This window comes from Magallana gigas, chromosome 5 (assembly GCF_963853765.1).
Source record: "Magallana gigas chromosome 5, xbMagGiga1.1, whole genome shotgun sequence".
NCBI classification, from domain to species: Eukaryota; Metazoa; Mollusca; class Bivalvia; order Ostreida; family Ostreidae; genus Magallana; species Magallana gigas.
The window spans coordinates 23,273,744-23,417,922 of NC_088857.1; the positions used below are offsets into that span (position 1 = coordinate 23,273,744).

General features: G+C 33.5%; 3 protein-coding genes and 1 long non-coding RNA gene across 6 annotated transcripts; 2 read left to right on the top strand and 2 right to left on the bottom strand.

Moving 5' to 3' along the window:
- The first annotated feature begins 3,152 nt into the window (after window positions 1–3,152).
- LOC105324584 (uncharacterized) lies at window positions 3,153–7,257 on the top strand. The gene is made up of 3 exons (XR_899589.4): window positions 3,153–3,374; window positions 6,582–6,863; window positions 7,010–7,257. It is a non-coding gene; the product is annotated as an uncharacterized lncRNA (long non-coding RNA).
- Window positions 7,258–28,543: 21,286 nt separating this feature from the next.
- On the top strand, window positions 28,544–85,776 carry LOC105333485 (tyrosine-protein kinase JAK2). Of its 2 annotated transcripts, none has more exons than XM_034478963.2 (25): window positions 28,544–28,749; window positions 33,379–34,402; window positions 35,938–36,087; window positions 36,264–36,377; window positions 45,568–45,725; window positions 46,902–47,173; window positions 48,057–48,191; window positions 50,019–50,128; window positions 51,301–51,522; window positions 55,191–55,342; window positions 55,469–55,634; window positions 56,000–56,171; window positions 59,286–59,399; window positions 60,293–60,522; window positions 62,430–62,628; window positions 62,962–63,080; window positions 63,440–63,612; window positions 63,918–64,187; window positions 66,187–66,230; window positions 71,612–71,763; window positions 78,899–79,085; window positions 79,351–79,475; window positions 80,640–80,812; window positions 81,278–81,559; window positions 83,805–85,776. In XM_034478963.2, exons 2-25 carry the CDS (start codon window positions 33,452–33,454, stop codon window positions 83,833–83,835), a joined length of 4,701 nt encoding a protein of 1,566 aa, XP_034334854.2. In that variant the 5' UTR covers window positions 28,544–28,749; window positions 33,379–33,451; the 3' UTR covers window positions 83,836–85,776. The 2 variants fall into 2 exon arrangements, with proteins under 2 accessions (XP_034334854.2, XP_034334858.2); XM_034478967.2 differs by lacking the exon at window positions 28,544–28,749 and adding an exon at window positions 31,084–31,147.
- A 6,818-nt stretch (window positions 85,777–92,594) lies between these two features.
- LOC105321968 (protein odd-skipped-related 1) lies at window positions 92,595–96,491 on the bottom strand. Of its 2 annotated transcripts, none has more exons than XM_011420467.4 (6): window positions 96,330–96,491; window positions 94,111–94,449; window positions 93,826–93,976; window positions 93,431–93,682; window positions 93,067–93,166; window positions 92,595–92,955 (listed from the first exon to the last, which is right to left on the bottom strand). In XM_011420467.4, exons 1-6 carry the CDS (start codon window positions 96,475–96,477, stop codon window positions 92,884–92,886), a joined length of 1,062 nt encoding a protein of 353 aa, XP_011418769.3. In that variant the 5' UTR covers window positions 96,478–96,491; the 3' UTR covers window positions 92,595–92,883. The 2 variants fall into 2 exon arrangements, with proteins under 2 accessions (XP_011418769.3, XP_011418777.1); XM_011420475.4 differs by lacking the exon at window positions 96,330–96,491 and adding an exon at window positions 95,894–96,137.
- A 35,756-nt stretch (window positions 96,492–132,247) lies between these two features.
- LOC105321987 (protein odd-skipped-related 2) lies at window positions 132,248–142,031 on the bottom strand. Its single transcript, XM_011420501.4, has 7 exons — window positions 142,011–142,031; window positions 135,702–136,041; window positions 134,116–134,272; window positions 133,466–133,552; window positions 133,179–133,334; window positions 132,852–132,948; window positions 132,248–132,722 (listed from the first exon to the last, which is right to left on the bottom strand). The coding sequence occupies exons 2-7, from the start codon at window positions 136,030–136,032 to the stop codon at window positions 132,711–132,713; spliced, it is 840 nt and encodes a 279-aa protein (XP_011418803.3). The 5' UTR covers window positions 136,033–136,041; window positions 142,011–142,031; the 3' UTR covers window positions 132,248–132,710.
- Window positions 142,032–144,179: the final 2,148 nt, after the last annotated feature.

Genomic DNA, 144,179 nt, shown 5'->3' on the forward strand with positions numbered 1-144,179 from the left:
AAATTATCAGAAATCAGAATTCTAGCAATTTGCATACCTCTGATTTATGTTTAAGTGTTATGCAAAAGAACAATTTCCTATCTCAAAAACTGTACGAGGAGTTATCGGTAGAATAAGGGTACCTTTTTGGCAGCCACTCACTCACCCGCCCGCCATTTTCACTTTTTCAATAATCGAAAAACCCGGTTAAAAATTCTCTCTAAAAATTCTTAGAATTCAGAGGCAATGGAGTTACAACATGAGACCTCACGGCGGTCTCCGAACCTCATGCCGCTCAAAATATATTTACCCCCTTAAGAAATTTCTTGATCCGTTTCACTTCTGGAAAAGAGTACGCATTTACTTATATTCCAGTTTAAATTACATGTCAAATTAGTTTAGAGAAATAAGATATTAGGCATTTCTTTTTAACCCTTATCATACAATACCATGAGAATAAATTACAGAAATTAGCGCATTCGTCACATCGGCGACGATTTTTATGTGCATGACCCTCTTCCTGTTTGGTCCAGTTTCAATCATAACTAAAAAAAATTCTAAAAATAATACCGGTATTTTCGATAGAAAATAGATAAGTGTCCTTCATTAAAAGCTTATTGCAACAGTTAAGCTGAATATTATGTTTTTGATTTATCTATTCCGGCGATTACGGCATGCCGTTTCCCCGCAGCAAAGCAGTTGCCATATAAGGTCATGTCAAAATTCGACACACTTGTAGACTTTGTATTATGTCAGATGTGCTATTGCCGAGTCTGAAGATACAAATGCAGAAACTACGGATTGAAAGTGTGCAAAGTTGAAGGTTTAATTAACTGATGAAAGCAATAAAGCTGCGAATTGTGCATCATGCGAAGGAACTGAATCAAATCTTACACGTGTTTATGCCCGAGTTTTATAGCTTACACGGTCAGAATTACACATATTCATACTCAGACTTACACACCAACACGATTACATATTCGGATTTACAAGTTTACATGTCTGGATTTTTGAACACGATTACCCTCCATAATTTTTACTATAATATATTCTTACCAAAATTACGCAACTTTAGATACGGGTAGCGAGTTTAAAACAAACTTCTGGGAAAATTCCTCTTTACAACTTTTAAAACAATTGTTCCTTACCAATTCAGTAGCAAAAAACACACAGCCATCCACAAAGGCACGAGAGTTTGTTTACATCAAAGTTACACATGTGCTTGAAAATCATGCCCGAGCCCTTTCACCCCCCTGCCGAAACAACTGGCATCAAAAATTCAAGTGACCTCGTATTTTTACTAAGGTGGGAAAATCAGGTATTTTACACGTTGTTTTTCATCTCATAAAAAAGTACAGTCCCTGTCGCTGGCGGAAAACTCCTAAAAACGAAGGGGAATTCGGGTATTATTTTCACTCAGCCATGTTTTGAGTGTTGTGAGACCTTCACTTTCCGGGGCTAGTGATGGTGTTTAAAAGACTATAAGAGGCAGGTGAAATGAGGATATCTGTAGTAAAATGTCCAAGGAATTTTTTGGAATCAAATATTTGTACAGAATATGTTCGGAAATGAGATTAATCAGTCCAAAACTAGCGCATTTTTGTGCACCGTACATGTTAATTGCAGTTTTTTACTTTGGGTGGCACTGTAGCTCCCAGGTCGTCCATCCGAATTTTTTCAGACCGGGGGCTACAGACCTGCAGCTATTCAGTAAGTAACAACAAAAGCCTCTTCGGGATTCGAACTTGGGATGTACGGATACTTTATCCACTCGGCTATGGAGTAAGTGACATTTTGTCATCGATAAAATCCTTTTAATAAAACGAAATGTTGTTTCGACCAGAGGTCAGCCATTTTGTGATGAAGTGTTATTCCACCTTAAAAAAATGAAATGTTTAAAAAATGATTTTTTATTCTATGAAATTATTGAAGTATATCGGAAAACAATGTTATGTCTCAATTTAAGCCTCAGCATAGTTTTTTCAGTTAAAAGCGACTGGAACTATTTCATCATTTGGAAGACATCTAACAAATTTAAATATGCATGATGATCCATATTTTACAAAACTTGTTCTGACTGTTTGCTTTTTAAATGATTTTAAAAGCAACATGAGGTGTGCATTTTAGAATTATATCAAGCTGCAAAATTATGTTATGATAATTATGAATGTACTAAATCTTTATGATATATAAGATCAAAATTTATGAACAAATGTCATCGAAAGAAAGGTTTTCTACTAAAAGAATACTTAGTCTAGTATAAGTCAAACATATATTTGTACAGGACCACAATAAACTAACTTGCTTCCTTCAGGGCGTCTAAATTGCTTTAACAAAAAACATGTTTACAGAAGTTTATAAATCATAACCATCTTTTGACTTTATAGTAGTAAATGACTATTCCACAATAAAAATATTTCCTATGATCCCAAAGGATAACGCCGCGACTAATATAAACCCGGAATTAAATCATCTTGTTAGAATTTTTTGTTATAACTGACCTTCTCATACCACAGCCACAGTCATCTGACCAGGAAAACAAACTTTCATCTGCTTGATATGGTTTTCACATGGTAAAGGCTCCCCATCTACATGGGTGCTTATGTGTTACTGTATAAACTTAACATAAATTGAACTTTTCGAATTCGCTTTAAACTGTATATTTATTTAGCTATTATGTAGAATACTTATAATCATATTATAAATGTAGTATATTTGTTACACGAACTTTAGTCATATAAATTTAAATAAATAAACAATAGCATACAATACAGCAAAAATACTTTAAGATCAGTATAAATTCGTCTGAGCACGCCGAGATCTGTGTGAGAGACACGAAACTTGAGTGTAGACCGTGTACATCGTCTTTCAGTACATAGGTACTTACTTATTTACTATCTAATTTCAGCATAGATTTTACTTATCAGTATCATGTTCTTTCTAGCATTAGATACAATGTTTTTATCAAATATTACTGTTTGATCGAAGTCGAGGTCGGCATTAATACTATTACAAAACATAATTGAAAAAAAAAAGTGTGATCGCCAAACAAAAATAAGTATAAGGGTGAGAGAACAACAACCCCATACAACGTGTTTTTAATCGTTCTGTGAATTGTCCATCCCTTGAAGTGTTGATCACCCGAGCTCGAATATCACCACGTCAGAGCCACTTACTGGGTGTGCGTTATGGGGCGTGTTTTAATAGACTGTCTTTTCTGTATTCCACTCCCCAGCGATGTCATGGTTTGATTACTCTGTTTGTATATATAACCTAGGCAATAGGTTCCCAGCTTACAATAGAAACAGAGCTTTGACCAGTTCACTTCATGTTGGAATTTTTATGAACTCGGATTTGTAGTGTCCACTGTGCTGATTGAATTTACGTCGTATTTGGTGAGTTCACTTTCCAGTATTTTGAGTGTGTTTTTAGGTCTTTACAATTTTCAAAATAAAAAACAATATAACAAAAAATATATTTTATCACTTAAAATAGCATCAAAATCGGGTTTGTAAAGATACTCGAAGAAACCAAACCAAACAATGGCATATTTAAACATTAAATTGGTTTATTGGGTGATTTGTGCAGAATACGAAGGTAGCGAAAAAATAAGATAATAATAGGAGAAATGATAACACTATACAATTTCATTCGCAGGGACAAAATAGGGCACTTGTTTGATTATGATGTCACAAAACAAAACAAAAAGTGTTTAAGGTTAAATGATTTGTTTGGTACAATTCGTCCATTAAACTTTATATTTTTAAAGTCCATTACAATATTTACGTTTGTGTTTGACAGTTCTTAAAATGCGGTCAAGATATGGGGCTGAATAGATACAAGAAACGTAGTTCTTTTATTCAGCACGTTATTGAATTGAAAAACCCTGCAATTTGCTCAGGACAAATGACTTCGACCAATATACGTGTATGTCATAAACTAAATAAACTGGGAGAGGGCGGTCTAAGTTATGGAACTTGTGCCCAATCCAAATTTTGTATTGTTGTACAAAAATTGGTTCAAATCGGAAAACTAAACCAGGGGCGTAGCTTGAGATAATATTCTAGTGAGGCTAATTTATTGCGGCATGGGGCCTGGGGGCCGCCTGAGGCCCCCAGCGCCCCCCCCCCCCCCCAAGGCTCTCCTCTGGTGGGAGGTTCAGGGGGCGAAGCCCCCCTACGAAAAACGAATTTAGAAGTTTTAAAATGGAAAAAAAACATTGTCCGCAACGGAGTTTTGTTATTTTACATTTCAGACAAGCATCTATTCACAGTATTGTCGTATACAAAATTTTGAATTATAAGAAATTCAAAAATTGAGAACACGATTGTCGTATACTCAATTTGTTAATTCTTTATAATTAAAAAATGTGTATACAACAGTATATAATAAAATAAAACTTCTAACATATTTAAGATGAATGAACATTTTTATTCCAAAAAAAAAAAATAATCGTTGTTTTACTTCAAAAATTAATGGGCCGATTCGGCGTTTTTTTGGGAGTTTGCAAATTTTGTGAGAATATTATCAACTGAGACCATTTGGTGCCTGAGAACAAAAATTAGGCAAGGCCAACCAAACATTCCTCGGTCATTGTTGACCTTCCCCAATGTTTCAAGCGTCTCATTGCGGAGAAAGATATCTCGCAAGGGACTGAACCAACTGGCAAGGTGAGTAAAGTGCGGAATATGACATGCAAAGTGGGATTTGCTTAATTCTTAAATTTACAAAAGAAAGAATTTTTACTATGTGGGAGGGAATATCCCATTGATGATCAAAAAAATTCTAGTGAGGCAGTTGCCTCATTGCCACAATGGAAGCTACGCCCCTGTAAACCAACGACATGCGTTTGAATAAGGAACACACCACATTCACTGTTACTCTCAATGGTCTGTTGACAATGCGAGCAATGCAAATAATACACCTGTATGAAAAATAAGACATGGAAGCATTGAATTTAGAATACACTCGTGCCTTTTTGATTGTTTATAAATAACGTTAATCTTTTCTGTATCTATGTACTTGAAATCTAAACACATCATTTTTATCTAGCTTATATTATTCCCCACCACCCGTTTCAGGAAAAAAATCCAAAATTGTATCGTAATTACCGCTAGATAAATTGTCTCTTTTATCATGAAACTGTGCCTCAATCAATAAAATTCATAAAATTAATTCATGGAGCACGATTTATTGTGAAATTCTTAACCTTTAATAGTAGTACCTTTTCCTTGAAAAATACAGTCTTAATATATTTTGAGCAGTTAGCAGTGTTACTAGCATTTGATGTAGCGCAGGGGTTTTGTTTTGATTTGGGGTTTTTTTAAATTATTTTCTTATTTATTATTGTTTGTTTGTTTTTTGGGTTTTTGGAGGGGTTTTTTTTTGGGGGGGGGTGGTGGTGGGTGTGTTTTTGTATTTTGGTTTTTTTTGGGTTTTTTTGCAAATCATTTCAGTTTTAGATTACTTTCATTACATCTGTCAATACCAGTGAATTTCTGCAAAGTTGTGTCTAAGGTTTAACGTCGTTTCTGTCAAATTTTAAGATATACTAATAATATGTACATTTTATATTTTGATTGAAAATCGTCTTTTCAATATTGTTTATGTCACATTTATGCAAGTTGACAGAAATATTCAAAGCATTTTTTGAAAAGATGCACGAACACAGTAATTACACCCCCTAACGTAGGGAAGTCGACAAAGAGTATATTTGGGAGAGTCGATTCCAAAGTATGGGGGAGTCGATTTTCTCCGCTTCGGAGACGGGAGTAATTTAGGTCACGCCTTTTGTAGGTATTTAGAACAAGTATTTTCAAAAAATATATACTGCACGAAAGACAGAGATAGTCAAACTTTGTGATGGTCATTGGCCCGAGTGCTCTTTGCGTCTAGTCTCAAACACTTTGAGAACTATTTGGGAAATTTCAAATTCACGGTAATCTGGTGATCAAAATATGCACGATTTGTAAAATATACGACTTATTTTGGATCACAGATAGTCAGATACATACATGTAGTTAAACAGTCGAACAAATAATCAACCTTGTAAGCGCAATAATCAAATCATAACAAATCTTAAGAAAAAAAACCAATAGGCATGAGATTTTCTGCTCAGATGTAACGGCAACGTAGGGGGAAGTCGATTTTCGGAAAACAGAGCATCCGGGGGAGTTGAAAAATAAAAATTATCGCATTTCATCGGAAATGGGTTGTATACGGTGTTCATGTACCTTTCAAAAAATGCTTTAAATATCTCTGTCAACTCGCATAAATGTGATATTATCCGTCTTATTACCACTGACATCTGACTTGCGTTTTACCTTACAGATAAAATAAATAATTGTTTTAACCTGGTGTAGCTTAAAATATATATTACAGATAGGCATACAACAAGAAAGAAGGAATAATTTTAAAAAAAAAACCGCAACAACAACAACTATTTTCAATGATAAACAATTAAAAAACATACAAGAAACAAATATATAGATAATAATAAATTGCACTCAATCTGTTTCTTAAGTGATACATGTACACAAATGAATCTCGCATCATAACTTTTAATAATATTTATGTCCCTTGTTGGTTTTTTTTTTTTACAGGTTTGAGAATGCAAAGCTTGTTTTGGGCGTTGATTGTGCTTGTGTCATGTGACTGTGCCCTCTGTTTATTTTACACAAGTAGCAAAGAAAACGATTATCCAAGATTCGGGAAACGAAACAGTAGGATTCATTCAGACGCTTGGATGGATAAAGACAGTATTGAGGATTATAATGAGATTATAGATAGCAGTGAAATAAAACCCACACAGTACCTCTCACAATCAAGACTACGTATGTTCAAAAGAGGAACAAACCTGCTGTTTCAATTCTTAGACCGAAATGGTAGGAGCTACTCTTTACATAATGAATTGAAGCAAATAGCCTAAATATTTTAAGCATATAAATGCAGTTTTATACTAAAACTACACTTCTAATCAATCTTTGGAGGTGAATGGATTATATGTAACAGAGTGCATTTTTTTTTGTAGGTGACCAATTAATAACGAAGAACGAATTCACAGCAAATTCATTTACGGAAATTTTAGACGCATTAACCAAGGACCATCACGGAAAATGATACAGCGAACATCCATAGCGCCATCCTGAACAATAACATTTGTGGTCTTTTGTCATTTTATTCAACAAGAAATTATAAGATGCATTAAACAAAGCAAAAAAAAAAACCAAATCGCTTTTGAATTTAACATTTTAAACCAGTCTAAAAATAAAGAAATTCAATATCAAAATGATTACAATTATTTTAATGCAATGTGATGTTTCTTTCCTGAAGCTATTGTTGATTAACAAAATATCATCAACCTAATATGGGCGGCGAAAAGTTTAAAAAATACGTCAATGCAAAACGAACAACTGATTATTAAAATCATGCTAAAGTACTAAACAGACCAGCTTAAATCAAAATCAACAGCAAAATCAGCAGTCACTGATTTAAAACAAACGGGTATCGATGCAAAAACAACAGTCATGCACCAAATTAAAGCTAGATAACGTGCAAAGAGGCATCAGGAAAAATCGTACCCTGGAAAAAACGTAACCATGAAAGGTACCATTGACTTAAAGGAAACGCGGATTTCGAATAATTTTTTCTCAGGGAAGAAGGGGGAGGGGGTCCTGGAGAATATTTAGATTTGCAAGGGGTAGGTTTGTCAGGATCCACCACCCACAGATTAGGGTGCGTTTCCTCAGAAGTAAAAGTACATTAGGGAAATCGTAACAAGAATTGAAATAGTTATAAAAACTATTCAAATGCAATAAAATATTCAATAAATATTTGTATCATTTTTGCTTATAACATTGTTATCTTAATCATGTACATTAAATAAATACACAATACAGACAAATAACATCGTTTTTGAGAGGGGAGAGACTCATCCTTAAAAACACTGACATACAAAAAGAAAATTAATTTACAAATCCTAAAAACTCTAATCGGAAAGAGCAGTTAAACTACTAGTAGTTGGCTACATATCGATACAGTATAACTGAAATCGTTTTAAAATATATGCTAGTTTTGATTGATAGATTAATATAATTATAAGAATAATGTGTTTACATATTTGATTAGGTGTATTCATTTATTTATCCTTATATGCCATGTTTATCAGTATATCTTAACAACTTGAGCCAAAGAAATTAATTTTTTTTCAATTTTTATGCATAGAATGGTGATTTGATGCTTTATATGCTTGACCATATGGAACGCCTCAATTTCCTTATGTAGATAATCTTCATGCTATGATGATACTTTAACATTACATGTTGATACTTTAACATTGCATGATGGTACTTTAACATTACACGCTGATATTCGAACATTACATAATATACTTTAACATTACGTGCTGATACTTTAATATTACATGATGGTACTTTAACATTACGTGCTGATACTTTAATACTACATGATGGTACTTTAACATTACGTGCTGATACTTCAACATTACATGCTGATACTTTGACATTACATGCTGATACTTAAATGCTATGTTAAATTGCCATCATGTAATGCTGAAGTATCAACTTGTAATGACCAAACTTTGAGAGTAAACAATCACGATACAAACGAAATAAAGAGCTTTAAAGTCTTTGTTATGTAGATAAGATCAAATTCGGACCCCCTGGAAAAATCAAATTTCTTAATCTTGCATAGTAAAATTACCCCCGCCCCCCCCCCCTCAATCCCCACCACCCAACCCCTTCCAAACCTTAATATCTCTCGGACCTCCCTCCCTGGAAACACATTCGTTTAAAACGTTTTCTATAGGTCAAGGGTATGTTTTCTCAAGGATACGATTTCTCCTGATACCTCTTCGCAAGCCATCTAGATTTAATTCAGTGCATGACTGTTTGTTTTGCATCGATGATCGTTTGTTTTGCATCGGTGTCTTGATTTTGCAAAAGAGGCTGTTGATTTTGTTAAAGCTGGACTGTTTCGTATTTTAGCATGTCTTTAAAATTTAGTTGTTCGTTTTTCATTATTGTCTTTTTTACCCTTTTGTCCGCCCAACCTGCTTTAAAAAAGTTGTACGTTATTCTGTTATCTCCATGGTTAAGTGGAATCTTGCAAGTCTAAGAGCTCAAATTTTATCAATTCAGATGTTTTTCAGTATAATGTTATTGCATTGTTTTTATCTTGTCTCACTTTCTCTCACAAGGCCCTAGGCCCTAAGGTTTATGTACTTTGTTTAAAACGTCCTTCGACTGATTTGTATTTTTCGTTTATCAAAAAAGTGAGATATTAACAGAGAGAGAGAGAGAGAGAGAGAGAGAGAGAGAGAGAGAGTGTGTGTGTGTGTGTGTGTGTGTGTGTGTGTGTGTGTGTGCATGTTGGTGTGTGTGAATGCACACATAGTTGAGTCTTCCTTTGTGTAATTTACATCGAATCTTCACACTTCAATTTGAATTCACATAGCTCTTTAAAAACTTTATTTCATAACACAAAAACTGGAAAACAATATTCATGTTTTAATAGCCGAGGAACAAAGAAAAAGAACATGCATTTATCAAAATTATTATTGAAACTTAATCAAGTGAAAATAGAATTTAATTCTTTTATGGAAATCCCGTTTACATATATTCATTTGTGAACAGTAGTGATTAATGATAATAAACACACTCTGGGGCTGACGTCATTCCACACCATGTGTTGAGCAAACTGACACACATTGTACTTACCAAAGGTAATATAGAAATCAATTTATAGGAAAAAATGTTAAGAGAAACATGAAGGATAGTCCATCACAGATATTTAAGAACAACAGATTACGATACCCACTGGTCGGTTATTGACAATTTGACGCCAAAAAATACCAAGCCATCTAATGAAAGAGAAAATGATAGATGTCAAAAATGTATCCCATAATTCTTGGTAATCAGCAGTCGCTTAATATTCTACTACTAGTATGGCGGTTCATGCCAGTTGCTCATTTTAAATGCTTAATTGGTATAAAAATTACAATCACAAATAGCAGAATATATGCTCTAGAACATTTATCATTAGGATCAAAACTGCTTTTTATTGAAAACTTGTGTAACCATCTGGTGGTATATAAAATCCAATATGGTTTTATACATGTAGCTTTCCCAAATTTTACAAATGTCGTCCAGTATTGTTTCTAAATAATCAATTTTGAGCAAAATATTTGTTCATTCGCCGAAAAAAAAATTTACATATATGAAAATGTAAAATATTAAGGACAGCATCTACAGTTAATGCCTTTTTTAATTTAGAGTATAAAATTATTGGAAAAAGTAAAAACAATTGTTGAGAATATTGTTTTCTTTCGGCGGATACCGGACAGAGTTCAACTATAACATTGATTCAGGCAAACGTGTAAACGGAAAGATATTCACAATAATTAAATATCTTTATGATAGAGAAACATGATTTGTTAAGTGTATGTTAATTCAAAGCAAGGAGAGACTATATCTCTTTTGCTGTTTTCTATGTACATGTATTTACATTGGAATTCTGGTCAAATTTTAAGAGGTAACTTTCCTATACAGTAGACAAACACCGATATCAGTTTGTTTTCAACTTTGTACAATTTGAATGTAACTAATGTGTGCAGATGATGTTGCTCTTTTTACCGAAAGCAAGGAGGGTTTATATCATCTGATGAATACACCTGGAGAATGCTGTCATGTAAATTTTGAATTGGCCGGGTGGCAGTAAATAACAATTTAACAAGGACAATTGTCATGTTGTAAATTTTGTATTTACTGCCACCACATGACAATTGCCATGTTGTAAATTTTGTATTTACTGCCACCACATGACAATTGCCATGTTGTAAATTTTGTATTTACTGCCACCAGCTGGTAAACTCAAAATTTACAACATGACAGTACTCTGTTGCATGGAATTAAAATGTCGACACAACCTAATCAAAGATTGTAGTGTTTGGAAAATGATATAAAATACAAGAAAATTTTAAGAAATTATGCTTTATAACAACAAGTGGTTATTAGATATTACAGCGAAATTTCAGTTTCCGTGGTACAGTGAACCACGTTTAAATCAAATTGTTAGAGACAAACTTTGATGCCATATCGTTAATTGTTAGAACGAGTTCTGTGTGTTCCATTTAAAGTTTAGATTCATCAATTTTAACTTAAAGGGGTAAACTTATATAGGTAAGTTTTAACTGAAGGATTTTAGAGATCTAATGTAACAGTTACATGTATAAGTAACACAAGTTTTAAAACAATTCTTGATATTTTAATGGTTAATTGATAAACGCTGGTATATAAAGCAAAAATTATGCTTTTGTAAATAATTTCAATGTTTTTAAATCGATACTTTTCATTAATTTCTTTGAAACTTTCGTACCATCAAGCGACTGCCTGCTCATCCTGAATGAATCAACAAAACAGGAGTGTCTGGCTGTAAGCAGTCCTACATGTATATACCGTATGTATGTTGCGCTTTAAAATCATGCATAGAAGTATATCCGCGAGAATGGTTGGGGATGGTTGTGGTGAATGTTTTCTTAGAGAAAACTTTTTACCGGGAATTGATACTTCTGAAGTAAGAACAACTCTAAGGAAGGGGGTACATTATTACTAATTTTGCGAGGGGAAATGCTAGTAAACAACAGCTATATAGGCGCTTGTTTCATACAGAACACCTATATACTAAAAACGTTGTTTAAAGCCCCAAAGCATGTGGATGGTTTAAGAGTTTACAATCGCTTGAAAATTAAGACTTCTATTAACAATGCACATGTATATGTGACTGTATATATGTATTTCTAGCCTGTAAACATATTGTTTACTTCTTCTGAAATTCACTAGTTCGTCAGAAACAAGAAGAATCGAATTTCTCCTTGATTTCTCCAAAATAAAATTGATGACATATTAATTTTCTGAAAAAGAGGTAAAAAAAAAAAAGTCAGCCAATTTCAAGGGTACTTTGACAGGGTTACCGGTAACAATATGGCCCCGTGGCTTGACCAAATGCACGCTAATTTAATGTCCATAGATATTCAAGTTGTATTTTAAGAAATGAATATCTTTAAATTGTTTCAAAGTCACTGTTGAAAATGAACCTGGTCCATTTTAACGTACACGTCTTTATATAATTATAATTAATTACTACTTTGCTCTTGAAACGTACGATAACACACACCTTAGTCCAGAGAACACATCAACGTCATAATACAACGTGTCTCTTCCTAATTCCTTTCTTCTCAAATGGACATGCAATTGATGTTAGATTTCAGATCATGCACTGATATTAGCTGTGCATGGTGTGATTTCTTCCAAATCAAACTTCAAACCATTTACACTTATTAGCAATTCATATAAAAACATCCAAAGGGCCACGGATTCGACATTTATTTCAGCAAGACATATTCATATTTGTCGTCAAGTCGATCATGGATTCTTCACACATTCCTCTGGGCTCTTACCTCATGTGAATGTTTTTCACACTCTCAACTTTAATGTATATTTTTAACTCTTTTAAAACAGAGACGCCTAGTTTAATATAGTGCCTTGGGTCTAGTTTATTCCAATGCATGTTGTTTGTATTGGGGGGGGGGGGCTGTTAATATAGTTATTTGTGAAATGCTCGTTGTTAGCAACCATTATTTTTTAAAGTAAATACCCCACTTTTAAAATGAAGATGTATTTATTAACAATGTTTTGATGTCCGGGTTGAGAAGTCCTGAATTCACCAAATTTACAGTAATCATCAAATTACAGAAATTACAGAAACTCTATGAAACTTCTGCGAGAAAATATTCACATTATGATTTTCTGTCATGAAATGACTTAGTCTTGACTTGTTTTTTGAGATGTAGGGGTACATGTGTCTCTGGCACATTATCTAGGTAAAACAAGCATTCTGAGAGTATTGGATAAGCAATACACGTCCCCTACCGGTTTTTATTATTCTATGATAGATTCGAAGCATACATCTATTTCAAAACTGTTATAAACGAGATGTTATGCTTTAATCAGAGATAAAAGAACAGAGGAAATTCAAACTACATCGTTGATATAGAAATGAAATAAAACAAGCATTCTGAGAGTATTGCATAAGCAATACACGTCCCCTACCGGTTTGTAGAAATTTGTGAAAACAATGCACTGTTATGCAGAATATCATTCTTACCGTCTTCTGTACCCCGAATCAACAGACCAACCCGGTAACGAACCCGATTGTAATTATACAAAAACCCTGTCGATTAAATTAACAACACAATGCTTGAAACTATTTTATAGAACTTATTTGTTTTTTAGAAACAATGAAAGGAATGGTCCAAGTAATGCACAATATTATTACTGACTACATACTTTCCTCGTTTATTCAATACACACCGAACCCGATAACGAATCCGAACATTAAAAACTTGGAATATAAAAAATTAATTTTCTCGAAAATATGTCAACCAGACGCTACAAAAATGTAAACTTGATCTGTAGTTTGACATTTTGAAGCTGTTCAGCAAATTTCATATTATTCCTCAAACGCATATAGAAAAAAAGCGTGAAAAACTGAAGTGGGACAGACAGATGGACGGACGGACGGACGGACGTACGGACGGACAGACGGACTGACAGACGCAGAGGAAAGCTATAGTCCCCTCCGGTGAAACTGGTAGGAAACTAATAAAAGATGATCAATGATCTAATTGAAATTTGATAGTCATTCGTGGAGTTATAAGCAAGTTAAAGGGCTCACAATTCTTTAAATTGTCATGTAAACAAGGCTCGTGTATCGTTTTTGTTTACATAGGTTCAATATACATGTACCAGTAAAAAATCTTTTTCAAGCTAATTTGTCTCTCTTTTTATTCATTTTAAGCGTAATTAAACAGTTCATAACTTTTAGCACATTCATTTTAGGTCTAAAATTGGAAATTCAAAATTCAAAATATAACAAACCCTTTGTTTACATAGGAAAGAATTTCAAGCTCTGTAACTTGCTTATAACTCAACGAATAACACTCAAATTTCGGTTGCCTATTAAGAATGCCTTACTGCATATGGAGAAATGGTGTACATTTTACTAATTTGCATAGCGGCCATATTGTTATCACAATGGCGATTTTCATTACAATAGAATATATAGAAAGGAATGAGAAAAATCACAAATTATAAAAAATAAGTATTTCGGAAATATTTTCTCCTCATTTGGTTCTGTCATTTACATCATCCGGGATTGGAATGTGCTTGTTTTGTTTACATTAGATATTGAGATGGCGGTTCCTTTTGAATCTGAAATATCAAAGCGGGGCGTTGTAGGAATAAAGTGTGTTTTAGTGATGAAAGGCGTCATGAAGGGATTTTGGAATTATTTTTAAAATACTTGCCATTCATAGGTAAAATAGTTCCTCATATATTTACAAAGTTTACATTGCAAACTAGTTGTGTCAGAAATTTTGACTCAAATTAAAAAAGTCTTGTCGGTTCCTTTTTACTTCCAATTTAGCATTTTCAAGACTTTCTCAGTAAGCCATCGGACTTGCAACTAGGCATTTATATAGTCTTTATATTGAATCATTAGGCATATTGCATACTTTTGATTAAGAATTATCGTTATAAATTGAATGAAATTTTTCATTTTGTATTTTTATTCTGTTTCAAGCTGATATTTTTAGCTGTTTATCTATTTATTTACTCATCTTAGTCGGTAAAGTCATATTTTTAGATTATCTATGGTTGGATAGAGAGGTATTCAAAGTGAATTTTAAGTGTGAATCACTGATTGTGGTGACAAAAACATACACAGATAATCTATGCATTGCCTAAACACATGTTCTCATTCAAAAAATGAAAGTTTTGACGTAATCAAACAAATTTCATACATAAAAGGTATGTAATTTTCATTCGTAAGGGAGACAATTTGAAGACATATATATTAATGAGAACAGTGTCACGTGGCATTTAGCTCATGAATAAAGTGTACGTGATTTCTCCATATGGAAGCATTGTAAATATTAAAATCAGAAAAATGATTTTGACCAAAATCGTGACCATGCCCCTTTAAGAAAAATCCCTAAAATTTTTAAAACTATGATTGAGATTTTCTTACTTGTGGAAATAATTCAATTTCCTTAACTCTTTAATAAATGAAATACTGTTTAAGAATGGCAGTGACATTAAATAGATACAAAGCATTAAGTTTTCATTCACAATTTTTATAGATATTCAAGTCCGATTTTCCTTTATCAGTTTTCAAATCCCTACCCATTTTTGATTCAATATAACAAAGAACTGAATGATGATAATGCTTAAACATTTATAGCATTAAACTAAGGGTGCTTTCCATTTACGTTGCCTCACCGGCGACGTAATCGGGAAACGGTGACGTTAATGGAACGGTTGGCAACGTCACAATGATCCAACGATGACGATTGCAGCTTAAAACTGATACTTATCTTAAAATTTGATCCAGAAATTTTGGCTATTTGCAGTTTTAATGTATTTCAATGTAGTAGGACAACTTGTAGTTTTGGAAATACTGGTTTTGTAGAATATGATAACCTCGACGCCATATTGTTTCCTAGTCGGCAACGGTATATTGCGTTGCCACAATCGCTCGCCGGCGACGCGCGTTCCAGCAATCAGCGACGAAGGCAACACCGGCAAATCCGGCGATACCGGTTAAATGGAAAGCACCCTAAGTATATCGACCTTTCTTTGCTGGCATAAAATTTATATGAGGTCAATGATAAAAAATTTTGAGATACTTTTATCATTTTTGAGCATTTTTCAATATTTTTATAGTGTGTCTCATACAATTATCTAAACGAAAAAGGGAGATAAAACCAACAGAAAATATGCAAAATTATGTTGACTAACAAATAAACTCTTAACTTTTAATATTATAGAACTACCAAAAATATTTCAGTGGAAAACAAAATCTGAAAAATTTAGTCCGACTTTCCTCTGTATTGCTAAAAGTAAAACTTTGTTTGAGCCTAATTCCATAATAAAGTAAACATATCTAATGCTATGTCAATTAAAAATTCATTTCATATGTATTTTTTGTGTTTAGAACAAATTTTACTCATGACAATAAACTTTTTTACGATCTGGATTTGAGAACTCAAACCCTGAGTAAACAACGTCTTTAATCGGATCTTTTATGCATTAACACTTTTAAATCAATAGAGAAATTACTGGTATATGATAACCACAAAAAATTGGGTGAGTACGGCCCTACCTTATGTACGAGTGATTATTTATTGTTATATAATCTAACATAAGATTAATAATCGGGTGTGGGAAAGAGTATTCGATTTCTGGAAAGAACTCGAGAAAGGCTTCGTTCGTGTATCATGTGTAATTGCATCACGCAAACAAAGTAGTACTTACCAAACAATATAAATTGTTATGTTAATAAAAAATGTTTAAATATTATGTAGTAATGATATTTAAAAACGATAGCCTTTATAGAACTTCAATTTCTATAAACAACGATGCATGCTAGTTTTTTTTTCATTTGACGGTAGTTTAGAATTTCTCTGTTATAAGAGAATTCACATGTTGTGGGGCGTGTTTAAATATTATGTAGTAATGATATTTAAAAACGATAGCCTTTATAGAACTTCAATTTCTATAAACAACGATGCATGCTAGTTTTTTTTTTCATCTGACGGTAGTTTAGAATTTCTCTGTTATAAGAGAATTCACATGTTGTGGGGCGTGGTTTTGTAATACAATTTTTTTCTCTTCAGTTTTAACAACTGAAACGTTCAATGACGTTACTATAGTCTGTCCCAAGTTATTTATTGCTTCCATCACTTTTTGATGATATTTCATAAAAAAAAATACACATAGCCTACCTGTGAATTAAGTACAGTTAAAATCGATAAAAGGGAATATACATGTATCCAAGATATCTTCATTGTAAAACTATCATTTTTCACTCATAAAAGTTCACAGAAACGAAAACAAATTTCTTACGGAGATATATAATGGGAAATGTTTATATCTTTTCTCCATTCGGAAGTACTCGGGACACCTCGCGCAATTTTTCAACGTTATCATCCGGGCTTATTAATGGCTGATGCAATGCAAAACCCCCGTGACTTTCTATTTTGGGATGCGTATTGAAACCTGAAGCGGTAGAGGGGGCGTTTCAAAATAGATAATCTGGACATTTTTCATATTAGTGGATGAACGTAGTTTGAGCACAAAGGTACTTATGATTATCAAAATATCAAGCAAAAGGTGGTGGAAGCAAAAACTCGGGACAGAGTAAAATATTTTTTTTTTCATGAGTTGATTATCAAATATAATTATTACAATAAACTCCCACTACAAGTAAACTGGAATTGTTCGGTAAAATTGGCATCTCTCGTAATGCATAATTTGGTTGATTTATGTACATAATTATACATATTTTTAATCATATTTTGAAAAATTATATGTGCAATTTATTTATCATATTAATCAAATTTTACTTTTTATTTCAGAATGAATTTGCGACATTTCATATACCAACCCTTATATAATTAGTGTGGCGGTTAAAAAATTACTAATGAACTATACCTTTAAAACCAGTTTGAAACACCAAAGACGCTACCACTACTTTGAAGTCTGTACATGTGATTTAGATAAAGTTTTGATCGATCGTGAAAAAATCTAAACAAAGTCCACCTCAACAGTAAGATATCAATAAACAATATAGAAGGGTCAATCAAGAAATATGTACATGAAGACAATGTCGTTACAACTTACACATTATTTAATGCACTTATATTTATTTTATTGATATAGGAATGTTAATTCCATTTGTTTAAAAGAGGTTTTTTGTTACCCGATTTTTAAAAACAACATGATTTAACACTACGGAGCACGATAACGTCCATAACCTGAGGTTGATATGACGCACAGTTTATTAATACGTGTTTTGCCTCGGACTAGAATGTCTCGACGTCATTGGATGAATCGCGTCACGTGGTTGCCTCATAAATTTCTTTACAGGGCAAGCGTCAAAATTTAAACGGCAACATGGCGGACGTAACGTTATCTGAGCTGATTTTTTACACAAACGTTCAACCATACCTTTAATTTTTAAGCCCCAAAATATTTAGAGTGACCCCCCCCCCCTTTGCCCGAGACGTAATATTATGATCCTACAATAGCATCGAGGTTTGCACAAACGACTGACGAGGAAGGTAAAAAAAATTAGAGAATTAAGCTATGAATTTAATCGTTATATATTATCTTTTGTTTGTTTACATATCAGACTGTAGGTCCTTGACAAAACAAAACACTTATTAGGTTCGTTACTGACTGTTTACAGAAATGTGTGGGGTCGGTAAAGTCCATAGAAGGCTCGGCTCCGCCTCGCCTTCTATGGACTTTACCGACCCCACACATTTCTGTAAACAGTCAGCAACGAACCTAATAAGTAATAATGTACATATATAACGCGCGAAGCATCGTCTTTGAAGGGTGGGTGGGCCAACGGACTTATCTGAAATCTTGACAAGCATAGCAAAATACAAAATACCCCTTTTTCCCAAATCTTCAAAAATCAATAATAATTCGTTGTGGTAAAAGGGAGGGGGGGGGGGGGGGTAACAAAGAGTGTAGCACTTAAAACTTCGCTTTTCCAATGGCCGTTTCTCATTTAGAGAGACGCACTTCATGTAGCATTGACGCAAAAAATACCAAGCCATTTGAAAATGTTGAACCATAATTGTTTTTTCTTGTTCATTCTTGTATAATTTGTGTCCATTTTTTTCATAGTTGCTTTCTTGACGTACATATACTTTACAATTGAAATTAAAAAAAACCAACTGCATGGCTGGATATTTAGAGGAGCAGGCAGGTATGAAAAATCTCAACTTAAATGAATGATATATATTTTTATGCTAACTCCCACTGACTTGGATCCGCCTAAGCGCCTTACTCTCACTTTTGCTAATTCGGGCTAGTTTATCGAAAATGAAAGAAGGTCTTTAAATAATTTTACAGTAACTACTTATCAGATAAAATTCAGTTAAATCTTACGGACATCATCTTACACATGCTGAAATACCAAAGGTAATAGCAGAGAGTCGGTACAGGCATTTCGTAGTTTATTTGCAAAAAGTCTTAGTTTATAAGTATAGATATTGTATTTCTATTAGATACTTTCACTAAACTCCTGTATGATTCCCCCAGTTAGGTGGGTTAATTCCCACGTAGCTAAAATTCTGAAAATCTTCCCACCTAGCTAAAATTGTGATTTTCACACCTGAGTGAGAACTGAGTATTGTCCGTTTTTGGTGTGAACTGCCTGTATAATAATCACCGGTGATATTTTTATAGATATTCTTGACGATATCGATTTACAGTGTAATAAAAATTTTAATTTAAGCACTATCAATTATTTGTACGCATCTCCTGGAATCATGGTTGTGTTTAAGTACAGTAACGTCAATATCTACTTTTCTGAGTTCGATCGATCGATGTTTTGTAAATGAGTCAGATGAAACACACGCACCCGTTTCTTATTTCTGTACATTTCCCGTGGAGAAATAATCCCTAATACACGCATACACCCACAGAAGTCATATGATTCAACGTCATGTTCTCATATAATATACATAGTTTTATACATATTAAAGAAAAAGAAAATAAAAGAAATACCAATATAGGGATTCAATTACATGTACGATGGGTTTGAATAAAACACACTTTTAGATTTTTAAAAGATCCGGTCGAAATTATTATAAAAATTCCCTATAAAGTAACTCCTTCTTTCCTATAGGAATGATAATTAGAAAATCTTACAGGGTTTTCAGAATATCCGGTAAGAAAAATATTTCTTCCTTACAAAGGCATTTTTTCCCCAAGGAATGACAATTTGAAAGAAAAAATTTCTGACCTCGCTCTTGTGTGAGGCACACTTAAAACAAAAATGGTGATATAGTATCTAGGCAAAGGTCTCTCGTCTGACGCATTTTAACGAAATTACATTTTAAGCGGATGCAAAAACGGCCTCCTTTGCAAAGGCATCTAAGTATCTGGCACAGTGTTTTCAAAGGAAGCATGCTCAAATTACAGTGTATATCATAATACCAATATCTCCCGCAGTTGAGTAAATCAAACGAACGACATGAAATCCTTATTTTATTGGTAAATATATTAAACTGACGTCTGTTTTGCGTACAGATATTTTAGTAAAATTCTATATTTACACCCGTTTAGTATTTTCTCCAATGTTTCTTTTAGAAGACTTATTGCTGGTCATGCAGCTATTGACTAAACCAAATCCACATGTAAATCTACAATGAAAATAAGTCAAAAAGTGAAATCTTTGATGTTGAAGTATCAGCACGTAATGTTAAAGTACTACCTTGTTATGTTGAAATATCAGCATGTAATGTTATAGTATCATCATATTATGAAGATTATTTACAATAGGCAGTTGAGGCATTCCATAACAAAAAGTAGCTTTCAAAAACTTAAAATTACTACGCAAACAAAAATTAGCTTTCAAAATCGAGGGTAGGTATATATTTAGTGTAACTCTTAAGGCAAGGAGAAGAACCAGTGATCGAGTATAATTGTAAATGCGTGGTAAATATTTGTTTTATCACATGTTTATCTCAATATGCGGTGGATATCACTCATGGGATATTTTTACTATGTGTTCGAGCGCCACGTGACGTCATAATTAAACATGACGTAGGTATAGGCGGTTGGTTGACAGAATGAAAGAGTAAATAATTAATTCAGTTGAAAAGATTTGAGTTGTAAATGAGAAGCAATAAGTGTTGTTTTATTTATTTTCATGAATACATACCAAAAAAATGTTCGAAAATGAAATGTTTGTTTGTTAAACTTCAAGGAACTTCTTTTCCTTGCGCTAAGTAATTGACGTTTTGCAGTTAATGTGTTGTGCGACTCACATTTACAAATTTTATAGAAAGAATAGAGATTAACAAAATACGTGGTAAAACATGTGATAAAAAGAATCTCTCATGATTTTCGATGGTATATGATTTTTATCCATCTCGCTGTGTGTTTTCTATCCTCTGGATAGACATCACACAACTCGTTGGATAAAAATCATATACCATCGCAAATCATGAGAGATCCTATATAAATATGTAGCAACAAACATTTTTCATTTACAACTTCCAAAGTTCATATATTTAAATGGATAAATACAATAGTAAAAATTAGCAATCAGACTGATGATAAACGCCTGTCATATGTGACTAAAAATAAAAACAGAAGAAAAGTAAGGTTTGATGCAATTTTAATAAAAGTAAACTCGAATTAGGTTAACGTATGTTGTACGAAAACAGGTTTGTGTCAGGTGAAAATTAATATTTTCAAGCAACCAACATACAAATTAGTTCTCTAGCGGCCGTCCACGTAAGTTTTTGGCTGCCGCATCAGATGATTGAGCTTGTTGGTTAACAGATACATACCTCGAAGAAAGAAAAAAAATACGTTTTTACCATAATTTCAAGTCCCTATTTCACAGCAAAGGAGGGAATAAAAGGTCAACGAGTAACACATGTAACCTTATCACAGATTGACAAAATATGAAACGAACACACCAACGAATAAATGTTAAAAATGTTCTACAAAATTTAATACATGTATAATTTACGTAATATTAATAAGCAGTTCTTCAGCTCGTTATACATACTAGATGAGATTTGTGCAAAACTTACGAGAGTCTCCTTTTGTTCAAGTTCTCAATAAACTTTTCTGGGGCCTGACAGATATGCAAGTTGCACACTTCAGAAACTTATCTTGCGGCAGATAGATACATGTTGTAATATTTGGCGGCCGCGCGATAAAATATTTCTTACGGAGAATGATAATGGAAAATGTATACAATGTATATATCTTTTCTCTATTCGAAAGCAGTAGAGGGGGCATTTCAAAACAGAAAATCTTGACTTTTTCATTCTAGTGGATGACGTTGTTTTGGCACAAATGTATACCTGTATACTGTTTTCGCAATATTAGTTCCTTGAACTGCATGTTAAACGTTCCTTCTCAAGAATTGATGTAAGATCAAATGCTGTTACAGGGTGTCTCATAATATATACCATTATTTTTTCTTTAAATAATTTTTAATTTAATTTATTTTACAAAATAATTAATCCATTTGCATAAATGTATTTGATTTAAATTTTCAATCAATAATTTTCACGAACATATCACGAAGTTTTTGACTAATTGAGCTTTGTTTATTAAAAAAACCCGCAAAAACGAGTGCTCGCCCCTTTCTATACTCGATTAGAAGTATTTAGATTCCTCACAAAAGCCGCTGCACTAGAAGAATCTGTTGCCTGTTGGTCATGAGTTGAATTCTCCAAGTATTCCTTGTGTATAATTCGTACAACTATACAGTAGCCGGAGTCTGTCTTTGATAGTACAGTTTTAAAACTGAACAAGCTTATTGTTGTTTCAGATTTATCTTGAATAAAATTCTATACATTGAACCAAAGAATTATGATGCAATTTTGTGACATCATAATTAAAAGATTTTCCCCCAAAAAACTTCTTGTAAGTAAAAATTAAACAATTTTACTTTTAATCTGAGTTAAACTTTACAAATGTTTACCAACTATTGTTTAACTTATGCAGTTTTAAATGGTATCAGATATTCTAGGACACCGTGTACATCGAAAATTTTATAACTGTAATTTTTTTTTTCATCTTAACTTTAAGAAAAAATTTGCTAACACTGGTAAAACAACCATTTAATTATAAGGGAAAACTTGTGTTTTATTTATTAAACATTCCAAACTGAAAACTGAGACAAACTGAAAATTGAGACAAACCTTCTGTGTCTCAAACTTTGGAACATTGATTATGTCGTGGCAAGTTTATCTGCTCCTCAAAGCTTGCAGTCGTCCACGAAATACATATACGATGCTTAATATGGAGGGTAATCGTGTTCAAAAATCCAGACATGTAAACTTGTTAATCCGAATTTGTAATCGTGTTGGTGTGTTCGGATGTCTGGATTTTTGAACACGATTACCCTCCATAGCTTAACACTATGGTGTTCCGATAGGGCCACTTCGACCTTCGCACTTTCGCCTTTAGGTCGAAGATGCGAGAGTGCGAAGTTGCGAAGGCGAAAGTGCGAGAGTGCGACGGCGAAGGTGCGAAAGTGCGAAGATGTGACGGCGAAACGCGAAGATGCGATGGCGAAAGTGCGAAGGTGCGAAGGCGAAGGAGCGATACTACTATCGCTCCTTCGCCTTCGCAACTTCGCACTTTCGCCTTCGCAACTTCGCGCTTTCGCCTTCGCCTTTTTTGATAGCATTCAGAAAGTCTCGGTCGATTACATAGAATTCGATGCAGGCGCCGTACTCGCCAAGGTTTTCCGATTAATCCATGATATTATTTGTACGCATGCGCTAGGCCATTGTGCTTACTATGAATGTTTATAAATATTTTAATGTGTATATGTGACATATATGTTTACCAGCGCTGGCTATGCCTAATCATTATATACTCCGTTTAAAATGCAATGTCCGCCATAATGTATACATATGCACTTCCAGACTCCTGTTACTTACCAGCTGTCTGTTTACCGTGGATTAAACAGAGTAACATTCTAATTTCATTATGCGACACTCCTTGCTCATATATGGACCTAGAGGGGGAGAGGGGGTCCGCCCCCGGAAAATCCAATATTAATTATAACTTCACACATGCAGTAAAAGGGGAGAGAGGGTCCAGATCCCATCCCCCCGGAAAATGTAATTTTATTAATTATATATAATAAAATCTCTAAAATATGTCTTGGACCCCCCCCCCCCCCCCCTCATTAGAAAAAGTTATGGATCTGCACAGGCTGTTGAAAATAAATTCTAAAAAGTTCATCGTCTACCTCATATGTCCTTTTATACAGCTAAAATTGTCTTTAAACGAAAGAGAGCTCCATAATTATAAAAAGGCGAAGACGAAAGCGCGAAGATGCGACGGCGAGAGTGCGAAGTTGCTATGGCGAAGGAGCGATAGTAGTATCGCTTCTTCGCCTTCGCAACTTCGCACTTTCGCCTTCGCATCTTCGCGCTTCGCCGTCGCATCTTCGCACTTTCGCTCCTTCGTCGTCGCACCCTCGCACTTTTGCCTTCGCAACTTCGACCTAAAGGCGAACGTATAACACTGATGTCAGAAATAGAATGATAATAGTAGCTTTTTCTAGCATCGAATTCGGTGTGAGAAAAACACATTAACCGAGCATCAAGTGTGAGGTCGTTATTACTTTACCAGGCACGTGACATCGCTTTTAAAACTTGAGCCAGACCCACCCACCAAACAGCTTGACAAAAAAGGAGAGGTTAAATCCTATGTGGGGAGCCACGTTCGCATCGTTTGTTGAAAAAAAGTTTTGTATGTATAGATAATAGGAAACGGTTAAAAAAGGGGGTGGGTTGCAAGAGGTTTGCTTATCGCGAGGTCGATGTGTATTTTGTCTCTTATGAAGTTGATGTTGATGACATTCAGAAATTCTATCTACCTCATCAATGTTGCAAAATAATGGCATCGTATTTTGTGGTCAACAACAAACTTGACATTGGTCGACATCATGGTCAAAGAGGTGACCCTCAGGCATTGTGTCCCAACGTTCGGAATAGTTTGTGGACTAAAAGCATGGTCTTTGTTGGGTCACGATTAATGTCATTTTACCTGATGGATTGCGACTTATATTAATCTGTTTTGTATTAAGATTGATCGCTCCAATAATCATGCACCAAGTTTAATAATACATCAGTTGTGTGATTTCTTGATTCAGTACATTAATAATTGTACGACATTAGCGTTAACTAATATCGACTTGGAGGTGAGATAAACAGATCGATTCAGCGCCAAGTGTGAGGCTATATTATACATGTATACTCACTCAGCGCCAGGACAACGTCTACAATCGTTGGACTTTATGAACATAAAGTTTAATGGTTATTTGGTTAAGCGAGTAGTGTTCGTGAAAATTATATGTGATCAAATGATAAATATCGATATTAGTTTATCATGTATGAATATTACTGTGAAACACTATTCTAAACAGCTCGGCGACTCTAACATGCAAGATAAAATGCCTAGGCCCAAATTTTGTTAATATATTACTAAAGTGTGTTGATTAATTAAGATCCAATTATATTATTGTATGTTATTATTCATTTTTTTTTGTGTGTTAAAGTTTTATGAATATGTTTTTGCAAGATTTTAATTCTATAGAACATGCTCTATATATATAGCGTATTATTATTTTTGTTTAATGAGAGATTTGTAAGTAAGTCCAGTGATGAGCCTGTCGACGCCAGGTCGATCAGAAATCTTAATAAAATGCTACTACTGACCACGGTGCGTTAGATCATTAATATGTACTTGATTGCATTTACTTTTTATGAGAATGTTGTAGCGCAGTGTCCGTGCATTAAAGAAAATGGGGGGGGGGGGGGCGCAGCTCTCCAGTAGTCATATGGAAGCTGTCTTTCTGCCTCCTCTTTTTATAGAGGAAAGATAAATAAATACAATTGCGCGCATTCTCAAAGTAAAGTTGATAGATTCAGGGGGTTCATCTAATATTTTTGGGGGAGAAATTTTGGTAATGAATATTTATGTTGATATATTTCATTTAAATTAATATTTGTTGTTAAAATGTCATGTTAAAATGTTATATGTAAAACAGGGGTAGACATCTGGGAGCTGTCTTTCTATCTCCTCTTTTTATAAACAGACTGGGACACGGGCTACTCCCCATGTAGAGGTCACTATAGGAGGAGACTTTCCAGTAACACTTTGGCTAAGGCACCCGCCAGAAAATAAGATCTCGAGGATCTATATAAACTAAATATCATAAAACTCCAAATGACAAAGAATGAGCGTTACGATAGATGTATATAGTGAACGGGCTGCCCAAAGCTCAAACCAAATTTATATGAATGTACATTATGAGCCTCGCGTATAAAAAAAGTACTGATTAGTCGAAGAAAGACGGCCAGAAGAAAAGTTTGAGCCAATGCCTTAATTATGTCATCAACGATATTATTAAGGAAATGAGAGACATTTTGAAGATTCCTCGATTAATTTAACTGATCAAGAAGTTATTTTCTATCGTACGTATTTTAAAGAGTTAATTTATGTATTCAATCAAATATTTTGTAAAATATGAATAGTAAAAACAGTATATCAAGGCCAGAATCCTAATATAATGTCGCAGGAGTGCGGCAACTATCCTTACTACATGCATCTAAATGTAATTCTAAAAGTTATTATTACATGTACTTTGCATGTGTGCCGTCTGCATGCTTTTGTTCACTTGTCAAGAACTATTTAAATGTTTCGAATCAATTGCAAATTTGCTTGCCTAGATTCAAAAGGTAGTACGTTCATGCAAATGTGTCAGTTAATGAGGAAGTCGATTCGCACCATTTCTCCTAGAGCTCTTTGACTTGGAGGAATTTATCTATGATCGAGAGATACATTATTTTCAATAACGTTATATATTTAGACATATCATGAAGATATTTGCATATTTTTAATATATATGTGGATGACTGAGCAGTATTTACTTCATATTATGCATGGTAAGAAATGAGATTTTTAAAAATCCTTGTGAATCGAATTCATGAAATTGATATAAGAACAGGCACATAGCCTCGTTTTTAAACTGAGTTGAGGAGGGGGAGGGTCAAGCTAATCGGAAAACTCTTGACAAGCAATTAAAATAAGAAAATAAAGTAAAAGGAAAGCCAATCATGAAATTCCTAATCCGCGCGCTCGCGTTTGTGTGTGGTTGTTGGGGGGGGGGGGGGGGGGGCGGGGGGGGGGGGGGGTGTGCTCCGAGATGTTCCACAATCGGGATATTGGCGGTATACATGTATATAGAACCACATGCAGGCGCTTCCTTTCTGCAATAAAAAAACTTAAGTTCACTCTATAGCAGGTACGTAGCATCGGGAGAAGGGGGGGGGGGGGGGCTGGCCCCGGGCCACTTTTTCTCGCAGCAACTAATTTTTTTTAAATTTACATATAAAAAACTGAATTATAATGAAGTTGCCCCCCCCCTTTTTTGAGGGTATGTAAAAATTGATATAAAATAAGGGAAATTAGGAGTGAAATTGAAGTTATATACTACGAACTGAGTCTGCCCCCCCCCCCCAACTTTAAAAAACGATGCTACGTGCCTGTATAGTATAACAATAAGTATTTATTTATTATAGTATTTTTATAAGTATAATGATAACTATGTATCATAGGCGTCGGAACCGGGGGGGGCTAGGGGGGGCTTAGCCCCCCCCCCCCCCCCCCACACTTTTTTTGCAAAGTTATACCTAACCATTAGAAACATAGCATGATAGAGGGTTCAGCCCCCCCCCCCCCACTTTTTCTCGCAGGATTAGTCTAGCCCCCCCACTTTCAATTTGCTTCCGACGCCAGTGTGTATAGGGTAAATTTTTATTACAAGAATCAATTAAGGGCCTTGTATTTAGATTAAGGTAGCTCGCGGGTTTACCTGCTTGTGAGAAAACCTACCTTGAAAATTTGTCCACGTGATCCATAGGTTTTATAGTTTTATTTCTAAAATTTATTTAAGATTCGTCTGCGCGGTAATAATGTTATCGTGTTTCAAATACAGTGTCATTAATAAAATTAAGCAACGCCATTTCAATGAAATATATAGTAAAATGCACATATTAACCGAGAAACGCATTACAAAACTATGCTCCAAATTTTTAAACGATTCAGACGAAATCAATCATACTCAACACCAAAACAGAGGAGATAATTATGAATCAATTCATAAAAAAATATCAGTATGTGTTCTCGGCCAATTTTTGGCAAAAAAACTTTAAAGATTTAAAAGATTTTTCAAAACCTTATATTTTCATTACGACGTTAACCTGACGTCATCATTTCCTTACTTCTTAAAACACCAAAATTAAAATGCATTTATTGACAAGACTAGCTGTTTAACACATTTTAGAACATGTAAATGCTTATAAGACATTATTGTGAATATTATCAAATGCAATTAATGTAAGGCTGTAAAGATACAGAAAATTGCTATTTTTGTTTTTATGAAACTCTGAGTCAATCAATGCAAAAATAAAGTGCCAGGCAACTACTGACATTTTAAGTAAGTAATCGAATAAAACAGTTATCTCAAGCCAAAAGAAATTTAAGAATTTAATCGGTAGGACAGATTACGGAAGTTATAATTGTAAAAAAAAAAAAAAGAAGTTAATGCATACATTCTATTTTAAAACATGACTTTAAATGGAAGAGTTCTAACGCACACTCATTCTTTATCTTAAATTTATAGAACAAAATGTGACAATGTATGTGACATCTTTAAATTTTCAGCACTTGATATTATAAATCTTTGTATAAACAGTCATAAACCGCATATAAGCTTTTTAAATTTACTATGACGGTCAACTCTTTACGTCGATTCCTATTATGACGTCAGCAAACCCGCGAGCTACGTTAAATGCATCGTGATCGGCATGCGATAAATAGCGAACAAATTGTACTTTCAGTTTGCTATCGTTGGGTCGTTGGGTCTTCTTGGAAATGACGTCTATTTTCTAGTAAAAATCAAAAAGAAAGTAATGATTGTGGTGGTTTCTTGGGTTTAACAGGAACAATGGTTCAATGCTGTTGAATAAAACTGATTGCAGGGAGACGTATCTTTTAAACAAGTGATATATTGTGAATCTTGCATCGTTTCCTTCCGTTCACGGGGTACATGACATTTTCAATGGTAAGTAATTTACTACAAAAAAAAAAGCACAAGCGTCAAAAAGCAGTTGGACATATAAGAATGCAATTCGTCGAGACTGAAAACGTCAGTCAAAATTTATCTCTGCAAGATTCGTCGAGACTGAAAAATTTTGAGTGACGATTTCAGTCTCGAATGCATAGCGGTGTCCTCGTTAAATCTAAATATATATACAAGTCTGTGTTATATATATTGTATTTGTATATATCTTATGCATGTAAGTTGTATGAAAGATAATGAGGTGCTTAATTAATAATTATGAATAAATATCTGTAATGTTTTCCTTTGTTTTTATATTCCATGATTGATACATTAATATTTTAAAATTTCATGCCCCAATTAATTTAAAGTGTCAAAAAAGGTACAGGTATTTTATAGATTTCACTATAGTGACACCTCTGGTACAGTGTATATAACTGTTGGCTTTTTAAAAAAAATTAACTTATGAATTGATACTATGTTAAAGTAAATTGTGGATAAATACTTCAACGCATTGCAGTTATCCCATTGGGAATAACCGGGAAACCTCATTTAACTTCTTCTCTTGTGGTTAAACCTGGGGTCATGAACCCAACCCATGGTATAATTTACATGTAGCCAGTGTTCGAAATAAGCCAAGCTTGGGTCGTTGTTAAATATTTATTAATACAGAATAAACCTGAAATTTCGTAATTAAACAAATAACACAGAATAGACACAAATGACAAGACAATTAGACACAGACAAACATACACATTAGAAAACGAAATGAAACAGTAATATTATAATTTAGAATGACTTTAATTTATTACATTAAGTCTTACCGGGACAAACAATCCTTATGCTTAAGTATATTGCTATACAGCTTTAGTTCTGACCCGTTCAAGGGCTAGGCGGAGAGTGCCAGTCCGGTATAAGATTTTGGCGGGGAAGGGTGCATGCAGAGTTAGTCATGTGACCCTATTGTCCAGTCTTGTCATTGTCCATGTTACAGATATTAAACTCTCATACATAACCACTCACTCTAAACACGTATACCAATCAAACACGCTAGCGCTGTAATATAATATACAAATTATATACCTGGTTACATACACAACACAACAAAACAGTTAAATCTATAACTTAATTGAGGATACTTGAGATGGAATTTGTTGTTACTGAAAGAGTACTACTGAGTATGTATATTTTTAATTTACTGTACAATGCAGGGTCCTCTTTCAATGGAGCATGGTCACATTTATTTTTTTTAATTTTTATCGTTCACAATGTCTTAGTAATGAATTTCAAAAGATCAACCAGACTTTGAGAGTCAGTCAAGATACAGCTAGAGCTCACAATTTATGTAAAACAAAGGCTCTTGCCATGTTTTTGTTTACATTAATTCAATATACCAATTAAAATTATTTTTCAAGCAAATTTCTCTCTCTGCTAATTCGTTTTGAACAAAAATAAACAGTTCATAGCATAAATTTGTCACATTCATTTTAGGTTGAAACCAGGAATTTTCTTTTCAACATACAAAATGTAAGCAAAAACATGACCAGAGCTTTGTTTACATAACAAAGAAATGTTGACTTTATTTCTCGCTTACAACTTGACAACTGACACTCAAATTGGTGCTTTGTAACCAACTGTCATCCGACAACCAGTAAAAATGCATATTATAGTACCTTAGCTAAATTTAGTTGATGTTATAACTGGAAAAAATCAAATTATGCACACAAATTACAGATTCTACTAGATTATGTCAAATATATCTATGTCATGCTCTAGGAGCATTTTATTTTTTATGATACTAATTTTTCATGTTTTGAATAATTATACTTTGTTACTATGGTTTTTATTGTATGTCATTGTCAGTTAAGATCACTAGCCTTGTTCCATCATGGACCATATTCTGTCCGTTTTGTTGCAGTAACAATATTGCAGTGGATTGATTTTCATTTATTTCTATTCCAACATCTAGCAATCATTCAAAACTTAAAACAGTGTTCAAACCACATGTAATCTAATTAAAATGCAGATCTTCACAATTAGTGCAAAGCTGTGCAAAATCCTTATTGTGTAAGCCCATTAATTGCAAACCTAACTCAATCTAATAATAGACAATGGCAATAAACCAAATTTCACTGTCTGAGTGTCACATTTCCACAGTATTTTATCTTTTTTTTTAACCTTATCTAATTAAGCTGTACATCTTCCTGTCAGAGCTGCACGGAGTCCATTAATTTTCAGTTTATGCAGTATATGTTAATTATTATTTTTAGGCAATTAGACTTAATAAAAAAATTTACACATGTAATTGCCTTGTTTTCAGGCATTCAGTGTCTGTGCGCCAGTAATCATCAGTGCATTTGCATTTGAAGTAAATTGACCAGCTTTAATGTACATGAATATTGTGAGTTGAAAAACCTAATTTTGGCTGATTTTCAAATTCCTTTTGTTTAGCATATAGTAAAAATAAACAGAAATGCATTTTGCATTGATTTCTACAGTTGACATTCATAGAACTGACTGAATACTAAAAGATGTTGAAGTACAATATGATCTGTGATAACAAATAGCTATAGACAAATATTGTAAAAGATATACTAAGTATGCTGTGTGTATGACATACTATTAATTCCTCATTAATCTTGAGGATCCCATTAAGCAGGTCTCAAGGAATTTAAAATCTCGCTCTTTTTTTTCAAACAGTTTTGTCAAAACTTTTGAGCTGTATGAAATCATGACAAAAAACTGGTTCTTGCAATTTTTTATTCTTGCTATTTGATAAAAAATTTACGGTAGTTTGAACTGACTGGCGTTTAATTATTGATTTTTCATTTGTTACTTAATAATTTATTACACATTCATTTATTACACAAAGCTTTATATTTGCTTTACATATTAAATATAGGATTTCTCATGATTTGCAATGGTATCAAATGAGTTGTGTATTTTCAATCCCTGAGCATTGGCGAGGGGATAGAAAACACACACGAGTTGGATAAAAATCATATACCATCGCAAATCATGAGAGATTCTTTTTATCACATGTTTTATCACAAGTTAAACCTCACTCTTTCTGTAAACATTATAATTGTGAGCCGCACAACACATTCACTACAGGACAGACATCAACAACTTTACGCATGGAAAAAAGTTCCTTGAAGATTATTAACCAACAAACATTTCATTTTTTAGTATATTTTTATCAATGTATAAAAAAAATTGAAACAGCATTAAAAGCTGCTCATTTATAACTCTATGCTTTTCAGCTGAATTATTTTGTTAATTTTTAATTCTACGTCATTAATCTGCCTAAAGCTACGTAATGTTTAATTAGGACATCACGTGGCGTAAGAACACATAGTGGAATATCAAAAATTTATCCCATGAGTGATATCCACCATATATTAAATATAAGATAAACATGTGATAATTTAGTTTTATATTTAATATGACTTGACCAAATAGTAGTTTTAAGATTCTCAAGCTAAAATTCTAATCTTCTTCATTTGGAAATTACAGAGTTAATGCATTGTATTGTATCATGATTTGTTAATTGTTTGATATGTTTGATCCAAAAGTAATGTCACAGATGCGATAAAATCATGAAAAATCGACGTAAAGTGACAAAAATTTGTGCTGTTAGATATCCACCTATTTCAATTCAGATTTGAAAATTCTAATGCATTATGATAAATTTTCCTGAAGATAATATATTTTGTAGAGCCTGAGGTAAGAATAGTCGCCACACGTAAGCGACGTCATTTCTAGATCTTTGGCGTTCTGGTAGAATTTTGTAATTTATAACTCTATTAACATTGGCCACGATGCCCTATTTTACATTTTTGTTATCATTTTTTATAAAGTAACTAATTACTCTTTTTGTAATCAATCGATTAGAATATTGGATTATTTAATGTGCGATCAGTTTGTCAAGGTCTCTTTAAGAAGTCATTAACGTAGCTTTATGATATAGCTCATTACCTAAGAACTTACAGTAGCTTTAACTTTCCTTCAGAGCTCCTGTCTATCTAATTTATTTATAAACATGTCATATGCTTTTATTAGATATTAAAACCACGTTAAGGGTACCTTGTGAACACACTCTCAATTTTAGGTCGATTTTTCGTTTCCAGTACATTTTCTAGTGATTTCTATCCATCGCACTAAAAAATGCATCGTATCACTATTCACATGGCCAGCCTTTTTATTCCTTGATCTAGAGACAAAAGGCATTGTATAGATATCCGAAATTTTGAAGTATGTAATTTATTCATAAATACACAATTTAAAAAGACGTAAATTTATGACACGGCAATGTCACATATTTATTATGCTATAAACATCAACATCTTGATATCTGTTCAATGAGATTTAATCAAAATTTTAATTCGAATTAGAATTTTGATAAGGACAATTTTGATGCATCATTTTACACAATACAGTGCAAGTGAGAAGCGCGGTCCATAGTGTGACATTACTTTTAGATCAACCCTCGTAGTTAATAATTGGCCACTCTCCAATATTTAGAGCTGTAGCTAAATAAAGCATCACATTTTCTTGTCAATCTATTCCTTCCTTATTTACCATATGCATATAATGACTGTAAAAGGAAATATTTTTTTCTTCATATTTCAGATGAAAGATTGCAACCCTTTACTGTGCAAATGAAAGTGATCCGAAATATTACAGTTTAAAACAGAGTGCAACTATGTCAAATATGTCAAAAACTCAGTTGATCAACAGCGATGCCAGTGCAAATACGAACTCTGCAAACTCCCACATTGAACTTGTTCCAGGAGGTTCGGCCGAGACCGGCCCGGATTCTGTGTCCTCCACCCACACACAGGTAACCAACTTGACCTCCACTACAGTCAATGGCCCCTCAACCTCCTCCTCCTCTTCCTCCCCAAGAGAGGAGAGACTAGCCCCTCCCATAACTAGTGCAGATCTTGACAGTCAGCCAGTCCAGAATATTTTGTCATTGGTGTCTGTCCAATCCACTTCTGGGGTATGCCTGCAGGTAGAGCTGCATGATGGCACAGTGTATAATGTGGACTCGAGAGACAACCCGACAGTTGTAGAGGACTTGTGTATTCAGCTGTTAAAACGCTATTTCCCAAAGATGGGACCTGCAGCTGTTCAGCTTTTTGGATTGGCTTCCATTGACAAGAAACAGATACCCAAAATGTTGTGGGTGAACCCTTGTATCACCATTGAGGAGTTGAAAAGGCACATTTTGAACTCGCCAACAGCTGGTGGGAAAAACACTTTCTTTCTGAGAATTCGTTATGTTCCTGGGAGAAAGTTCCTACACAACTTGCCTGCCCTTGGGCCCGAAATCTTGAAATATCTCTACCTTCAGTGTAAAGATGATTTTGTGAAAAGCCGACTGAGTGATATCTATGAACAGGACATAAAGAATGAGGCTAAAGCCAGAGGTTATGCTGTTCTCAGCATTGTCATTGCAAGTAAAATGGAGGAAAAAGACTGTCAGGATATCCTTAACAAACAGAAACTAGAAGCTTTCCTGCCATCCCATCTTGTTGTGAGGCTCTGGAGAGGCTACCAATTGAGAAAAAATATGAAAACGAAAACGGAAGAATTCTTGGCTCAGCACAGCAATACTAAAGTGGAGGAACTATTGATGGGATATATCAAGGTCAGATATTGTATGGCTGTTAAAGCATATACATCACAAGTATTAGTAGAATTTTTTGGAAATTCTTTATGGACTAAAGATATTCATCCACTCTTGCAACTTGTCAAGCATTGTAATAGGTCAAACCCTACTCTTTTCCAAAGGTATGTTAGAATTATGTCTCAAGATCTCTGATATTATCAAGTATCTATAACTCTTACTTTATGTACGAATTAACAAAAGAACACAATGAACAAATCAATCGCGACTTCTTGTGCTTTCCAAGAGACAGAAAAACATTAACATTGAATATGTTACATATAGGCATCCATCAAAGATTTAATTTAAATTTTTTTTGGTCTAATCTGTCTTTGTTTAAGTGCATATAGCAACACACTAAAAAAAACCAGTTTTAGATCTGTGGCTCTTGACTATTTCAGTGATTGGGAAGGCCAAAAATGTCAATGGGACTATGGCCCCACAGTTATTAATTTTAATGGGCCATTTTCATAATGAAAGGGCCATCTATTTATTCATTGGGGCCATTTTGTAAAATTGAAATTATCAAGGACCAACCTAGAGCAAAACAACTTCTATAAAATTTAAAAACTTAACCAACTGGTTAAATTTCATTTATTTGATGTGTTTATACATTTCACTGATGCAATTTTTTGTTATGGTGTTTGCTTAATGATAAATAAAATCAGTCTCTGTACTTCTGTGTTTTTTGGAGGTATTAGTCAAACCCTTTGACCCAATTATTACCCTTTCAAACTTTGAAGATAACTGTAGGGAACGGTTTTTCTTATTATTTAAACATTAATTTTGCGAGTTATTAAATAATTACAAGTTACAACTAATTGTAGTATCGACACTGAAATAAATAAACATCGGTTGTAATTTTCAATGCAGTGTGGTTGCATCACCCGTATTTATAACCCCTACAGTAACGATAAGCATGGTAAGACAGTCGTGAGTTTTAATAATCACAACAGGGATTAATTGAGGCTGTGAAAACGTCTTTTCAATTAGATAATCATCATTTTACTGCATTTGGGGTTAGTTTACATAATTGAGAACTCAGAATACTGGGCGACTTCAACTTCTCTTTCGGAGGAAATTCTGGAATAATCTACCACGCATAAAAGAGTGGAAACGTTTTTATTGGTTGTTTATTTCTGTTTTACCAAACACGACCAATGAAATTTGATGTTTTAAAACAAATGTATTAAAAGACGATTAGCTAAGTCGTACAGAGTAAATTTCCAGCGGACATAGCTAAAACTTTTATAACCGATGAGAAATTTGAATGCGCACTTCGGCGCGTAGAGTAATTGATTTAATGCGCCATTTTTCTCTTAAATGCGACTATGGCGCGTGGCGCAGGTCCTTCCCAATCACTGCTATTTGTACATTAATTTTTTATATACATGCAGTCCATAAAATTACTTTGATTTCAAAATATACTCTTCTTCTCGTTATTTGATACAGTGAAAACTATGTTATAGAACTTTGTACAGGAATGTAGTTATCTGTACATATTTATGATATAACAGGATGTTCTGAATGAGGTGCAGAGTTATGGAAGAGAGCGGTACGAGGCTAAGAAGGTATCAGGAAGTCTACGACCGGTTCACATCACCCTGGACATACAGCAGCACGAGGATAATGTCAACACCCAGTACAAAGGCCTGTTTATTGACAATGTAAGAACAACTGATGTTTATAGTCTGCTAAAAATGTAACATTACCTGTACGAAGACCTGTGAAAATAACACTTCACCAAAATATTTATTACAAACAACAATTTTTCAGTAATAAACAAAATGGTGGTTGAATTGATTTTTTATTTGGTTTGTTTGTTTTTTTTCTTTCTACCCAGGAGTTCTTTTCTTCAATTGATGATTTCCGCTCTATACATATAACACCTAATCATGCAGATCAGAAGAAATTGTCATGGAATGTTCATTTGGACAGATCCAATGGTTGCCCAGAGGTAAGACCATCATTCCATGAGCAAGCTAGCGCTACAGACATCATTTCTTATTTTCTTTGCGATCACTTTTTATGGGAAAAGTTCAATTTGGTTGTGTAATTGGTATGTGCATTCTTAAATGTCAGTTTTTAGGTCCGATTTCACACAAGTTGATTAAATCAGTAAAGGTGACAATCTATTTCTAAGTCTTGTGCAGTCATGTGAGACTTATCCAACTAACCATTTTTTTTTGTAAAACAATTTGTGTAACTGGAAAGTTTGGGTGTATACATACTGTAACTGTTGATAGAAATATTAATTTAAATCATGAAGAAACTGGTTTTCAATATAATACAGAGAGTTCCACTTAATCTGATAGCGTTTAATTGAAAAAAATTGGTTAATCTAATATAATATCAAAACATTGAACCATTTATCCTTTTATATTTTTTTCTGATAAATGGATGGAAAAAAATACCTGTTATTTTTTCGGTTATATGATCTCTACAGGGTATAAGTTATACTTCAACGCACACAGGTGGCTCCCTTCCTCGTAAGATGAATTAAGCTACCGACATCGATAGTTCTTCCGGATGACCGCACACAGGACTGACCTTACACATTTTACTGTTTGTTTATTTACCTATTGTATATGTTAATTTCATGTAGGGCTTGCACCATTAAGAATCAGTTAAACATGAAATTCTGAATCTAAAATGATTTGCATAGGAGCATGTGACATTGAGGAAATTCTGATTACCGTACTTTCAAATTTACATCGAGATAGAAAACTTAGAAAATAGAATTCAAATAATTTTTTTATCATGCATAATTAATTATATTTAAGAGCATGTTATATAACAGAAAAAAAAGAATTCAATTAAATTTTACAAGTGAAAAGAGGGGCAAACAAATAGCCATTTCCTCTTAGTACTTCCTGTCAAAAATGGCAGCCACTGACAGATTGTAATGAAAAATAACATATTTTTTTTTATCATTTACAAACAAAAAAAGACTAAAATGCTATTTCATTGCAAATGCAAGGTAAATTATTCATTTCAAACTGTAGACATACAGAATATATCTTTTTATTGATAAATTATGTCTTGAAACAAGTTACATTCTATTCTATCCAAAATCAAAGACCACTAAAATGATAAATCTAATAATCGCTTAATCTGATAATTTTTCTCTGACAAATTGACTATCAGATTAAGCGGAACCCTCTGTATTTGTCTCTCATGATATTTAATTTGTCTGTTGTAATTCAACCATACATATATTGTAATGATTTTATATAAATGATTTAAGTCTATTGAACTCAATTTTTTCAAATTAATTTTCTCATTAATTGTATTAACAGTCATGTCCAAATACAAACGTGTTAATGAGGTCTTTTAACGTAGAATACTCTTTGATTATCATGTGCTGATAAATTTTTTAAGTGTTTGAATTAATTGAAATTATCAGCATGTTTTTTTTTCTAATAATAAAGATCTTTATATTTAAGACAACAATTTTTTAGTTTTTTTGGATCCAATAATAAAAATCTTTATATTTAATACAACAAGTTGTTAGTTTCCATGAAAAAGTAAACAGCTAGATCATTGCCCCCACTTGAACCTTTTTACTGATGATTGCCTTTGTTCATATTGAGCACCTGAGTCATCTATTTACCTGTTCGTCTCAGGTGGGCATTTTTGCTCAGGTGGGTGGTGTGGCCCATGGACCTCTTGTCCCTATAATGACCTATTGGCAATGAGATTATTACTGTATCTCAAGAAAGATTGGAAGATCATAAAAAAGATTTTTTTCTTTTTTTAATACTGTATGATATCAAACAATAGGTTCATGCATACTGATGATTAAACCTAAGGTGAATTTCAGGGAAACAACCATTCAGAGTCACTTCCTTTATAAAACCATTGAACTTGGTTGTTTATTTATTGGGAAAAAGGCTTTCTTATGGAATCACAAAGGTTCATGGTTTTGCTGTCAAACTGCTTATTGATTATTGAAATTTTGGCCACAGTTATCATTGACTTCAAACATTGAAAACCAGTGGGCATTTGTATTTTGTGATGGTGAACTGTCAGCTAGGCTAAGAAGACCACCGTCTTGTGAAGGGAATATTGAGAATTTTTACCTCTTCAAATGTCAGAATTACTAATTTAAATAGTACAAGTACAGATTTTTTTATTCCTAGAAAAGAATTACAACATTGTGTGAATGCTGTCATTCTCTATATATCAACAATTTTAGGTGTTACTTTAAGGGGGATGTGTGGCCATCTTGTACATTTGAAGATAAGAATGTAAACATTTCTTGAATTGGCTTGAAACTTGCCAAAAATGTTGCCAGCAATAAATATGAAGTCCTACATGCCATTTTGTTTGAAAAGTGTTCATACAAGACAGGCTTGGGGCGAATAACATTGTAAAGTAATGCATTACATTACCATTACTTCATGAATTTGGGCATTAAATTACCATTACCATTACTTGATTTTCTTGAAGTAATGCATTACATTACCATTACATGAGTAAAGTAATGCATTACCATTACCATTACTTTGTTTTAAAGAAGTAAAGCTAATTAAGAGTTTTTGCAAATGTTTCAATTATAAAACACTCTTTAACATATCTACAGGTTCATGTTCAGTATCAGGTTCAAATTCAATGACTATATATACAAGAGTCATTCTTTATTTGCTCAATATATAAGAATCTTGTGGCATTATGAACAACATATTACCTAAGTAAAAAGTCATTTATAGACATTTGGCATGATACAATGTCAGATATGATATAGAGACACTGAATTCGTGCATAATAGAAAACAATTTATGGAATAATGTTGCAGTTATTAAAAAGCTAAACAGAGATATTTCCCCAGATAACACAAATCTTTATAATTTTGGACACTTAATTGTATTAATTTATAGACAGAGGGTTTTCCCAGTTATATTTCTTAATATATTTTAATCGAATTTCTTTATGCTGAGGACACTTTAAGACAAAAGATTGCTGTTGCACTTTATGATCAAAGTTTCAAAGGTTTCATCTTTTAACTGCATCCTATTAGTTTGAAAATCTTCCCAGCTATACTAAATAAACGTTTTACAGGTGCAGTGGAAGCTGGGACTGAAAGATTGTTTGACAATCTTTATCTTAGGATATATTAAGTGAAAAAATAGAAAAAATGCATGAATCTTGTATTTTCTATCAGTCCAAACTAATGTACTTAATATACATGTACAACAGAGACAGAGAGAGAGAGAGAGAGAGAGAGAGAGAGAGAGAGAGAGAGAGAGAGAGAGAGAGATATTATTTTCAAATGGGTTATAATATTGGAAGTGATTTTAATTTGCAGTGGACAGTGCATTCATTTTGCCCTTAAAGGTGCATGTCTGTCCCCTATTCTGTTGGGACATGGCATAGGGAAGGGGATTGGGGTGTTGAGCACTTCTTATAACAATAGATTGTTTTGATACTTAAGGTTATCCTGGGGGCATAGTGTGTTGTTTACACATCTTTATTGAAGTGCAAACTAATTGGAGTAAATTGTTTAAATGATTTAAAACTCTTAAAAACAACACTCATAAAAATGTTATGAAACTGTGTAGTTATATCTAGTAATATAAACAATATAAAAATGAAATTTTATTTTAATTTTTATTTTAACTAAAACATTTTTATTTCAAGAATTATTTCTTTCTTCTTTAAAATAAAGTTAATCAAATTCAATTTCAGCTATTCATTTATTCATCACATTTTTTAAAGTGAACATGCATAAATAAGCATAGTAATGCAAAGTAATGCCATGTAATGCCAGCATTACACCAGATTTTTGAAAGTAATTCATTACATTACCATTACTTGTAATGCTAATTTTGTGGCATTACACATTACTAGCATTACTTTGAAAACATGTAATGCATTGCAATGCATTACCATTACATTTAGCATTACCCCAAGCCTGATACAAGAATAGGACTATGCCTTTTTCATCACTCAGAACAGCTGTCGTACTGCACAGCAACAGACTTATTTTGAAGATTAAAAATTTCTGAAAAAATATGAAAGAGGTTCATTGGTGACCTAGCTACAACCATTTGTTGAGAAAAAGTTTGAATTTTGCTAATTTAATTGGTGCAACTTTGTCTCAAATGTTTACATTCTTATCCTCAAATGTACAAGATGGCTGCACATCACCCTTAATTTATGTTAAATGCTATATGTAATCATCACAACAATTTACTGCAGAGTTTTAGCTTTCATAATAATTTTTTTTACATATTATTAAATATTATTTAATGAGAATGTACAATTTCATAAATTTAAATCCAAGATTATTTAGGCCTTAATAATCTATGTGTACTGTATTTTCTTCTCATTGCTATCTGAGAACGCTGATTTGAATGATACAATGATAAACCATATGTTGAAGGAAAAAAGTTTAAAGCTCAAGTATGAGCAATAAAAATGTTTAATAGTCTTGAGTTTAAAGCTTTATGCGACTAATGTTTCCTGATATTGCAGCCTTTAAATTAAAACTTTTAGTAGGAAAAAGTTGCAGGAAGAGATATTTAAACAGACAAAGAAATGTCTTCTGATAAAAAAAAAGTTCAACTTGGTCAATTATCACAATTTAATGTCTCTGAAGGGTATATTGTTCACTGGCTGACTTCTTTAATCTAACTACGCAGTTTTTATATATATATATATATATATATATATATATATATATATATATATATATATATATATATATATATATATATATATATATATATATATATATATATATATACATTCTTACAACCTTACATTGATTCTTTTTGTACATAAATAGCTTTAATACCTTGCAGTCTACCTTTCACCATTAAATTGATTCAGATTTTTTCTTCAGTTACGTGTACAATTTATTATTAAAAATAACTTTGGAGAGATTTTTTATGCATTTTACAAGTAATTGGATTTAGAAATGATTATTATAAATGCAAAGCAATGTTTAATTCTGCAATAGTGTCCTATACCCTGTCCCAAGATAATTTTGCAGCACAGTTTCTTAAAGTTATTTGATATTTATAAATACCTCAGGGTTCAAAGGATGTTCATTTAATAATATGAAAAAATCCAAAGATTTCCCTTTTAAAAAGCCCCCACTAACTTGTCAGGTTTCAATACAGGACTAAAAATAAAAAGTCTACATGTATGGGGATTTTGCATTTGCTAACAACATGAAGTTCCATGGTTGATGATAATTACTAATTGTGCAGGTGTCTCAAGTATTTCCAAATGGAGAAAAGCTGCAAACATTACCCATAACAAATTTCTGTAAGAAATTTGTTTTTGTGAGTTTCTCTGTGGGTAAAAACGGATGAATAGTACATGTATCAATGAGAAATTTTGCAATTTTCCCTTTTTATCAATTTCGATTGTACTTAATTGATAGGTATGTTTAATTTCACTAAAAATCGCCTAAAGTGACAGAAACAATAACTTGGGTAGACTATAAAACAATCTTGTTTATCATTTTTATTTGCTTTAACAAGATTACCAGTTAGGTGCCTTTGGCAGCTTAGTCCTGAGTGCATTCAAGATTATTATACATTTAGAATTAAGACTGGCACTGAACAATTAATTTATTTGATTATGATCAGGCTTAATAGTTGAAAATTGACACTTGTACATTGTACTTATATTTCACTGAAGTAAATTTTGTACTTATAACATTTTTCATGCAATAAAGTTTGGCATTGGTCTATTTCTTTAATAACTCTTAATTCCTGTCCTCATTATAAAACTTACAGTCAGATGAACTGTTTACTTTTTAGCCCACCTGAGCTGAAAGCTCAAATGTAAGCTTTTATGATCACATTTTGTCCGTTGTCTGTCCGTCTGTTTATTTGTCCGTCTATGTAAACTTTTCACATTTTCAACATCTTCTCTAGAACTACAGGGCCAATTTCAACCAAACTTGGCACAAAGCACCCTTAGGCAAAGAGATTCAAAGCTGTGAAAATTAAGGATCATGCCTTTTTACAAGAGGAAATAATAAGGAATTATTTTAAAAAAAAATCAAAAATCTTCTTCTCAAGAACCATTTGGCCAGGAAAGCTGAAACTTGTGTGAAAGCATCCTCAGGTAGTGAAGATTGTGAAATTGTGAAAATCATGACCCTAGGGATGGAGTGGGGCCACAATGGGGTGTCAATCATTTATATAGGAATACATGTATATAGAGTAAATCTTTAAAAATCTTCTTCACAGAAACTATTCAGCCAGAAAAGTTGAAACTTGTGTGGAAGCATCCTCAGATAGGGTATAGATTCAAGTTTGTTTAGATCTTGTTCAGATCTTGATTGGGGGATGGGGATTTTTTTTACATAGGAATATATAGAAAAAATCTTCTTATCCAAAACTAATAGGCCAGGAAATCCTAAATTTGAGTGGAAGCATCCTCGTAGGATAGATTAAAGTTTCTTCAAATCATGATCTCCTGGGGATGAGTTCACAACGTGGGGGGGGGGGGGGGGGGGGGGCGGGGGCAAAGATTTAAATTGGAATATAAAGAGAAAAATCTTTATTAAAAAATATTTTTCTTAAACCATTTTCCTAGAAAAGCTGTAACATTACTCAATACAACCTCAGATAATGATAATGTATAGATTCAAATTCTTTAAAATCAAAATCTTGAGGAGTAAGGGGGGGGGGGGGGATATAGGGGATCCAATTTTACAAAGTAAAGTATTTTAACTATTCACCAAACCTATAATGTTATAATGTATTGTTTTACCTACATGTATAAGCAAGCATTTGACACATTGTGGTTTTTTTTTTTTGAGAACTGCAATGCCCAACAGGTGATATAACTATAAAATCATCCTGTTAGAAAAGGGACTTGATTATAACCATAAGAATATCCAGGGTGAAAAAAAAATGGATATATAATTATTTATACAGTATCTACGTGCATTATATTACATTGTCCAGATAGTATACAATTAAAGTATACCATTGAGGGAGTCAGCAAGATTCCAGTTCCCCAAGAGCAAGTCTATTTCCCAAGGTGAAGCTGATGCAAAACAAATGCATAGACAGCTGCAATTCATAAGACCTTTAAAAATCCTGCATCACTCTTGCGAGTACACAAAACATTGTAAAACATTCATACTAATGTTTGTGTGTTGCAAGGCAATAATTTGGCATTCGGTTGCGTCTGAATATTGTGCATGTCCACTTTTTTAAGGAGACTTGATGTGACAACTAGAAGCATTTTAACAAGGCCTTGGACTTTCAGTCAGAGAACTATCTATTTTGCGTCAAAACAAGTTAAAAATGACGCTGGTTTCAAATGAAATATACACCGACTGTGTAGTCTTAGCTCAAAATAAGTCAGACAAATCTTGTTGATTTCAAAAAGCAATGGCTGAGTGTCCTAAATTAAAAAAGACAGGCCTACGTCACATTGCTATTTAGCACCAACTACCCAAAGTCCAAGCTCTTGTTAAAATGCTTCTAATTAACGCATGCATCAAATGCGAGGGCTCATGTGAAGCTAAAAAATTCCGATCGCAAAGTATTTTAAAGTGCTTGTGTTTCAGTTGTGAAAAAGGCTTAAAATGTGGTGTATACTTTGCATTGAGAATTGTTATAGCATCTTACTTAATACATGGCACAGGTAGCTAGTTTATAATGTTATAAAACAAGAATTGATTTCATCCAGAAAATTGGGGGGGGGGGGAAGAAAACAACACTTAAGTCATTCTTCTGAAGAATCATAATTATTAAAAAAAAAATTGTGAAAATAGATTAGAATGAAGTTATAATACAGAATGTCTTGCTTTTACCTTTTTTGGTCAGAATGAGGCAGTTGGGGGCTTAATTATACCACTTTGTTGAAAACAAACGACCTTAATAAGGGAATGTAAAATTGTCTTAATAACTGCCATCAGTTGAGTAGACAAATCATAACTAGACTTTGACCCGTGCGTGCACGGGTTGACATTGCATTGTGATATTGGAAATTTACGAAATAGATACATCAACACACCGTATTGTTAGAAAATGTAGCTGCATTGAAAATAAAAGTTAATTATTCATAACAAACCATTTTGAGGCTATAAATACCTGTCATCTAAAAATTTAATTCAATGACAAATTTTTGAAAAATTCAACACTTCTTCACCAACTTTTTTTTACCATGTTGACATTCGAAACTCTCGTAATGCACCGAGTTAGAGTTATCTCCCATATTTCCTTTGATAAACAGAAAATATGACAAATTTTCAATGAAAATTTACACGCATTTGTTTTATCGTTTCTGAGTTTATCCATGCAAATGTGATATTGTGAAACATAAACTAAAGAGCCTCCCGTGATTTAGCGTGAATGTAATGCACATGCGCAAGATTCTAAAATCCGAAAAATCCACATGATTTCCGGATTTTTTAAAGGAATTTTCGTTTATCATTAATTAGCGAAGCTTGATTGATAAAAAATAAAAACAAATTGGTAATCTTCAAGTACCAATGATGTTTAAAAAATATAAAACAAAAGACAGTACTCTTCCAATTTCTCGGTCTTAAAGCCCAAAAATTCGAGTCTATTATTTTAATGTAGTAGTATAGATACACTATTGTTATTCAAGTTATCTGCATTTACCTGAAAGTAGTTAATAACAAAGACAACTTCAAAAATAAATCAATCAATGCTGTTTTAAAATCCAGTTATTGTTAAACTACATACCATAGTTTTATTTGTTTTTGTATGTAAAATGATATGTTGCTAACAAATAAATCAGTCTCTGAAAAGCTGTTAATATTACTATTATTATTAAAGGGCACCAAAGTCACTCGGGTATAATTATGCTTGTGTGACAAGTTAAAAGCACAGACCTGTTGTTATTTTCCTCTAAACTTATTTCCTTTATTAATAATAGGTGTTGAAATCACGAGTCTGGGGTTTATATGATGTACGTGATACTGATATCTAAGGAGAGAAAAAAAAATCATTAGACTACTAAATTTCAATTATTTTCAACATCTTAGCTGTGAAGTTTGTATTATTTTGTATGTAATATGATATATATACTGCCAACAAACAAATTTATTGTTTGAAGTTGTGAAATAAATTTACTATTTATTACTATTGATATTTGTTTTTTTTTAAATTTATATAACTCATATATTTTATTTTTTTTATCAGGTGTTGAGGTTTGACAGTAAGACAGTTGCAGAGTCATTTGTCTCTGGTGTCAATGGGTATTATCGCCTCATTACTGACTATTATATGAACCTCTCCCAGCAGATGGAGCTGCCATCACTACAGGAAATCAACCGACTTAAATGCCATGGACCAATCGAGTCAGTTTTTCTTTGTATACAATCAATTTTACTCTATATACAATTATTGTGGTAGTAATTGCATTATATAAATTATGGATGTCAAAGTTGGAAGTTTTCATTATTCAAATAATTGGTTGCAGTCAAAAGATAGTCAGATGTTTGAAACATTTTTAGTAAATAAAGTTTTGTTTTGAGCTATTTAGTCGCCTATAGTCATAGATGACTGTGCAGGCACACACACACACACACATATATGTTACATACTACACTTTTACATCACATTATATGTAAAAAATTAATGAACATTTAACATCTATGTAAGACATTTACCATACTTATGTTTCTTTGTAAAATCTGTCTGCATGATTGTTATGTTGATATTATATTTTGTTTATTTTGCTCGTATTTTGGGTGATGGAATGATATGACGGGAGGATTATGTGTCTTTGGTGTATATAAAAGGAATAAGGAATCATTCTTTTAGTAATATGAGGTGATCAATTATGGTCAGGGGTTGTCAAATTCAATAAAGCCCAAAGGGCTTTATGATAGATTTGATCATGCCGACCATATTTGATCATGTCATAATATTCAAAGAATGGTTCTCTATTACTTATATTTATAAAACATTTAGTAGTTGTACTATTAAATATTAAAATATTAGTCATTGATGAAATGTATTGGACTATATTTATTACAAAATTGAATCGTATATAGTGTTATCACTGACAAATTTCAGACAATGAAAATGAAAATATACAAGACTGTAGTATAGTATAATACTACAGTATAATACAGTCAAACTTCGTTATCTCGAACTAGATGGGACTGTTTAAAAACATCGAGATATTCGAGTATTTGAGATATCGAGGGTAAAATACTTAAAAAAATAATTGGTTGGGACTTACAAATCACTTGTACAAATCCATGGTATTTGAAATATCAGTATTCGAGATATCGAAGTTCAACTGTAATTATCAAAAGCTAGCCCTACATCCAATAGGGTAAATAGAAGTCTGCATGATTACATAATCAGATTCTTTAAAAACAAAACTGTCAAAACAAAAAAACAAGGATGGGCTTTTTTGTTTCATTAAGTAATTGGTTTTTTTTTTGTTATTTAGCATGCAAATATATTAGACATACATGAATAATGATACGTATCTAGTTGTCAATTTAACATTTTCATTTTAGTACCAGCACAGCTGTACGAAAGTTAAAGACCAAAGATCTGTCGGATGAGTATTATATACTGAAGCAGAGCATGCAAGTCTTTGATCAGCTGGCCATCTTGTTTTGTTATGGCGGACAAACCAGAAAGAGGTTGATTGATAAAAAAGAAAACATGTACTGTCTGGAAGGAGAGAATGAAGAAGAATTTAAAGACATCAACTGCCTCATAAAATACATGGCTGAAACCAGAAACCTGCTTCCAAAACGTCCTATCAAGGTCAAACCACAGCAAGGTAAGCCACGAGAAAACATTTTAAGGTCATCTTACCAAAAACTGTCTGTCAAGATCAAACCTTTGGAAAGTTAACCAAATGTCAACTTTGTGAAATTAAACCTAAACCATTCTTTGAAGGTCAAACCTCTGCAAGGTAAAAAGCAAGAAATGTCCTTAAAGTCAACTTTGTGAAAGTAAACTTCAATCATTATCTAAAGTTCAGAACGTCAGGAAGAATTTTTTTTATTTTATGTTGACTTTATGAAATAAACGCAAAACATTCTATTAAGGTCAAACCTCAGTAAGGTTAACCCCAAGACATTCTTCAATGTCAATTAAGTCTGTGAAAGTGAACATGAAACTTGATGGATAAACCTAGGCAAGGTATAATACAAGACATCCAGTCCAATCCAATTTGAACCTATACATGATGAACCATCAAGTGTCTAGTGTGCACATGCAGCTTGAATTCTGGAAGAAATCCTGGTGGTAAAAGATCTGATCAAACCTTAACACACCAAAGTTCATTTGGACCTAAGAATTGCCAACCATATAATGCGTTATACCTTGGCATGGTTAAGTGAGGTATCAAGTGTAGCTCAAGATCTGTCTCTGAGTCAGGAAAATATCCCACGTCAAAACAAGAAGCACTTTAAAAGTCTAGATTGTTATGAACCCCTTTGGCATTCATAGGCCTTTAAAAAAAAAAAGAAAATTATTTCAAATAAGCTGCATGTCAGGACACATTGAATTCAAAATGTCTTTAATATAAATGATATTCCTAGACTAAGAGTAGAATTTTTATGTGCTAACCATGCAGGTTTTTATGTGCTTTAAGCTACATTTATTTTATTTGTTTGTTTTTGGCTAAGGTTATCTGAATTGTGCTTCAATATTTACAGAGCCTGTGGATGTATTGAGAAAACTTTTTGTGGAAGAGATCATCCCTGATGATGATGAGGAGGCAGCCATGAACAATCAAAGAAGGAAACCCTATATTATCCTTCCTGAAGAGATCAAGATCAAGGAACTTATAGGTATCAGATCCTAATACAAAAGGCATTGATTCCTAATAGTAGATAAAGGCATTGATTTCTAGTAGATCAGACACTAAGTCCTAATGGATAATGCATTCAGTCCTAGTGGATCTGACAGTAAGTCCTTGTTTCAGTCCTAGTGGATCTGACATAAAATCCTTGTAGAAAATTTAGACATTGAGTCCTTGTAGATAAGGCATCAAGTCCTAGTAGATCAGACATTCAGACCTATTACATCAGACATTAAAGAGGCATGGTCAATATTTTGGTCAAATTTTATTTTTAAACTCCTGCTCCAAAGAAAAGAGGAGTAAACTGTTTTACCCTTGTGTGTCTACCGTAACAACTTTCCTGTCACATTTTTTTTCAGCAACTATTAATTGCAGATGCTTGAAATTTTAACACACTCTTTGTTAAGGTGTGCCATTCTGTGGGATTAATTTTTCAACCAATCTGATGTCGACTTAATTTCAGTAGACTATAAAAATTGCCTTACTGAAGCATTGTAAACATTAAAACGGAAAAATAAATTTTGACCAAAATCATGACCATGCCCTTTTAATGAGTCCTTGTAGATCAGGCATTAAGTCCTAGTAGATCAGGCATTAAGTCCTTGTAGAACAGGCATTAAATCTTAGTAGATTAGACATTAAATCCTAGCTAGTAGATCAGATATTTAGTCTCAGTTGATCAGGCATTAAGTCCTTGTAGAACAGGCATTAAATCTTAGGAGATTAGACTTTAATCTTAGTAGATCAGGCATTAAGTCCAAGTAGATCAGGCATTAAATCTTAGTAGATCAGGCATTAAGTCCTTGTAGAACAGGCATTAAATCTTAGTAGATTAGATATTAAATCTTAGTAGATCAGACATTAAGTCCAAGTAGATCAGACAATAAATCTTAGTAGATCAGGCATTAAGTCCTTGTAGAGCAGGCATTAAATCTTAGTAGATCAGACAGTAGATCAGACATTTAGTCTATGTTGAACAGGCATTAAGTTCTATTTTTTAAAAAAATAAAGATATCTATATTAACAATGCTTGCCATCTAAGAAAGTAATACTACGTGATTTCATGTATACAACTCTTGTGTGTTAAGCCTGTTACACTATGTTAATACTTGTTTGTACTTGGCTCAAATTTGTGAGATAAGCTAACTTGCATCATTTTGGTTTTTGATATATAGTTATTTTTGTTGTTTTTGTGTTCACATGTAGATTTATATACATGTAGGAGCAAAAAAAAGGAAGTTTGGTGTGTAGAATATATACTAGGATTAGTTCATAAAATTGACATTCTCCCCTAATGGTGCATAGGAAACAGGTGATTCTATTCACCCAAATTAAAATATGTTTTAGAAATAAATATGGTAGATATTTTTATTATTTTCTGAAAATGTGTTGCCTTACCATCCTAACTTAAAAGAAAAAATATTTTTCTTAGAGATTTAAGTTCTAATTATGTTGACAAAATTGAAAAATTAAAAAAGAATTGTAACCTACTATAACCATATTACATTTAACTGTGTATTCTATTTTGATTAGCAATTTGGCAGCAAGCAGCTTCTGCTAAATCAAATACATCACAAAATTCCATGCACATATGCATAATGATAGGTACAATTAGAAAAAACACTTATTCAAATCCACACTAACACATTGAAAAATCAAATATCATATACACTGTCGGTAAACATAATATGTTTACAGTAATTAAATAATATAATTAAGAACTACAAATTCATTTCCACGTACATGCACATATACTTTTTGTATGCAAGTTTTTCTATACAAACAACATTCTTATCTCCTAAAACTTGTTTTCCAGAGCGTGGAACCTTCACTGAAGTTTTTGTATGTGACCTAGAGAGTGGAACTCTCCATGCCGCCAAGCGTTTACGTCAAACATCAAATGATCAAATGTTTCGCTGTTATGAGGTGGGATATATCATATATTGGTTAATTAAAGCTCAATTTAGATGCAAGGAATTTTTTTATTCAACCAGACATAAGAAAGGTATTGGTGTCTCTTTAGAATTTGAATTCAATTTTTAACCAGGTTTTCCATAGGAAAAATTAAGTTATTGAAATGGTGAAAATGTATGGCAGCTGTCAAAAATATATCAGAGATGAGCATTTTACTTGGATTTTGATTTTTAATAATTTATGCAAAAAATACCAGCTGTTGAATTTGGTCATTTTTTTTTGCATAATATTGCATATAGAACACCCCATTTCTCTAGATAGGTAGTGTTTATCAATGAATTTTTTTCAGGGGTCGACAAGTAGATTACTGATACACATTGACAGCTTTTCTCTTGGTGTTTTTGGATTGTACATGTACTGTTTGAGCCTTAGATTTGTTTTTTGATTGTATTAGGGCCCTGTTCTGCTGGCGCCCTAAAGTGATCAGTCTATCTGTTCATCTATCCATCTGTCTGTCTGTCCATCTTAGATCACTTGTCTTGATCATATATTCTCTCCCCTTGGTCCTATCTGGCTCATACTTCTCTTACAGAGTGTCTTTGGGTAAAGGATATGCATTGAACTTGAACCATGTTGCTAGGTCTAAGGTTAAGGTCATGGCAGAATTATTTGAAAAATCCTTGTCTTGATCATATTATTCTCTCCCCTTGGTCTAATCTGGCTCATACTTCACCCACAGAGTGCCTGTGGTCAAAGGATGTGCAGGGACCTTGAATGACGTTTCTAGGTCAAGTTCATATCAGACCACATATTTACTCTCCCCTAGCGCTATCAGGCTCATACTTCACATAAACAGAGCTTTTGGGTAAAGGGTGTGAAGTGACCTTAAATCACCATATATTATATAACTCAAAGTTCTATGCCAGCCTGAAAACATCTAAGTCATTGATCAATATGTGAAAGCAAAATCCTCTGAGATGCTTTTATCCTATTGTCCATTATTGAAGCTGGGCCCTTCGAGATGGTCACCATTTCAATGACTTCTAGTTCTATCTGATACCAAGAATAAAGCTATTTTGATTATATTCTTTGGTATTCACTTCCATTAAGTTCTTGACATTGATGTTATAAGAAGCTATTTTTCTAAAATTAATACTTTTTAGCTATATTTTCTCCACTTCTAGCATTTTCAGCATGCTGTTCAGCAGTTGATTCGAATGGAGGACCCTAAGTTCTTTGTGCGCGTCCATGGACTGGTTCTCTCCACTCCTCCTATGCTGGTGATGGAGAAGGCCCAGTATGGCTCATTGGCTTCATTCTTCAGGAGAAGACAGACCAGCCAACCAATCAAACCGTTCCATCTTCTTAACGCAGCCAGTCAGGTTGCTCAAGGAATGCTATTTTTGGTAAAAAAAACTTTATGCTACTTACATGTAATATTCAAGACTTGAAACAGTTATTCTACATTTATTCTTTTTTGTTGTAAAGATTACTATTATTTAGCAAGATTGTTGCATGAATTTTTTATCCCAATTACCCTTGTCTATTAACGAAATTACATCCTCCCCACAAACATTGACCCCCACGAATAAAAATTATTCCACAGTATATGTTTGTCTTTATTTCATGTTTGTCCACTCCATGAATTTTTAAAGTAGCATCTAAAGCCTGACATATTTTGAACAACTGTTGCTTAATAACCTTGACCATCTTTCTTAATCTGGTCCAACTGGAAGTCATTTGACTATTAAGGTCAAGATCACATCATTATTCACATAGAATTGACTGTATTACATGTATTACATTGTTGGAGGATAAGTCCTTCTTTTACAGCCTTTGTTTTTCGAGGAATGAAAAATTATATTACAAAATTCTTAAAAACTAAAATGAACACTGCTTTGCATTGACAGTTCTCATTTTAGAAAATTTCTTATGCTTAGTCACTTGCTGTATTCGTATGCCTATATAGCCATTTGCTCTCTAACTTTAGGAACTTTTTTAGCTCACCTGAACCGAAGGTTCAAGTGAGCTTTTCTGATCACCCGTTGTCCGTCGTCCGTCCGTCCGTCCGTCCGTCTGTCTGTCCGTCCGTCTGTAAACTTTTCACATTTTCAACTTCTTCTCAAAAACCACTGGGCCAAATTTAACCAAATTTGGTACAAAGCATCCTTATGGAAAGGGGATTATAAATTGTTAAAATAAAGGGCACAGCCCTTTTCAAAAGGGAGATAATTGCGAAACAGTGAGTATAGGGTGCATGTCTTTAAAAATCTTCTTCTCAAGAACCACTGCACCAGAAATGCCAATTTTTACACAAAAGCTTGTATATATAGTGAAGATTCTAAATTGTAAAAATCGTGACCCTCGGACCAAAACTGGGGCCCCAGGCGGGGTTCAAAGTTTAACATAGAAATACATAGGAAAATGTTTAAAAAGTCTTCTTCTCAAGAACCACTGCACCAGAAATGCCGATATTTACACAATAGCTTATATATATAGTGAAGATTCTAAATTGTAAAAATCGTGACCCTCGAACCAAAGCTGGGGCCCCAGGCGGGGTTCAAAGTTTAACATTGAAATACATAGGAAAATGTTTAAAAAATCTTCTTCTCAAGAACCACTGCACCAGAAATTCCAATATTTAAACAAAAGCTTGTATAAATAGTGAAGATTCTAAATTGTAAAAATCGTGACCCTCGGACCAAAACTGGGGCCCCAGGCGGGGTTCAAAGTTTAACATAGAAATACATAAGAAAATGTTTAAAAAATCTTCTTCTCAAGAACCACTGCACCAGAAATGCCAATATTAACACAAAAGCTTGTATATATAGTGAAGATTCTAAATTGTAAAAATCGTGACTCTCGGACTAAAACTGGGGACCCAAGCGGGGTTCAAAGTTTAACACAGAAATACAAAGGAAAATGATTTAAAAATCTTCTTCTCAAGAACCACTGCACCAGAAATGCCAATTTTTACACAAAAGCTTGTATATATAGTGAAGGTTCTAAATTATAAAAATCGTGACCCTCGGACCAAAACTGGGGCCCCAGGCGGGGTTCAAAGTTTAACATAGAAATACATAGGAACATGTTTAAAAAATCTTCTTCTCAAGAACCACCGCACCAGAAATGCCAGTTTTTACACTGAAATACATAGGAAAAATGTTTTCATGACTTTTGTTCCATTTAATCAACTAAATTGTGCACCAAAAAACCCAACTGTGTCTCCCTGATTATTGACAACTCATTGCATATATAAGGTTGTTTCATCAAGAAATGACGTATGAATAAGGTGTAAAAATTCACTAAATATTATTTTAGTTTATCGCTTACATTTAATTTGGATACCGTGCCCGATAAAAATAAAAATTAATTAGTAAATTGATTTGTTATAGGGCACGGTCTCCAAAATAAATGCAAGCGATAAATTTATCTTGTGATTTTGTTGCAATATTGCAGCTAGTTTGGTTGAGCATAGAAACGGCAGATCAACGCACGTGGTGTGGATTTATTTATGAACAACCATACCATAGATAATCTTGTTTCACACGGGAATTAAATTTTAAAAAAAGTATGTTTTATTATAATTAGGGAAACACTGTTAATGTGTTCCCTTCGTATACAAATGATGAACCCGTAAAATTTGCTCAAAGAGAGTTTAAAGCAGAAAGAAGATAATTTATTTTTGAACTTTGAAATTTCTTCGATTTTTGTAACCATGATGAGTTATGATTCATTGTATTACAAATGCATCACTATGTATTTTATAAGGAAATATACTGAGTATACAATCACATGGTAATGTTAAAATTGCATATAAAATATAGTTGCATATTGTGGTATTAATAGACTTATTGTACGTACGACCTAACTCAGACAGCGCGTGCACGGATCTCTATCTCGCGGGATCCCTGGTCGAGGACGGTGCATGGCGAGGGCTATTGAGATAACATGTTGATGAACCCATGTTTTATGTGTATTTGTATGTTGTCTGCTTGGCAATGAATACTATAATATGTTCTAATATAGTTACACAAAATATTTTTAGTCTGATATTATTTGATATACGACTATTGGTACAGAAATTTAAATTAATGATACCTATTTTAAAGAAAATGTCAGCTCGAGGCCTTTGTGGGCGTTTCGGCCTTTGATATGTATAATGAAGATTCTAAATTGTAGAAATCGTGACCCTCGGACCAAAACTGCAGCCCCAAGCGGGGTTCAAAGTTTAACATAGAACTACATATGAAAAATGTTTAAATTTTTTTTCTCAAGAACCACTTCACCAAAATGCCAATACATACACAAAAGGTTGTATATATAGTGAAGAATCTAAATTGTAAAAATCGTGACCCCCGAACAAAAAATGGGGCCCCAGGAGGGGTTTAGATTTTAACATATATAGGAAAATGTTTTAAAATCTTCTTCTCAAGAACTATTTATAAAAGCCGTGACCTCAATCTAATACTGGGGCCCCAAGAGGTGTTCAAAGTTTAGCATAGAAATATAGAGGGAAAATGTTGAAAAATCTTTTTCTAGGGAACTATAATGCTTCAGCTTGTGAGATAACTATGCAAGCATCTGTAAATAATGTAGATTCCAAATAATTAAAACTTTAGCACTGGACTAATACTGTGGCCCCAAGAGGGGTTCAAAGTTTAACATAGAAAGATATATTGAAAATGTTTTTAAAAAGTTTTTCTCGAGAACTATAATGCTACAGTTTGTGAGATTACTATGCAAGGATCCTCAAATTGTGTAAACTCTAATGTAGTGGAACCAAGAGTTATCTTTCTTGATGTTCTGTACAGTCTGAAGTGGAACTCTTCTACGTTCAGTTTTTCAGGCTGTGTACGTGCGGTCCCACCGCAGTGCTACACATTTTCATTCCTATGTTACTATTTATGTTGTTCAAGCCAACCATAAACCTTGGACCATTACTGGGTCCCAAGAAAAGGGTTCAATGTTTAAAATAGAAAAAAGCATATGCTACGAAATGTAATGTTACAAGGTACTACTGTTCAGGTGAGCGATGTGGCCCATGGGCCTCTTGTTTTGCAATATTTTGTAGAATGAGCATCAGTTGGTACACGGAAACCTCTGCTGTCGGAACTTGCTCGTCTTTCGATACGAGATTGATGACATCCTAGTTAAGATCGGGGACCCGGGTATGGTCAGCCTTATGAACAGTTTGGACCTCAGTCTGCCCCAAAACAGATCCAGGTCAGTGCTCACAGACTGCTATTATATCATCAAGGCTAGTTCAGTTTAGATGCATCAATTAAATTGACATACAAATGAATGCTTACGATCTTTAATCAGAAAATAAAGTATGTAGATTTTTTACAGGTTGCTATTTTTAGCACCGGAATTGTACCCAGATTGCCGGAAATGTGATTCCAAGATGACCCAACAGTCTGATGTGTTTGCCTTTGGGACAACTCTCTGGGAAATGTTTGCCCATGGACAGAATCCTGTGGAAACAAGAAAGTTAAAAAATTTATCAAACCTTGAGGTAGTAATTCAAACATGATTAATTCTTATTCTTCAATTTTGGAGTGAATGTTTAAGAAAATAATAATAGTATTATACAATTATAGTGACTGTAAACTTTAATTGCTTATCAGCCCACCATATTTTGAACAGATGGTGCATCTTGATATTATATACAATCCTATGCTCTTTTTATTCTCTTGGAGCTTATCAGATTTAAATATGATTACTGTAAAGCAAGTTGTGTTGCTGTAGTGAGACAAAATTTATCCCCTGACTGTTTGAAGTTTTTGCTTTTAAAAGACAAAGAGTTTGATGAATAATTACAATTAAAAAATGAAATATAAATCAAGAGATACCTACCTTGTATTTATTGTTGATATTAAGATCCTCCAGACTCCAGCCCACACAAGGCTTGATCCTCCCCGATCATTGGATGAGGCAACGGAATGGAAGAGAAAGGTCTTGGACTTGATGTCCCTCTGTTGGAAGCCGGTGGAGGACCGCCCCGCTCCTAACCTGCTGCTTAGAGACCTGAGGACCCAGGTCGCAGACTATGGTGAGTTAGGACTGATTTCAGGAAGGCTAGTAATTTCTGGAAATATTTGCCCCTGTTTTATATTAGCCCCTTTCCCCTAGTCAAAAAGCAAAAGTAATGTCCCTGCGTAATGTAAAAGCGAAGTAACAAACCATTTTGAGGCTGTAAATACCTTTCATCTCAAAACCTGATTCATATTATTGAAGAATTCAACACTTTTTCACCAACATGTTTTACTCGCTTCAAATTTATACACCATGTTGACATATGGAACTCTCGGAATTTTTCATAGTAAATGAACTGTGTTAGAGTGAGAACCATTTTAACAAGACCTTGGACTTTCGGTTGGAGGTAGCTATCTATTTCTTGCGTCAAAACAAGTTAAAAATGATGCAGTTTCAAGCGAAATATGCACCGATTGCGTAGTCTTAGCTCAAAAGCCAGACAAATCTTGTTGATTTCGAAGAGCAATGGCTGAGTAGCCAGCAGTGAAATAGACAGGCCTACGTCACATTGCTGTTTGACTCAACTACCCAAAGCTCTTGTTAAAATGGTTCTATCTCCCGTATTTTCTTTGATGAACAGAATATATAGCAAATTTCCAATTAAAATTAACACATATTTGTGTATTATCATTTCTGAGTTTGTCCATGCAAATGTGATATTTTGGAAACAGAAACTAAGAGCCTTCCATGATTTAGCATGAACGTATAATGCGCATGTGCAAAGTTGTAAAATCCAAAAAATCCAGATGATTTCCGCAATTTTTTGAGGAATTTTCGTTGATTTTAATTAGCAAGACTTGATTGAGAAAAAATAAAAACAAATTGGTAATCTTCAAGTACCAATGATGTTTAAAATATATAAAACTAAAGACAGTACTTTTCCGAATTATCAGTATTAAAGGCCAAGAATTTGAGTCTATTATTTTAATATAGTAGTAAAGATTTCTCTAGATACCAATCTATTTATGATATAAGGCCTTTTTAAATCAGTAATTTTTTACTGTAAATGATGCATTGTATATTATCAAATTTTTTTTTCTCTCTCTCTCTCTCTCTCTGCATATTTCAGAATTTAGTGGAATACATTTGAATTTCTTCCTTGTTGTTTTGTAAATACTCTGTTGACACAAACATTATGGCAACTATAAGTCTAAAGCTGCTTGGTCAGATTTTTTGGCTATAATAGTACATGTATCAAATAATTTTCCATACAAACCAATTTTCTTAGAACTTACAGACTTTCATCTATTTACACCATCAGAATCAGTCTCCTTTCGAAGATAGAAATATTCAAAGTATTAATGAATTAATATTATCTGTATGGGTATACACAAAAAACCCAATGAAAATGCATCATGGGAAAAGGGAGCTGTTTGGTTTTGTCCTCCAATTGGTTTTATTTATTCAACTTGCATTTTATTCATCGATTGTAAACAAAACAAACTTCAGAAATATTAGGAAAAAAAATGTTCGCGTTTATTTTTGATTTGCTTTGACAATTTTGAAATCTTGCTTTATTTATAGCGAATGTACGTCAAAGTTGTAATACAATACCTGCCTCACCGCTAGGGGCAAATCTTAATTAATAAAGGGTGAAACAACATGAAACCCTTTTATTAACCGGGTTTTCCAACGGAAAAATCCGGTTATTAAAATGGTGAAAATGGCGGGCGGGCGGGCGGGCGGGCGGGCGGATGGCGGGCGGGCGGCTGCCAAAAGGGTACCCTCATTGTACGGATAACTCCTCCTACAGTTTTCAAGATAGGAAGTTGTTCTTTTGCAGATCAATTGTACATATATCAGAGGTGTGCATATTGCTAGGATTTTGATTTCCGATAATTTATCGAAAAAATACCAGCTTTTGAACTTAGTCATTTTTTGGCAAAATATTGCATAAAGGGTACCCTCATTGTACGGATAATTCTTCCTACAGTTTTCAAGATAGGAAGTTGTTCTTTTGCAGATCAATTGTACATATATCAGAGGTGTGCATATTGCTAGGATTTTGATTTCCGATAATTTATCGAAAAAATACCAGCTTTTGAACTTAGTCATTTTTTGGCAAAATATTGCATAAAGGGTACCCTCATTGTACGGATAACTCCTCCTACAGTTTTCAAGATAGGAAGTTGTTCTTTTGCAGATCAATTGTACATATATCAGAGGTGTGCATATTGCTAGGATTTTGATTTCCGATAATTTATCGAAAAAATACCAGCTTTTGAACTTAGTCATTTTTTGGCAAAATATTGCATATAGGGTACCCTCATTGTACGGATAACTCCTCCTACAGTTTTCAAGATAGGAAGTTGTTCTTTTGCAGATCAATTGTACATATATCAGAGGTGTGCATATTGCTAGGATTTTGATTTCTGATAATTTATCGAAAAAATACCAGCTTTTGAACTTAGTCATTTTTTGGCAAAATATTGCATATAGGGTACCCTCATTGTACGGATAACTCCTCCTACAGTTCTCAAGATAGGTAGTTGTTCTTTTGCAGATCAATTGTACATATATCAGAGGTGTGCATATTGCTAGGATTTTGATTTCCGATAATTTATGAAAAAAATACTAGCTTTTGAACTTAGTCATTTTTTGGCAAAATGTTGCATATACATGTAGGGTACTCCATTTCACTGGATAAGGGTTGACATGGATTATGGATACAGTTTACATAAAAGAAAACCCGGTTTGCTGTCACATTGACAGCTTTTCACTTGTGTTAAATTTGTTTTATAAACAAATTTTTAATATCATTTCCCATGGAAATATGGATTAATTGACTGGGAAAACTGCTGCAATGCATGTTATTATACACATACATTGTACTACTACCATTGTTTAAAGCATACATAAAATTTGATATAAAATCAGACGAAGCTGCTTTTAACAAGCTATCTTATTGCATAATTATTATTATAATTTCTCTATAAAGAAGAAAGGAAATGAATTTGTAAGTCATAAAATAGTTTTGATTGTAAAATTTAAAAAAAGAAATGGAAAGAGGCAGTCAGAATAATTATTTTTTCCCCTTACCTGTCTTTAACTCTTACAAAAAAGTCTATAAACTAACAAATAATAAAAGAGGAGCAAGGATATTGTTGAAGTTTTGTTTCTCTGTTTTCAGACTCATCCCAGAGAGGCCATGGCTACTCGTCCATCAGGAGAGAGTTTGAGGACGACATCCAGGACCAGGGCAGGGACGGTAATGCTGTGCCTGACCTCATCAGCAGCACCCAGGGTCTGTATCATGTTGTGAGATTGGAAAGGGTGCTTTCCCTTGATTGCGTCAGGGTCTGTGGTGCTATTCTTTGATTGGGTCAGGGTCTGTGGTGCTATTCACTGAATGGGTCAGGGTCTGTGGTGCTATTCACTGATTGAGTCAGCGTCTTTGGTGCTATTCACTGATTGGCTCTAGCTATCAGATATCTCAAATGCAGAATTCTGAACGAGTTTTCAATGGGTTCTCCAAAGAAAAAATCCGGTTATTGAAATGGTGAAAATGGCAGGTGGACGGACGGGCGTCTGCCAAAAGGGTACCCTTAATGTACGAATAACTGCTCCTACAGTTTTCAAGATAGGAAGTTGTTCTTTTGCAGATCAATTGTACATATATCAGAGGTGTGCATTGTGCTAGAATTTCAATTTTTGATAATTTATGAAAAAAATACCAGCTGTTGAACCTAGTCATTTTCTCATAGAATATTGCGTATAGGGTACTCCATTTTTCTGTATAGGTAGTGTTTATCAATTCAGGGTTGACATGGATTGTGGATATAGTTCACATAAAAGAAAACCTTGTTTGCTGTCTTAATGACAGCTTTTCACTTGTTTTTAGACTTATCAAAGCTCAGTTCTATTTTAAAATGTAACTTTAGACCTTTATAGGAATGAAAAGGAAGTTCCATACCTTCTTTCAAAATAAACAATACATTTATTGTCAACCACTACTTTGAGTTCATGACCACATGAGATTTTTATACAATATCTTAAACATTGTTTTCTGTATTAAATGTCAGTATCTCAAAATATTCCATTTTTTCTCATTTGAATAATCAGAATTAAATTATGATTTTCTATGCACCGTTTGCTGTGCACATCTCTATACTGTCAATATCTTAATTTTCTTGACAGAATCTCAGCCCCTAAGGCCAATGCTGTCCCCTACATTACCACCAGTGAATGCTGCTTTCATACCTCCTGCGCCTTTCATGCCAACTCCAAGTCGTGCCTCACTGAATACGGAAAGCCTGAGTAACAAAGCTGGAGGGGTCTATAACCGGTCCCTGCCGGAACTCCCGTTAGATTTCAAATACATCATCAGCTCCCGCAGACTGCAAATTCAGGAGAAGCAACTAGGATCTGTAAGCAATTTAAATCAAAATATTTTTTAATCATATGGGATTATTATATGTGGAAATGAAAAGGTTTTCAATTGAATTGAAATATAAATGCAATGGTAAATGTTTCAAATTTTGTCACAAGGATATAATTAGGGCCCCGCAAGGATTTGCGGGTGCCCTATAGTAATCACTGTCCGTCCGTCCTTCTGTCCGTCTGTCTGTCACTCTTCCGTCCACAAATTTCGTGTTTTTTTCTAATAACTTTTATATGGTTGCCCAATCAAGTTCAAATTTGGTATGGTAGTTCAGTAGGCAGAAATACATATTTTGATGCTAAGGTTGGTTCTCTATGTCTTCTGGTTTGGAGCTGGGGTGGTGGGGTAGATTCCTAACTATGCATAAGAATGAATGGGCAAAGAGAGATAACTGCTGAGAATGAATGGGCAAAGAGAGATAACTGCTGAGAATGTTACCATTGTATACATGGAAGGCTGTGCAATATTTGTCCTTTGGGATTAATTAACCTTTCACACTATTTTATTTTTTAATTATTTATTTTATTTTTTTTCTGCCTTAATGCTGTTAATTTTAACAGGGAATTAGATAATAACCCCATTCTGTCATTTCTCAAAAAAAAAATCTTATTGTAAATTTAGAAGAAAAGGATCAGAGAGCAGAACAATTAATCCCCTAGGATTAATTATCTTGCCTGCTGCAGAAAATTTACAGGCTTATCTCTATCTGTCATATCAGATTAATGAACACCTTTGTCTGCACTTATGTCTGTTTTGAAGCAAATTAAACTCTCATTCCATGAGCTGCACCCTAATATTTTTACCCCTCAGTTTAAAGGATGGTATTTGATAAAGAATATATTTCATTCTAGTCCAAATACTTATATTCTGTAAAATAAAAAAAAATATATGAATTACAATGAATTTAAATTTTTTTTTTTATTAGATATCAGTTTTTTGATTTTTTTTTTCTTTTTTAATGGATGTTTTGGTGTTGTTGTTGTTTTTTGGTTGCTATGTTTATATTAAAGGAAACTTAAGAATAGTACCTCAAAATGTTCCTTCTGTAAGCCCTGATTAAATTCAATAAATGGATGAGAGCAGGATAATTAATCCCCTGAGATTAATTATCTTGCCTGTTTCAGAAAATCTAAGGTCTGTCTTTATCTGTTATATGTATTACAGTACACATGTGTGTGTAAGTGATGTTTGTTTGAAGTTGAGGCAAAGCCTAGGTATCATTGCATTGGTATCAATTCTTTGGTTTTTTTTAACAAATTTTATTTCATCCCATGTTAACCTCCTTTATCCCATGGATATGACTCATTGGATATTTTTTTGATATCCCACAGTTGTGACTTTACAATGGGATTTGCGTAGGCATAATGAAGTAAAATAATGTGGAGTTTTATAAACAGTGTAAACATTGATTGTGATGTATAAAACATAGGATAAATAGAATCTCATATGATTTGTAGTATAATATGATTTTTATCCAACTTGTGTGTTTTATCCCCTCACTAAGGCTCAAGAAAAAAACACTTTAATTGTTGGATGAAAATCATATCCAACTACAAATCATGAGATCCTATATATTGCAGTTCTTTACATCTTATGCTTGGCATTTATTTTTCATCATTGTTAATATAAAGAGGATGGAATTCAAAGTTTTTTCACTTCTGTATATTAATTGTCATAGCGGGGCCCTTCCTGACTGGTCAGTTTTCTAGTTGTCTATTGTCATTTAATCTATGTAAATATATAATATGTATCATTAAATCTGATCATCAATATATTTGAGTACATATACATATTGACATATTTCAATAATGGTACTATGTTACTGTGTGATAGAATTGACATTTATTTAGACTGAGAGGAGGTACTTTTCACAATTTTTTTCTGTATGTTTAGGGGCACTATGGTGTTGTAAAAGAGGGTATGCTTTTTGCCAGCCAAGATGACCGATCAAATCCACAGAAGATAGCAGCAAAAGAGTTGAAGGGGGATTTCCAGAATGTTATTGACAGCGAAGAATTCAAAGAAGAGGCTGTGCTGATGTCTAAACTGGAGCACGATAACGTGGTCAAGTTCTTGGGAATCAGCGACAACAGTACGTAGAAAATCAACACTGGAACGGTTCTAAAAAATACATACAATTATTAGTTGGAGCTTTTTCGTTATTAAAATAGAATTCATGTACTAATTTGTAAATAAATGTTATTAATCAATAAGGAGGTTGTACTGTCAACTTTTCTTATAATCTTACTTGTATGAAAAACTCAATGTAAACGATTTAATTAATTTTAAAATCACATCACATTCTATCAGTACATGTGAATATTCAACAGACTCTTCATGTCCAGAGGTAGAAGATACTTTAACTGTCTTAAAATGACCTTAACCAATGGGCCTCTTTAATTTGATGCATGATGTATCTATTTAGTGTTGATCCTAGAGTATGTTGAAAAAGGAGCCCTGAACATGTACCTTAGAAAATTTAGGAAACAGAACACCTACCTTCCTGTGTGGAGATTGATGAAGATGATAAGTGACGTGGCTCAGGTAGGAATTGTGGCTGAATCTGGCCACCATTTGAAATGTGTGAAATGATTCACTATTGAGTGAAACAAAACTGAAGCTATTTTTCCAATTGCTCAAACTTTTGCACTTCTTCAACACCACCTATGGCTTTCATTCAAAACAAGTCAAAATGCATTGATTTGATATGATAATGTGGAACCAGATAAAGAAATATTAGGATGCTCATTCAAGCATGGTTGCAATGTATTTTTCTTGCAAAAATGACTGGTGTATAGTTACATTTTCAATGTGGCATCTTGGAACTGACTTGTGGACTTATGGAGAGAACATGATTTTGTAGAAACATGTATTATGATAAGTTGTTGGGAATTTTCTTTTAGGGAATGGCCTACCTAGCCAGTATGAGAGTCATCCATTGTGATTTGGCCGGAAGAAACGTTCTGTTGACTGATAAACTGGTGGCCAAGATTACAGACTTTGGGTTGGCAAAGATTTTGCAAAAAGATAAGGACTATTACACGAGATCCACTGGCAAAGAACTCCCTTTGATGTGGTCAGTTTATAATATGAACTATGTAAAATTACACAGTATAACCTGCTTAAGGTGTACAGCTATGAATGTTAACTTAAGATATGTACTTGTGGCTATACATAGAGGAAAGTGTTGAGAAATGAAGGATGCATGGAGAAAACACTGAAATTGCTTAACGGTATTTCAAACATTTCTTTTCAGCAATTTTTCTTGGCTGAACTTGTTCAAATTCATTACCACTTACCAGAATAATTTAACTCTTATGTATACTTTCGCAACTTTTTGAAATATGATTTATGAGTAATTGATCTGCGAACCATATCAAGGTGTTCTCCGGAGAGTATTGCCAACCGAAAATTCACAACCAAGGGGGACATATGGAGCTATGGTATTCTGATGTGGGAGGTCTTTACTCACGCCAAGCCACCGGTTCTGTGCAGCAATTTCTCCAAGGAGGGATTCAAAAAATTGGAGGAGGGAAAACGCCTCAAGAGACCAACCCACTGTCCAGAATTGGTTTATCAATTCATGGAGAAGTGCTGGAAATTCAAGCCAGAAGAAAGGCCAGATTTCAATGAGGCTTGTCAGAGTTGCAGGTATGAATTTAAAGACATTAAGTTGATTATGTGTCATGTGTATGTGTAATAAAATAAAACCACTACCTATCCTATAAGGAAATATACTGAATTTTGTTTTTAAAGCAGCACAAAACATAATTAATTTACTTTTTTATTCTAATGTTTTTTGATATACGACTATTACCGTAGTACAGAAATTCAAATTATTGACCATTATTATCAATATAAAAGAAAATGTCAGCTCAACGCCTTTGTGGCTTTCCGGCTTTTAATTTTATTTTTAGGGTTACAAAACCACCGCTTGGTTTTTGAGTTTAAGGGGAAAAAATAAAATTACAAAAAAGATCTCTTATTTCACCGACAGCAAATTTTTGACGGGATCGAGATTTTTTGGGTTTGGGATCGAGAAAGAAACAACATTCTGTCAAATATGGCACGAGAAAACGTTCACACTGAATTTAGGTTTGTGTTTATTATGGCCCAGTTTAGTCGGAAATTTGCTTGTGTTGGCGGAAAATGCCAAGATCAACCACTTTTTTTTCTCTTTTTTTTCACAATATATATCAAGTTTTTATGAAATAAAGATGTTACACTGTACATTTATATGTGTTTATCAGAGAAAAATGAAAAAATCCCTGCATTGATAATTTACAGATCATCATCGTAGATACACAGAAACATAATTCATACATATGCATGTGAGTTTTTCTGGCCCACACATATCAAAGGGTTTCACTGCCATCTGCCAAAGTCTGTGTCCATGTTAGAAACCCTTGGTATACAACTGAGGCTAAATTTTGTTTCATTGGTAACAAAGATTTCTATTAACAAATAAATTGGCAAACTATTTGTACCTAACTAAAAAATTAATATCATAATGATACAACTGTAACTAAAGATTCTTATAATGATAAATGACTCTGTCCCTATAAAATGACCAAACAAGAAAACATATATACACAAGTGTCAAATGGGCTGCCAATTTAATGGTAAAAAATATGCCGGATAATTTTTTTTCTAAATAGAATTATAAATCTTATCTAAACTGCAGTTTATGAAGATAATCATGGTTATTTGATTGCATGAGGTTCTCAAAAGTATTAAAAGTTAACTAGGTCGGCTCAAATTTTCAGGTCTCTCATATTTTTGCCTAAATAATTGATATGGATGTCATTTCATGATATTTTTCTACTACAGGGAAATATAATTCATGCACAAAGTCATTTTATTTGACGTAGAACATAGAAATTCAAATATATCATATATATAAAATTTCATGTTATTCAGGTCGTTTGTATGTCCCATATAATGTCTCGATAAAAACATGCCTAACACGACAGTCTATATATGACTTAATTTACATTTACGAGTAAAAACATGAAATATGTAGTATTTTTTAAAGGCATAAAACATATTTTCTACATGCAAATTTACTTTCAATTCATAAAGATAAGCATAATATTAATTCTATAAAGAAAGACTATCCAGCAGAAACGCAGTTACAATATCTAATTGTATATCAAATAACGGACACCTTCTGGCAGCCCGTAATAAACATTGCTTCATAATTCGTCAAATCTGGATGTCCAATATTCCATTGCACTATTTCAGTGATATGTTACATAGATGCCATACTTTTCCCGTGCTACACTTGATGCAATACGTCACACACCCCTATCATGAAGTTGTCATTTATTATATTATTTAAAGAAAGGTGATGTCATAAAAATTTTATTTTACCTCCTACAGAACATTACATTTTTGTGGTTCGTAAACCTAAAAAAAAAAAAAAAAATTGGTCGTCAAAAGTGATTTTTTTTTTTTCATTTTGTGGTTTGTAAACCTAAAAATAAAAAAATGCTGGCCTAATACAGTTTTTTTGTATGGATGGAACTGTAGCTCCAATGTCCGTCAACCCAAATGTCCTATGGAGCTACAGTTCTGTAGCTATCTGTATTTAAAGATTGCTTATGATTCCACTTTTATGATCAGTATTTTGTTTCTATTTTGTTTCTAGGGAGTTTGCAAAAATTTACCCGGAACCAGAACAAAGGGTGCCAGGTAACAATTTTTACCTGAAATAATCTTTGTAGATTAAAATTTATTTTTAACAAACATTGTTGAATACTATTAAGAGTATATACTAAACATTTAACAAAGAGGTTATATTTTTCATTTTTTGTGGAGGACATGGCTCAGTGGTCATGGGAGTTAGGCCAGTAACTGAAAGGTCTCTGGTTCAAACCCCTCTGTGGTCACTTGAAGTCGTGTGTTGTGCACTTAGACAAGGCACTTTATCTACATTGTCTCAATCCACCTAGCTGAAATTGGGTACTGGCTACGTTGGGGGTTAACCTGCGGTGGACTGGTGTCCCATCCAGGGGGAGTCTATTACTCTCGTCTGCTTAGCACCACGGAAACAGGAGATAAACACCGGCCCTATGTGCCTTCCTGGCTTGGAGAAGGATTTAACTTTAACTTTTAACTTATATTTTTAGCATAATTAAGAGATACTAATTAATTCAAACTGGAAGGTTGACTTGTTTAATTTTAAGCTAACCGAGACGAAGGCGGGGGAGCTTAATTATGCTATACTCCGCCGTTGGTGTTGGCGTCAGCGTCCGGACCTGGTTAGAGTTTTTGTTGCAGGTCCTGTATCAAAGTTATTACTTGTCATATCTTCACCAAACTTGCATGGATGATGCATCTGGACCGTCTTATGGACTTGAAAGACTTTGATGCTGAATATGGGCCCTGAATTTCAGATACTGGAGGAGGTTAAGGTTTTTGGAGCAGGTTAAAGTTTTTGGTGCAGAAGCCCTTTGATAACAATTTCTAAGTTACTGCTGGTCCTAATTATACCCCCGCTCCGAAGGAGAGGGGGTAAACCGTTTTACCCTTGTCTGTCTGTCTGTCTGTCTGTCTGTCCGTATGTCCGTCTGTCTGTCTGTCTGTCCGTCCGTCCGTAACAAAAATTTCGGTCGCATTTATCTCAGCAACTATTTATTGCAGATACTTGAAATTTTTACACAGTGTTTGTATAGGCATGCCATATCGTGAGATATTTTTTTGTACCAATCGGACGTCAACTTCCTGTTAAATGACGACTTTGCTTATTTTTTAACCAAAATTTTCAAACAAATTTTCGTCAAAGATTTCTCAGCAACTATTAATCGCAGATGCTTGAAATTTTTACACACTATTTGTATAGGCATGCCATATTGTGGGATATATCTTTGTATCAATCGGACGTCAACTTCCTTTTAAATAATGACTTTGTTTATTTTTAGCCAAAATTTTCAAACAAATTTTCGTCAAAGATTTCTCAGCAGCTATTAATCGCAGATGCTTGAAATTTTTACACAGTGTTTGTTAAGGCATGCCATATGGTGGGATATATTTTTGAACCAATTGGACGTCAACTTCCTGTTTAATGAGTACTTCGTTTATTTTTAGCCAAAATTTTCAAACAAATTTTCGTCAAAGATTTCTCAGCAACTATTAATCGCAGATGCTTGAAATTAATATTTTTACACACTATTTGTTTTGGCATGCCATTCTGTGGGATATATTTTTGTATCAATCGGAGGTCAACTTCCGGTTAAAGTATGACTTTGTTTATTTTTAGCCAAAATTTTCAAACAAATTTTCGTCAAAGATTTCTAAGCAGCTATTTATCGCAGATGCTTGAAATTTTAACACACTATTTGTTTAGGCATGCCATATTGTGGGATATATTTCTGTACCAATCAGATGCCAGCGTTCTGCTAAATGTCAACTTTGCTTATTTTGGATATTCACATCAGAGCGGGGGTATCACTAGTGAGCATTGGCTTTCAGATATCTTGTTTCACCAAACTTGCATGGATGATGTTTCTTATAGTACTGATGCACCAGATACATGTAGGCTTGAATGCTGAATCTGTGCCATAGGTTTTGGACGCTGGAGAAGGATAAGGTCTTTAGAGCTGGTTAAAGTTTTTGGAGCAGAAGCCCTCTGATGATTAGATCTAAAGTTACTTATGACTGCTCCTAACTTCACCAAACTTGCATGGATGATGCGTCTTATGATACTGATGCACCTGACAGGCATGAATGCTGAATCTGACCTATAGGTTGCAGATGCTGGAGGAGGTTATGGTTTTAAGAGCTGGTTAAAGTTTTTGGAGCAGATGCTCTCTGAAGATTATATTTGAGTTATTACTGGTCCTAACTACACCAAACTTGCATAGATGATGTGTCTTATAATACTGATGCACCGGACAGGCTTGAATGCTGAATCTGAGCCATAGGTTTCAGATGCTAGATGAGGTTAAGTTCTTTGGAACAGGTCACATGTTTAATAGATAATAGCTTGCATAGTTGATTTAACTATATTATAAATGAATCGCAGAGGTAGCTTCAGATGCAGAGCCTGATCTCCTATATCAAGGATGCTAAAAAAAATCTCCTACCTCACTCAAACCTGCTTGATAGATAAGTTTGTTGTTAAATGATATAAAATGATTCCTATGATATATATTGTATTATATGATACACTATAGTTTTATATGATACAATATTATATCATTTGTTATATTGTAAAAAATTATATGATGCAACTGATATTGTATCAATCTTTTATCCCCTAGTGCAACTTGTTGCGAAGGGGATATAGCATCGCTGCTGTGTGGCAACGCACTTTGAAAAAATTACAAACTTTGAAAAAAATTTTCAAAGTGTGTTAAATTTTGGACAAAATTAACGCACTTTGAAATTTTTTTTCAAAGTGCGTTAAATTTTGGACAAAATCAACGCACTTTGAAAAAAATTTTCAAAGTGCGTTATGAATGTACATCAACATTTTTTAGTATCGACACTCTTAACGCACTTTGAAAAAATATTTTTACATCACAAATTCTGGAACTGAATTTCTAATTTGTTGTTAGTATGATGCTTTGTTAATACTCGTGAATCTAATATAACGTATTTAGAACAGGGATGGGGGTGGGGTGGGAGTTAACCAAAGTTACAGGTCAAATACCAGTGCATCATTTAATTGATTACAAAAAGAAGGTCCCTTACGCCTCATTTTTCCTTCCAAAACATATGATATTCAGTAACTTTGGGTAAACATTTAAGATAGGAGAAAGAAATATGCTCTGTATATGTACATGAAGTGTTATTTAAAAAAACGAGCTGGCCGAACAATAATTTCTCCATTGGTATATTAAAGAATCTATGTGTTTCAACAATAACCCTCTTTTCGTATTCTTATCAAATAAATCACTTCAATAAAAGAATATTAACATTAACGAACATAAACTTATTATAAATTAAAAACAAGCATTAGGATGTGGGTTAATTTTGTCGCATTGATCTTCTCGGAGATCATATTGTTTTTGATAAACAGAATTCAGGTATCCTTTTTTCACATCATATTTGCAATAAGCCAGTTGAAATATATTATACATTGATCTCCATTATTCATATATATAAATCATATTCGTTCGGGCATAGCCCAATACTAGTATACTAGATAAGAGGTAAATTTGCTGCACACTCAAAAAAGGACATGCAGTTGCTAAGCAATGACGTTTATGTGATATTGGATAATTCAAACCTCCTGAATTGTTTTGGTGTAAATTGTCGACATTGTCTTAATAGCTTAGGATAAAAGAAAAAAATATTTCATCTAGAAACTGCTTATCAAGCTAGCTGAGAATGCAATGAGTTCTTTTTTAAATATATCACATTAAGCTGAACAAGGTTAAAACAATCTTTTCTTGTATATAAAACTATCAACTGTTTTCACTAAACCATGAACATTTTTTTTCAAAGTGCGTTAATATCAACGATATCTACGCACTTTGAAAAAAAAAAAATAAATTTCAAAGTGCGTTGACTTGGTCCCAAAATTGACACACTTTAAAAAAAAATTTCAAAGTGCGTAATTTTTCAAAGTGCGTTGTAACACTGCTGTGTGTGTGTGTGTCCAGCTTGGAAACAAGTTTAAAAGGAAACCATAAAATTTGCACGGATATTTATCAAACTTTGTATACTTATCTGGCATAGTAAAAGGCCAAATCCTGTTTTAAGTCAATTAGTAGAGTACTTTTTGATATATCGTTAAAATAAAACAATTTAAAAAGGAAAATTTATGTACGACAATAACTACTTCCGCTTTGCTTCTGTGAAACCAAAGTGAAAGTAAGCAGTTCAAATCAACAACTTCATATTTTTTGGATTTAGATCAGATATAGAAAAAAAGGTTTTGTAGTAATGGAGGGTTAAAAAATGTTGTCTCCTCATTTTCATTTGCATAACTATATATTCCTAGATAATGCATCCCCCACACAATAACTCATGTCACGAGGGGATGCTCCGCTTAGTGGTGCCCTTGTTTTATATTTTATGATATTGTATCATAATATTGTTATGTATAGTATTTGATATCATGATACCATATTATATAATGTGATATTGTATCATATATTATATTATCACATGATACTGTTACATATGATATTGCAATTGATTATATTGTATCTTATGATACGTTTTTGTACAATATATAATGTAGTATCATATATAGTATATTATTATATTACATAAAATTGTATTATATGATATTGTAATATATATAGTTTTGTATCATATGATACAATATTGTATATAATGATATTGTAATATAAAATATTTTACTATATCACATGATATTGTATAATATGATATGATACAATGTTGCTTCAAGTTATATTGTATCATATGACACAAAATCATATTATGTATCAAATATGATAGAGTATCAGACAAATAAAATATCATACTACGTTATACAATATGATATTATAATAATATGTTGTGATATTGTGATGTATTATGTGATATGATATTGTATTAATGATACTATATTGTATCATATATTATATATTATGTATTGTATTATGTGATCAAATACAATATGGTATAACATGATACAATGTCATATTATATGTAACAGTATCATATTGCATCATTATTTGTTATAGTATTTTATTGTATTATATGATATATATTGTAAGTATCATAGGATACAGCAATTGTATTTTGTATTATTGTATTGATAAACATGGTGTCTTATAATATCGTTTTAAATGAATGTATGATTATCTTACAATTTTTATGATATTGTGTCGAAACAATATCCATAAATATCATAAAGATCATAAAGTTTGATTTTCATATAATATGATAAAAGTGGTCTAATAAAGGTGATGCCTCATAAAGGTGATGCCTTGTCTCGGTGAGCTTTGTAATCTGTGATTACCTATGTTTTAAATTTAATTTTCTTTTTCCAATCCACAAGCTATACGGGTAGTTTGACAACTTAAGTTCAAATTTTCACAATAGCGGACTTTCTTTTATAGAATAAAGTATTTAAAGAGTGGACCAAAGGTTAAATTTGCATGACTTTCTTTCAGACCCACCCCCTGATGTACCCCCTGAAGAATCTGAACCCAAAAAAGAGAAATTAACAGTCCCACCAGATGATCAGAAGTTACCCGCTTCTGATAATCTGAAGTACATGATCAACACAAATCTCATCAGACTGGAAGAAAAGATCATTGGAAAGGTAGAGATAATGGAATTATAGAACTAAATGATTCATTACATTGTATACAAGCCAGGTTAGCTTGTCTTGCAGCTGTTAGTATTGATTAATCTGAAATGTTTGAAAAATTATGATGCCACACTTGATATTTTAGAATATATATAAAAGTTGCATCATTAAAAACATCAAACATTTTGAATTAAGTTTACATGCATGTATGCCTAACGCAACCGCATGAATTACCTTTGAATTAGTAAAATAATAGCTATGTTTAATGATTGGGTTTTTTTTTAGCTTGCCTAAGCCAAAAGCTTAAGAGAGATTTCTAATAAAAATTTGTCCATTGTCAGTCGTTCTTGTCATCATTGTAATTTTTTCACATTTTCATCATCTTCTCCAAAACTGCAGGCCAATTTCAACCAACGGTGGTACAAAGCATTTTTGGATAAAGGAGAATTAATTCTGTTCACATGAAGGGTCAAACCCACTTGAAAGGGGAGATAATTTTGAATTATTAAAAATTTGTTGATATTTTAATTCATCCTAAGGTAGGGTAGATTATTCGTTCAAATCATGGTCCTGGGGTTAGGGTGGGGTCACAATTGGGGGTCGAATTTTTACATAAGATTATATAGAGAAAAATCTGTAAAATTCTTCTACTCAAGAACCAATTGACTAGAAAACCTTTAACTTGTGTGGAAGCATCCTCAGGTAGTGTAGATTCAAATTTGTTCAAACCATGTTCCTCGGTGGTAGGGTGGAGCTAAGGGGGGGGGGCGAATTTTTACGTAGGAATATATAGAGAAAAATCTTTTTCTCAAAACACTAAATGGCCAGAAAAGTTGCAACTTATGTTGAAGTTCATACCACTACAAGGTAGTGTAGACTCAAGTTTGTTCAAATCATGATCTCTTGGGGTACGTTGAGGCCATAATTGGGGGTCAAATATTTATAGAAGAATTGTATAGAGAAATATCTTTAAAAAAGCTCGTATTTGCATCCTGAGGTAGTAAAGATTCAAGTTTGTACAAGCCATGATCCCAGGGGATATAATGGGGCCAAAATTTGAGGTCAAATAGAAGAGAGAGAAGGAGAAATATATTTAAAAATCTTCTTCTCAAGAACCATTTGGCCAGAAAAGCAGTTACTTGTGTAAAAGCATCCTCAGGTAGTGTAGATTCTAGTTTGTTCAAGCCATAATCCCAGAAGGCCACCATGTGGGGTAAATTTTTACATAGGGATGTAAAGGAAAATATCTTGTTTTTGAAAATCAATTGAGCAGAAAAGCTGTTACTTTAGTGGAAACATTCTCAGGTAGTGTAATATATATATATATAGAAAGAAAAATCTTTAAAAATCAAATATAAAAGGATATAACTATAATGGGGGGGGGGGGTGTGAATTTTTACATAGGAAATAAATTTGATCATTCTCAAAAATATTTTGTATATAGTATTTTAGTATATTAGAACCAATGGGCCAGAATAGCTGTAAATTGTGTGAAAGCATTCTTAGGTAGTTTAGATTCAAGTTTGTTCACATCGTGTTCCCCGAGGGTAAGGGAAGGGCCACAATGGGGGGTCAAATTTTTACATGGGAATATATAGAGACAAATCTTTAAGGTATCTTATCCATATTAGGACCAAATTTTTCCAACCTTGAATATCCATCATGCATTTAATACTTTGATATTTATTTAAAGCATTTACGAGTAGAAAAAGATTCACCGAGAGAAATTTTCAAAAATATATTTAACTAAGCAGTAATTAACTACCGTAAAGTATCGTGTATTATACGCACTCGTGTATAATACGCACCCCCAAAGTTTACCAAAAAATGGCGGAAAAACAGCAGGTCCTATGTATAACACGCACCAAAAAAAATGGCGAAATCAACGGCCGCCATTTACCCCCAAACTATCGATGTTTCATGATAATATTAAAATCCATACGCAATTTCTGTAATTGTGTGAACGGAACACAGCTCAGACGATGAAAATCGACGGCCGCCATTTTTCCAAATAACTATCGATGTTTAATGATAATTTTATAACCCAAGTGCAATTACTGTAATTTCGTGGTCGGAACATATGGCCCAAGCGATATTAGAGTCAAAGTTCTTACAATTTTACTCTTGAAAATGGTATGATTTACAAAAGTGGTAACAAAAGGGGGCCTATCATCTGACACTTCGTACAGTAAAAGTTTCTTACAGTTACACAACAGGGGTGAAGTTGAAGATCAATCATCATATGTAGAGAAAAACGGCATCCGAGCTCTGTGCTTAAAAGTAATAATGTTTGCAGATATAAACCAAAACAACAACAAGAGAAATGATTTAAGTGATTAATTATAGTTAAACTGTTTGATTGTTGTTAAATAAACATTGTGAAGAAACGTATGTATGTCGTATATCGTCATTATCAAGTCATACAAATGATCGATGTATTTTTAGCAGTGTCTATGTAAAACAATAATGTTTAACTGCATAACTGGAAATAAAGTGATCAAATTAAATAAAATCATAATTATTGCTAATCTTCATGGACTTGAAAACACCATGTGAAGTCCGACACGAGACAGGTGCATGCTTCTGACACCGGAAATCGTTAAACAAACATTGACCACGCGCCGAGTCAACAGGTGGCTGCTTACGTAATGGCGAATACACTGGCGATTTTAAAACTTGTTTGATGCAAGGAATAGTTTTGAGAAAGGATAAATATTTCAATACATGGAAATAAAACTAAGAATAAGGTATTTCTGACGCAGTAAATATAGCATACACTCATACAACTTGCATACCACGCTTTATCATCGGCAGTATACACTCATACAACTTGCATAACACGCTATATCGGCAGTCACTACTCCCGTGGTATCAACAATCACGGCTATGTACAACACACCCTCCACTTTTGAACAAATTTTGGCTGAAAAAAAGTGCGTGTTATACACGCGACTTTACGGTAATGAATATTGCATAAAGGTCTCTGGAGACTAAGACATTTTTAGCTCACCTGAGCTGAAAGCTCAAGTGAGCTATTCTGATCACATTTTGTCTGTCGTCCGTCTGTCTGTCCGTCTGTCTGTAAACTTTTCACATTTTCAACATCTTCTCAAGAACCACTGGGCCAATTACAACCAAACTTGGCACAAAGCATCCTTAGCCTAAGGGGATTTAAATTTGTGAAAATTAAGGATCACGCTCTTTTGCAAAGGAAGATAGTTAGGAATTTATGAAAATTTTCGAGAAATTTTCAAAAATCTTCTTCTCATGAACCATAAGACCAGGAAAGCTTGAACTTGTGTGGAAGCATCCTCAGGTAGTGTAGATTCTAATTTGTGAAAATCATGACCCCCGAGGGTAGGGTGGGACCACAATGGGGGGGGGTCGAAATTTAACATAGGAATATATAGAGTAAATCTTTAAAAATCTTCTTCTCATGAACCATAAGACCAGGAAAGCTGAAACTTGTGTGGAAGCATCATCAGGTACTGTAGATTTTAATTTGTGAAAATCATGACCCCCGGGGGTAGGGTGGGGCCACAATGGGGGGTCGAAGTTTTACATAGGAATATACAGAGTAAATCTTTAAAAATTTTCTTCTCATGAACCATAAGACCAGGAAAGCTGAAACTGGTATGGAAGCATCATCAGGTACTGTAGATTTTAATTTGTGAAAATCATGACCCCCGAGGGTAGGGTGGGGCCACAATGGGGGGTCGAAATTTAACATAGGAATATATAGAGTAAATCTTTAAAAATCTTCTTCTCATGAACCATGAGACCAGGGAAGCTGAAACTGGTATGGAAGCATCCTCAGGTAGTGTAGATTCTAATTTGTGAAAATCATGACCCCCGGGGATAGGATGGGGCCACAATGGGGGGTCGAAATTTAACATAGGAATATATAGAGTAAATCTTTAAAAATCTTCTTCTCATGAACCATGAGACCAGGAAAGCTTAAACTTGTGTGGAAGCATCCTCAGGTAGTGTAGATTTTAATTTGTGAAAATCATGACCCCCGGGGATAGGATGGGGCCACAATGGGGGGTCGAAGTTTTACATAGGAATATACAGAGTAAATCTTTAAAAATCTTCTTCTCATGAACCATAATACCAGGAAAGCTGAAACTTGTATGGAAGCATCCTCAGGTAGTGTAGATTCATAGTTGTGAAAATCATGACCCCCGAGGGTAGGGTGGGGCCTTAATGGGTGGTCGAAGTTTTACATAGGAATATATAGAGTAAATCTTTAAAAATCTTCTTCTCAGAAACTAATCAGCCAGAAAAGTTGAAACTTGAGTGGAAGCATCCTCAGGTAGTGTAGATTCAAAGTTGTGAAAATCATGATCCCCAGGGGTAGGGTGGGGCCACAATATGGGGGATCGAAGTTTTACATACAGTGTAGGAATATATAGAGTAAATCTTTAAAAATCTTCTTCTCAGAAACTAATCAGCCAGGAAAGCTTAAACTTGTGTGAAAGCATCCTCAGGTAGTGTAGATTCATAGTTGTGAAAATCATGACCCCCGGGAGCAGGGAGGGGCCACAATGGGGTGTCGAAGTTTAACATAGGAATATATAAAGTAAATCTTTAAAAATCTTCTTCTCAGAAACTAATCAGCCAGTAATGCTGACACTTGTGTGGAAGCATCCTCAGGTAGTGAAAATACAAAGTTGTGAAAATCATGACCCCCGAGGGTAGGGTGGGGCCAAAATGGAAGGTCAAAGTTTTACATAGGAATATATAGAGTAAATCTTTAAAAATCTTCTACTCAGAAACTAATCAGCCAGGAAAGCTTAAACTTGTGTGGAAGCGTCCTCAGGTAGTGTAAATTCAAAGTTGTGAAAATCATGATCCCCAGGGGTAGGATGGGCCACAATGGGGGGCCAAAGTTTAACAAAGGAATATATATGGTAAATCTTTAAAAATCTTCTTCTCAGAAATTAATCAGCCAGTAAAGCTGACACTTGTGTGGAAGCATCCTCAGGTAGTGAAGATACAAAGTTGCGAAAATCATGATCCCCAGGGGTAGGGTGGGCCACAATGGGGGGCCAAAGTTTAACAAAGGAATATATATGGTAAATCTTTAAAAATCTTCTTCTCAGAAATTAATCAGCCAGATGATTCTTTATAATTGTTAAGACTTTGGCCCCAGGATAATTCTTTGGCCTCATAAGAAGGTTCAGAGTTTATGTACGTTTATATCCCATATATAAACAATTGTTAAGGATCTTTTTGAGAACTGAAATACTCAACATATGATATGACTATAAAATCATCCTGTTAGAAAAGGGACTAATGATTATAAACATAACAATATCCAGGGGAAAAATGGATTTTATTTATACAGGATCAACATGTATTATTGTACATTGTCCAGATAGTTTGTATTATGACTCCATTAAGCTGATTTTATCATACCTATTGTTCCTCAGGTGAGCGATGTGGCCCATGGGCCTCTTGTTTAAAATAAAAAAGTAATTACTAGGAATATCAAAAAATGCTTCGGTGGAAAGATGTATTTTATCATAAGGAATACAAAAACTATTGAAAATAGATTTTATACCGTGTAGATTTTTTTAGAATTAATTTTCATAGAATAAAAGCAAAGGGGGACAACTCTTCAAAAAAAGAAAAGGTCACTAATTAGGACACATTCCACTCTTACATATTGACACTCAAAAGGAAAATGTTGTCCAATTATACTGAGTATTAAGCCCATACATATCTATCTGTGCACCCAGATTCTTTGAATCTGAGGCTATTATGGATCGGATGCCTTAATTAAAAATCTTCTTCTCAAAAACCAATCGACCAGAAAAGCTGTAACTTGTGTGAAAGCAGCCATAGGAAGTGTAGATTCAAGTTTGTTCAAAATCCTTCTAGAGGATAGGGTGGGGCCACAATATGCATTATTCATATGTGCTTTTGTACTTATATGCAAGCATTTTGACATGTCGTTGATTCTTAATTGTTTAGACTGGGGCCCCTGGACAATTTTTTGACCCCACAAGAGGTTCAAAGTTTGGTGTAGGTTAATAATATATATATATATATATATATATATATATATATATATATATATATATATATATATATATATATATATATATATATAACAGTTTAATTAAGATCTTCTTGAGAACTGCAATGCCCAGTATTTAATATGACTATAAAAATCATTCTGTTAGAAAAGCTAGGAATTCAATGTGTTACTTTAGAATATCTGTAGAAAAATATGAAAATCTTTTTTACAGGATCTATTCTACTACTTTGTCCAGACATTTTGTATATTACTTCATATTAAAAGCTGATTTTATTATTATAATCGCTATTGTTGCTCATGTGAGCAAAGTGGTCCATGGGCCTCTTGTAACTAAAGGTGCGCCGTTAATTTTTGTGATTCATCCATTAACTCCATCTTGAAAACTACATAGTATATTGTCACTTGGCGATATTGAATTAATATGTGTTTTATTATAGGAAATATACTTTAATATCCTGTACATTGTATACATGTAGAAATAAGCAGTATGCATTTTGTGTGCATTATGAATGAAACTATGAATATAACAAATAATTGAATATTAAAACCCTGTTTTTACCAAAATTTCACATTTTTTGGCCCTTGGAGCTAAGGTATTGATAATTTGAGATTCCTCTGACGTTTGAACACACCCACATTTTCTTGAATGTATGTTTTTCAAACATCAATAAATAAAAGCTGGTTAACAGTTAGAGGAGTCTCAGATTAGGGTTTAGACTTCAAAATTAAGCTATTTAAGCTTAAAATCCAAACATGTGACCCTGACATGTCAATCTAAGGGCTATGGTTTTCAGGTGACTGTCAAGGCCTGTGGGCCTCTTGTTTAAAAGGTTTGCAGAGGGAATTCTTTATGTATGAGTTTATATATGTAAGAGTCACAATTTGTGTAAGCTATTTTCACCCATAAGACACTATCTGCTTAAATGGTAAAATATTGAATTTCAAAATGACTAGTATATTCTTTATATGTTGTTTTTAGTTAATTCACCAGCATACAATATTTATGTACTAGTAATACAATTTAAATACAGTAGTGTTGTCTATTTTTTCTTTCATTCCATGTTTCCTTTATCTAAAAATTTAATTATCCTTTGTTGGCAGGGACATTTTGGATCTGTAAAACGGGGCACTTACACTCTCAAAGGAAAAGACATTTCCATTGCAGTTAAAGTCTTTCAAGCCATGCAGAGAGATATGATCGAGAAGGAGATGTTCAAAGAAGTGGATGTTCTAGGAGCTCTAGATAACCCCCATATTGTCAAGTTACATGGATTTACCAAAAAACCTGGTAAAGATTTCAATTATTAAATAAATAATATCTAAATGTGTGTTGTGATTTTTGTTTGTTTTTAGTTTTGGAAGGGACAGGAAAGGGTTTTAGGGGGGAAGATTTATAATTTTCCTACAAGTTTACATTTTTTTTCCAAAAAGTCATCCTTATAAGTCTATATATATTTGTTTTTTTTATATCTTTTAAAGCTAGTGACTCTAATATATATTGTATACAAATACATGATTTTGTATACCGTACATTAGAAATTTATTTTAAACAGATATAATGATGATTATGGAGTATGTTGAAAATGGATCACTGAAGAACTACCTAGACCAGACAAGGACCAGTGGTGGCCGGGTACCAGAATCTAGACTGATTGCCATAGTGATAGATGTTGTCAAGGTAAATTGTCTGGAATAGCGCTACCCAAAACTTGTCTATGGTTTCAGGCATCTAAATTATTTTCCCTTCCTAAAGACTAATAAACATGGTATTTATTCCTTGCCTTTATATCATGACATTCTTTCTTTTAAGGTAAATCAAGTTGCTTTCATGTCTGGTTCTTTTTTTCTCAAGAACATGAACAGTGACACATCCTTCATTTTTTGTGGCAAATCAGGATGAGAATCAAAATATTGATGTTAATGTGGCCCAAGGTTGAACCAAGTTTCTAAACCTAAGGTCATAGCTGAATGATGTTAAAAGTCCTTGTCTGGATAATATATTCTCTTTCCTTGGTCCAATCTGACTCATACTTCACCCACAGAGTGCCTTTAGGTATAGGGTATGCAGTGACCTTGAACCAAGTTTTTAGGTCTAAGGTTAATCGCTGAATTGTATGAAAAATCCTTGTCCAGATCATTTACTCTCTCCCATTGGTCCAATCTGGCTCATACTTCACCCACAGAGTGCCTTTGGGTAAAGTTTTTAGATTTTAGGTTAAGGTCATAGTGTAATTCTGTGAAAAATCCTTGTCTGGATCATATACCCCCACTTTAAATCAATCTGACTTTTACTTTATCCACAAAATGCCTTTGGTCAAAGGTTGAATGAAGTTTCAGGGTTTAGGGTCAAGGTCATATCACCACATTTAAAAAAAGATTTTGCCAGTTGAAAGCATACATTTTCTCCCCTTAGCCCTATCTGGCTCCCTTCACTTAAACAGGTCTTTTGGGTAAAGAGCATGCAGTGACCTTGGACCATGTTCCTTTGCCAGTTGTGATGGTTGTAGCATATCTCTTTAAAATTATCATTTGACCTGGATTAAAATGAAAGAAATCAATGCCTTAGGTAAGGGGTTTCCAAGAAGCTTGAATTGAAGTTTTATGCTAACTGGAAAATTTCTTGTACTAAGTTATAGGTTAATCAAAGCATAGTCTTCATAAATGCTTTTCATCCATTAAAATTTAAAGTCTTCTAGTTAGAATCCAATAGGGTAGCATAATAGTGTCTGATTCATCTACTTATCTGTAAGTCACTTGAAAAACAGAAGCTTTATCCTGTGGCATCTTAAAACATTCTGTAAAGTTCATAACTTGATTGAAATCTATAACACTAAATTTGCAGGGCATGGAGTACCTGTCAGAAGTCAAGGTCCTTCACTGTGACCTTGCAGCCAGAAACATTCTGCTGACCAAGGATTACATGGCAAAGATTGCTGATTTCGGTCTCTCCAAACTGATGACAGGAGACAAAGACTACTACACAAGGAAGGGTCAGGACTTCATACCGCTGATGTGGTACGTTAGGTGGCGAGTTCAAATGATTGTAGCTGTGTATTCCTCCTGAGCTTTTGCTTTTGCTGCCCTTGTCTGGCTGTTGTTCAGTGCCGCTTTCTTTTCCTTCCTAACATCTAACTTCTACAAAGTGTCTGCAGATATCTACTAAAAGTGTAAAATTTCGTTATTATTCACGTCTACGGGATTTTAAAATCAGTTCACTGTATCTGATAATCCGAATTCGTTATAACCGTAAAATTTTGCAAATATTTCCTAAGAATTTTACTGGGAATACACAAAGATCTTCGCTATATACGAGAATTCGCTATATCCATGTTTGTTCTAAACAAGTTTTACTGTTTAAAGATTAAAGAAATAGCTTAGGGCAAGTAAAGAGAAACATGACAAACAACATCTTTTACAAGTTGTGTTTATGCAGCTTTAATGACTACATGCAAATTTAACTCATTTGTTCTTATTTTGAAGGTGTGCTCCAGAGGTCATTGATAAAACAAAGTATTCATCTAAGACGGATGTGTGGAGCTTCGGTGTTGTATTGTGGGAGTGTTTCAGTCAGGGCCAAACACCAAAGATCTTTGATGTGGGAGACAAGGAACTTCGGAAAGTGACCTACTATTACTTGGAGAAAGGGGGACGCCTTACAAAACCCAGTGGTTGTCATGACGAGGTGTATGACCTGATGCAGAAGTGCTGGGAATGGGAGGCAGATAAACGACCCCCGTTCAATCAAATCTTTTTTAGGTGTCTGTAAGTATATCTATCAAAGTACATGTATGTCTACATGTGTATATACAAATAGAAGATATCTATATTGTGTGATTTTTTATTTACTTATTCAAGGAGTTGAAATGGTGTATCTATTTGCCAGGCTTACCAAGGGAATATAAATACCTTTTTATAAAATAGGATAAAGCGCAAATATAAAATACTCAACTATAGGTGTTCTACATAGGAAAATAAAGTCAAAGTAAATTTTTTAAAAATCTTCTTCTCAGAAACCAATCAGCCAGGAAAGCTTAAACTTGTGTGGAAGCTTCCTCTGGTAGTGTAGATTTAAATTTGTTCAAATCATGACCCCCAGGGGTAGGGTGGGGCCACAATGGGATCCAAACTTTTACTTAGCAATATATAATGTAAATCTTTTAAAATCTTCTTCTCAGAAACTAATCAGCCAGGAAAGCTGTATCTTGTGTGGAAGCATCCTCATGTCATAATCCCTGGGAGTAGTATGGGGTCACAACATGGGGGGAGGCAAAAAAATACATAGGGATATAAATAGAAACATTTTTAAAATATCTTTTTTCTGAAAAACCCTTGCCTAGAAGAGCTGTTACTTTACTGAAGGCAACCTTAGATAATGTAGATTCAATTCTTTCAAATCAAAATCTGGAGGAGTAGGGTGGGGTCACATTGGGGATCCAATTTTACAAAGAAAAACATTTTATTGTTCACAAAAACTGAAATGTTATAATATATGGTTTTACTTATATGCAAGCATTTTGACACAGCTGATTCTTTAAGATTGTTTAGACTTTGGCCCCTGGAAAATTCTTGGGCCTCACAAGGGGTTCAGAGTTTGATCCCATATATAAACAATTGTTTAAGATCTTTTTAAGGACTCCAATGCTCAACGGGTGATATGACTATAAAATCATCCTGTTAGAAAAGGGACTTGATTAAAAACATAAGAATATCCAGGGTGAAAAAAAATGTTTTTTTATGTATACAGGATCTACATGTATTATAATACAGTGTCCAGATAGTTTGTATTATGACTCCGTTAAGCTGATCTTATTATACCTATTGTTCCTCTGGTGAGTGATATGGCCCAAGGGCCTCTTGTTTGTAGTACCGTATACACCATACGCATCAGACAAATATGTATACATAAACCTAAAAAATATACACTGTAAAACAATGTTACTGAAACAGTGAATCCATTTTATGTTAGATATGCCAATCAAAGGTGAAAGCAGATTGTTTATAGATATTTCTCTGGTACAGTTTTATAGTCTTAGGCAAAATCTTTAACAAATCCTTATGCACAACTTTATGGTTATAAGGAATTCTGATGTTTTAAAGGCATTTATAGATATAGCAAAATAGATTTTGAGTTCCAATATTAGAGGTGAAAAATAACAAGATTTTAAACATTTATAACAAATTTCTTTGAAATATTTAAAGTACACAATCATTATAGCAATTGACATATAAGTTTGAATGAGTTTCTTTAACATGGATCCTTTAATTTCAATACAATTAATCTGGATATCGAAATAATGTTTTTTTAAGCATTAATCTTAATTAGTCCTATTTAACTCAATCATGATATTTATAGCAAATTTGCAATAACTACTATAAAGAATTCGTTCTAAGGATGAAATGAAATACTGTATATATCAATGTTTCTAAGTTGAATTGGCAGTCATTTTAATTTTTTAAATCAACAGTTGGTCAAAATTACATAATATTTGTATTTTTCCGATTTTAATGTTTACAATGTTTCAGTTACGCATTATTAATGGGCAACCAAAATTTGAGTGTCATTCATTGAGAAATAAGCGAGTTACAGAGCTTACAAATCTTTGCTATGTAAACAAAGCCTTTGTTTACATTTTGAATGTGAAAGTAAAAATCCCAGTTTTAGACCCAAAATGAAAGTGTTAAACATTAGGAATTGTTTTTTTTTTTTGCTTAAAATGAATAAGAATTAAGATAGACAAACCAGCGTGAAAAATATTTTTTACATGCATTTTAAACAAAAACAGGGCAGGAGCCTTGTTTACATTACAAAAAATTGCGAGCCCTGTATCTTGCTTATAACTCTATGACTGACTTGCAAATTTCATTTGATCATAAGAAATGCATTCCTAAATCACTGTAAGCAATAAAAACAGAAAAATGAAATTTGACCAAAATCATGACCATGCCCCTAATAAACATTTTAAGAGACAACACTGCATGTATATGTTTTGTAAATTTTATTTTTCAGACAATTGCAAGAAATGTTCGGCAAAGTGTGAACTGTGAATTAAAAAGACATCTGTTATTATAGCTGGAATAGCTCTGATAATAAAATCTCGAGTGTCATACTCACAGTGTCTTGTATGTGGGAGCTATGAAAACCTTACATTTCAATTCAACTGGACATGTACATACATGCACACCCTTGTTTGTTGTATTGGTTTAACATACAAGTAGGATGCAGATGTTGGAATTTTAAAGCTTTGTGATTACCAGGATTCACATATAATGGCAGACAGATTAGTGGATGTTTTATATGTTATTGGGAGAAACCAATGAGACACTGAGATATGCCACTGTGTAAATGCAAGTACATGCACAACAAATTGTACAGGTATACTATCGTGTTGTAGTAAAAAAAGATATCAGGACACTATCTATTCTAAACTTGGTTATTTTAGTATGATCATGCAATTCCATCGAAAAAAGTTATACTGTCATGTATAATAAAGAACTGATAAGATGGCAAGTATAGTGATTTGGCAGGCTGTTGAAGTGAATATTTATGTAAATACATTTTTCCTCCCTTAATGTAAATATGCTTCAACATGAAAACCTTTCCATATACAGTATATTGGGATAAAACAGGTTTTAAATGTTTAAACCGTTAGGAAAATTGTAATGCTACAGTATCTTTTTATTGTTGTATCACTTCAGTTGATAGGGTAGCATGCATGATCTAACATTTCTCATATCAAAAACTATAAATATTCACAAACATCTTGTATAAACAGTAAAACAAGCTAGCCTTATAAGGAAGTGGCAGGGATGGGCGATTTTATTTTATTATATGTGTAATTTTGTTATATACATTAAGTTTACAACATGTAACATAGTCACGGGGAATAAAAATAACTTCGCTGTAAGCTTCAATTCATTATAAGCGTGTTTGCTATAACCGTGTTTTACTGTTCATGATTTTTTTAAATTTTATCTTTGTCTACAGTTGACAATACTAGTCAGTAATGGTGATGATTTTTTTATGGTATCAGTGCATATACTAAAAGGAGTTTTCTGCTTTTTATGGAGATTTTATTTAAAAATCATTTAACATCGCTATAAGTAGACACAATTTTCTTGTGAAAGGCTGCAGGATTTATGTATGTAAGTTTGAATTCTCTGTTACTAAAAATTATACAGAGAGTCAGTTTTATTGGTATGGTAATTGTTGACACAACAATGGGGGATCTGCTATATATGGTACATGTTTATATTATTGTGGGATTTATTTGTATTTTCTAACAGCACTCTGTCATTAAGAAGCTTATAAGGAAGAGGATGATGTGGTGTCTATTTACAGTGGGGCCTCAGATATCCGGACGCCAGATAACCAGACGCTTCAGTTTACGGACGATTTTATTTGGGAACATATTTTTTTATACTTATTTTGTCTCATTTATCCGGAATTCCGCATTCCGGATCTGGACGGTCTGTTTTTACTACTAATCTTGCTTCATTTAACCGGACGGTTTAATTTGATAATACCCTACTCAGTACAAAAGATTACCCCTGTCAATTACATATTGTAAGTTTCACATCTTTTTTACGTGCTAGACCCTCATGAGTAGTTTGTATAAACACACTGACTTCCCAAATCACTTTCAAAAATTGGAAAATTGCGAACAACAGTGTATCACACACATATCACACTTGGACACAAAGAATTTAGTTAGATTCGGTTATCATTATTGTCCGGTTAATATTCATGACAAAATAATAAAATAAAGCAGAGTTCTTTATTTCTATAACATTCATATCAACAGACAACTCTAGCATGTGTTGCTATATGGTATGAAAGGCAAAATACCCAGTATCAACACTGGGAACCATTGTATACAAAAACATTATCATTCATGACAACAATAGACACATTTCAGATACCCGGACGTTTCACCTATCCGGACGATTTGACTTGGGAACGAAAGCGTCCGGATAACTGAGGCTCCACTGTATACACTCATTATAAATATCATGTTGTAGCTAGCTACAATTCATGTTGTAGCTAACTACGATTCATGTTGTAGCTACATGTAGCTACGATTCATGTTATAGCTAGCTACGATTCATGTTGTGGTTGGCTTTATTATATTATGGTTATTGTTATGTTCATGCATTGCATCTTAAAAATATTCTATGCATTAATGATTACATTTTAAATTTATAAATTGTTATTGCCTCTCAAGTAAAATGCAAAGCAACTTTTGGAAGCATTAATTTTATGCATTAATTAAAACTCTGTATTTGTAACAGAAGGATTTACATGTATATATTTTTATGTTTTTTGTACAGGTGTTACATTAAAAATTTAAAATCAAAGATTTCTAAACTTATCTTTAACATATGGGCTATTTGTGCTGGAACCCCAAACGTTAGCATAGAGTGCAAGATGATGGCCTAACTGTGCTAGATTTTTGCATTTTGTTGTCAGTTTTATGTACAAAATAATATTGGACTTTCTATGCTGGAAAAGCTTTCGGATGTTATCAAGTTGTTCTCTCGGAACTGAAGAATAACATGTACCATTCAGGCACAAAGCATCGTTTTCGTAAGTTTTGGGGGAGTTTCTATTCAGCATATACATGTACTAGTACTTGAGCGAGTGTAACAAGGTGAGCATCCCCCTGAATTCACCATTTACATATATATATTTACATTCAATTTATTTTTTGCTTGTAAAGTGTGTTGAAAGCTACGGCAGTTATAACACTGTAACGCACACAGGGTACTCAAAGGTTAAAATGACGAGTTTAATTATGAAAGCGCGTTACAACCAGACTGAAGTTTTATATATAATTTAATTCTGGTTGTAACGCGCTTTCCGATTGGCTAAAAAATTATTTTATATCGTATAAAGAATGTTGCCTACGTCAAGAATAAATCTTGAAATTTGAATTTTAAATTTTAAATTTTACACCATTTACATATATATTTTGGTTAGTTGTAAAACATCTGAAAATGAAAGTGCTTATGTTTTACTCGGACTTTGTGATTTTATTCATTTCAGTTTTTATCCGACCACTGACTGACTTTATATATATATATATATATATATATATATAAGAGGAATGAATTCAATATTTATTTGTTTTATACGATAAAAAATGGTTTGGGGCAGTTTACGCTTTATAAACCGCTTAGACTTGTGTGTAGACTTTGGCTCCTGGACAATTCTTGGGCATTACAAGGGGTTCAGAGTTTGATGTAGGTTTATATCCCATATACATAAACAATTGTTTAGGATTTTTTTGAGAACTGCAATGCTCAACATGTGTTATGAGTATAAAATTATCCTGTTAGTAATTATCCTGGGATTAATGATAATAAGAATAAGAACACCCAATGGGTAAAATAGATTTTTATTTGCACGTATTATACATCATTGTCCAGATAGTTTGTATTATGATTCCATTAAGCCTATTTCATCATACCTATTGTTCATCAGGTGAGCGATGTGGCCCATGGGCCTCTTGTTTACAATGCTTTAGTAAAGCATTTCTGATGATCATTCAAAGCGTCAGTCATAGAGTTATACATGTAAGTGGGATACAGAGATAAAAAAAACTTTGCTTTGTAAACAGGTTTAAGTGACAAATGCACGGAACTTTTTATTTATTTTCAAAACTAATCGGCAGATAGAAAACTCAGTTGGATATGATCTAAAAATATGACATTGTACTTTTGTCGTTTAAATGAATTGACAGTCCTCGTACGCCTCTGTCCCCTGTAGATTACCCTCATCGCCCCAAACTGGGACTTTTATTTCTTTTTATATAAAACAATGTTCGGAGTAGCTCCCCCCCACCACCACCACCACCATTTTAAAAAAAAAAAAATTTTTTTTGGGGGGGGGGGGGGTTGTGGAAATTTTTTGCATGCAATAATTATGAATTAAAATGCATATTTTACCTGTAAAGGTTATATGCTTTAAGTTACAATTTCCATGAAACCTTAATTAGACAATGACAAAAATATGGAGCATAGACCCAATTTATAAAATAATGGGCAATGAAGTTCTAAAACAAAAGATTTTGGAACGTACATGTATATGTATATAGCAGTTTAAAACAATATATTGATGAATAAATGTTATGTTAAATATACATCGTTTGAAATGATTATCAGATTTGTTAATATTTTAATTTTTCAGTAACTTATCCATCCTATTATAATCATTTTACGCGTATAACACCCCCCCCCCCCGACTTGTTCATTTGAAGTACAAAGGCGCCTCGGTAGAAAATTCCCGTCACAAGTTATCGCTCTTTCGGTATTGCAAAACACCACATAACTTTTTACCAATACAACATGTACAAGATAAAATTGATTTCCTGTACTTAAATAAAAGTCATGATATAATAATTTCTTGCATTATTATAAGGGTTTCTATAGAAAAACAACCAAACGAGATTTTTTTTTCGAATACTCAGAAAGAAAAAAAATATGTCCGAGAATAAAAATATCCCAACATTTTAGAATTTTTTTAATTGAATAGTTGAGAGAAAGGGGTGGGTTCATACCTTAAATAAACACAATCTCATCTTTACCTTTTAGCTCACCTAAGCCAAACTTTGCACAAAGCACCCTAAGGCAGTTCTGAAAATTAAGGATCACGCCCTTTTTCAAGGGGAGTTAATTAGGAATTATTGAAAATTTTAATAAATCTTCTTCTCAAGAATCATTTCGCCAGGAAAGCTGAAACTTGTGTGGAAGCATGCTCGGGTAGTGTAGAATGATTCAAAGCTATGAAAATCATAATCCCCGGGGGTATGGTGGAGCTATAATAGGGGGTCGAATTTTACATAGAAGTATATAGAGTAAATATTTAAAAATCTTCTTCTTATAAACTAATTAGCCAGGAAAGCTAAAACTTGTATGGAGGCATCTTCAGGTAATGTACATTCAAAATTGTGAAAATCATGACCCCGGGGGGTAGGGTGGGGCCGCAATGGGGTCGAATCTTTTCATAGGAATATATAGAGTAAATCTTTAAAAAATCTTTTTCTAAGAAATTTATAAGCCGGGTGATTCTTTTAAATTGTGTATACTTTGGCCCCCGAACAATTCTTATGGGTCACAAGAGTTTGATGTAGGTTATACATAAACAATTGTTTAGGATCTTTTTGAGAACTGCAATGCTCAACATGTGTTATTATTATAAAATTATCCTGTTAGAAAAGGGAGTAATGATAATAGGAATAAGAATATCAAAGGGGAAAATGGATTTTTATTTATACAGGATCTACATGTATACAACATTGTCCAGATAGTTGGTATTATGATTCCATTAAGCTAATTTTATCGTGCCTATTGTTCCTCAGGTGAGTGATGTGGCCAATGGGCCTCTTACTTTTGAACATTTTCTTGGAATATAATATTTGACTCTCCAATATGATATAATAAACTAGCATTATTTCTACCAATTTTTTGTCAATTTAATAGTTATCACCTCGATCATTTGACGAATTTACAGTATTTTTATGTGTTCATCTGCATTGTTTGCGTTAGTAATAAGTCATCACATTTTGACCAGGGTTTGATCCACCCCTCTGCTCGATCCGTAAACATGTACAAATTCCACTTTTCTATAATCACTTTGCGAATTGCAACCAAACTTAGCATAACGCATACACTGAACCAAGGTTTTAAGTGTTCACCCATATAATATATTTATTACTATATGAAATAAACACATCCATTTGTTTTGCCGTCGGGGTGACTGAATTCCACTTAACTTTTAAATAGTTAAGAACGATGCATTGACCTTGACCACTGGTTGCGACCTGAGATCTTGACCTTTGCTAAAGACCACAAACACTTCCGGTTTGGTTGAATTTTGCTCAGAGCTTTAATAATTTTGGATTGTTTTAAGTTGCACATGAAAATGACGTTTCACTTACGGAAGAGAAAAATTATATCAAAATGATGTCTCCTTCCAATTGCTTTATATTTGAAACAATGTCGAGGACAATAAAACCCAGCAATTTGAAAGTGAGTACACTCTTTTGTAGTTCTACCAATGCAGACACCAATATTCCAACGGCTCTGGCTGTTCTCTCAATGATCATTATGGTCAATCATGTTATGGGTTTTTTTTTTCTTTTTTTAACTATCACCAAAGACTAATGTCGATCACAAAAATAATGGGGAAAATCAGAATTCATTTACTATGTAATCACTGTAAACTGTCCGTCTTTTCAACATAATTTGTTCAGAACATTCCTCTCCCCTTGGCCCAATCTGGGGGATTCTTCACCCATATAATACCTTATGGTAAAAGTCGCGCAGGGACTTTGAACAAAGTTTCTCGATTGTCAAAGAAACAAGTAATGTCAGACCTCTGTAGCTAATTTCCCTTGGCACTGTCTCTCAAACTTGGCGAAAAGAGAGCAGTTTATGGTTAGTGGATGAACAATGACCATAAACTAAGTCAAAAGTTAAGGGCATAGAATATCTCTTTGAAATCTAGTTATGGACTAGAATTTCTCTCACCTTGGCCCAATCTTGTACATATTTTCTATCAGATCGCCTGTAGACAAGTGGTTTGTAGTTATCTTAAATCAAGAGTATCTACATCAAATGTCAAGGTCATAGCAGGCCCCTTTCTTAAATCATTGTCCAGAAACTATTTTCCCCCTTTGTCTTATCTGCTTTATACTACACCCATGGAACGCTTGTTTGATAAATGTGCAATTCCTCCCCCCCCCCCTTTCAAAAACGTGTCTGTGAAACGAATAAACAGCTTTATATTTCATCCTAGGCGTGTTATTGGCAACCTTCAACTTGCCCTTTTTACCTGCGTCATCATTTGATATGTACCGGTATTAATATCACATGGTCCAAAAATGTTGAACTGTAATTCATATATGGTTTGTGTAGTTTGTACTGATCTCCACAGAGAGACAAACGGCAGTCTGTTTTTTGGTCTGTCAGTAAACAACCTCAATTCGGGGCTCGAAATATCAGATCACGGGTCACGCGGGTCACGGCAGGAATCACGTTTTGTAATGCCGTGTTGTAAGAACTGCCAGTGGTATTGTTTCTGTGTACCGAGAGAGGTGAGGGACGATGATCGATGGATCATACGTTAGTGCACAGTCACTGCGTTTTTTTTAAAAAAAGAGTGGACAAGAAAACAAGAAAAAAGAGAATTTCAACTGTAAGGGGATATTTTATAATGAATTGAATTTCATACTAGTAATTCAATTTTAATTGGAATTAGAATTGTTTTAACTTATAATTAGTCAAGTAAATTGTGTAAGAATGGACCAATCGCTAATCAGCCAGCATCCTGGATGAGATATGGTACTATATTAACAGCCATTCCCTTCTTGCGAAAGGATGAATCTCTGCAAATTTTATCGACTTAAATAATCGTTATTCGTGTATACATGGAAGTGAAAACAATAAATAAATTCAGAGTTTAATAATTTTTGGATGTCCACATTAAGGCCGTGAATTTGTCCTTAGAGTAATTGGGTTTAACACTCCGAAGAAACCAGTCTAAAGGTACTGATAAATATTTTGTATCATTTAAAAAAATCCGCTCAAATACCGGTATGTCTAAAGGTATGTATTCCTTAGAAGAAAAATCTTCCTTCTGACAAAAACTAATGATTTTATCAAATCTTATTTATCATAAAAGTTTAAGTTACATGCAGACTTGTCATTCTAACAGGTTTTTGGACCAAAATGAAATTCTAAAAAATACAGCTCATATTGCTAACTATGCCGTATATCTTTATAATTCCATGTCATTAAAGTTATTGTGTAAATGTAAATGTTCATCTTAGCTTTTCTTTGACTGATAAAACTTAACACATATATTTTTTGGCCATTTTAAATGATACATATAGGTTGATAAATATCAGTAATATGTTTTTGTTATTGTGCCAGTTTTTCAAAACAGAGTACATTGTAATTAAAACGATAGACCAATCAATCAATCAGTCACCTTTAAAATGAAATACATTCGAGAACTGTATCTTTATCTTACCATTATTATATGAATCTGGTACCAATGTTTTAACAGATTAAAACTTATGACTCTTTTTGCATAGAAACTGTGGTCTGTAAGTTATAAATGCAGATATCAATTACTAGTAACAGTTTGAAATTTTCCTCTCCTTACTCGGCAACCTGATGGATAATTTAGTTTCGGATTCCAGACAAGGAGTTGATAGCCTAGTCGGGATTTGTTTTTATCTCCATATTTTGCTAACTTTTCATTTGAAAAAAAAATAGCGTCCTTTCAGGGCGAGGCCTAAAATTCAGTTGCCGAAATATGATAATCATATAAATATACACCAAAAACCGCAGCCTCTTTATTTAAAACCTGACTTAAGCAATTAAGTCCAATTATATACAAGCAAATATCTGGAATACCAGAGTCTATCTGGAGACCGTCTGGTGTGTAACGGTGGCATAGAAATGGCAGCTATGCAAGGGAGGGGCAAAGGGGGTCACTGCCGAGATTATGTCAAAGAGCTACCGAGCTACAATTTTACTACCGACCCTGTCACGTGGTCTCAGGTGATGGTGGGAAAAATGCAAAGGAGGTCAAGTTGACAAAATGTTGGACATAAAAATACATCAGGTTTTACCTTTTTTTTTTTACAGAACACCTGTTTATCTAAGTAGGTAAAGATAATTTTCTCTTTTTTCAAATTTGGAACATTGTGTTTTTAGCGAACAACCTTGAAACTAGACGCTTTGCAAAACGTATAGACTACAGAATACCTCAAAACGCCACACTCATTCATTTCTTTATCACTTTTATTAAATATCATAATAATAATTTTAAAAAGTTAATAGCAGCTACTTGTATTATGAAGTATTGCACACGGCCGCAGTACAAATGTACTCTCACTCGGAGAATGTCCCAGTCACAGTTCGTTGTGAGGTTGGTGGGTCGAGTTTCGGGGTGGGTCCTACGTCCTAGACTAACCCCCAAAGTACGCAGTCACCGATTTTTTTTTCGTCCGCAAACGGGTGCCAGGAGCTTCACGTGGTTGTCCCTCCTGATTCTATCCTCCAGTCGTGGTAGTGGTTCATCGTTGGATGGGAGAGCTGTCTTTCAGACTGGTTTCCTTTTTAACCGACTTTGTCTGACCTGACTGTAGCTACAAAACAATAACATACAAATGTTACGAACATTGAAAATATTAATCAATGAAAGCAAAAGTGTATTGACATTTTGACTCGTGTAATTATCTGTTGACATGCATGTTTACCTGCATATGAAGTGTTTTGTGCACAGCTAGAGTCCGAGACTGACAGAATCCTTTCCCACACTCCATACACTTGAAAGGCTTCTCCTTAGAGTGGATATACCTATATAAATTATACACCGATTTTTGAGCAAGAACTTGGAATGTGTATATCCATTAATAATGTACTAGTCATCAATTTTTTGACATCTTTCAAAGTTGAAAGTTTTTCTACACATTGCAAGATAGAAATTATCAATTGATGTATCAATTAAGATCACTGTTCATAAACATGTACGATCAAATGGCGACAATAAGTGGTAAAAGACTCGAATACGACTCGCCTAAGAGCTTCGAGAAATATATGTACGATTACTGTACGACTTACCTATGATCTCTGAGATGGTCTTGGCGCCGGAAAGCTTTCCCACAGATCTCGCAGGGGTATGGCCGTTCGTCTGTGTGTGTTCGCTCATGGATCAGAAGATTGTAGGATTTGGTGAAATGGCGACCACAATATTTACAGATGAACTCTTTTTTGGTCCTAGCGGGCCCGCGACCGCGTGGTCTCTTGACAGGGGCGAACACTCGTGGTGGAAGGTTACAGACGGGAGAAAAGCTGCTGGTCATTGGGTTGTACCTGCAATGAAAAAAATGTGCTTGTGTATATGCATGTACATGCTTAAAATCGAAACTTGCTACCAACTTGCGGTGTATGAAATTCTGTAAGTTGCACTCAGTGTAAAATGAAATGTGAAAAAAGTAAAAGAACTTGGTTTGTACCGTAGAGATCCTGCGTTCATTATGACACTGCTGATGATTTTGGCCTCTTTTTCCTGTGAAGTGTCGACTTGTTTCTTTTCATTATCGTCGTCGTCTTTTTGTGTGGCTGACTTTGCAAGGTTGGCAAAATCAAAACGAGGTTTTGAATCCTCTGCAGAAAACAAAGTAAAAATTAATAATCAAACATTTGATATTATAAAACTATACATACAATTTTTTCTAGTGACTGAAATTAGTAATTAATGCAAATGGGTTTTCACAAAACAAACAATTTCATGTTCTTACCCTTTTTTACTGTTGCACTGGATGTTGAACTACTTGGAGAGTGGTTTGCATCTATTGCGTCACCGCTTCTCATTAGTGACATCATGGGAGAGTAATTCCAATGGTTAAAAGAGTTGATCGACATGCAGTGTGGATAAGGATACACGGACAGTGGCAAGTGGAAACTCCCCTCAGGATAAAGATCGGCCGGGGAAAGAGCGTGTCTATACCATGGTTTTGGAAGATGATAGGGCGATGCTGCCAAAATCTGCGGCGAAAGTACCGGATGTGACATCATATAGTCTGATAGAGAGTTGTCCATGAAGGTCGAGCAAGAGGAAGTCGTCTCAAGACGTGGTGCTATGATAAAATGGAGGGAAAAACAACGTCAAAATAATGACCAAATTAATGTGGTGAATAAATGGAAGTTGGGAAATGTTTATTTTACAATATTAAAAGTAGAATTTGGCGACAAGTGGCAATATAACACCGAGGATGATAGACTCCGAATCCTTCACAAACTTAGTGACAGTGGCAAGACAAACAGTGGTGTTGACATAAGCGGGTGTGAAGAGAGCTTAAGGAGGTTCGTGAGTTCCAAACAAGACCGCTTAAGACAAAATTAAACATTGAAATGGCTCCATAGCGTTCGACCACTTAGTTCAAGTGGCAAAAGTCAAACGGTAGCGCTACGAGAAATCTTTTAATGTTAATCAAACTGTAGATTTAAAAGCGCTTCATGTCTGTGAATTATTATAAATCACCGTTATTTATTCGACGAGTCAGGATAAGTTTTACCCTCTTATACCACTGGGTGTGTAGAGGGCTACCGGTTCTTTCTGTGGGTAATATAACTAGGGTATAAAACACACTCGTAAATAACTACATGTTTTATCTCTGAAAGAATTTTTACGACTTAATTGAGGAAAAATAAGGTTTGTTCATTTTGTTTTAACAGCCACTGCAATATCGGAAGCTGAAGCTAAGTAACTAAAATACCCGAAGGTGCACTTAGAATAATCATTTTCGTTTCGGAACAATAATTTTTCTTGCTCAAAGAAGTATAGAAGAATAAATAAACAATAAAATTCAGTGCATTAATATTTGTCGTATATTTATGATAAATGATTATTACTGATAAACATTTTCCCCAAGCGAAAAATGTAAAGGAATCTTCATTTTTTAACCGTTTCTTTATAAATAATTTAATTTTTACAACTTTGTTCAATTATCTTTTTATTGATAATTTCATAAATATTTCTTGTTTTCCTTTTATAATTTTCAATCACTTATTGGAAAAATATATATCAAATGTGTTAAATGGCAAAATTCAGTTATGGTTAGTGATACCTGCCTATGATATATTTTTTATTGTCAATTTTAACCATGTTTAAATATATTAATATAAAAGTTTTATTAGTATATTAAATAAATACAAAACTCATGTTCCTAATTATTTTCCTGTTTAATAAGGCAACTAAATCGTAAGTTTGTCTTAATTCATTTGCCTGAATACATTTTATTTAAACATAACTAATTTGATTTAATTTGTCTCTTTTAATGGAAATTTATTGATTGAAATCTTTTATTATATTTATTATTTTTTTCTCTCCAATTTATCGCATGCAGCAAAAGGACTTAAAATTGCGCTATACACGTTACATATATATTTTTCATGTACATGTATATCAAAGCATCATTTTCATATCATTATTTTTTCATTTCTTTCTAAGAAATCTATAAGGTCTGGAAAAAAAATCTAAAAATAAAATATTTTTAAAAAGGTGAAATCTCTAAAACTTACCGACCGATTACTCCGCGCTCCGAATTAACAAAGATTATATTACAGGGGGACTATTGTTGTTGTGCACGTGTAAAAATAAATCTGATTTCCCAGCCTCTCGCGGCCCGTCAGCCAATCAGCTGTCAGAGAGGGATCAGCTTCCTCGTGAATGCGTACTGTGGCCAAGGGAAAACCGAACAGCGCATCGCCGTAAATTATTGTGCGTATATGACATTTCACACGGCTTCGCGGCGATTGAAATTTTTTTTAATATATATTTTTCACTTGTTTCCTATTTTTCTATTTTAACAACGATTTTAATCTGATTTCTTTATTTTTTATTTTCACAAATTTTTGATAGTAAAAACAAGGCCAGCCAAGCTTTTAAATTAGTTATTTAATTGAATTGAATTTTGGGTATTTTTTTTTAAAGTTACAGATAGAAAATCAAACTTACAGTCAATTTCAGTTTTCAGTCGGGCTTCTTTCTTCATAACATGACGTATAAGAAATGATTTCGGCATTGTCCCCTCACAATATTCTTCGCCCTCTCGGTCAAGTGGAATGAACTTGCATCTGAACATTTTGAATGAATTCGTCAACATATATAGGGCCAAGCATCGGCAAGAAACTGTCAATTGGGGGTTTTAAAGTTTGTAAACAATTCTATTCGGGTAATTTGCTGGAATACTAATGATATCCTCAGTGTCGATTTATGGCCGACACGAGCCAATGTTATATTTACCATAACGATTGAAGGCGAATCTATTTACCTTTACAATGCGATTAGCAATGATGACTCAGTTGGGGTGAAATGACTGTCGTTTTAAGTACCTTTCCTCTACCTGTGGCCGGTAACGGAGTTTTACATATTTCTCCCCCCGCCCACCCCTAAACCCGGACTTGCGGCCAGCGCAGCGGGTGACCCCGTTTAGCAGACGGTCACCTGACTGGTTAGCGGAAGACGCTGGCATCTTAACGATGCTGGGAGGTCATCGGTGATAATTCATAAAAACTCCCCCACATAACCATCAATGTCGAAAATCAACTTACATATATATGGGGGCTTTTAAAACAAGATTATCTGCCAGTCTTGAGTGAAGGACGAAATAACATTGTATAAACATGTATAAAACTATCGAGTCTCTTATTTTTTTCTCCTATTTTTTCAGTGTCTGCAATTTATTACCATTTTAAAATGAATTCTTCACTCTGATTAAACTTAAATTTTAGCGCTCTCTCTCTCTCTCTCTCTCTCTCTCTCTCTCTCCCTTTCTCTCTCTCTCTCTCTCTCTCTCTCTCTCTCTCTCTCTCTCTCTCTCTCTCTCTCTCCATGTATCGACATGCAATGTCATTTAATTATATATTATTTGTGACTTTCAGAGATTAAAAACAAAATTCACCAAAGACTTCATTAAACAGTTTAATGATAACAATTTGGTACCAGTTGGATTTAAGTATTTAGTGAATATATAATTATTTTTACGATATTTAACAGTTTCCTAAATACTTAACTATCTGATAAATTTCCTGCCATTTATTTCAATGATAATCTACGCCATAACAAATGACATTTTACAGAGTGCATATACATGTAATATCATGTAATAAATGGACTTTTGCTGTCCATTTGCGATCAAAGATTTTTTAAAATGTATTTTGTTAACAAACAGGATATAAAGAAAAGCACCAGCAATAAACTCGATTTTACCGAAAAGATTTTTTTTCAACCCAACATTGATAAACTGTTTTATTTAAATTAAAAAAAAAATTTCGTTTGATTCATGTTCGGGAAAATAAAAATTCTGACACGCGGAAACCGATGTCACAGGATGCACTGCTCTCTCATACTCCAAGACCTGACAACGCCCGGATTCTTTATCGTTGATCGTTAAACGATGAACAGTTTATGAGAGAGAGAGAGGGAGAGAGAGAGAGAGAGAGTTTACCTTTACCTAATACTTGCACATGTGTCAACTTACCTTTACATTAAATATATTTCAGTCCAAACAAACGATTGTTATTTTACCATGGGATAGATGAAGTCGTGAATTAGACAAAATTTGTAAATGTTTATCTCGATCCTTAATCAGCTTTGGCCGTATTATAAATGTTACGTACAAATGGTAGTCTCCTGGAAAAGGACACTTAGAGGATCCTGGTTCCGAGTTTCCTGACTGACCACATACCCATACCCCTCATGCTACTGTGCAGTTTCCGTCTCTTTGTAACCAAATTCTGTTCAAGTGCACTAAGCTTCTCGAGTTTTTGCCCGCAACATGGACAACATTACCTTGCATACTACTATTACAACTACTTCTACTCCTACTTTACCACTATTATTATACTACTATGTAGTACTCTCTCTCTCTCTCTCTCTCTCTCTCATATGTGCAATTATGCTTCTTCTTCTTTTTAATTCTAAATTTTTGCTGCTGATAAAAAACAGTCGTGAGTACCTGAGTATTTCAACGAAATATTCATTACTTGTAACAGAAAATCAAATAACCAATATCCATTAGATATTCAGTTGAACTTGTGGCAGAAATACAATACCCTGTTTTTAAACAGAAAGAATCCTGTGATCTAAGTATTGCAACTGACTTGGTCACCCGAAATAAATGGCTTTTTTTCCTCCATTTATTTAACAAAAATATAGATAACATTCGCACAAAAAGGTTTCGCATCTTTACAATTCCTCCTCTTTAATCTATTGATATCAAGTGTGTAAATCGGCCTGATTTAGACACTTCTTCAAGAATATTAAGATGTTAAATATGGTCTATCCCATAGGCAGGGCTTCAGCCTTACTCATTCGGTTCTCATTCGAGAACTCCCTTGAAACTTAATCGCCGCGTGGTGGTATACAACTATAAAATTTATGTCATCGCACCACAAACAATTATTCAGATGTAAGACGAAACTGATTAAAAACAAACCCGATTTCAAATTGAAATTGAATTTGCTACTTTGCACTCCCGTTTGATCAGCTTACCCTATCTGACCCTTCACACCTGCGTAAAGGAGACCCGGAGAAGTATAAATCACCTTCTTCATTTTTAACCGAAAATCTTGATGCTAAGCATGAATTTGATTGTTTTTTCATTCAAATGATGCTGAGTAAAGTCTGTTTGTTCTCTTTTAAGTGTTAGGGTGGCGAGATTTAAACGAGCGTTTAGAAGGAATTTTAATACAGATTTTAGAATGGTGGAACCGTGGGATTGCTTTTACCTTTTAATTCGACTTTGGGTGTCGTTAAACAACTGGGGATGTTTTTAAACGAATAAGGATTAACATGAACATAAAATTCAATTTTACAGTACCATGTTATATTCTTTTAAGGTTAACTGCTTCTGCTTAAGGAACCGGGGTTCTCCAAAAACCCCTTTGTAGAACTTCTGTTGGAGACGTCGTAAAAGGGACGTTTAAATTTTACGACATCTATGAAGTTTATTAACAACAAAACAGCAATGTTTTTTATTGATATTCTAGTATTGTTTTTACATCAAAGTAAACCAAAACACCTTCGACATCCGCGGCAGTTTTCTGTGTATCCAATATATGTGTTGCCTCGCCGGTAAATCGAATCCAGCTAATTTCCATATATGATTCAACAGAGATCAATGGAAGGGGTGCTGTATGAAGCCTCTTTGTTGCAGGTGTGCGTTGTTTTATGTAATGCCACCTCAAACAAAACTATTGGGCTTTACGCATTTAATTCAAACTGAAAGAACATAAATAATGCTAATTTTACTGAGGATAAAGAAGGGAGGTTAAAATTTGACACAAAGAAGTGTAAGTTTCATTGAATTTAGATGTAGATTATTAAAGAAGTGTAACTTTCATTGAATTTGAATGTAGATTATTAAAGAAGTGTAAGTTTCATTAAATTTAGATATAGATTATTAAAGAAGTGTAACTTTCATTGAATTTGAATGTAGATTATTTAAGAAGTGTAACTTTCATTGAATTTAGATGTAGATTATTGTAGATAATGATATTACAATGCACCACGGTTTATTCACTAGTTCTGATTTGAATGGAATCAAAAGAACGAAATTTTTTCATAAATTGGGATAATTAAAGAAACCAAATCTATATCAAAATGTCCCTCAGGCTAAAAGCAAAAACGTTGTCTTATCATAGCTAAAATACAGGTACATGTACTGGTAAATAATTTTAAAATGACTTTGAATAATAGTTCAGTGTAGCTCTGGGGCAATGCAATGGTTATAAAAATACTCGAAAGTGAACTTCCTAAAGTTCTTGTAATTTTGACATTATTACCAATGGCATATTTCCTTTATGAAACCTATTAAGTTAGGAAGTTAGTAATCTAATTGACAATTCAAATTAGATAATTGCTGTTTTTAAAAATAGATAAAATACATTGTTTATAGTTAATATTCACGTCCATAAAATCCGATTCTATGGAAAAACATTCATTTTTGTATTCTATTGTAATACTCATTTTCCAAAATTTTGGTGTGTCAATAAATTTTGAAAAGGAACAAAAATGTCAGAAACTTAAAAAAAAAACGAAACCAAATACCTGTATACAGATGAAACGTTGGATTTTTTATAACTTAAATTCCATTAAAATAATTTTACTTGAGTGCTTTTCTAAACCATTTGTACAATTGTACGCAAAATCAACTGAATGTACTATAAATTAACAAACATATTATATTTCAATCGTATTAATATTTCATCTGGTTGTCTGCGCTCAGAATGGTCAGCTGTAACCAGGCTTATCAAAGGGCCCCCATATTTCAAAACGTTGTGTATTCGGTTCTCGATGTAGTGTGCTAATACCAACAAGGCAACACTCGCCGATTGCCCTTTCTACGGCTACCTACGCAGGCGGATAAAGTTTCTGAATTTTGCCATAAATTTCTCCAAGTAATTTCAAAAGGAGGAAAGGCAAATAAACAGTTGCCGGACCTAATTATAGCTTGTAGCTGACCACCCGCTAGGGACCGTCCCCCACACAATGACGGACCACGTGGACATAACATTGTGGTGACCATTAACGGCCATCATTGGTCACTAGCCAAACTCAACGCGTAGGCAGGAGAGTCAACTAGTCCCCCTATTTATGGCGGGAATGTTGCTTAACTTTTGTAACTGCGTGGTTGGCGTTTTAAAACGTTTTAAAGGCTTAGTATACGTGTGTATTATTCCGCTTGTCCTTTGAAGTCCTTTTGGTATTGTGCCTCTCTTATGATATAGGTACATTTAATTCGGTAACTGCTAAATGAGGGGAGGGGTCTAAATTTTCAAACGGCTTTTGATGGGTGTTTAATGCAAAGTTTAACTGGCTTTTCATTAGTTGTGGGTTTTTACATGATAAATTCAGAATGATTTAGTTAACTTAGATATTTCAATTATTTTTTGTTATTTGCTTTCTGTGATTCACTGAATGCGCATGGAATAAAGGCTACAAGTATTAACTTAATAACATCATGCTGTTATTGATATTTTTTTTAACATTGTACAGAAATCCGCGACATTAAAATGTAAAATTAATGGCCGTCGCTTCTCATACGTCTAAACACTGGTTTTTGTTTTGTGAAAGAACGATGAAATAATCGGCTGCCTCGTTTTGACAAGATTGATTGCATGAGTTATGCAGGGTCTCGCGTGATGATAAACCGAGTGATAATACAATACGGTCCAACCTTTTGACCAGATTAAAAACAACACGGGAAAACCAATTATTTCTTATCCATTTTAAACAAAAGTGAAGTTTACCGAGAAATTTGTGGCGGTAGTTTATTTTTCGGTTCGTGGATAGGGTAAATTGGTAGCGCCGCCCTGAATAAAATTGGGCCTAATACATTTATCTATATTTACAGCGTAGAAACCGTTCAGATTCATGGCAAGAAGAGTAATAAATTTACAGAAATCATCCTCTGTAGTCTTTCCAATTTTCTGCTACTCTAAGTACTTTGTTTTACATGTATATTTTGACAAGTGAACGAGCAAGTTTTTATCATTTCCTAGTTTAAATGTGACAGATCAAGAAAAGGAAGAATCCACATGCATCAAATTTACCTACCATTTAACTATTTCATGAACAAACCAAGTTGCAGAATCTCCTCTGAAAATATACAGAATATAAAAAGAGCTGTATAGTCGTTACAATTATATAGACCCTATTATTCTTCTTGCGACGAAGAGCTTTGTATAAATTCAATTTTTAAACCTTTTTTTTTAAAATATTTTAATTATTTTCTTTTCTTAATAATAGTTTATGGCCAAAGTATCATACTTAATATTTTAAGATAGATCTTATGGGTAACTTTAATGTTGACCACCAGGCCTCCTTATGTGCTTTCAAAAATGTCTATATGCAGTGACATAATCATATATTAGGAAAGCGTGTTAAGCACGTGACCGTAGACTGGATGAAAAGATTATCTATTTAAAATATCATAATCTTAATACGATGTAATGGTTATATGAGTGTGTTATCAGGGGCAACAACTCTCCGATTACGGCCGCCAACAACACACGGGCGAGTACATATAGTCACCCGCTAGATGTCGTCTGCTTTCAAATTTTTGTGCTAAGTTGTCGCCGACACAATTACTTCATTCGCTTCTTGTCGTAATCTCATACATTCATCCACCTAAATTACTAAGAACAAACAATGCCGGCCATTGATGATGTATTTTCCGATAAGTTCATTCTTTTTGGCGCCATCAAATATGTTTTTGCATAAGTATTCCAGAATTTTTGTCCGATGACAGAATGGCGTTCTATCAGAGTCTGCTCCGTTTGTTTGCTTTCGTGTGTTAGCTTGTCGAAATCAGTAAAAGTCTTCTAATTCTTGACTACCTAATCATGGTGGTAAATAAAATATTTAATTCTCTGCACTTATGAATATTCATGTGAAGAAAAATATCTTGACATACAATATATAACAATTATACGTACACAGATTCAGTAACATACAGTTTAACTAATTATAAGAAGAAGAGGAATTTAGAAAGAAGACAATTTTATTTAATTTAGTGTTACGTAAAATCGTTAGTTTTAACCACAACGACTGTTACGACAGTTCAATGTTATTCTTTAGGAGATTTTTTGGAGGATGTGTGACGTAATAGTCATTGCCATTTAGTTCAAGCACCGCCCGTCGCGGACGCTGGTCGTATCTCAGTCACAAGATTTTAGAGGTCGTGTCATGAGCCGATGAGCACCAGGGCGCTCCCATGAAGAGACCAGTCCCCAAGAACGGTGCCACAGCTACTGAATTCTCCGACTCCTAAAGCCGATCTCCAAACACTTGGTCTCTATGTCCCCAGTTGCTATCGACGATCTGCTAAGTGCCAGACTAATTGAATACGTTATTAAGATAATAAACCCCTTTCTGACTTCTATCTCTCAGTGTTTCCGTAGACATTAAAGAATATTTTGTAATTCGGTATGGCAGTAAGCAAAGACTGAAGATGAGTGTGCGCTTCCAAGTACAAATTTGCGAACTTGAGAAACGAATAAAATATGTTTGCATCCGTTGTTGAATGTTTTGTCTTTTTCCCCAATGGACAAACAAATTCACGGTGCGAGTTACCGTGCTGGGTAGGGCTTTCTCGTATCCTACTTTTTCAAATATTTGTTGTCACATAATATCGTTGACACATCCGGGTATTTAAAGACCATTTATCTAAATTTTAAATATAGTTCTGTCTTATTACGAAATGATGATGTAATCTAATCTTTATGGGACATGTTAGATCGGATGACCGTTGGGTCTGACTATGATCGTTCTAATACTACACAGGAAAATGTTGTTTAAATAATTGACTCTAACATATGATATCTGCATCGCATATAACGAGAGCACCTATATTTTCAGACATCACCAATGTTAGAATAAACAACTCCAAGGAACTATATTTCATTTTGTCTAGTTTAAAATGTAACCTGTGTACATATAATTATCTTGAAAACAAGTTAAATTAATATGACGAAGTTCAATTGTAATTTGTGTGATAAGCTTGATTATTTTAGACGCAAAATAAAGAAATATAGAAGAATTTATTTATAATTTTAGAAATACTTTCGCGGATCACCTTTTCACCTCCATTGTCTCAAAGGGAAACCGTTTCGATGTCAGCGGATGACGCTATACACATGTTAAGCTTTGATAACAAAAACGAAACATAAATTTCAAGAAACAAAAGCAAAGCTAATGATATCCGTGAAAATACGGTGAAGACTACCTCACTAACTTCAAAAGCTAACACAGTACAGAGTCGGCGAGCTGTTAGAACCAATCAAATATTAATGCGCGGCGCTAATTGTGTGAAATCATTTGATGGGGCGGTTAATGTGTAAATTAGTCGACATCTTATCATAAATCGGGGTCTGTGACAGATCCCATCCAATCCATGGACCTCTTGTCTTGTTAAAATTGTTCCTTGGTAAGTTTCGGGCCGATTAAGAGTGATAACAGAGAGTATAAATATTGTTCTTGGGGTTCTCACGGATTCAAGGTTCGCATCGTCTGTCCTCAGAAGTCACGTGGTCTTGGTCAGGTGATTTACGGGAAGTGTTTGAAGTTTGATATTTATAGTGCAATTATAATTATCAATCAACTGCTCTCCCTACCACTGATTTATTTGTGTTTCTTTTCTCTTTCTTTCTGGTTGTTAATTATTTTGTTTTAATTAATAAGCATACAATGTACATGTAGCATATATTGAAGATTTTAAAATTAATTTAGGCCAAAATTACCCAATTTGAACAAAATCGTATTATGTACCTTAATTTTTTTTTTTTTTTTACCAAAAGCAAGTTATATTTTTTAAAACTAAGTTTGTACCATACATGTCTGTATAATAAGCTTTTTTTGTAAAAAAAAAAAAAAAAAAATCTAAAATGTACTCACAATTTCGTGGAATTGATGATAATGAATTTTGTGCATTGTTAATGAATGTATTTTTGTATCAATCTACATAAGGCTATAAATAGCTATACACACATGACAATTTTAAACGTTTCAAAAGTTTAAAAACCATGATTTTTATTTTCATTTTAGTAGAAAATACTATTTTTACAATGATTATATTTATCTGACATGAACAGTGCAAATGATTTTGCGATTATATAAATATTTCTCTTGAAGAGTTATTTAAAAATAAAATTAAAAATTAAAAAGATATTTTTTTCTTCAAAATATCAGTTAATTAGCTTGCTTGTAGTCTGACTAATTCTTCAAAATGTCGCTGACCATTAAAGATATCTCAATTGCTTATCATGACACATTGTCTGAATAATAAAACGGAATGACGGTGATATTGACGCTCTCATGTCCGAGCCAATCAACATTACAACACTTCACGTCTGTGGATTCTGAGGATCACCTAATCAAGCCGTGGAGTACCGGACTGTTGATACAGGGTTAGGACCACAGCTGATAGCGGGTTATAAACCTACCGTGGCTCATCCAACAGTTATCGTTCGTTCCTCGCGTGTATGCTATGCACAATGTTTGTATAAGTTGTCCGTTCTCTACAATGATGATTGTGGTCATCTATATAGCCTGGTCATAAACAGGGGACGTCAATTATCTCTGTGGGTAATTCATGGCAGATTAAGTACCGCCGAGAACCTTCTTTACCTGGCTCAGTAGGGGGTACACCTGATGGATCCATGTCCAGTATATATCCGGAAGATGGCCACACCCGACTCAGTATAGAGGGTACACCTAACGGGTTCTAGTCGCTCTACTTGTATGTCCCAAAGCCCATTACCGGCTTAGTAGTAGACACATCTCACGGGTCCCCGTGCATAGTATTTACCAGTAACCATAACCCGACTCAGAGACTCAAATGCACTACATGTAGTAACTCGCTCATGTGTACCTTGAATCCTCATCTAGCTTATTATTTCGTATATCTAATGGGTCCTTCTTGTAAACGTTTGCATGTCACCAATTGAGGGAAAAGTACATATATATGTGTATAACTGGTACTTACTAGTTACTAGTATGCTACAATGTATACCCGGTATTTCAATATACGAACGCTCTAACTTTCTCTTTCGATTTTCAAAAAATACTCACGATCTTTTGGTACAAGTACACTGTCTCAAGCTACATTCTGGGGTCTGCGTATAAGAGGATCAAACATCCAGTAAAGAGCCAAAAAATACTAATAATTGATTAAATACCGCACTTTATAAATATACTTGTCCTTTTATTTATTCATGATTTCTCACATAAATTCCACGTTATTAACAGTTGTCAAACCTGGAAGTAATGCATGATTAAAATCCTTTTTTTTTTTTTTACAAATTGAACATTTCATAATTTTTTTTAAGTTATAAACACGTGCAATAACTTTTCAAAAGCTATCATAATGGTTTGATTTTTGTTACTCTATATCTTATATGATCGTTTTTCTATGCACTGAATCAGTTCACAACTGATAATCAAAGACTGAGAGATGTAGTGTTTTCTATAAAGAAAACCTTGTCTTTTATGAATACACATTTATACTTGTATCAATGGTTGTTAGAGTTGACTCTTTGATTTAAACAATAAAATTTAACGCGGATTATGTGTTCTTGTCTGCAATGTCGCTACCTTCATACCCAAATGAATCACCAAAAAAGCATTTTTTGTTTGTTCATGTTTACATCTTTCTTTTAACAAATTATTGAATTTATCGCAAAGAGTAAGTAATATTAACTAAATTATTGTTAATGTACATCAGAACGTTAGAACGGTTAGAGAAAGAAGTAGCCAAGTCGTCTTATATGGGAATCATCATGATTATTTCGTGCAGTTCATGATTTTTCTTAGGTTGCTGATGGTTTCGACAGGTCAATAAACTAGTTAAAACCGGGTCGTGTAGATTTCAGCTATATCACTTTGTTTTCTTTAGAAATAACGAGGAAATAGTCGGTAGACTGGAAAATAAAACCTGGTGTTCTTTAAAGGACTGGCGATTATAAGTTCACACATAGAACCATTTTAACAAGAGCTTGGATTTTGGGTGGCTGTGTCAAACAGTGACGTATGCTTGTCAATTTCATTGCTGGCCACTCAGCCATGGCTCTTTGAAATCCACAAATTTTGTCTGGCTTTTGAGCAAAGACTATCCAATCTATGCATATGTCACTTGAAACCAGGGTCATTTTTAACCTGCTTTGATGCAAGAAAAAACATCCTACCGAAAGTCCAAAGTCTTCTTGAAATGGTTCTATCCCACTGCGTGTGTCAAATGTAAATTTTATTATAAAACTTGGTTGGTCTAAATACAAAATTTACGACTTGAGTTGTCATTTTGTAATTTTGACATATACACCCACCAAAACAATTCAAAATTTACAATGCCGATGCCATATTAACATTTGGTGGAAAAATCACATTAGATTATGTATCATATTCCATTGTAAAAGACTAAAATTGTTAAGAACCAACTTTTTCTAAGAAATTGCTTATTTTAATTATATCTTTGTGCACGAAATTGGTGTCAATATATAGGCATGGCTTGGGTTGAATGATTCTTTTTTTCTCGTTGGTTTCGATGGGTGTTTTAAAGAGTACTTGACATTTAAAGGAAATCATACAAAAATAAATCTTTTTAAATTAGAAAAAAATTAATAAAGCATTCAAAAGTCGTGAATGTCTAAGGTGTCTACTCAATTCTGAATATTTATATTTCCTGAAAACCCAATTAAACAAAAGATCGTACTTATCTTTTCTTCCTAAAACATGTATGTACTTTACTTTAGCTTTCATATGGAAAGCTAAATCAAGATAATTCCCAAAAGCTTAAGGCGCCTCTACCAAATCGTAACGAGGTCGATATATAAATGTGTTGTTGAATTATTTACAAAGAAATGTTTAATTTTCTAACTTTAAAGCTTAGTGGGTATGTTACAGTAGACAGCTGACCTGCTGGTCAATGGTTCGAACTTAAGATCGCGGAACATTAAACTGGCAAGACATACTACCCATAGTCCTCTGCGTCTCCGAACATACTACCCATAGTCCTCTACGTCTCCGAACACAGAGACACTACCAAGTACCGCATAACGCGTACCGAAAAGAGATAATGTACGTCCGCGATTAAACGAACTCTAGCGGAAGTTTGACTGGCAAGATTGGAAAAATACAGCTTACGTCATTTTTACCCGTTACAGTCAAAACATTTGAAATGGGCGGGGAAAAAATCTGAGAAATCATTGGATATAGGAAGTGTATTTTCAATCCACCTCGGCGTTTCTAACTTGCTTAATTAGGTATATGACTCAAAGCGATCGAAAAAAAAAATTAGTATCAACTAGGCGATTGATAAACATTCTATGTCATCAATACAAATATAATAATATCCTATTTTGGGAGATATCATACGCTAGGCAAAGCTTTGTCCGGTGAGAATCAGTCGTCACAAGTTAGTGTTTAGCTAGATAAACAATGCACGGGCATATCTATTCGTATACATAGCTTTTATCTGGATAAAATATGAAATTATTCAATCGAAAAATGAATTATTCTCCTCGGGGAATAAACCCCGGTTCAACATTGGCCCAACTTGATTTCAGACTTGTTACATGTACGACTGCGTGATTCTTTGAAGCCTTAGTCACCGGACAATGCTTTAATTGCCTTTAATATAATCACTCCCGAATATGGATCTTCCCATATTTGCTGATTATATACTTATTGATAAAATAAAATGTTTATCAATCGCTTTGTTGATACCAAATTATTTTTTTCAATTGCTTTAGAAATACTGAGGTGTATTGATAATACACTCACTACAAGTTTAGCTTTTTTTAAAAAGCTTACCGTCTTTAAAACAAACCCTCAACAGCAATTAGTTATCAAAGACAGTTTAATTGGTTTTTTTTATATAAATGTCACCTTCCTCTACATAGCATGGCGAGTGGATTTATCCGAACATTTTTGTGTCTTGTGTCGTTTAAGCCTGCGTGTCTAAAATTGAGAACTGTGTACCCGAGCTTGTAAGTTGAGATCTACTTTAGGATGAAAGAGATCTTAGGTAGGGTCGTAGACTCGTATTATTTTGATAAAATCAAAGTTATACCACTGCATTTATCTATCTAAGGTGCAAATGACTTTACCGATATTAGGCATACCGCATCAAATTTTTTTTACATTTTGGTATAAATATTTGAATAAACTATGCTAAAAGAAAAACAAATAATTTCAATAGATATTGTAGAATGTTACTTTCAACTAGTTGAGCCTGGAAACCAAAGGCTGAATTTCATTCATAGCAATTTGTATTGCTTTTTCGTTTTCTCACTTTTTAAGATTTGAAATCTACGAAATTTGTTAAGTCGTACGTGAAAAAGATCATCAGAAAATTATCTCCCTTGCGCCGAACATTATTTCAACCAATGAAATACTAGTAAATGTAAATTTTCACATCATGTATTTTCAACCAATCACAAAGGAAAGGAAGTGCACAACCCGGAGACTGTAAATAATTTCAACTCTTTATACCGTCTTCCAAGGAAGACGGTAATAATCTGATAACTACAGTTTCAATCCAATGTTTTCTCAGACGTCCGCATTAATTTATTCCCGCTCATTTCAAATGTTTTGACTGTAACGTGAAATTGACGTAATCTGTATATTTCCAATCTTGCCAGTTTAATGTTCCACGGTCTTAACGATATGAATATATCTTTGGCTTTAAAATGAAGTGCACTTTTCTTTTTCCCGATCTTTTTTAAAAACATTCAAGGCATTCATATTCTACAAATGTTACTCCGAATTCAAGAGGACTTATAAACAACAAATTGTTTAATTAAAAAAAATTAATTAAGGAATGAACCCAATATTTATTAGTTTTATACGATATAAAATGGTTTCAAACAGCTTAGTAACGCTTTTTTTATAAACCGCGAAATTCATTCCTTATATTTTATTATAATTTTTTTTTGCTATTAATTGTCGATAAAAACCATCATTTGACTTTTAAGGTCAAAATCTAGTAAATAAGAGAGACCTACAGATTAATGAGTTTCAGAATATAAATTCTTTCAGTGTCGCTTCATAACAATTGCTTTGTTTAATAACGCGCTTTCTGATTGGTTAAAAAATTATTTTATATCGTGTAAAGAATGTTGCCTACGTCATAGTAAGACTAACGTCAAAAACGTATCAAAACGCTTGACGTTACGTTTTGAATTTTGTACAATTTTACGTCATTTTAAAGGTCAAATGACCGTGTATATCTACAATGAAGAGTTAAAAATTAAATTATAAGCAATGAATTCAATATTTATTAGTTCTATACGATATAAAATGGTTTGAAACAGTTTACGCTTTTTAATAAAGCGTAAACTGCACCAAACCACTTATATCGTATAAAACAAATAAATATTGAATTCATTCCTCAAATAAAATGCTTCAACTGAAATAGTGGTGGGGATATAAACCAACACATTTTTTTTTCTTATATGCACACTAACCCCTACTTTAAATGCCTTGAAACCAAAAATATGCAAAGAACGTGTACAAATATTTTCATAAAAAGTTATATTCTAGAAACCTGTGTATCTTTGGTTTATTTTCCATATTTGCGACGAAAATTATGCTCCAATTTTTCTCGGGGAACATTTGGGGCAAAACTTATTTTTTAAAAAGTTATTTCATAGTGTTAATTTCATAGTGTTAATTTTTAAACTAAGTCTGAGATTTTTTAAAAACAAAACTGAAAATGATTGATATCTGCTTTTATTCTCTTGATTATAGGAATTTATGGTCAAATTGCACTTTCTATGAGGATTTCCATGCTCCCATTTTTGACCCATGTTAAGGGTCGGATCTCTTTTAAATGAAAACTAACAGACGCTTTTCTTGTTTTCAATGTATTCCTAAGGAATTGTACTTTTAAGAAGAGAGGAACGACACGTAATCAACCGTGGGTTTCCGACGATGCTAAAAAGTTTAAAATAGGTTTTTTTTCGTGAATGAGCAGAAAACACCCTTAAAATGGCATTAACAGGTAAAGTTCAAACGTAACGTTAAGCAAATTGAAATGAAGATAATAATTTTTCTAATGATCGACGTATCAAAGAAAAAATTGATCGGAAAACTTCATCAATGCGCAATTTTTACTTTCTTTATGTCAAATGAGTTTTTTTGAACTCAAACAAAGACATGAAAAAAATGACATTCATTTAATGTCTCATTTAAAAGTAAAGAAAAAAGTAGGGGTTACAACTAAAAAATTTGAGATCTGGCATAAAATAAGCTAATTTTAGGCCAAAATTGGAGTTAAATTTTACTTGACTTCTATGCAATATAAGCCATTTTCCAAAATGTATCGATAGAAATATGAAAATATTGTTCAAATATGGGGTTTTTTTTTCAGAACAATATGAATACCTGGTATATCGTAATACACAAACTATCTGGAAGCCTGGTAGTGCTGAAAATTAGGATACTAAAGTAACAATATTATAAAACTATTGGGGTATGAAAATTGTACATTTTCTTCTTTAAAACCTTCCGCCACTGTAATTACACACCTACATACAGGGACCGGGGGGTACATTTAACGTCTATAATTAGGATGCAAAAATAAACACATTTTTAGAAAATATATTTCAACAAGGGGGAAAATAAATGTCAGATAACAACAAGGTACAAAAAAATAATACTGTACTTATTGTTTACACTTTAGACCAAAATTCAACAAATTAAATTTTACAGACTAATCAATTCTCTCCAAAAGTAAGGAACGGTTTTAGAGGGAAGCAAGCCTATGTATTTTCAAAGATTTTTTTCAAAACTTAGAAATATTATATAAATCTCTCTCTCTCTCTCTCTCTCTCTCTCTCTCTCTCTCTCTCATAAATTCTTAGATGTTAGTTGATAACTGTCAATATTTATCACTAAGTTGACAATGTTGTAAGGTATGTGTAATTCATGCTGCGCTTTTTTTAACTGATCACTGAACAATCGAAACTGATGTATTTTTCTGCGTTTTTTGTCATGTCTTTGTCCTCTATAAATCTTCTCTTGCTAAATGCGCCAAGTACGCGGCTGTCTATTTCCCTCAAAACCTCTGACTCAGCTTCTATAAACGTCGCATAAATATAAAGCAATTTCCACGAGTTCCTTGCAGTTGTTTTTAATTACTACCCAGTTTCCAATATGTTTTTGTTTTTTATCGTGTGCATAATTGGAAACATAGTCAACTACTAAGCTAACGCATATCATAGTAGTTTTTAGATTCATAATCTTGGGATCTAAAACTCATGTTTACTCCTGAAAGTTTTGCTTGAATTTCTTCATGAACAGCTGTTTTCCTTTATTCTGACTTCACTTTAGCCTTATTTTTTCCATTGTTTGTTGATTTCATTTCTGATAATATTTTTTCCAGAAAAAATGCTGTATAGAGCCACATTTTGAAAACGGAGCAATCGAGTCCTTGGTGAATGGGTCATATACTCGAACTTACCCCCATTCATGCATTTGTTGGACTCTGTATTTCTTCCCTCTGTAGCGGAAGTGTTCCATTTCCCAAAGTACCGTATGAATGGAATACTTATAACCGTTTGAATTGGTTTGTGGATACTTTGAATGCGCGCACAGTCGGCAGAGGTTTTACGGGATGTCTGGACGATGTCCCTACCCTTGTGTAGAATAAGCTCATGAGTGTCTATTAATGTGCATCGGAAGTGGAGTATCACCATTTGCTTAAAACTTTATTTGTATCTGCTTGATGAAAAGATTATTCATTTCGGTTGAAACATATTTTCGTTAATGATATTTGATTTCAATTCGTGTAAACGTTCGGCGATACACACTTAAACTGGAGGGTCATTGTAATTTTCGAAATATGATTGAAAAAAGTATAATGGAGAGAGAGAGAGAGAGAGAGAGAGAGAGAGAGAGAGAGAGAGAGAGAGAGAGAGAGAGAGAGAGAGAGTGTGTGTTCTTTATTTTGGCATTTATTTCCATTATTCTTAGTAAGTAACTATATTCAATAAAAGAAAAATATTGGGCAACAAAACCGTTGTTACAAATAAATGTATTCTTTTCAGTATATACTATCATTTCTATCACTATCATTTACTAATCTTAAAAATCAATTAAAGTACCGGAAATACATACACAAACTTGAAATTAAGGTAAAATAACGGCCAAGAAATTTTTGGCGCGCTAACAAAACTTTTGCTCTGGAAAGTATGATTAAAGTCGTTTCCTCTTACATGTAAAGATATTATATAACATCGAGTCACAGTTTGCAAACATGACATTTGGGCAGAACTGACATATATACAGGCCATCTATATACTATTACTTATTAGGTTTGTTACTGACTGTTTAAAGAAATTTGTGGGGTCGGTAAAGTCCATAGAAGGCGAGGCGGAGCCGAGCCTTCTATGGACTTTACTGACCCCACAAATTTCTTTAAACAGTCAGTAACAAACCTAATAAGTGTTTTGTTTTGTCGAGGACCTAAAGTTTGATATGTAAACAAACGTTTGTGTAGAAAATCAGTTCAAATAACGTTACGTCCGCCATGTTGCGCTATAAATTTTGACGCTTGCCTTTTAAAGAAATTTGTAAGGCAGCCACGTGACGCATTTCATCCAATGACGTCGCGACATTCTAGTCCGAGGCAAAACAATAAGTATATATAAAGTAAAAAATAAAATTGGACCGACCTGAGGCTATTCTATCGTAATTCAATCCATAATTTATTAATATTGTAATATTAGTGATCTTACAAGTCGATAAAATTTGTCAAAATATTGTTAGAATTATTTTTATGTTTTTTTAGGTAACTAATTAAATAAAAATGACGATGAGCCACATGAATACACATACTACGTATAAAACATACCACTTCTTGAATTTGATATACAATTAAGTGTAATTCTAAATTTTCTAAAATATAATTGGTATAGGTATTAACTTAATGTTATGTACCATATCATGTCATTACATTATTTTCTCGTTATGTTACGGTAGCATTAGTATTTTTGCCATCAGGCCATTTTATAATAGTTGTTGTGCAATACCGATCGACTTAACTTTTCAAAAATTGAAAAAAAAAATGTTTGTTGTTACGGGTTAATGAATTTATCCAAACCATGATATCCACTAGAAAAATAAGTATAAAATGAGATTTGAACAATTTTTTCAAAGAGGGAATTTACATTGCATATGTTATCAATCTATTTTGCATGGGTGTTGCCACTGTTGGATGCGAGTGTGCGCTGGTATTACATGTATTGTCACATCTATAAAATTTTGTGAAAAAGTGTTTATATTTTTTTGTAACTAGCGACCTAATTTTTGGGAAAAAGTCTCGAGAAACAACTTATAAAAAGATATGGTCTCAGGTCAATTTTTGAAATATAAAATGTCAATTGGCTAATGCAATGTCTTTGATTTGGCGATATTCTTTAATTTTCTTCATTGCAAACGACACAGAAAATTACAGAATAAATCATTTTCAAAATCACTTAAATTAAGTTCTTCTCCAAAAATTTTGTTATAACATATAAGATACTCTTAAAAATACGATTAAAAAAAAGTTTTTTCGAATTTTAGTGGTGGCCATTTCAATTACCAATTGCATGATATTATTTGACCTCAATATGAATATAAAGAAAAAGGTTTAAAAGATCAAAAATGCCAAATTAAGATCAAAGCAAAATATATATATATATATTTCGAGACTGCCGCTCGAACTTCAATAAATCTGAGGAAACTAAGAGACTCTTTGTCACGCCTATGATAACCGGAAGTCAGAAGAGGGAAGTTTGTTTTTGGCACCGCCGTATCCGTCCGCGTCGATTACTGGTTAGGATATTGTCACTTACTTTTATTTTCTTGAATTTTTCAAAAAACAACCCCAAAATACTCGGAAAACAAGCGGGAGCGATAAGAACCCAATGGAATTTATCTCTTTTGTTCACACAAAAAATATCGAATTATCTTTAATTGTTTTACCGAATTTCCAAATATTACGCCATTTTTATTTCTTCTTTTTGTTTTGTCAATTTTGTTCTTTGTTTTCAAGTTTCTGTAAAGATCTCAGATCAATGGCGTTCGTATTTTTCGAAAACACTGGTGACAGTCATAACTTTAATTCAATACGGAGAATGTTTTCCATTTACTGATGTAATAGCATTTCCAAAATTTCAGAATACAAGTAACTAGGAAATCTGTGTTGCGAAGTTTTTCATTCTAAATATTATGTGCGAAGGATAGGGTATGGGGAAGGGGAAAGGGGCAATAGAAAGGTGGTGTATCTAAAATTTAATACAAAAAATGCCGTTATGTAACTCAGATCAAGAGTATTCTCGATCAATATACATTTCATAATCAGAAACATATCCATTTTAAAAATCCTGAATATAAAGTCCTTAAAATTTATTTTTGAAACCCGTACCGTTTAACAACTTATAAACAAGGAAACAGTCGTTTGTTGTTACCATATATCATAATTGTTGGCACTCTTAAACTTCATAATTAATAAGTGATAATCATCAATTAAATCTGAATTTCGCCTCCAACCTTCCGCAGTTACCAATAGCAATTTTTTTATAACTCCGACCCCTGACAATTTCCTCGTTGTACGTGTATATTTTCCTTATTGCATCCCATAAACGTTTAAATACTGTTGCTATTTCTATCCTTGTTACGTGTAGTAGTACCTATTTGTAGTGTTTGGTCGCCTATATAATCCCACTGTTTTAACTGCATCGACTCTTAAAATTACCAGCATCTTTAACAAAAATCCACAAAAACCATAAATTTTACATTTTTTGATTATAAATTGAAATTTACCCCCTCTCCCTCGATGCAATCCATATGCTTTATTAAAGAGGTACTAGTAATTTTAAGTACACAAATAATTCAAAATTACACGTTTTAAATGAGTTGATAAAAAATTGAAGTATTGTGCATTTATTGCCTCACTGAGCAGATGTTTGTCAATTTCAAAATACTTTGACAGCCCACTAAAGTTACTTACAATCTCTCCTAACAATGGCGACAGCAAGGGGAGCGGCGACAGAAGTATATTGATAACATTGATTGATAATATTGATTATTTTTTTTCAAATTTTGTTTTCAATTTTCATTTGAAAGATTTGAAATGGCATATTAAAACAATGAATTTGTTTACAGCTACAGAGATTTATACATTTTTACCAAGAAAACAAGCTTTGGCAAGATGGAGTTTGATTAAACAGATATACCCCCCTCACCTCAAGTCCCCCAAAACCCCCTAAAATAAAAATAATCAAACAACAAACACCAAAAATTAGAAGCCAAAGAAAAAATCATTAGCAAATTGAATTAACTTCTATTTATAAATATCGACATTGGTTCATGGTATACATGAGCTTATATACTTATATACTGACTATCAGCCAATATTAAACCTACACAACTTCCTTTGCTGACTCCTGTTAGTAGTGGGAACAGCAGGCCATTTCCTTCAACATTTCCAGGATTATAGGATCAGTTTTAAAGTTTTTACTGTGCATTTCCTTCTCGACTGTGAATTTCGGTGAACTTTGTATGTTGCATTTATTCTGTAGTGCTTCAACTCATATACTATCAATCAACACCTGCTTCCACTGCTTTAGTGCTATAACGCAATTTTAATTCAATTGGTAAGGGAACCATGATCAAGTTCTCCGCGATATAGCAAGGAGGTGTGTGTTTTTAAACAGTTCATGAGATACAATATAAAGCATGGTAAAATATTTTCCCTGAAAAAAAAAAACAGTTCTGTGAAATCTCTTTAAAAATTAAAAAGATATACAATGTAGTATTTAAAACTGCAATTTTACTTTAGATATTAAATTTTAACAATAAAGTTTTATACTTTATCTCTAAAAACACATCACTAAATCCTTTTGGCAATACTAGTACTCTCTAACGTCTATATAATCATTGACTGCATACAAGACATTAGCAAGTTTGGCTAGTTTGGTCAGTGAATTCCAAGCGAAGTTGTTGTCTGGTTCAACAACTTATTTTTGTTGTCTGCATCACCAGTGCATTGCTGCTAACAATGGCGAACTGTTGCAACCTGGCTTGTCAGTCAGTCGACTACCGGGGATTATTTCACCACGATCGTATCATTGACTCAATAGACGATATTAATATATAATGTTTGAAGGAAAAACGAAATATCTCGTTTGTTCCTCAACAGAAATCTACAGGAAAGTGTGAATACTTTTAGTGTGTTCTTGATAAACTGTATATATTAGTAGGTTTTAAATGCCTTATAATAACCATTTCACAGTATACTGGTAGCATCTTCCCCCGACTCAATCATGTTGTGAAATAAGGTTGTTAAATTTCGCCAAGATCAGCCTTAATAAGAATTTCTTTCCAATTCCCTTCCATTCTAAACAATTTTCAACCGCCTTGTAGTCATTGAGACAAAGATAGGAGGTAATAATTTTAATTACTACTTGAAGATCTACACTAGATGACAATAATTCCAGTTCTTGTCTCCATATTTTATTTAAATTAAAGTAGACTTGTGTTTGCTATGGTTATCTATGCATGTATATAGTCAATCAGCATTCGCGTGTTTTGTTTTAAAAGCTTATACCATTTGAAGTGTCATGCATGCTAGCTGATTCTATATTAGCTTCAATATTTTGTCAAAACAACAGGAACAAATGACAGATAATTGAAATGTAAAGTACTTTGAACAACAGATGGAAACTGAAATGCTCCAGTTTTAACCCCGATCCGTTTTAAATAATAAACAAAATATCTCCCCCCCCCCCCAAAAAAAAAAAAAAAGAAAGAGAGAAAAAATTACGAAAAACATGCAAATAAAACCCCAAACTAATTATGATAAAATTTAAGTAATAGAAAAATAGTTCTGCGACTGGTCTTTATTTTTTTTATAATTAATTTTCTTCGTCATGATATTGTACACAAAAAGAAACACTTCCAATTTTGCTTTTTAGCCTTTAATTTATCCAAACAAACTCTCTCTCTCTCTCTCTCTCTCTCTCTCTCTCTCTCTCTCTCTCTCTCTCTCTCTCTCTCTCTCTCTCTCTCTCTCTCCCCCCCCCCAGAGTAAAGAACAACTATATGCACATGTGGACTCAATAAACTGTCGCTGTGTTCATATGTCAGCATGTTTTCATTTAACTTCTTCAGATGATGCGATACCTGCGAACGACGAGCATAAATTAGCAGGTCTTTGGGATCAGCTGACGCCGGGGCAAGCACAGTCTGTTTACCGGGGCCGAATTCATTAGCTTCTTAGCCAGGCGGTCTTTACTGCAACGGTATAGTGTCACCCAAAGCCAATATTTGTTGCACTGATATACACAGAAGAATGTTAAGCTATATTTACCTTTGTTATCGGTATCCGAAAAATCTCATTTGTAACGTGTGATGTGTCTAAATAAAGAATGTCAACATTTTTATAATTCTTTGATTATGATCTGGATTACAGGTGACAATATACGTTTACTTATGGTCTATGTTAGTATGGATTGGCTGTTTCATCCTTGGTTACTAATATCGTTTGCAATAACAAGTAGGCCATGGCGAGAATGGTATTTACTATGTCAATGAAATATCCTTCACATTTCGAAAATTTAATACAATTGCTTGTATGAATACATTTTGTATAACATGGTTACATTGTTAATATTGAAAAGGAGCGTTTGGTTTCATTCATATTTCAGTAGGTTTCCTTACGCAAAAAAAATATTCAAATCATAAAACAGGAACTGTTTTGTTACATATGTACGTCACTGAAACAATAACCGCATTTGATCGATAGCTCCAAATTTGATATCATGCAGATTTGTATATACTGAGTAGGTGCCATATCTCCTTGCTTCCAAATCGATTACCGAGGAAATAGTGATTTGACTGGTGCAGCGTTCCAAAGTACCAAATTTTAAACTTTGCTTTTACACAAAGCTTAACTACTTCTTAAAATAAGGAAATACAAGGATAAATGACACATGTATCTATACATGTGCATTATAGCCTTTAAATTTGATATGTTACTTGGTTAGTACACTTGTATATATTCAAAATTCTAGCCTACATTGCTTACTTGTATCGCATATATATATATATATATATATATATATATATATATATATATATATATATATATATATATATATATATATATATATATATATATATATATATATATATATATATATATATATATATATATATATGAGAGAGAGAGAGAGAGAGAGAGAGAGTAACAATAATCAATTTAAAAAAGGTGTAACATTCGTACACAAGGATAATATAAGATATATATTTTTTGCCACAAAAAATGTAACTCGTAACGAAAGACTGGACATATAGCATTGCGACTCGTGATCGCAGGATAAATGATGATCCGTGAATGTGCTCGCTTTCCTCATCTTAGCTAGAGCAAAACGTATCCCCCCCCCCCCCCCCCCACACACACACACAGACTGCTCAGTACAGTTTCATATGGCTTAGACCTGTACGTGTATTGGCTAGTGGGCGGCCAGAAATGGGAGATAGAGGAAAGTCCAGTACATGAATTTCTATAAAAAGCCCGGAAATCAATATAGTTTAAGTGATTTTTGTCATGCTTTGATAGCTTAGTTTGCAAATGATCATTATGGCGACTCGTAATCCGGGAATTTGCCAGTCGCATGTGACATTGAGTTAATTGACTTTAGGAAAAGAAACTTTCTAAATTTTCCTTTTCTAAACTCAAGTGCAGCTGTTTGTGACTGATGTAGTTTAATACAACGCTTAAACAAGATTAAACTTGATATATAGATACAAACATACAATTTCTGTTCTCAATATTCTGTCTGTGTTTTAAGAGTGCACTTGTATTAGTACTTAAAATATAATATTAAATATGTATATCGACAGCTGTTCAATATGTACCTAAGCGACTGTTCGGCGCAATATCCAATGACTCAAATACTCGTTGATGACTCTACTAACAGCGATCGGAAGAAGTGAATTGTAATATATTGAATGCAAATCAAAACTGGTTATGTATTGACCAATTCAATTTGAAAATACTTCAAATGACGTCTAAATATGCTGTTTTACACTTGAAATACAGCAATTGTAATTATATTTATCCAAACACCTGATGTAAACACTGTCGTCTACTAAAACTGTTGTAAAAACAATCAACTACTCATACTGATATAAACACAGTTATCTTCTCATCCTGATATAAACACAGTTATCTTACTCATACTGATATAAACACAATCACCTACTCATCCTGATATAAGCACAATCATCTACTCATCCTGATATAAACACAGTTATCTTCTCATCCTGATATAAACACAGTTATCTTACTCATACTGATATAAACACAGTTATCTACTCATACTGATATAAACACAGTTATCTACTCATACTGATATTAACACAGTTATCTACGCATACTGATATAAACACAGTAATCTACTCATACTAATATAAACACAGTTATCTACTCATCCTGATATAAACACAGTTATCTTACTCATACTGATATAAACCCAGTTATCTACTCGTACTGATATTAACACAGTTATCTACGCATACTGATATAAACACAATCACCTACTCATACTGATATAAACACACTTATCTACTCGTACTGATATAAACACAGTTATCTACTCATACTGACATTAAGACAGTTATCTACTCGTACTGATAAAAACACAGTTATCTACTCGTACTGATATAAACAAAGTTATTTACTCGTACTGACATAAACACAGTTATCTACTCATACTGATATTAACACAGTTATCTACGCGTACTGATATAAACATAGTTATCTAATCATACTGATATAAACACAGTTATCTACGCGTACTGATATAAACACAGTTATCTACTCGTACTGATATTAACACAGTTATCTACGCGTACTGATATAAACATAGTTATCTACTCATACTGATATAAACACAGTTATCTACTCGTACTGATATAAACACAGTTATCTACGCGTACTGATATAAACATAGTTATCTAATCATACTGATAGTAACACAGTTATCCAATCGTACTGATATTAACACAGTTATCTACGCGTACTGATATAAACATAGTTATCTACTCGTACTGATATTAACACAGTTATCTACTCATACTAATATAAACACAGTTATCTACTCATACTGATATAAACACAGTTATCTACTCATACTAATATAAACACAATTATCTACTCGTACTGATATAAACACACTTATCTACTCGTACTGATAAAAACACAGTCATCTACTCGTACTGATATTAACACAGTTATCTACGCGTACTGATATAAACATAGTTATCTAATCATACTGATATAAACACAGTTATCTACTCGTATGGATATTAACACAGTTATCTACGCGTACTGATATAAACATAGTTATCTAATCATACTGATAGTAACACAGTTATCTACTCATATAAACACAGTTATCTAATCATGCTGATATAAACACGGTTATCTATATAAACACAATTATCTACTCATACTGATAGAAACACAGTTATCTACTCATACTGATATAAACACAGTCATCTACTCTTACTGATATTAACACTATTATCCAGTCAAATTGATGTAAACACTGTAATATACTCCGAAGTAAAAACTGTCCTTCATTCCTGCTGAAGTAAACAATGCCATTTACATATACTGACGTTAACACTGTCATTTACTCATACTGATGTAAAAACTGTTTTCTACTCATTCTATTGCAAACACTATCATTTTCTTATCCTAATGTAACACTATCATCTACTTAAACTGATGTAAAATTATCATCTACTCGTACTGATGTAACACTATCATCTACGTATACTGATGTAACACTATTATCTACTCATACTGATGAAACACTTTCATGTGCTTATCCTGACGTTAAAACTGTCATTAACTTATACTGATGTAAACACTGTCATTTACTTAAACTTACATGTACGTTAACACTGTCATTTACTTATACTGACGTTAACACTGTCATTTACTTATACTGACGTTAACACTTTCATCTACTCATACTGACGTCAACACTGTCATTTACTTATACTGACGTCAACACTGTCATTTACTTATACTGATGTAACACTGTCATCTACTCATACTGACGTTAACACTGTCATTTACCCATACTGACGTTAACACTGTCATCCACTCATACTGATGTTAACACTGTCATTTACTTATACTGACGTCAACACTGTCATTTACTTATACTGATGTAACACTGTCATCTACTCATACTGATGTTAACACTGTCATTTACCTATACTGACGTTAACACTGTCATCCACTCATACTGATGTTAACACTGTCATCCACTCATACTGATGTAACACTGTCATCTACTCATACTGACGTCAACACTGTCATTTACTTATACTGACGTCAACACTGTCATTTACTTATACTGATGTAACACTTTCATCTACTCATACTGATGTTAACACTGTCATTTACCCATACTGACGTTAACACTGTCATCCACTCATACTGATGTTAACACTGTCATTTACTTAAACTGACGTCAACACTGTCATTTACTTATACTGACGTTAACACTGTCATTTACTTATACTGACGTTAACACTGTCATCCACTCATACTGACGTTAACACTGTCATCCACTCATACTGATGTAACACTGTCATCTACTCATACTGACGTCAACACTGTCATTTACTTATACTGACGTCAACACTGTCATTTACTTATACTGACGTCAACACTGTCATCCACTCATACTGATGTTAACACTGTCATCCACTCATACTGATGTAACAATGTCATCCACTCATACTGATGTAACACTGTCATATACTCATACTGATGTTAACACTGTCATTTACTTATACTGACGTCAACACTGTCATTTACTTATACTGATGTAACACTGTCATCCACTTATACTGATGTAACACTGTCATTTACCTATACTGACGTTAACACTGTCATCCACTCATACTGATGTTAACACTGTCATCCACTCATACTGATGTAACACTGTCATCCACTCATACTGATGTTAACACTGTCATTTACCCATACTGACGTTAACACTGTCATCCACTCATACTGATGTTAACACTGTCATCCACTCATACTGATGTAACACTGTCATCCACTCATACTGATGTTAACACTGTCATTTACCCATACTGACGTTAACACTGTCATCCACTCATACTGATGTTAACACTGTCATTTACTTATACTGACGTCAACACTGTCATTTACTTATACTGACGTTAACACTGTAATTTACTTATACTGACGTTAACACTGTCATCCACTCATACTGACGTTAACACTGTCATCCACTCATACTGATGTAACACTGTCATCTACTCATACTGACGTTAACACTGTCATCCACTCATACTGATGTTAACACTGTCATTTACTTATACTGCCGTTAACACTGTCATTTATTTATACTGACTATACTGGTGTTAACACTGTCATTTACTTTTACTGACGTTAACACTGCCAACTACTTAGAGTATATACTATATTAACTAATGTCTATCCTTGCTGACGGAAACAATGTTATATTATCGTACTGATGTTAATACTATTGATGTAAACACTGTGTCTAAATGATCAGGATGTTACACTGCCATCTATTAATTCAAATGTACATTGTCATATAATGATTTTATTGTCATCTGTTTACACAGATGAAGACACATGGATCTTCTGATGTTTTTGTAGACATAATCATTGTCTTCTGATACTGAGGAACACATTGTTCTGTTATAAATGATGTAGGTAATAAAACTAAGTGTCTACACGATATCCGTACCAGCGAGACGTGGACACTGGATATTGTGTCTATACCAAAATCAGCTTGTACAAGTGACACCGGATTAGTGTCTATACCAAAATCAGTCTGTAAACGTGACGCTGGATTGGTGTCTATACCTACATCAGTCTGTATCAGTGACAATGAATTCTTGTTTATTTTAAAATCAGTCTGTTTAAGCGACACTTGACTTGTGTCTATACCAACATTAGTCTGTATCAGTGACACTGGATTTGTGTCTATAACAACAAAAATCAGCTTGTACAAGTGACATCGGATTAGTGTCTATACCAAAATAAGTCTGTATAAGTGACACTGGATTTGTGTCAATACCAAAATCAGTCTGTATAAGTGACACTGCATTAGTGTCTATACCAAAATCAGTCAGTATAATCGACACTTGACTTGTATCTATACCATCTGTCTCTATACCTACACCAGTCTGTATCAGTGACACTAATATGTGTTGATACTAAAATCAGTCTGTAAAAGTGACACTTGATCTGTATCTACACCAACATTATTCTGTATCAGTGAAACTGGATTAGTGTCTATAGCAATATCTTTCTGTATAAGTGACACTTGAATTTTGTCTATAACAACATTAACCTGTATCAGTGACACTGGATTGGTGTCTATACCTAAATCAGTATGTACCAGTGACACTGGATTTTTGTCTATAACAACATCAGCCTGTATCAGTGACACTAGATTTGTGTCCTCAATGCCAACATTAGCCTGTATCATTGACTCTGGAACAGTGTCTATACCTAAATCAGTCTGTATCAATAACACTGAACTTTTGTCTATAACAACATTAGTCTGTATCAGTGACACTGGATTTTTGTCTATACACACTTAAGTCTGTATCAGTGACATCAATGTGTCGCCATGTGCCGATCAATATCAAACTATTTTGAAAGGCTAGCAGTACGTAAACCCACATTAGTCTACATCAGTGTTTCTACCAGTGTCCGTTTTTACTAACTAGCTGCAAAACTAGCTCCATGGGAAATTCTGGTTGACGGACCATGGAGCTACCTAGCTTCCTAAATAAGGTTAATAAGTCCAAAACTGCGCGCAACTGTTTGTGCTCAATAAATATACAGTTTTTGTAGGGCCGGAACTGTATACGTAGCTCCACGGTCCGTCAACCCAAATTTCCCGTGGTGCTATAGTTCTGCAGCCATGTATCAACGTGAACATCAATTTATGACTATAATTAAGACTCTATCATTGTCTTCTTCAATATCAGTGCCTATCAGTGTATACAGAGTGTACGGTGACGTGTCATAAATGATGCAATTTTTCCCTAACGTCATTGTCACTCGGCAAACTTTCTCGTCTTTTCAAATGTCATAAACCAAAAAATCAAATACCAAAAAAAACCACTACATGGAAATTTTCAGTATTTAGTGATGTAGCCTTAAGATATAATTACAGCTTTTAATCTTTTTGGAATTGTGTGGAATACGTTTCTGCAATAGAAAGATGTTAGCTAGACAGGACCAAATTTTCAAAACTTCAGTAATCAAATCATCTGTATTTTTAAATCGCTTTCAGTGTTTTTTAGACGTATTTTTGGGAGTTGATTTTAATCAACTCTCCTATGCAGTTACTCTGACAAACCGAAAGTGAAACAGTGTTTGGACCTCAGCACAAATCATCGCCGCTGACAAGAATTAGTTCTTGAGAATAATAGATAAATCCAAAATAATGTATGCTAAAGCATTTTTTTCAAGGAAACAAATATTTATAAATACCTTGAAAAAAGTCAGATTTTAAATGGTACGAACAATTTATAGATATTTTTTGTAGTTGTATGCATTCTTACGCCAAAGTTCAATATAGTCTCGTTGAACTCGACGCTCGGCTGTCTACGTAAATCTCCGACGAGCAGAGAGTCTCTCTTGCTTGTCGGAGATTAACGGCGAGATCTGAGCGTTTGGTTGAACGAGACGAGAGTTCAATATTGCTTGGATCCATAAATTTTCCAGAAATATTTCTATCACTGATACATAGTTTGATTGAATTGAATTTATTCTATCTTTAAATATTACTTAACATGATTCATATGGGCTTTTATCAACATTCTTGTGTCGAAAAAGTCCGAAAATTCATGTTATAAAAATGTGCGTAATTCAAATACAGATTAGAAACTACCTGTACTTGTCATGCAAAATAACATATATCATTGATTTTAAAATAAATAAGCATATAAAATCAACTCCCGTCAGTTCTTCGGTACTTTGATTAATATTAAGAACGCTATGCATATAAAATATTGTTAGGGTAAGGTGTAAATTCAATATCTACCCGGTAATAAGACTATAAACTGACTTATGGCGTTTTAGGACTTGAAAATGGAAATATAACGGATTCGTCGCAAACAGAGGAAATTCGGACTAATTTTTTATCTCCATTTTTCTCCCCTAAAAATATTTCGGCATCACAAATTATGTTTAGTAGAATGAAAAACGAAATCTTGAATTGGGTCCGTTGTCCTTAACCATTTAACCATATTCAAAAATATTATTCACTGGTGACTTTGATGGGCAGTCAAGACAATCTAATTCATTTTCATTTTTCAAGGCAGATGTTAATTGTGAAGCATGACATGGGGCATTGTCATCTTGGAATGCAAATGGAGAATTTCCAAAATGTTCTGCAATGACTGGCCATAAATTTTGATAAAGAGTTTCAATGTATATACTTCTCAGAATTCATGTTTCTAGATTTTGGCCCTAGTGTTCTCACAACCCCAAACATAGCACTTATCCTCACATTGCAGCCATGTTGTCCAACAGACTATGGTCGGTGTGTTTCATCCTGAGTTCTCCATACATATAATCGGTTTTCATTTGATATAATTATCTGAGTTTCGACAGAAAAAATTACTTTTCTCTAATAACTGATAACTTCATAATTTTTCATATTCTTACACCACTGAATACGGCGTTTTCTATTGCCTTCTGACACAGTGAGGGTCTTTCTTACTTTTTGTCAGTTGATTCCATCAGAACGGAGTCTCCATTACATTTTTCACAAGCCAACAAATTTTAGACTTATCTACAGAAAATATTTCTGTCAATTTACATAATGTTTGTTTTTTACCTTGAATATACAAGTTTATAGCCAGTTTTCTTTGCTCCTCTCACATTTCTTATCGTCTGCCCTCCATTGTTTACAATGATATCATTTGAGAGTTAAAACAAGGAGGGGAACTGAAATAAGGTGCAAGGGGGTCCCATATAATTTGTTTCAAGCATCATTGTTGAAAAAAAAATTAAGCATTTTTAAATTTAAAAAGCAAAGAAATTAAAATATGTATAAACAAGTTCGGGAAAAAGTTGCATCAATTATGGACGTCACTGTATGTGTCTGTATCTGTTTTGTCTGTATCATTGACACTGTTGGTTAATGGAGTATATCAGTTTAACTGTCAATTAACATGTAAAGCACCAGTATATATCAGTATACATTTACCAGTACGTACATCAGCATCTCATACCTAGCAGGTCTTTACCAGAATAAGTCTTTATCAGTATTTATACATCAATATCAGTCTCTGTATTTCACTAGTATCAGTGCATGTACAGTGGTATTTTTGTCTATCAGTGCCTTCACCAGTGCCTTCACCAGGTTCATTATCAAAGTGTACACAATTTTCAGTATATAACTGTAAACAAGAGTTTGTGTTTTATCAGTTTGTACATCAATAGTATGTGTACTCCAATATCAATGTCTAAAACAGTAGGTTTGTTTAGTACAATAGACTCTATCAATGTCTACACCAACATCGGGTCTATCAGTATTTTCTACAATATAAGTGATATGTCATTCACTGATTTACAATTTTCAATCGTTAACATGTCATGTTAATTAGTCGTGAACTTATGATCAAATGAAAAATTGTAAATGATAACATTATTAACATGAGTAAGTGTCTACACAAGAGTATACCCACCGCATTCACAATTATCAGTGTCTTTTATCGTATAGATCAGAATAATCGTCTATCACTGTCTACATGTATACGACTGATAATATCAGTATCAATCAATGACTACACTAGTACAATTGAAAGTTGACGGTATGGTCTATATCAATCAATGACTACACTAGTACAATTGAGAGTTGACGGGTTAGTCTATATCAATCAATGACTACACTAGTACAATTGAGAGTTGACGGTATAGTCTATATCAATCAATGACTACACTAGTACAATTAAGAGTTGACGGTATAGTCTATATCAATCAATGACTACACTAGTACAATTGAGAGTTGGCGATATACTCTATATCAATCAATGACTACACTAGTACAATTGAGAGTTGACGGTATAGTCTATATCAATCAATGACTACACTAGTACAATTAAGAGTTGACGTATAGTCTATATCAATCAATGACTACACTAGTACAATTGAGAGTTGACGGTATAGTCTATATCAATCAATGACTACACTAGTACAATTGAGAGTTGACGGTATCGTCTATATTACATCTACTAACATTGTTTCTGAAGGCAAAATGTTATAAAAAAAAAATGTAATTGTATTTTTTGTAACTGTTAGTCGCTGACAGCATATCAGTAAATGACTATTTACATTCTACTGAGTTTTTCCATTAAATTCTGTGATCTTCAAATGCCTCTAAAAGCAACAAGTAGTCAAAGGTCAAATTGACGAGTTTTATTATGACGTCACAAACGTTGAACGCTGTAAACTGCAACGTCACAAGCGAAAATCAAAGTTCAAGCTTGTGGCTGTTACTGTGGCTCTTCCATTAATATTAACTTACCGTTAGGATAAGATAGGAATTTTAAGGTATGAATCACATTTGCAGACAAGGCAAGAAGTTAAAAAATGTAAATATAAGCATTGAATCATGATTTTTTGAAGTATACACTCTCATAACTGCAGCGGTGTGCGCATACAAATTTTCATAACGCGCGTTAGCGCGTTACTCAATTTTTATGCACACACCGCTGCAGTTATGAGAGTGTATACTTCAAAAAATCATGATTCAATGCTATAATATCGGCAGTGTCATTAAAGGGGAAGGAAAGTAAAAAACATTTTATTTATATAAATAATGTTGTTTAAATTATCACAAGTGGTCATGCTGTTTTGATAATAAACTACATAATTAGGCTTCAATGCACGTTTGAAGTAAGAAAAATCGTATTTACTGGAGGCTGACATGATATAGAACTCTTTTGTATTAAAAACCCAAAAAAATATTAATTTGACGTCACACCATCTATTCCGGTTTGGTTAACGTTCCATATACAATGTACACAGTGCTCTGAATAAAACGCTGATCAATGCCTTTCTTTTACTCAAGTAATCGACCGAACAAAATTGATAATGTTTCGCTTCACACGGCAATGTAAAGAATAAATACATGTACGTTTAAATATATGTATTTTTATTTCATTTTTTTCAATTCTTTATTTCTTAAGCTTTATTAAGTAAATGACAGTTGCTATCATTGAAAGTAAAAAATGACCTCGAGCAAATTTATATTCCAAGTAAAGTTCTTCGCAAACTAAAAAAAAGTGTGTTGTAATTGTAATCGGAATATGTTTAATAAACATTCTCTGAACGTCACCATGTCGAAATAACAATGGCACATATTCTCTACTTGGCATCTGTTGACTATTTCCACACCACCTACACCAACCTCCGCTTTTGGATTTCAATGAACATGCTCTGTTTGACGTTGATTTGTAATTTAGTGGAAACTCAAAGGTAAAAGATCTAGAACGGTATCATATTGAAATTGTTTTAATTTTTACAGAACTTGTCATTTAAAGCGAATACCATGATTTGATACTGACGCTATGTTGATAAAACAAACTGGAATAGATGATATGACGTCATGTATTCAATGGCAGCTCCCATGGCGGCGGGAAATTAAATTAAGCGATCGATTTTCTTGATTTATTCATTGTTCCGGGGTTTTTAATGAAAACAATAGAATTTACAATTATAGTAGATTATAATTAATTGATTTATTGTACAACATATTTTTAGTTTCCTTCCTCTTTAAACATTATCAGTCGTAGACAGCATTCATTAAAGAACATGTATCAACTATCAGTATTATATTTGACAGTATACATCAGGGGTTTCGATAATTGCAGATGCTACGCGTAGACGCCTTGACTACATTATCAGTAACACACAGTATCATTAACATCAGTAATTTCTAACAGTTTTCTATTTTATGAGATAATAATAATATCTTATCACAACCAGTCGGAGGGGGCATTAACTACATCGTCGACAAGTCTTATGCGAAGTTACTGTCGCGATAAACTGATTTTCAATTGCATGCATGGTTAAGAGATTATAACTTTGTTTTCTGAAGCATTTGGAATCTTGATTCTCTGTAACGTTGTCACGATGCTTAATCTGAAACTCGATCTAGACGGAAAAAAAATCTAGGTTTTTTTCTAGGTTTAGCGACATAAGTATAACCAATGGACATTGAACGCAATCTATTGTTGTTTGTAGGTTTGACAGATTTTCAAACAATTTATATGAAGTAATAGAGACTAAGATACAAAACAGAAGTGGCAAGCAAAGTTTCCGTAACAGTATATAAGTATTAATTAATAGTCGAATTACCTAAATAAATGGTCGGAGTATGGTGCTCATCTGTTCGTATGAAGTGAAAGTAAATGACAGTTTTCAAGGATGAAATTTACAACCATTTATTCTCAAATTTAATCGTATTTGTAAATTAATATGTATCTAAATCCGCCCAGTAAATTCAAAATTGAAAATTTTCTGAACAATACCGGTATCTTTTAAACAGATTTCAAAACCATTTCAATATTGTAGATTTTTCGGCATCAGAATAAGACAGGCATATAATAAGGTACCGTAATCTCTCCTTGTCTCTTATCAGTACATCACTGGTGTAATGTACTACAAAAAGCAGTGCATGAACATGTACTTGTATCTTACGGCTCCACTTGATTCCCGTGTCTCGGTAGACCGCGAGACATCCAAGACGATGGTAGAACACTTCGCTTGTTCTTCCTCACTCTCTCAATAAGCACGCGATTGTACAAGCAGCTACTTGCATGCTTTACGAACTGTGTAACGCCATTCGGTCGGTCACTTCAACATGATGAGCAATATACAATTCAGTAAGCGCGGGATCACCAGCTCAAGTGAACTACTGAAGATGAACAAGTATATCGTATATCTAGGCCTGGTGGTTATAAGTCCGTAGTATAAGAGCCTCTCCTATTCAACTGCATCTGAAGTCGAAAATGTTAAGAGACGACCATGAAGATGCAAAACAGAAGTTGTTTTGAAGAGGTTTTATTGTCTTCTGAATAAACCGAAGTGTCATTCGCGTTCATTTCATTTCTGAAGTAGGCCATGATCTTCAGACTTTTCGAGGGATTCGCTAGCGTTTGTTGGTTGTTAATTTTCACTTAGACTTATGTTGTAGACAAAACCGGAGACTTGGCCAATAGCTTTATATCAGCAATTTACTGCCTTGAGTCCTTGAATGAAACTTCTTTCTAATATATTATGATTTCTGTGTGAATGGTTAATTTTTGGAAGAACCTGCAGTTTAACGTTTACCGATGAGCTTTATTAAATACGTTATCGCGATAAGTCAATCTGGTTAGTAGATTTTGACGCAGGTCACTCTCTTAACATGACATTAACTCGGTCTGCTTCTTAAGAAGTGATTTGAAATGACGAAAATTTAACGGCTAAACAAGTGTATATTTGATAAGTTATCAGAAAATTGGCTACTTTAATTCGATAAAATTTCAGCGAATTCTTTGTTAGCTAGGAGAGTTTGAGGTGACAAATGAGTAAGCATTTCCGATTGACCATGAAGGTACAACATTACGTCATTTTCGGATACAGATATTTAAGATTTGTTCACTTTTTCATGCATGATTATAAACAAAGGTTTATGCATATGTAGTGATTGACATTGCTTTTTTCATACAAGTACATACATGTAATATAAAATTTTATCTTATCCTCTGTTTTCCCCAAAGCGGATAAGAATCTCCTTTGTAATACTATAACAGCTACTCTTAATATTTTATGTAATTCACTTTACATGACAATAACACAGTAATCGTGGGTCCCCTCGGATGTAGTTTTGGGAACTGTATTGGGGTTTTCTTTGTCTTAAGTATTTCCTGTGCTCCCCCTCAGCATGTTACAACTCATATTGACTTATCTGTTTAAACCGATAGAACGGATATGTACATTCACAGGTACTTTAACTGTACAAAGTGTCGCACAGGCCTACTCTCTCTCTCTCTCTCTCTCTCTCTCTCTCTCTCTCTAAATTTCTTTCGCAAATGTTTATAAAAATTATGCTGACGATGTTGCAAATACATGTAACATACAGTGACATTGCTGTATATATACATGTACATGGATAAATCTAATGCAACAACTTTAAAAAATCTTTCCGTATTCGTATGCTTGCTCAATGAATGTATAAGGAGATTTCTTTTCCGACGAAAATCCTCAAAAAACTCAAAACAAACTAGGATTTGGTCATTATAGGTTATAATTTATTTGCATATCGAACATTCATATATATACAATATCTCTTGTTTACTCAGTCACTCACTCATTCTCTTTCTTTCCTCTCTTTCTTGGAATGTTTTGTATGTAATATGCATGCAACCACATGCGGTATTTGGGGACACAACAAATACACAACAATGCTCAAAAACAAGAGTAAATAAGATAACAAAGACATCAACATTAACAACAATTTGATGTAAAAACAAATTAAAACTTTTTAGCAGCACTGTTAATCTGTCGGCTCAACGGAAAAGCGTTCACAGACAGGAACAGAATCCTCAACTTCCGGGGAAATACTTTATAGACAACCATCGTGCACCAAAAAAAAACCAGTCCGAATCTTCCCGCGCGGAGGGATATCTGATCACATGACATTGGACCTTCCCAATGGATTCACACCCTTTATTTTTTCACGTGCACAACCATTACGAAACCTGCTAAAACAAAAGATGTGTTGATTAAATGTGTGGTTAAAACTATAACTAAATGTTATCTTTTTCAGTACAGTATATACATGCAAATAAATTTTCATATACCAAGATAATTTTCAAGCTACAGATATTTACCTCGTGCGTCTGTTTATGAACAGCTAAGGTTCGGGCCTGGCAAAATCCCTTTCCGCAGGTCACGCATTTGAAGGGCTTTTCCTTTGAGTGAATATACCTAAACCAAATAAAATATTATTTATAAATTCACATAATTGTCCCTTTCAAACTGAAATTTTAATGTTCAATCAGCATTATATTAATTCTTTTTTAAATTTACAAGCAAAACGCTTTAAGAAACACTTTTTATTTGTTGAGAACCATGGTCAAAGAGCCAAATTCAAAAGGTCCACAACCCCACGCACCCCCTTAAAACAAAACACGAATTTATTTGGCAAGAGCTTATACCTATGGTCTCTGAGATGGTCCTGGCGTCTGAAGGCTTTTCCACAGATGTCACATGGGAAGGGTCTCTCGTCTGTGTGTGTCCTCTCGTGGATCAGGAGGTTGTAGGACTTGGAGAAATGGCGACCACAGAATTTACAGATGTACTCCTTCTTTTGCCTAGAGAGAGAAGAACCCAATCATCAGAGTACATAAAAAAACGTCTTGTACATATGTACAAGTAAAATTGTCTTTAGCGCAAATAATATATAAGGTTGCTTCCGTTCTCTTTTTGGGGCATTGTTTCTTACTTTTTGTGTCTCCTTCCTCTTCGCTCTAATGTGGATCCACATTTTGGTAGATGTATAGGAAATTTGATAGGCATAAATGAACGCATTCTGAAAAAAAGTAATTACATCATCAAAAACAAGTACGTGCATTTCTTTTTATTATTCTAAATGGATAACATATATCCGTGTTGGGTGCATGCGGATATTTTTTCCACGACAAACTCCGCAACGATTCATGAAATTTGCTACATCATACATGTGGGAACACCATACGGAAAGCTGAAGGATGTCGGTAGTCACATGGGAAAGCCGCGAATTTGAAGTCGATTTTACCGCACCGCAAGATATTGCGTGAAGCGAGTAAATCAGTGATGTATATTACTTCCTCTATAAATACATATCAAGTCCTTGAAATCAAGAGTAGGTAACTCTAAATTTGTTTACATTTTAACAGTTGTCAAGATCCTGTTCACGAAATGCCCTTTAGATTTATCAAGAAGAAAAAAAATCTTGTTCATTTTTTTTATCATTTATTTTTTCCCCTCTTTTATAAGCTTAGATCCTTTACCACTTAGTGTAATTATTTGCAAAATTTAAAACCATGCATGTGAAATGTTATTAATGGCCAGTATTGGGTATATAAAATTATTATATGGACAAGTACTGCGTACCTTGCTGCATGTTCTAGGTAGGTGATGTACTCCAGTGCGTGGCTGATGATGAGGGGGTCTTTGTTGATGGGTGACTTGGACCCTGATTCCTCTTCTTCTCGAATCACTGACTCGGCCATATGATGAAAGTCGAATGGCTTGGGTGACTTCTTCTCCTCTGTAATATAAAGCGTTAATCAAAATTCAAATGTATGTTACGCAGAATTTCTACTAAATTATTCACGAATTAGGTTTAACATGGAATTATTCATTCTTTTAATTTGTTGTTACCTATTTTTGGAGGAAGATATTGGAAAGGGTTCAAATTGATTATATAATGCTACAATATTAGTCTTACATTTTGTAATACAAATTTGTTAAATGAAACAGAAATTTTGTTGCAAAGTAATGATCCAACTTTATATGAAATGCGTCGATTTAAAAAAAAAATACTTAACACACTTTATTTATTTTCGGGAAATCAAAACTATAATAGGCTGCACTGTATAAGCAAAAGTATTCGTGATAACAAGATGGCGGATCTAAGGCTTTCAAGTGCAGAGATCTGTCCGTGTTGCATTACAGAGTCTGAATTCCCCTCGGGAATTGGAGTGTACATGACACAGAATGCTATACAATGAATACTTGTCTCTCTGCTTGACAAGTTTCCCTCATTCAAAATAATTTCCTATGAATACATTAAAATTCTTCTCTCAGATCCGTTGGTAGTCCTTATCTTCAGCAAAAATATTGTTATCAAGTTGTAACATAAACCGCAAGCAATTATGCAGGTGTCCGTCACTTTAAATCACAATTTATAATTATTTTCATTGGTTGTTATTTTTAATATTTCAAGTTTGCATTTACAAGAAAACATGCAGCCGCCATCTTGAAAATAGAGGGGGTATACGCTTTTGAACGACTTTTTGGGGAATATTTACACTTAAGAAAACGTTTCGGACAAGGAAGTTGATTGATACACTCAATTATCTTTCAGGAAAAACAAAAAAGATTGGAATAAGATACGCGAAAAATGGTCATTTTCGGCAAAAACTGCGCGCTTTTTAGGCTGTTTGCCGCCATTTTTAATACAGAGAGGAGGAGGGGCATTGAAGAAGCCTTCCATAATCACTTAATGATTCAATCTATCTTTCCTGGGGTGACATTAAACTTAAACCATCGGAAGTCAACCAAGCACCCGCCGTAACAAAGATTTTGTAATTTCACTAAATACTGCTACCGACTTGGGGACAGCTTGACAATGAAATAAATTAATAATATTTCATGTCGCCAAGGTTTAATAAAGTAAAAATCGTATAATATTAAGAAGGCCCACGAAAAATGTCAAATATGCGATATTTTGATGGTAAAAATCAATGTCACTCTTATTTTCAGTTATTAATTTCCTCGACAACTCTGTATCCAAGTATTACTCCTGCAGCACATTTATTAAACACTTTTGTATTCCCTTTTTATTAACATTTTTCTTGTTTTCTTCATAAGATTACCGTATAATATTGGCAAAAATATTTACACGTTTTTATCGTATTTTTCATTTAATTTTGAATTTTACCGTACAACAAACATCTGAAAGAGACCTTTCTTACCTTCTATCGACAAGTCCGAAAAAGAGCGCTTTCCAGGCGAGAGGTTGTCGTCTGATAGTGAACTGGAAGAAGATCGGGAAAGATCGAGACCGGTCGTCTGCTGGCTGGGGGTTGCAAGCATCAGTTGCTCCGGGGACAGGCACGCGCTGCTGTTCCCGTAATAATAGCTGCCGTAGAGGCTTTGGTAGGCATTGTAGGGGTAGCATTTCCACATATCGCGCGTGTAGGAGAGGGGGTGTGTCATGGAGAACAGTGGTCGTGATGGCGGCGTATCGTCCACGCGACGCACGTCGAAAAGACTGGAGTACGAAGCACTGACTGGGCTACTCATACTTGAAATCTGCAAAAAATGTATTAAAAAAAAATGTTAATGCAATTTATTCAATAATTTTTTACGTATTAAAATCCTCGTCATATTATTTTTGGAACCAGTTAAGTCTTAATTATTTACAACCAGTATATAGTTTGTTAATGAAATACAACATATCAAAACAGATATCCCCACATTCTTTTTTTTTCAATACGTGTTTAAAATTATTTGTGGAGGATCTATTACTTATATTTCATTTATTTATTAAAAACTGAGTTTCACAATATTTGATTTCAAAAATACTAAAAATTTGTTTTCTTTTCATTAATACTGACACAAATTTTTTTATCCCTTATTCGCATTAGTGTAAATAAATATCCACATAGGCATATAAAACTCCACATTAATTTTTAAAGTCCGCATTAATTTCTAAAATCAATTTAGAATCTGGTAAAATAGAAGCTCAGAGATAAATCCCCAAAGTTTCCTGTTAAAAAATATAATTATCATGTGAACCGAAATGCACAGATAAAAACATTTAATCATACACATGCATGTACATTAAATAATTCCAAACAGGAAAACCACTTACCAAATAACGAAGTTCTAAATACAAATATCCTTGCTTATTCAAATATCAAAAAATGAGGTGCATCAAAAAGTTACTGTTTATCCTTGTTAAGTTAGTTCGTAAGTAGAAAAGTTGAAAACTAGTGAGTTATATATAAGGACCACCAGGGGGCGTGGAGACCGCAACTCAATGATACTTCCGTATATATTTATCGGTGAGCGTTGCTTATAGAGTGGCGCTGCGAAAAAAAAAAGTATCAACTGTAGCAGAATGTTTACAAATCGAATTATCATAGTTTTCGGGACGTCTTTTATGATGTTTACATATTCTACTGAGGTATTTTTTGGCGGTGGTGGGGGTTGCGGTGGTCCATTAGATCTGTATACATCTACAAAGCTGATTATTGGTTATTCTAAACAATTGGGTATAGATAGATGGTCATTTATTATGTTTATAGTACATTGTTAATCCCTTTGGTTGGCTAATAAGTCAACAATAGCATCAACACCTTCGCAAGATTACAGGTGATATAATATGTGTGTGTTGAAGGGGACATGGTTTATGAGGGGAGCACATACAGTAAGGTGTGTGTACACATACTCAGACAAACTGATGTTTTGACAACAATCATTTTGAGAGGATTTTTACCACTCGCAAAGAATAACACAGTCCACTGATCAAGGGGGAGAAAGGGACGCCTTCATTCTATGCAAATATTTCACTAAATTAGAATCTAATGAGGAAGGCGGCTTATCATAAAGGCCCGACTCTCCACCCGCCAGACTTCTTAAACGTTTAAATTAATCTAGTAATAATCAGAATATCGGCAAAATAATCGGGCGTACTAGTGAGATACACGCTTAGCGAATTTGTCCTGAAATTAAATGATAAAGATTATCTCGAGACTTTCGCCAAAGCGCGCGTGCTTTACATCATGGTTATGAAAATTTATTAACAAGCATATTCATTTTCTTCAAGTGTGGTATTCCAATGCATCAACAAACGTTAACAAAGAAAATAACCTTTATAAAATATTCATGTTGTAAAATCAAATGAAAATTGACATTTGGGGTTCTCAAGAAAAATATTTTATAGTAGCTATACATTTCAGAATTTTACTTCTTGGATAATTTAATCGCAAATAATTTCGCCGTTTTGCTTCCACCATAGTTCTAAGAACTGAATCTAAATAAAAAGAATTCTAAAATTGATTTAGATTAGCAAAATGTTTCGTTGTATGGGAAATCCGCTTGAAGGTATTCTTTATATGATCAAATAACTATATAACTTTGTGGGCAGGATTAAGCGGGGTGTTTTCTTTTATTCAAGGGATGTGTGTATTTCTTTACAGCACATGTGATTTTGATATTATAAAATTAATAGAATAGAAAAGAATAGAAATGTGAAGAAAAAAATTTAGAAGTGCCAATTTACAGCATTGCAAGATCACCCTGAACCTAGAAAACTTTTCATTTTTGAATCATGGTCATTATCTCCCCTTACTAGATACATGTATCTTCTTTTTTTTATTATTATGTTTAATGATGAGGTTTATTCAATATGATAAAATTTTTAGAAACTCCATTCTTTGAATTACATATAAAATGAGTTTTAATGTATATGTGAATGATTTTGAACTGGTCGATTTAATAGGTATCCGGAAAAATAAATCACCGAAATACCGGAGCCATAGTGGTTCGCTGTCCATTGGCCCTCGAGAGTGATGGGGGATACTTTGATTCAACCAGAAAATTGATATTTTTGTACTGCATCATTCATGCATTTTAGAATTAACATTAATCACAGATTGGAAGCAAAAAAAAAAATTATAAGGAAGGTCGTGAAGATCAAGCTAATGGCGTGAATTACATAATTTGGTATAATACGCTTGGTTAAATTGAGAATTTGTCAGAATTTTCCTTAGATTATATAACCCTGGTAGAATTGGTCTGTAATTTGTGGTAGGGGAAAATATTCAAGTCAATGCGTTGGAATAGACGAGGTAAGACTGAAGAAAAAAATATAAATTGGAAATGATAGAACTTTTTGAAACTATTTTGATGGTGGTTTAATTAAATTCGCAATTCAAATATTAAAAGTTATTTTTTCAATACGGAAAAATACTTTCTAATCATGTTTGCCAATTCTGTGAAATATGAAAAATATATATATATAACTGTAATATGAAAATGTTTTATTAGATTTGTGTAATATTGTTTTCAACCTGATATATATATATATATATATATATATATATATATATATATATATATATATATATATATATATATATATGTGTGTGTGTGTGTCAAACTAGTCCCCAAAAATAATTTTATAAGAATTGTTATAGCTTTTGTTGAATGTGATTTTTGCAACATCTTTCTCATATTTAAGAATCTTATTACATCTTAGTTAAAATTATTTTTGTGAATTTGGTTCAGAAATGTTAGTGACATAAATCTTCATAGTAGAAATCTTTAACATGCAATAATAACAGTAGGAGTATCTTTGATTTCTTGCGAACTCTTTCGCTGTCAGCTCACACGAAGAACGCCTATATGCCTTCATCCCTTTTTAAAGCTGGGTGATCAATTTTAAGGAAGAAGACATTGGTTTTATTTTGAGCAAAACGCAAGGAAAAAGGAAACATTTGCTTGTGAACACTTGCAGCCCGGTCTCAGCATTTCCGAAATCGTTTTAATTGTGCTTCAACAGCTGCTCAAGGGTTTATCATAGATTTTCTGGATTTCTTGATTTTGCCCTTTATGGTTTGTTACATGAAAGTCTTCTAAGAAATCCGGGCTATTTTTGGCCATTTTTTACCCGGAGTAACGTTACAGTCTTCTGTTTGTTCGGAACTTGTATTGAAGAGTTTAAATAATTTTTCAAAATTTAAGAAATAATTTGGTTCTTCATAGTTTCAGTCTGGTTTTTTAATTAAAATACGAATCATTCTATTATTTACGCTTATATTCAGAGTTTCTAAAAATTAGAATATACTATTCTTTGTGTACCTATTAGAATAACATACTAGTAAATGAGTTTTAAATATCACAATTTTCTTCTGTCTTCCTGTTCATTCAACTTTTATAAGATTGGTCATGAAGTTTTTATTTATTTGTTTGTTTACATCACCTTCGATGAATTTTAATTTAAAAAACTTTTTAAAAAACGTTGTCCTCAAATAATTGCATTTTTCCAGTTAGTTGAAAAAGATTTTTTTTTAAATCCTCTTTTTAAAAAAATGTATGTATAGTGATAAATATCGACAGAAAGAACAAGTGATAGAGTATTCCAGTATATCCCAGTATATGTATATCTATAGCCCGGATTGGATCGATTTCCGATTACCACGACGTACACGTATATAGATGGAGTACCGAGTCATGAACAAACATCACACATATCTATTACAGGGCCAACGTGATTAGATAAATAAACAAACGATAAACTTAATGAGGACTATAAAGTTAAGTCTATCAGTCACTTTCATACGCCACTTATTACTTAACAATGGGTCACAAAACAAGCCGGTTACGGGGTGTGAATTGCTGTCCAATCACCCCCTCCCCCCGCCTTTGATGTAAGTAGTACAAAAGGTGGACTCGATAGGCTAACTTCACGCTAATCAAATACATAATGCTTAACTCTCCATTAGACTAACGAGATTGCATTTTTTCATAGACTTCTTGTAAATAGAAGCAACCTTATCATGTTGATAAGATAATCCAATATATGTATAACTTAATTTTCTCATCATTACACGAGAAGGGAAGACGCTGCACGTGCGTTACACAAATTTTCTGGAATAAATTTGCAGGAACCCACCAACCAACCCCCACCCCCCCCCCCGAAAAAAAGTAAATCTATCGCATCCAAACAAAGGTCTTTCTATTCATATAGTCGACCAGTGATGACTCTGAACTCTGGTATTTCTCATCATTATAGATTCACGCTGTCTAGACTTCAAGATATATTGTATCCAGGGAATATACACTGTCCGGTGATTATTGCGCCTATGACACCCCAGAGACAAACAGAGATTAACACAATTTACATACGATTATCATTTAAGGGAGAGATGGACAAAATAATTTTTTAAAAACCCACCCATTTCACTTATATAATTAAAACAAACAAGGGTACATAGAATGAATTCCTTACTTTTTTTTCATTCGATTAAGATTTTTTTGATATATAGAAAAGTGATCATATAGGAGACTATGCTAAATGATAGAAATTTACACCGATATATCTTCATACAATAAAACCGATATTTTTTTCATAAAGGATACATGTACATTTGTGAGTTTATTTTTATTTTGTGAAAGCCGTGCTTTGCACAGTATGTTTGTTCTGAATTAAATTTGTTGATTAGGTGGAACTTGTCAGCTGCTACAATGTATTAAATGAACAGGTGTCTGAACAACTGTCAATGGTCCCCTCACTCCACAATAAGTATGAAACACGTATATAAAACTCTATTGGGAAAAACTCGGCTTTGATCGACCACGAGTTTCAACTGGTGGGAATTTCAACGATTTTCAATGGGTTCAATAGGAGTTTTCAAAACTGATAATTTATTTGTAAATTACTCTTATTCCATTATAAACTTTATTCAAAAATTTTCGTTATGATTAAGAATATACACAGCGCAATTGGTCACGATGACCCTTTAAAAACATCTTGTAAAAGTTAGATAATCGGATATATATTATTTTGGCGTGTAAGAATATAACTACATGCATTCTCCTTTAGACTTGTCATTCCATAGTAAATGGTTTTTTTTTTAGTAATATATGTTTGATAGCTAATTGACAAATTCAATACTGACCAAACCTACATGTACAGTATCTTCAACCTATTTTGTGACAAAGGTCATTGACCATTATCGGATTAACCATATATAATTTATGAGTACACATAAAATTATATGAATACCATAATTTATGGAGCAATGTGAGCTGTATCTCATAAAATTTTACTTTGCTGGCAAAACCTGCTATCATGAATTATGCATGCAACTTAAACCTCAATAATATATATATATATTCAATGGGTTCAATAGGAGTTATATATATATGATTTAAAAAATCATAATAATTTTTTCTAAAATAAAAAAAAACCCCGATTTTCTCCGCTAAGGAATATATACCACATAACAACAGGGCGACAATAATTTCATTTCGCTTCAACCAGAACATCTAGATTGTATGACTAACGGGAGTTTACATATAAAACTTTAAAAAAAAAAACTTTTTTTTTCATTTTAGTTTTTACAATAAAATTATGAATCTAACATGAATTTTTTTGGCAACTCACAGTGTCTAAGAAATTAATCTACATTAATAACTTTGTTCAATAACTCTAAAAATCAATTTGGGGAATTTATGGGCAATATTGGGCAAAAATTAGTACAAAATATTACCTCCAATTTTCTCTGTGGTGGTCTCTGTGCAATATTCTCTCAAAGAATGAATAAAGCGTGCTGAAAATGGTGAAGTTAAAGGGGAGTTGAATGGGGGGGGGGGGGGGCAGGGAACTAACATTATAGAAAAACAATGGAGGGGAGAATCGCTGTCAAAACAGTAGTGATCCAATAAAACAAAAGAAGGGGGCCCGTGTTTTGATAGCAATGAAGCGCTTCTTGTTTACCGGGAAATAACAAGGAATGTTTGGCTTCTCTTAGTGATATGGCATTATAATTAAATGGTGACATATTTAAGATTTTTTTCTACTAATACGTACAGTTTTAAAAATATTACACACTGAGAAAAAACTAATATAAAAATAATTGTTGGTGTCATTACATTCATTGGTAGCAAATTTTAAAAAATACGTCTAAATTAGATAATTGATAGATACATTTCAGTAGAAACTTACATAATATGAATAAACACTCAAGATTCAAAATAAATTACTATGGAAAATGTTCCTCTCATTGTTCATTAATTCTATAATCACATTTTTTGCAATTTATAGGTGATTAGCAAAATTGTATAACTGTGACATTAAATGGCGTAATGTGTGAAGATGTTCAATTCCAAATTACGGAACTTGTTCTTTTAATTTTGATTTTAAGTATTTGAGGTTGATAATTCATCAAAAATATACGTTACAAAACCGAAAAATAATTAAGCGACTTTTCATTACAGACACGTAATTTTCAGTCATTTTGGAAGAGGAAAAGTAACAGTAATAATAAAAACCCTAAAATAAAAAATATGAAAAAACAACAAAAAACAAGACTTCATCGAGTGTTATTATGCAATTTATGCGGAGAAGGAAACGTAAAATAGCTTAAAATATATATATGAAGTAGATTTTTTTGTTAAAAACCCGGAACTAATTATTTGTTAGCAAGTCCATATTACATGTAATTGATAGTCTTATAACAATAACAAACTTGAGTCACTAAGAGGATTTTTTTTGGTGGGATCATTTTTAATTAATTTTTTTGTCCTCTGTGCGTAATAACTCACAATTCTATTGGAATAAACCAAGCATCATATTATAGATACATGCAGTCTTTTCTCCAAAAGTATAATAAGATAAGTCTAATTTAAACCTCATACTAATGTGTGTGTGTGTGCGTGTGTGTGTGTGTGTGTGTGTGTGTGTGTGAGAGAGAGAGAGAGAGAGAGAGAGAGAGAGAGAGAGAGAGAGAGATGAAACTTACCGATTTAGAGAAAATCTAGAGGTCACCTATGGGCGTCTGTCTAAGAAATACACCTGACTCCTCCCCAATTTTATTTATACGTGTAACAAACAGCTGATTAGCATATTGGCCGATTATAAATGTTCAGTCTGTGAACTTAGCCTCCCCAAAACCTGATGTCAACAGACCAGATACTTGACCATTGATAACAATATGAATAATAAACAGCAAAGGAATCCAATCCTTAAACAAAGAAATTAAGAAATCGACAGCAAATGACTCCAATTTAAAAACAAAGGAATTATATAAAAATCAACATTTTGATAATATTCAGGTTTATCTGGTAACCTTCTTCAATGGTTTATAAGGCACTTAAATGATAGATCACAAAAAGATCTCATTAATTAAAACAATGACCAAACAAATGGCTTCTTAATTAAATATGATTCATCAAAAACAAAGATTGTATTTTTACCTATTAGAAAGAAATCCCTTTTTCCTCAAATATTTTTTTCATGGCGATAGACTTTTTCGGTCCATCGTCCTATGGGTCTTCTATTGTCACAAAACCTCGATTGGTCTGAATATGTTGTTAGTATTGTAAACAGTGCATATAGAAAACTAAGTCTTCTTAAAAAACTTAAATTTACAGTTGGGAGAAGGGAAAACTTTCTAAATTGAACATACCATTTAGAAGGCCTGTCAACGGCTTGAAATATTCTTCTTTGATTTGAAATGGCTGTACGTTATACGAAGTAGAAATACCGGTACTTGAAAAGTCCTATTATCCGCAGAAAGGATCGTTTATAGTCTCACGGAGAACCATTTTATTCAGAAACAGGATGGGAAACTTAAAAAAGTAGGCGCCACGAACCAAAATTACTGCATGCTATATTTGATATATAAAATATTCACGCGAAATTGTTCAAAATAACATTT

Excerpts from the sequence above, each read along its gene's own strand:
- LOC105321987 (XM_011420501.4), bottom strand. The coding sequence starts at position 136,032 with ATGAGTAGCCCAGTCAGTGCTTCGTACTCCAGTCTTTTCGACGTGCGT. Across the intron at positions 133,335-133,465 it reads AGAGGAAGGAGACACAAAAA|GCAAAAGAAGGAGTACATCT; the intron begins GTAAGAAACAAT and ends TTCTCTCTCTAG. Across the intron at positions 132,949-133,178 it reads GACCATCTCAGAGACCATAG|GTATATTCACTCAAAGGAAA; the intron begins GTATAAGCTCTT and ends TATTTGGTTTAG.
- LOC105321968 (XM_011420467.4), bottom strand. The coding sequence starts at position 96,477 with ATGTTGACGAATTCATTCAAAATGTTCAGATGCAAGTTCATTCCACTT. Across the intron at positions 93,977-94,110 it reads CAGTGCAACAGTAAAAAAGG|AGGATTCAAAACCTCGTTTT; the intron begins GTAAGAACATGA and ends TGTTTTCTGCAG. Across the intron at positions 93,167-93,430 it reads GACCATCTCAGAGATCATAG|GTATATCCACTCTAAGGAGA; the intron begins GTAAGTCGTACA and ends TAATTTATATAG.
- LOC105333485 (XM_034478963.2), top strand. The coding sequence starts at position 33,452 with ATGTCAAATATGTCAAAAACTCAGTTGATCAACAGCGATGCCAGTGCA. Across the intron at positions 36,378-45,567 it reads GATCCAATGGTTGCCCAGAG|GTGTTGAGGTTTGACAGTAA; the intron begins GTAAGACCATCA and ends TTTTTTTATCAG. Across the intron at positions 55,343-55,468 it reads CTGCCCCAAAACAGATCCAG|GTTGCTATTTTTAGCACCGG; the intron begins GTCAGTGCTCAC and ends GATTTTTTACAG.